We start from the raw sequence: 135,457 nt of genomic DNA on the forward strand, positions 1-135,457 counted from the left end.
CGCATGAGGAAGACCTTACCTCCTGAGACATCTGCAAATATCAGCTCCGGGACTTAATTAGCAAGCCCTGTGGACGCAGGCTAGGCGCCCAAAAGACCTTCCTTCTCCAGCTCAATAGCCCACCGAGTCATACCTCTCCTACACCCAGGATGTCCTAGCTCTGTGCCGTAAAGTGGACAGCGCCATGTCAGAGACCTACAAGGTTGGTCACGTGCTAAAGGGAATCGCTGATGAATCTTTTACTCTTTTCCACTGCAAAGATCGCGCAGCGGTCGACTCCGTCCTCCAGGTATGTCGGCAGTTTGAGCAAGCTTAACACCGCCATATTGCTCCCCCTTTCGACCTCCCTCCAACGCTGCGGTCACATCCTCGTGCGAGGAGCTACCAACACTGCAGCAGCCATCCCATGCTTCCAATTTTACCTGGATTATACGCAGAGACCTCGAGGCTAAGATGCCCGTCGCATTCGCCCCTCAGCCGGCCGACGCTACACATTGCGATGATCCAGGCGCCAGTAATTTGCAGACTTAGGCTTCAGTTGTAGCCTGGCCTCTGGGTCGCCCTGTCTGCGACCCACCACTCCACTGGTTGCTGCTGCTGCAATCTCCGACCATCCAGACGCGCTACTGCTACCGTAATCCTGCGTACTGGCGCATCTCGGACGACCGGTCAATCTACGTCACCTGTTAGTTAGTTAGTTATATAGGGTTTTATGGCGCATAAGCAACTATGGCTATCATGTGCCAAACACAAGCACCTGTTCGTGTACCGGCCACGTTTCCCTCTATTGCCGCAGTTGTTAATTTTCACCACCACTGCCTAGCTGATATTACGATCGTCGTGCCGACTAAGCACCACGCCCGAGTTTGTCCTATGCAGAGCCCTCACACATCTTCAACACTCTGGCCTCGCTCACGTCCAGACGCCCGCATTCACCTCAGACCCGCCGCTGCCGCAACCTCACCGCTCGTCCTTTCATCCGCACAATGGCTACCGCTCGCAAAACTAACCACTGCAGGTTCCGAAGGCGACGCTGTGGTGAATACCAGCTCGAACTCCTCTCCTAACCCGCGCTCCTGGCCGGAACCTTCTCGACACCTGCGTAGATGACGCACCAGTTACCGCTGTGATTCCCACTGGCGCCCAAGTTTGCCTTCAGGTCTTCCTCTCGCTGTCTTCCGAAGAAAGTTGACACCAGCCGTTTCCTTGGCTCCTTCTGCCGCTACCAGAGGTACTGCTGCTGTCATTGGAATGTGCACTGTCCACGCTTGCACTACCGGTCCTACTACACCTGTCCTGTTCACCGTCATCGACCGCTGCCCCAGGATGTAATACTCGGCATCGACTTTTTAACGACTCAAGTGGCACTTATATATGGCTCCACTGGCCTTCGCTTGTTCCTGCCTCTATGCTTAGAAACACCGATACCAAGCCGATCCGCCGCTTACGTTCTGCTCAGTTTACTCGCCTGCCGCGCGAATCAGTAGTCTGTGTTCCCATGTACACGTTTCTCTCCGATAGTGCCTCCGTCACCCAATCAAGGAGCGTAACGTCATTCTTCCGCTCACCGGCAACCGCATCTACTTTCAGGTCCTGATCTTCAGCCTCTCGGCCCGTTTTAACCCATGGCATCGGTTCGCAGCTATCGCACCTGGAGCAGTCCGCCGCCAGATTTCCAGGTCAGTTAATCTGGCGACAGTTGCGACTATGCTTCCCCACTTCCAACAGACCACAGTTCTGCTGAAATCCAGAGATAAGGCAGTCAGGAAGCTGTGGGAAGCTTACTGCATCGAATCGGGAAAATAGACTTGTGTAAGCGAACCTTCGGTTTTGCTTTCCAAACAGGAAATGCAATTGTTGGAATATGTGGTAGAGAGAGTATAAACAAATGTAAACCGATCACCGGGGATAAAATCTTTGTTTGCTTTTCGATATCATTGCAAAATTGGTGCTTAACTGCGTTTTTTGGGGATTTGTGTTATATCATGTGAAACTTGTATATGTGTGCTCATCGCAATAAAAACTTCAGTTGACAGTTGGCGCACCAGAGTTTGTGTCGTCCCTGTGTTGTCCCAATTCTTTTTCGAAAGCGCAATTAGGTCTGACCACGCAATATTAATGGCTGATGGTGTGTGGAACTGTGGGGAGCCTTTGTTTTTTCTGATATAATTTGCACACCAAGCGCGTTTTGTAAAGAAAATTTTCGTTGACGCCTGTTTTGAAAAGGTGACTACATCAACTTGGGGCTCCTGGTCTGTAAGGCTTTTAGCGACGTAAGTAATGCCGCATTCAGGCTCCCGTTAAACCAACGTCTAAAAATCTCTCCGTTGTAGTAGAGGGCGTCGCAGAACTCAAGCTTTAACTTCGCAAAAGCGCAGCGTAAGCGGAATAAGAAACGCGTTCCGGCCTTGGACAGTTCTGTTAGCGATCAACGCGTCTCCCAAGGTAACTCAGTGGCGGCGGCGTTCTACTATTCAGCAAAAGTTAAACGGATCTGGTCCAGGCACCAAGCAGAAATTTTATTGAGGAACAGGAAATATTTTTGCATTGTCAAGTTGTGGCATGTGTAAAAAAACGCAGGTTGGCGAAAGTGATTTCCAGCTCTTTATATACTATAGACACGAATTCGATTAAAATTTAGATCATACACTGAATTCCCATAGTGAATTTTTCCGTTCATCTCGAAGTGTTTGGTGACTAAAGCCCATGAAATACTTATAACTGACCTGGAAGAAGGCATCCATTTTCCCCTCAACCTCAGGTTGATCACAATTAGCTTGCCACTCACATTTAACAGCGGCAGATCAAATAAAAATTGGCTGTGGCTTAGCTAAGGTTAAGCCTGGATATCTCGAAGCGAAAGGCTCTCGCTGTTTTTCAGCCAACTCTCAGGCTACCACTTCTGGATCGGTGTTTCTGCGCCGTCCGACTGTTGCTTTTCCTTCTCCTTCCATGGCCAGTGTCTGCGCCTGTTATATGGTCAAGCGCGCCTTATATGCCCCTCCTTTCAAATGCGCACTTCGGACTGCTGCGGCGAAAGGTCAAACGGTGGTGAGGAGGACAAGCGGCGGCGGCGAAAAGTCAGGCGACGGAGTCAGCGCGTGGCGGCGACGACGGCTGCGGCAGCAGCGTCCACCTGTGCTCAGCGTGACGTCACTTGATTTCGCGCATGCGCAGCTGTGGCAAAACTGTAGCGTGGCTCACGCGAAGAGCTGTGTTGACGAGCCTTGTGAAGCTTTTAGCTTCAAAATCGTTCCAGCATCCTAGACACAATTAGCCTTTCGATACAGTAAGGTGCAGTTACGTTGGCTGCACAAAGTAATTCATACACACCCAACTTGCAGCCCGCCGTACATAGACACAATGATGGATATACAACATGGCATGCACGTACTGTTCTGCAGCTGTTATGTTTCGCTGTATATCCTGTATATCTGCCTTGAGACATAGCGACCATGAGCAACTTGTAGAGGAGATGCGATATCTGCACCACCAGGCAACCGAACAAGATCATGAAATCATCTTCCATCGGGCACCAGGCCATAGCGGCATTGTTCGTAACGCCTTAGCTGACGATGCTGCTGGATCGGCTCACGATACAACCAACACTGTCCGCATACCACTAACAAGAGCTGACGCAGCAAGGCACCTCCAACTGCTCGCCCGAAACGTGACTGTACAGTCGTGGTCTACCCCTGGAGTTGGACACCTCGCTTGCACCACTTCGACCTATTGCTTCAACATCATATACCATTCGGCCTCCCCCGCGGTGATACTACGCTGTTGTGCCGCCTGTGGCTGGGAGTGGCGTTCACAAACGCCTATTCCAATCTCACCGCAATGACAGACTCTCCAGCGTGTGACCAGTGCGGTTGTGATGAAACGATCGGAACCACCTCTGTGACTGCCCTCGTTTTGAGCGAGAGCGCGGTTTCCTGATTTCTACTCTGTACCGCTTGGACTCGCGTCCTCTAACAGAGTCCTACGCTCTGGGGCCTTGGACACAACCTTTCTTACAAAGGAAAGCAATGAAAGCTCTCCCAAGATTCTTAAGGGACTCGGGGTTGTGTTCCCGTCTGTAATCTTTAAGTTTTCAGTGCGCGCCCTCTGTCCCCGTGGCATAGTGGTCGCTGGACACTTAGAAAACTCATTTCATTGGCGCTCTTTTATTGCGAAGGCAATACTGCTTGCACTTTTCTGCCATCGATGGAGGTTCATCCTTCGCTCCGGCGCAGCTGCGGCGCGCTACCACGTGGCCGCGTGACGTCACGACAAGAGGAGAGCTGGGGGCCCAACTCGTCTCATCGATGGACGCTCATCCTTCGGTCCGGCGCAGCTGCCGAGTGAGGCCGCTCGCTAGACTGGGATAAAACGGGGCTGCGGCTGTGCTCCTCGCAGTGCTGTTCTATGTCGGAGGATGCGTACAAGGCGATGCTGGAACGGTGTGCCGCGGCCAAGCGACGGCGCCGTGCCGAAGAAACAGACGAAGAAAGGGAACAACGGTTGGCGAAGCAACGTGCGTATGCTGCAGAATGGCGAGCACGCCGGCTTGCTGCGGGTGCATCTACAAGTTCAGAGTCAAAAGCCATTTCTTTACGGATCACAAAAGCGTGTTCATCGGAATAAACAAAGCACATTTACAGTAGACCCATGTTGTGTCCTGAGTGAATCCATACGGGTAACCATATCAGCAGAACCAAGTCGTGACCAGAGTTGCACTATACGGGAAACCATGTCCAACTACCAGAAGAGCCAAGCGCAGCCAGGTGTTATTACTTTCGCAATCAGCCAGGCTTAACCAAGCTAAGCCTTCAGCCAATTTTTTTTCCTTTTTTCCCCTTTGTTTCCCTCCCCAAGGGTAGGGTAGCCAACCGGGCATCCAGTGGTTAACCTCCCTGCCTTTACGTTCATTTCTCTCTCTCTCTCTGACTCGCAATGTTCCACATTTAATTGGCTCCGAAGCTCGAAACTACACTTTGTATTCGCCGACATTACCGCCTCCAAGAAGCAGGACCATTCCAACATATGTAGATATTTTCCCCTCTTCACTAAATGAAACACAGAGACTCACTCAGGCGCGTAAGGCTTGGTTAGAAATATACTTCGACATGCTGTCACCAGTAATTCGTTAAGGAAACCCATCAATGTCTGAACACATACCTTTTGTGAAACTGAAACTATTGGCACATACTTCTGGACATTATCGTGGGCACATCCAAAATAAAAACTGGTTTAATGCTGCATCTTCGCATTAATCTTTGCACTGAGAATGTATGCACAATCTCAGAGAACATTCCATAAAGTTCAAAGAAAAATGACACTGCTTTCGCAGGTGAACACGTGTTGAACTGCAGTGGTGATGAATTGGGGGCATTAGAATTTTCAAAAAAATACATATATTGAGAGGATAATGCAGGTAGTTTCAGGAGATGACGCAGTTTATTTCAATTGATCCTTTGAACTAAGGTGGAGATGTACAGCATTTTACAACTGCATTTATAATGTGAAAAGCACAAAATCAAACGGTGGACGCAGCTGGCAAAGGGCATGCAGCGTTAACTGGAGAGACATGGAAAAGGTGTTTGCCCTGCAGTGGCTATTGTAAGGCTTATAAGGATGATGATGATTCAATTCAACTGTTAAACATGCTACACAGTAATGATGAATATATTAAATTAACGAAAGCGTGAAAAAGGAAGAATTAATCCTGATAAAAAATCTCAGAAGTTCTGTGACAGTGATAGTGATAGAAGACAGTGCAGTTTAATAGAAACCACTCTTCGGTATCTGGCCATCACAGCAGATGAGTGATGTTCAAAATGACGTATCGAACACAATAAAACTTAGCCCCATACAGGTGCTGTACACAAACTACATTGATATCTGATACAGCTTGAATTTGAAGAAATAAATATTCCAAGCATATTGTCTTCCTATGCAAACATGCGCCCTATGGCTGGAAGGTTAGTGGCACATCACTGACAACCACATAAAAACAAACAAACAACACAACAGCAAACATTACTCTCAATATAAAAAACTGACTAAATTTTGTTAAACTGTTGGTGATATAAACTCTGCATTGTATAACTGGTGCCGTTGAATTTGTTTGTTCTTGTCTTTGTTTTAACTAGACCCATCCTTTTCACAGTATTACTGTTCTCTAATCATTTTCGCTAGAAGTTGTTTATTTTTTCAAGTGAAACCACCCCTGCAAAAACCCCGTTTGGGGTTGGCAGTATATTGAAGTAAATAAAGTTGTATCTGTAAATAAAAACTCTGGCAGCTTGTTTTCCTCAGACCAGTATAGACGTGAATGTGCCTCCTATTCTTGTATCTTCTTTAAAGGAAAACACTTCGCATGAAACAGGAAGAAAAAAAAAGGTATTTGTGTACAGGTATTAGGCGTCTCCTTCGTCATCATCTGGCCGCTACTCCTCTGAACTGCACCAGGACGGGGAACAGTTGTTTCGTCACAATGTTGCTCACGAGGAACTACAGCCGCGTCTCATGCGACTATTTCTGCAATTTCACAGGGCAAATTAAAAATCAGCCCACTAATCGCTACAGTGCAGCAGGGTCTCGTCTTGGCAGTACCACAGGCATTGAGAATGTGTTACCTATTAAATAATTTGAGCCATACTTCCCATCAGATCTGTTTATTTCGCAGCAAAAAAAATGCATTGCATTAAGAAAATTGGCGGGCAGTTCGTCCTCTCCAGGCCTAATACGAGAAAACAGCATTACAAAATCCTGCGCCCCGTTCTCGAGACATCGCCAGCACGAAACCTCAACTTGACCATGTGAACACAGGTTGCACATATTCAAAAGCGCCCACCACTCGACCCGCTTGTGCCAGATTGCTCAAGCCGACACGAGAAAACATTTCATGTCGAAAACACTTATCCTTGCTCAGCAGGTAAACCTCACAAATCTCGCTGCGGACAATACGACGTCTTTTAAACCAGGACAAAGCCTCTCCTAGAGCAGCTCCGTGAAAGATGAAAGATAAAACGTGCATAAAATATAATATCATTAATAATTAAATCACGGCGAGGTATGGCTTAAGTGTGACTAAAATTTCGGTTTCTGCAGCTCCTTTAGTGGCCAAATGACTGTAGGCGTTTAAAAAAGATATTCCTTTCGCGGTTTGTGCGAAAACGCCACAAGCATAATTTTGTGTGCGTTAGTTAACCTTTCATTATCAGTGATAAATCTAAAAAGATATGATCTTGTGCTGAAAGGGCATGTTTATCTGGTATGAGCTTGCTGTCGCGGATTGATAACACGCATGGTTTCATTAAAATGTGATTCCCGCGCACCAAGATTACATAGTTGAATGGCACGAGCAGCATTCCGCGCATCTTTATAGCCCAGCAATGCATAAAGCCCTTGCTAAGTGCCATAGTGAGAGGAAATAATCACCACAGAAGGAGAAAAACCTTTCTGTTTGTAAAAATTGCAAAAATAAAAACTGCCCTGCTTAGCGCGACAATGAAAACGCATAACACGTTACCCTGCGCGCTTCTTGCTTTCAGAGCATTCTCCCGTTGTCGCACGACAGCTGCAGCCATCCCGGCAGATTGCAAAGCCTGAGTGCGACTTTGAGGAATGTACAAGCACAATAGCGTAGTAATTCCTCTGGCGGCTGTGACTCCCAGAGGCCGTTTTCTACGTACACGCTTTGGCTCCGCCAGACATGCAACTACGGGCTTGAAAGTAAAATCGAACACACGAAAAAAAAGACACTCACCAGTGCGTCTGTGCTGCAGAGCGCTTTTCACAATACGCGCACTTTTTGTGGCCCGTACGACGATGGTTCTGCAGCGTCGCCAGGTCTCACTTTTTCTTGAAATTCTACGTGCCACACTCCATCCTTTTGATGGCAAGAAGTGAACGCAACTAAGAGGCAGCAGTAGTCACAAAACAGCGCGTCAATATCGGCATGCTCCACAAATTCTTACGACCGGCGAGAGAGAGAGAGAGAGAAATAACTTTATTGACAATGTGATATGGGACACGTAGGTCCCTTGGGTCCCCGCACGACCCCACTGCGCTAAACTTTCATGAGTTCATGAAGTTCCATGACGTAGGCGGCCCGGTCAGTGTGAATCTTCTATCTGGCCGGGTCTGTCGAGCGCAGCAGGATCTCCCATTCCTCCCATGTGGTCAGGTGCTCCGGGTCCGCAGGGCATTCAAAGAGAGTGTGGGTAAGAGTAGCGTAGGGGTGGGTGCACTGGGTACAGGAGGGAGTCTGTGCTCTCAGTTGGATGCGTGATCAGCGCGGCGTTTTTTCCCTTTCGCTTCCGTGCACCGCACACAGAGACTTCTTTTTTTAATTTTTACGAGGATCTTTGAGGTCACCTAGGCGAGGCAAGCTCTGCCCTGCTCAACTCTCTTTCCCTGTTTCAAGTTCATGCGAGCACAAGGAGAATTGCGCGCTCATCGCGACACAGCGGATTGTTGAATGAAAGCTGCTCTGGCCGTACCAAACCACTGAACTGCAGCACGGCCAGATCAGTTTTCAAGTAACCACCCTCTGCGTCGTGAGCAGCACGCAATTATCTTTGCGTTCGCACGAGCTTGAAAGAGGGAAAGAGAGCTGAACGGAGCTGAGGTTGCCTCGGCGGCCACCGAGGTCGCCGTAAAAATGAGAAAGAAAAGTTGGTCAGAGTGCTGCGCGGAAGAGAAGCAGCGAACACGCGTAGGCGCCGATCGCGCAGCCGGATGACCGGCCGCAAGGGTGGCGCCTTGCCTCCTTCTACTCCACGTTGACGAAGAAGAGCAAAGCGCCCATCACGTCAGGGCTTCGGGAACCATGCCGGGCTCTTCTCCGAGAGCGGGGTGGGGGTCGACAGAACGGCCACTTACAGGACGAGCGTTATGCAGCGCTGTGCTGGGACGCTTAGTTTATCACTCGTAGTCGCACTTAAGCAGGGCTGTAAGCAGCCCGTCATAGTGTGCTTCTTAGAGCCATGATGTTAACCAGGCCTTCACAAAGAGTGCACGCTTCTAATGGCGGAAAATGTACCGTTTAACATAAAATACGTTCGCTCCTGCCCGGAATGCCAAGGTCTCAGTACCCCTCCTCGCCGTTCCAGCGCCCCAATGCAGCCCTTGTCTTGCAGCACACGCCCATTGGACCTCGTTGACATTGATCTCTCCGTGCTGGTTCCAATCACTCCGGCTGGACACGCTGGGTCATAGAGGCAATGGAACACCTCACCCGCTACGTTGAAGCCTCATCCTTGCCACCCGCGTCTGCGCAAGACTTTGCGTCTTTCATCCTACATCATCTCATTCTACGCGATGGTTTCTCTAAGTACTAACTTCTGAGCGACCACAGCCGCGTCTTGCTCTCAGACAACCTCGTACCACTCCTTCGCAATTGCCGCATTGTTCACCGCTGTACACAACGGTCTACCACCGTAAAACAAATGGCATGATTGAACGTTTCAAACAAACAATGGGCCACATGCTGGCAATGTATGTTGCATCTGACCACTCTGATTAGGACCGCATTGTCCCATTTATATATGCTTACAAACATATGCTTACAATACTACCACACCGCACAACAGGCTTCTCTTGGTTCTTCCTTCTCTACGGCCGCGAAGCCACCTGCACCATGGATACCATGCTCCTGTATTTCCCTGATGTGTTTGAGTCCCTGACTCTTTCTGAAGCAGCCACATATGCTGAAGAGTGAGGCCAGCTTGCCCGCTCTCTTCCAATGCAGGAATATAGAATCGCGAGACCCCCTACCAGTCCTCTTTCGTCCTGTAACCTGGACTCGGTCACAGCCTCTCCACGAAACTCCTTTCATAGTATCAAGGCCCGTACCGTGTTATCTGCCAGACATCTCCGGTGAACTATGGTAATGAACAGCTCTCGTGGCCTCATAATGCGCGCCATCGCGGCCGTGAAACAGTGCACGTCGATCGCCGCAAGCCGCGCTGCGATCCGCCTGCCGTGCGTGTTCCTGAAGTCGGCAGGGTGCCTCCTTTTCCTCTGGGAGCAAATGTAGCGTAGCAGCCATGCTTAGTCACTGCGGTAAAGTGTGGTGAAAAGACGACGACGATCCAGAGATGTGAAGCTCGCTCGAACCGAACGCTTGATGGGCGTTGCTAAGTTACTGGATTCAGCTGTGTCACAACCCCCTCTTACAATATGACCGTGTACAGCTCGGAAAGGCGTCAAGAAGTCAGCGTATACACGATCGAAGCTCTACTTAGTCGGTGAGAGCAGCACTTTCCTTTCCCTCACCAAAGCAATTATGGAATCCGATATGCCACCCATGGTACGGCATGCCCACACATTCCCTTAGCCGTCCAACAGGCAGAAGGGATTTCAATACCCTTCGACTGAAACCCAAAAAAGAACATTTAATCAGAATTTTTCACATACAAAGAAAATAGCAGAGCCGCATACGGCCGCATCAAGACAAACTTGGCTATGCACAGGATGAAATGCCATCCAGAAAAATTCAAGTTCGCTATCATAGCGCCACGCCTACTTCAAAGTGAAGCGTACAAGGACAATGTGCAAGTACAACAGGAACAAACGGCACATGTAATTAACCGCTGCGCACAGACATAACGTAACATCGAAAAGTGTACTGGAAGCGGCCAAAAGTTATGCACTGGGCATCTCTCTCTATATAGTGAAGCTCACTGCATGGCATGCGAAAACACAGCGGCAAAAATAGTGAAGAAAAGCAGCAACCATTTGACTAAAATGGTCTATTTTGCTGCATGAAAGAGGTTGTCAAGAATCCCTCTAATATTTCGTAGCTCATCCAATATCTCCAATAATAGTGCACGTTGGTTAAACCGCCGCTTCCTCTAGGAAGTGCTGGAGCTGTAACCGGGGCTGTGAGCGCTACATCGTCAGCTGGAGCCAGAGGGGAGGAGCCAGGTTCCTGCGAATGGCTGGCAGCTGGTAGCAGCGCCGAGTCTCCCGACAGGTTCTGGGGCTCATCCACTTCGCCAAACACCATACTGTTGAAGATCTGAAAAAAAATTGAAGGGTCACTTTAGCTCCGCCTAAAGGGTATGACGCGATAGCATATTGGGTTCTTTCTTATATATTCTCACGGAAGATAAGGCGCGAGGTCACTGACAGGCAGAATACGGTAGTATAGCCAGCGCGATACGCTTCAACGTCGTCACTTCCGTGCGCCACCTGAGAGTACCAGGTGGCATTACTCCCCCTCCTAAAAAAAACAAAAGTATAAAAGCGGGGCTGAAGCATGAGAGGTTGAAAAAAAAAAGATCAGCACAAGAACAGAAAAATGGACAAGGGAGGTAGGCGACGGTGTCCCACGCGAGAACTAGACGAACGCAGAGTTTACTGCACATTACGGCTGAAGTTCGGTTCCATGCGGGCTACGTGCACGACCTCAGAGCGAGTTGGGCGTCGCTGAGGCTGCACAGTCCCGTCAGGGAGAGCTGCGTAGGCCACTTCTCTGACACGGCGGAAACCTCTAAAATCCGAAGTAACGGCATATCAGTTTTTCAGACAAGCCTGGGCAGCGTACCGGGGTCCACACCCAAACTTGGTCACCGGGATGGTATTCGACGTGCCGATGACGGAGGTGGTAGCGGCCCGCATCCGTGCCTTGCTGCCGCTGAATGTGAATACGGGCCATTTGACGTGCTTCCTCGGCGCGCTGAGCGCACTGCTCTGCGTCTGGCGTGAGCGGGTGGTAATCAGTGCAGCATGGAAACATGGCATCCAGCATCGTCTAAACGTCACGTCCGTAGATCGGACGAAGTGGTGTAAAGCGGGTCGTCTCTTGGGTGGCCGTGTTGTAGGCGTATGTGACGTACGGGAGAATCTCGTCCCAGGTTTTGTGCTGCGAGCCTATATACATTGTTATAATTTCAGCTTGTTTTGTTGAGTCTCTCTGTGAGCCGTTCGTCTGTGGGTGATAGGCAGTGAATTTGCGATGGGTCGTTTGATTGAGTTCAAACACATCGCGCACGAGCTGTGCCGTAAACGCCGTACCTCGTTCAGTGATTACGTGGGACGGTGCGCCATGACGCAACATGATTTGTTGCATAAAGAACTGGGCGATCTCAGATGTCGTGCCACGCTGCACCGTCTTAGTTTCCGCATATTCGGTTCCGCATACGGCCGCGACTATAATCCATTTGTGACCGGCCGATGATACAAGAAATAGGCACAGAAGATCGCTGCCGACTTGGCCAAAAGGCGTTCGAGGCGGTTCAATAGGTTGGAGCAAACCCGCGGGCTTGAGAGGGGGCGTCTTACGACATTGGCACTCACGGCAGTCTCTGGCGCAACGTTCGACGGCGTGAGAAAGTTTCGGCCAATAATACGCCTGGCGCACGCGTGCAAGTGTGCGGGAAAAGGCCAAGTGGACGGAGGTTGGCTCATCGTGACAAGCAAAAAGGATATAGGCGCGGAGGTCTGCCGGAACGACGAGGAGGTGCGCTAGGTCAACAGTGCTGCAGCTTTTCTTAAACAAAATGCCGTTCCGGAGGCAGAAGGCCGGCAGGTTCCTAGAAAATTGTTGAGGTACGTCAAAAGCTCGGCCCTCCAGATAATAAGAGGTCGCAGGTCTGGGTCAGCTCGCTGACAAATCCAAGAAAATCACTCTTGCCGGGCATGCTCTCATTGGCTAACCCGATGTGCGCACGAGAGAGTGCGCCAGCATCTTCGTTCGTCTGGCCAGATTTATGCGCAATAGTACAGTCGAATTTATGGAGGCAGAGGCTCCATCGGGCAAGCGCCCCGATGTGTCACGAAGATTGGCCAGCCAGCACAAAGAATGGGGGTCGGTAACAACTTTCGCTCGTCGACCACTATCTGCGAGTACCCGCTCTTTAAGTCAATTGAGGAGAAGTACCAGGCGCGACGAAGTCTGTCGAGCGAGTCGTCGGTACGAGGCAGCGGGTAGACGTCTTTTTTAGTGTTGTTGTTCAGTTTTCGATAATCAACGCAGAAGCGGAGTGTCTCATCCTTTTCCTTCACTAGCACGACAGGTGACGACCAGGGGCTGCTGGTAGGTCGATTGATTCCACCTGAAAGCCTCTCCTTCACCTGCGTTTGGACCGCGTCACGCTCCTTCGGTGAGATACGGTTCGGCTGCTGGGGGATAGGGCGGGCATCGTCGGGCGTAATGATGCGGTCCGTCAGAAGAGCAGTTTGCCGGACTTTCGACGAAGACGCGGAACAGGTAGTGTATTCGAGTAGGAGGGCACGTAGTTCTCGCTGCTGAGTCACGAATGGTCCGGACTAATGTCAAGAGCGTGAAGAGACGGGCGCACAGGTCTAACAGCTCCGAACGCAAAACATTGAGAAATCTGCGCTAAGAGGTGGGCGAATGCGATGGCAGTATCACGAAAAAGATGCCGGATTTTGTTAGTGGTGTTAGTCACCAGTAGCTCAGATCAGCCGTCGCGGAGATAGATGAGGCTTCGCGCTGGGCAGATGCCGTCGGTGAGCAAAAGGGACAGGTTGCCTTCTGCGACCGCTGTCCCTTCACGTAATCTGTCGCCGTGAGCACTAAAAAGAACACTGGCGCGAGGCGGAATCTAAACGCTCTCGGCGGAAATTCGAAGGGCGGTGCGCCGTTGAAGGTCCTTGGTGTAAACATCAGCTTTCTCGGCAGAAAACGTGACAGTGCGCCGGAGGTCGATAATAGCTCCATACTCCCGGAGAAAATCATTGCCAAGGATAAAGTCACGGGAGAAGACAGAATATAGAGTGAGATTGTAAAGGACAACCTCTCCCGCTCCAAAGGGAGAAGACAGGCAGAACTAGGCAGCTAGCAACAAATATGGAGCTGCCAATTTTGTCTCTTGCCGCGCACAGGCAAAGCGGAGTTACGACATCCAGCCATCCAAATCTGCGTGCCAGACCATGGCGTCCTTACCTTTTTGAGATGCGCCGCAAGCTTTCCGCTTAAAATTGATAAATCAGTGCCAGTGTCTACCAATGTGCTAAACTTATAGCCGTAGCGAAGCACGAGTATATCCAGCGGGAATCGATCTCCGAATTCAGGAACTTCAGTCGTTGCCTTGAAGTAGCGGTCGGATACTGTTCGCGTCATCGGGGGATCTTGTGCGCATCGATTTCCAGCAGCCTCGCCCCGGAGGTCGCACTCTAGTTTTCCCGGCAGGGGCTTGGCGACCGTCTCTGCGCCATCCTTGAGGAGCTTTGGGGCTGTGGCGAAGGTCAGCGCGGACATGGAGATCGGTACTTCCGCTGGGGAATTGTCGCCATGCGCTGATGGGCGACGGAGTCCTGGATCTTCCGTGGTCGTTGACCTAACTGTGGGCAGGGCATGTCGACGAGAAATCCCTGCAGCCCAAGCTGTCGATATGGACACTGGAGATACAGATTACCGGGTTCCCCGCAGTGAAAGCACAGATGCTGCCGCTTTGGGGCACGCCAGAGGTCCATCTTCCGCTGGGGTAGTCGTCGATTGTCGATGTACGTGTCGCGGTTTGCAGAAAACAGTGAGCCTTGATTAGACGGGGGAAACGGCGCCGAAGAGGGCGCAGGACGTCGCAAGGCTTCAGCATAAGTTGGGCGACGGTACTCAGCGGGAAAAGGCGGCGGGTGAACGGACGATAACGAAGGCCTCGATGCTTCAACCTCTTCGCGCACGAGGCTAGTGAGAGAGCCGGCCGTCGCCTGGGGAGCACCGAAAGCTCCTGGAGCTCTTCGCGCGCAACGGAGCGGATCAGCTCGCGGAGAAGATCAGGGTCAGCCGCTAAGACAGGGAATGGTTCCGTAGCCTAAGCGGCGAGTATCGGCCTGTCGTACGTGGCTGACCACCGAAGGAACACCTTCTCCATCGTGACCGCTTCTGTAAGGAACTCTGCGACAGTCCCTGGTGTACTGCACTAAAGGCCAGCGAACAGTTGCTCTTTAACGCCACGCATGAGGTGGCGCGCCTTTTTCTTTTCGGGCATGGCCGGGTCAGCTCGTCCGAAAAGCCGCGTCACATCCTCCACGAACATGGTTAAACTCGTTCGGCATCTGAATGCAAGACTGAAAAGCCCGTTCAGCCCGTTCTCGACGATCCGTGCTGATCTAGGTCTCCAGCAGTGGTCGGCGTAACTCGCGCCATGATGTTAAGGCGTCTCTTTGGTTCTCGTACCAGGTACGTGCACCATCCTCCAGACTAAAGAAGACGTTTAAAAGCTTCGCGGCGTCGTCTCACTGGTTAAACGACGACCCGTTCATACTCGACAAGCCAACCTTGGGCTTCTGCGAGCTTACTGCCGTGGAATGGTTTAGGCAGTCATGGATTCTGTCAGATGTAGTAGATCGCACCATGCACGACAGGTCGACGGGTGGGTGCCCAGGCATACTCCAACGGCCCGAGCTCGGGAGGTTGGCCTTGGTTTCTCCGACTAGCCCGGTGCACAGGGGTGTCGACTAGCGAAGGACTGGAGCCTAGGGTATCCGGATGAGTATGGGACATATGCAGGGATCTTTAGCCAGCGCCTACACCAAAATATGTCACGGAAGATAGGGCGACAGGTCACTGACAGGGAGAATACGGCAGCTAGCCAGTGCGATACACTTCAACGTCGTCACTTTCATGCGCCACCTGAGAACACCAAGTGGCAATGTGTAGGAAATCGCATTTTACTCTACATTCATACATCGCTGGCAGTCCTCACAGTCCTCTTGGCGCAGTGGTGCAGCGGTTAAACGGTGCGACAGTTCAGCAGGGGGCAGCGCACACGTTTCAAAATCGTGGAGGCAAAATTGGAGGCGACACTTAATTCTGCCTTTAGGATATGACGTAATAGCATAGTGAGTTAATTAATGTCCATATATGAGGAAGTGGGCAATTCTTAACTTTACACTTGTAGATCCCTGGGAGTCACAATACCTCTCCTGGCTCAATGGTGGCGCTCTTCTTTGCGCCACTGCCTTGCGATAGCAGTACTAACAGCGATAGGCCTTGTGGAGCTCAGGTTACTGTTCCCGAGCGACCAATCATTAATAACTGCACCTACCAGGGGGGGGGGGGGAAGGTTGTGATTGCGCCGCAAGGTTACGACCTAGGTGGCCTACCTGCCTCCTAGTTTGCTCTCTGGAGGCCACACGCCAGATTTCCTGCGTAACAGGACGTTTAACTCTATTAAGGCGAAAGCCTTTAATGGCTCATACTGTAGTGACCAAGACGTGTTAGCAAATTTGTCCGCGTTTCAGATTGGTCGAAAGGGCCGTGTCGTCACTGCGCGCGAATTTCGACGGGTGTCCACAGAAATATGCGAGACAGTTACTGCGCAATTTCCTTTCCTCAAATACATTTCTCGACTGGTGTCCACCGAGATATGTGGGACAGCTACTGCGTAGTTTCCTTTCCTCAAAAATAATTCTCATTTTCTTCATTACGGCCCCTCTTTATCTTTCTTCTTTCACTCCACTTGACGAGATAATAGAAGACTAATACACTCTTGCCAGGTTATTAAGTATTCCTTGTTCGCGGTGTCTTTTTCACGCTCTTTTTGAGGATCATCTCACTAGCCTGACTACACTCTCCTCAGGGCAAGGGCCTCTCCCATATTTCTCTAATTAACCTTGTTCTGTACGACGTGCGGTGCCCCTATCCCCGCAGACTTTTTAATCTCATCCGCTCACCTAACTCTCTGCCGCGCCCTGCTACGATTGCCTTCCCGTCGAAACTCGTCCGTTACCGTTAAGGACCATCGGTTATCTTGCCTTCGCATTTTGACACGTTGTTAAGCCGCGTTTCTTGCCGGACCCACTTAGATCTCTTCCTGGCTTTTAACGTTACACCTATCACTTTTCTCTCCATAGCTCGCTGCGTTGTCCTCAACTCAGGTTGAACCCTTTTGAAGATATAAGAGCATCAAGTTCCGGTGCTCATTTCGCTTCACGCAGACCGGAGGTTGACGGGGCTCGCTGATCACCAAAGTAGTGAACTTTTGCACCTGAGGTGCACCTTTCACAGATGGAGTATGCCGGAGGTAAAAAGGAGGTCTTGTAGACGTCAGGCCTAAATAGCTGAGACGAAGCTTATAGACAACTTATTTACATAACATTACATAAACTTAAAAAAGGCAAAAGTTGAAGCTGTCAGGCTACAGTCGGATACAACATAAGTTTGTAGTGAAGCTCCGCCTACATTCAGGAGTGTCGCACAGAATTTATCCGCGAAAAAAAAGTAGTCCGTACTTAAAGATTTTCTTGTTTCCTAAACAAGAAGCTAATCATAAGAAAAAATTAAAAGCTCTAGACGTTTCATATCTGGCTTCTTTAACATTTTAAAACATTATAAAGTTCATTTCGTTTACTGCTGTGGCTGGCCAGCCAACTAATGCACGACACCGCGGAGAGTGGCCCAGTATTACCAGCTGCTGATTTATTTAAGTTGTATCCTAGTATAGAAGAGACTCGTACCCTCGGCAGGGCCAATGGGGCAGGGCGCCGAACCGTACAAACCACAACTGATAAGGCTGCTTGTCTATGCTTTAAGAACTCGGAGCTGAGCCTACAGTCCGTGGACACCCAACCGCAGCAAATGCAAAAACATTTTGTCTTGTGAGCCGCACCCCGTCCCTCAAAAATTAATTTAGCAAAACAACTATGCCGAGGAAATATTCTCCCATAGTGGCGACAATAGTACAGGCAGTGAGGAAGAGAGCGAAATAAGGCTTCCAAAAAAATTCTTTACGGTTAACTGCGCTCCAAGAGACTGGAATCAAGCCGACCTTACAAGGGTACGAGGTTTACGAGAGTCAAAACGAAGGTAAAGCGGCCGTCCTAGTCAGCAAAACCATCACCGCCATTAGGCACGATACCATCGCCGACACCGGCATCGAGCACGCGCTTGTTGAAATTGTTCCGAAAAATCGAAAGGGACGCAGCACGTTCTTACTGAACGTGTAAAGCCCGCCGAGACAAAGAAAAGCCAAACTCTTCGAACTGTTCTATGGAGCGCACAAGCTGACCAAAGAAAATGCACTCATCATCGTAGGAGATTTCAACGCTATGGACAGGAGTTGGGGATGCCAGAAACAAGACATCAAGGGAAGAACAATAGTGGAAGTAGCGGAATACTTTGGCTGCAGTCTAATCACAGATCCTGCGACCCCCACGAGAATCGGGAATAGCGTGAGCACGGACACATGCTCGGACCTCACCTTCGTAAGGGAGAGCAGGGAGTCACAGTGGGAAAACATGATGGAAATTTTAGGCAGCGATCACTTTATCCTCCGGAAACGAATAGCATCCGACACCATAAGACGCCAGATTAGACAGGCGAAAATCACTGACTGGAACGCGTTTCGCGGGGCTTGCAACAAATCTGAAGGCGGTATCCAATCACTGGAGGAATGGAGCGGCATGCTGAGAGAAACGCGACAACGATGTACAAAAAGTCTAAGGAGAACGACAGCAACGCCCGAAGTTGACGCACACCTCCTCAGACTATGGAAAGCGAGACGCAGTCTCACCAAAAGATGGCGGAAACAAAAACACAACAGGAAACTAAAACTAAAGATAGCAGATATTACGGCAAAGGCGCAAGAATACGCGATGCAACTCTCGAGACAAAATTGGGAACAACTCAGCGACTCGCTTAGGGGAACTCTAGGCACGGCCAGAACCTGGAATCTCTTAAGAGCACTAATCGGTCCGACCAAAATAAAATTAGAAAACGATAAAGCCATCCACAGGTTCATCCACTCACTCCTTCGAGAGATCAGACATCGCCCTACTGGAGAAGGCACGAGAAAAATATTTCGGCGATCACAACCCCCCGCGATACCAAGGAACGTATCGAGGAGCCGAAAACGAGAAACTCGATCGCCCCGCAACTGTGGAAGAGGTTTACGCGGCCATAAGAAACACCACCAGAAACACGGCAGCCGGGGCGGATAGAATCGACAACGCCCTAATCCGCAACCTGAGCGACGACCTCATACAAGAGCTCGTCAGCTTTCTTAACAAACATTGGGAAGCGGAGACGGTTCCCGAAGACTGGAAACACGCCGAAGCAATAATGATACCTAAACCTGGTAAAAAGCTACAAATTGAAAACCTCAGGCCCATATCACTCACATCGTGCCTTGGCAAACTTTACGAACGGGTGGTAACTTTAAGACTGCAAAATTACATGGAAGATAACGACTGTGTACCACATACCATGTTCGGCTTCAGAGCGAAGCTCTCGAAGCAGGACGTTCTCCTCCAAATACAAGAAGATGTCCTGCGAAACGTACCTCGGACGGGAGAAAATGTCATAATGGCCCTGGACATCAAGGGGGCATCCGATAACGTCAGCCACGAAGCGATGCTTACGGGCCTAGACAAGCTGGATTACGGACGCAGAATCCACGGCTTCGTCAAAGAATTCCTGTCCGACAGAACTGCCACCATCGGCATAGGAGACCTTCGATGGTAGAAAATTCGCACTCCAAACAAGGGAACACCCCAAGGGTCAGTAATCTCACCCCTACTCTTCAACATAGCTATGGTAGGCCTTGCTCGAAAACTAGAGAACATCGAAGGCATCAGGCATGCAATGTATGGTGACGATATAACAGTCTGGACAAACAGGAGCTGTCTCGGAGAGCAAAGAAAGGCTACAGCAAGCGGCCTCTTGTGTAGAGCAATACCTCGCAGAAAGAGGACTCGCAATACCTCGCAGAAAGAGGAGAGTCTGGAGAGGCAAGCAAAACCGGACCGTCCCAACCAACGAGGACCTAAATCTCAACGTCTGCCTAGACGGGACACACATACCGGAAAAGACAACAATAAGAATTTTAGGCATGTGGGTTCAATCCAACCAGCGCAGTACTCACACTTTTACACTGCTCAAAGCAAAAACGCTACAAGTCGCACGCATGATCACCCGCATCACCAACAGGCGACATGGCATGCGAGAAGAGGACACACTAAAACTAGTCAGAAGCCTTGTAGTTAGTCGAATCACATACAGCCGACCCTACCAGTGCCTCAACAAAAACGAAATACAACAAGCGGATGCCCCGCTACGCAAAGCGTATAAGACAGCGCTCCGACTTCCGCGCAACACGTCTACAGAAAACCTCATGGCCCTGGGATTACATAACACCTTTGAGGAGCTACGGGAGGCGAAGCTTGAGTCCCAAAAACTCAGGCTGTTGCAGACAACGACTGGAAGAGCGCTCCTGCAGACGCTCGGATACCGCGAGCAGATGCGAGAAATGACGAGGACGGCAACGGCCCCCGACGAGCTTCGCAAGACCCTCAAGGTAGCGCCAATACCAAAACACATAGATCCCAACCTCCATCGAGGCAGAAGAGAAGCGAGGGCCGAATTCATCGAGAAAACATATGCTCCTCAAGCCACGACCGTGTATGCAGACGCGTCTTGGAGAGGAGACACCAAAATCGTTGTGGCGGCGGTGGTCGATTCGTCTTTACGAGAAATGAGCAGCGCGTCTCTCCGAGGCTGCACAGCTGCAGAGTCCGAGGAAGTAGCCGTTGCTCTAGCGGTGTCGGAGGGCTACAGAACCGGGCGGTCGCTAACAATACTCACGGACCTCAAACAGCCTGCCGAAATTACATGGATGGCAGGATAGGTCGTCACACGCTGCCTATACTTCTCGCAGCGAGCGACAGAATTAAAAACCAGGAAGAACAAAACGACAAGATCCCCCACGAAATTGTGTGGGTACCGGGGCACACGGGGGGGGGGGGGGGGGGGGGGAGGGAACGAAGAGGCCGACAGGATAGCTCGAGGATACATTACTTTCTGAGCATCTGACGAGCCCGCGGAACTCGCGCCAGCACCCAGGGAATACTCGGCCATACTACAAAACTATAGAGGCAGAAGAATGCGATATCTCCCACCGCACAAATCTCTCAGCAGAGAGGAAGCTGTCACTTGGAGACAATTACAAACAGCTCGTTCCCAAACCTACACATACTAAACAAAATGCACCCTACGATATACGCGGACAAATGTCCCTGGTGCGACGAAAAACCCACTCTATATCACATCACATGGGCCTGCCAAAACATAGATAGCCGCCGCGGTGGCTCAGTGGCTATGGTGCTCGGCTGCTGGCCCGAAAGACGCGGGTTCGATCCCGGCCGCGGCGGTTGAATTTCTTTGGAGGAGAAATTCGAGGCCCGTGTACTGTGCGATGTCAGTGCACGTTAAAGAACCGCAGGTGGTCGAAATTTCCGGAGCCCTCCACTACGGCGTCTCTCATAGCCTTAGTCGCTTTGGGACGTTAAACCCCATAAACCAAACCAAACCAAAACATAGACGTGGTCCCCAAAATAAAAAACCCGAGTGCGGAGCAATGAGCGACTCTGCTGTCCAGCGACCGCTGTGAAGACCAACGAGGTCTGGTACAGCGAGCTCAACGGGCAGCAGTGGCCAGCGGAGCCCTGGACTGAGGGCAACCGCCCATTGTTTAGAGGCGGACGACTTCGACAGAGGAGACTCCTGGGGATAGAGTCAAGGAGAAAACGTCTCTGAAGATGCCCCCAAACCGCAGGAAAAAGGACTAGAGTAAAATGAAAGTTGAATGTATCTACTTGCACTTGCTTCACTTTTGCTGGCAAATGAACGTGAGGATGTAACAAGCACCCACGTTTTGAGGTAGCACTGAGTCACGCCTGCAAGTGTCGAAACACTCATGTCGGATGTTACAAAACGGAAAAGAGCGATATGAAAAAAAAAGATAGAAAAAGCCTTCGTCTAAAACATAAAAAGAGATACTCTGTGATACGTACGGCACACCGCTGTGATATGTTCTGGAAATTCGATGAATTTGCTTTGGAAATTGCGAAGGTCCCTTCAAAGGAACTTTTAAAAGTGGTCTGGTAAAGTTTATTACCATTCGCACAGATTAGTAGCATTTTTCTCTTCACTCTTGTATGTTGTTTTCCTTTCAGCATAGGCAGTTGTTGGGGCTTGTTGGCATTGCAGATTGAAGGTCATAGTTCTCCGGCGCAGCGGTTTCTTCCTCTTGCTTATCCTTCTTCTCTTCTTTGGCCATGCTCTGCTGAGCTGGAAAACTATGAACTTAAATGTGTCACCCTGCTTCTTGGTTTCGGACGTCTTGTTCACGTGTGATACTGTGTGAGGTTAATCTCCCTACAATAATGCTCATGAGTGTTCTAACCTGGAGCTACTAAATCATGAGATACAGCCGCCGCGGTGGCTTAGTGGTTATGGCGCTTGGCTGCTGACCTGAAAGACGCGGGTTCGATCCCGGCCGTGGTGGTCGAATTTCGATGGAGGCGAAATTCTAGAGGCCCGTGTGCGGTGCGATGTCAGTGCACGTTAAAGAGCCCAAGGTGGTCGAAATTTCCGGAGCCCTTCACTACGTCGTCCCCATAGCCTCGGTGGGTCGCTTTGGGAAGTTAAACCCTATAAAGAACAATAAATGACAGACGCAGCATCTGTCGCCCGCAGATTTCCCTTCTTCGCGCACCATACTCGTCCATTAGTACACGTAGCTTGCCTCTCTTAAAAAGTCACCGGAAATTTATTCAGTGTGTCACGTTCCGTTTCTTCATGCATTTTATTACCCTTGCCCAACGTAAGCAGAAATCTGGCAATAGCTGCCACGTTCATGAGGAAATGAAAGATTGGAGGAGGCACTTCAGCTCCGCCCTAAGGTATGAAGCGATAGCGAAAAGGGTTAACTCCCCATTTATGGAGCAGTGATCTTTCTATACTTTATATTAATAGTTTCCCGGGAGTCCTCACACCACTCATGGCGTAGCGGCGCAGCGGTAAACTGATAAGCCAGTGCCCCTCGAAGGCAGGAGCTGCCACCTACCGTTAGCATGCCGTCCCAGTTAGCTGAATTGGTAGGGCGACTGCTCCGGGGTAGCGGTGGTTCCGGCTTCGAACCCCTGACCAGGACAAATTTTTGTTTAACGGCGATGTTTCTGAGAGAGCTGTAATGCTTTCCTTTGAAGCCGTATGGCTTTGCTCGGGTGGAATTCAATCAGCAATTACTCCCGTATTACAAATCTACTCCACCTTGTGGGATTCCCCTAAAACATTTGACCAACACAGCTCCCGCTTCGAGTTATTGATCTATTCACTCCCGCCCTACCATAAGTTTCGCGTCCCGGTTAGCTGAATTGGTTGAGGCACTGCTCCGGTGAAGCGGTGGTCCCGGATTCGAACCTCGGACCAGGACGAATTTTTCTTTAACTACGAAGTTTCTTAGAGAGCTGTATAGCTTTTCCCTGTAGCCGTATGGCTCTGCTCGGGTGAATGTCAATAAGTAATTACTCACTTATTGCAAATCTACTCCACCTTGTAGGATTCCCCTAAAACATTTGACAAACACAGCTCCCACTTCGAGTTATTGATCATTTAGCTCTCGCCTTACCATAAGTTTGCCGTCCCGGTTAGCTGAATTGGTTCAGCCACTGCTCCGGTGAAGCGGTGGTCTCGGGTTCGAATCCTGGACCAGGACGAATTTTTCTTTAACTACAAAGTTTCTGAGAAAGCTGAGTATGGCTGCGCTCGGGTGAAGCCAATGAGTAATTACTCCATATTACGAATCTACTGCATATTGGGGTTGTCCTCCAAAACATTTGACCAGAAAATTTGCATTAAACATCAACACAAAAGCCACAGCGTCTCAAGAACAACCTGGAAAAAAATCTCTGCCTCTCCCGTAACCGAGAGTAGAGTAAGCATGAAATGTTTACGGGCCTAATGTCATCTCGGTGGACACCCGAACCGCACCGTACAGGAAGGGAGGAACGCCACCACCCGTTCAGCGCGATGCCTTGCCATTTGGTTTTTTGAGGAAAGGAAATGGCGCAGTAATTCTCTGCCATCTCGTTGGACACCCGAACCGCACCGTAAAGCAAGGGAGGAACGCCACCACCCGTTCGGCGCGATGCCTTGCCTTTTGAACGCAGCGCTTCTCCCCCGGGCCCCTGTGCACCTGCGCAGCTTTGCTTCGATGCGCGAAGCCCCTAAGAGATCACGTACGACAACGAAGTGTACGTGGCATTTATGTGCTTTTTGCAGGCGCTATTAGAAATCGGAAATTATAATTCCGTGCATTATCAAACGCACAGCGCGACTGATATCTTGATAAACATTGAGAAGGCACTGGCAGCAGTTATTTTTTGTGACTCGTTTGGAGACCAACCGTTGCTTGCATGCCGGTCGCGTAGGAGGGCTTAGAGAGTCTCGTTAAATCTCGTTAAGTCTCGTACGGTGCCCGGATGTTCTCGTTTCAGAGCCCGGATGACTGGAATTCAGTGCCCGGATGACTCGATTTCAGTGCCCGGATGACTCGATTTCAGTGCCCGGATGACTCGATTTCAGTGCCCGGATGACTCGATTTCAGTGCCCGGATGACTCGATTTCAGTGCCCGGATGACTCGATTTCAGTGCCCGGATGACTCGATTTCAGTGCCCGGATGAGTGGATTTCAGTGCCCGGATGATGGCTCTCGGTCTCGGCGTGACGTCACCACACTGCCGACAACGGGGGCTAAAAAATCTCTGCCTCTCCCGTAAACGAGAGTACAGTAAGCATGAAATGTTTACGGGCCTAATGTCATCTCGGTGGACACCCGAACCGCACCGTACAGGAAGGGAGGAACGCCACCACCCGTTCAGCGCGATGCCTTGCCATTTGAACGCAAGGTTTTTTGAGGAAAGGAAATGGCGCAGTAATTCTCTGCCATCTCGGTGGACACCCGAACCGCACCGTAAAGGAAGGGAGGAACGCCACCACCCGTTCGGCGCGATGCGTTGCCCTTTGAACGCAGCGCTTCTCCCCCGGATCACGTACGGCAACGAAGTGTAACATGGCATTTATGTGCTTTTTGCACGAGTTATTAGAAATCGGAAATTATAATTCCGTGCATTATCAAACCCACAGCTCCACTGATATCTTGATAAACATTGAGAAGGCACTGGCAGCAGTTATTTTTTGTCTCGTTTGGAGACCAACCGGCGCTTGCATGCCGGTCGCGTAGGAGGGCTTACAGAGTCTCGTTAATTCTCGTTAAGTCTCGTACGGTGCCCGGATGTTCTCGTTTCAGAGCCCGGATGAGTGGATTTCAGTGCCCGGATGACTGGAATTCAGTGCCCGGATGAGTGGATTTCAATGCCCGGATGAGTGGATTTCAATGCCCGGATGAGTGGATTTCAATGCCCGGATGAGTGGATCTCGGTCTCGGCGTGACGTCACCACACTGCCGACAACGGGGGCTAAAAGCATTTCATGCTTAAAAAAAATTACGAGGAACTTTAGCGGCTAAAGTGCTGAAAGGCGAAAGCCTGAGTGCTGCATTATGCTACGCGATTGTTCACTTCACATTTTGTTGGTGCATTAATTAACTGCCAATTAATGACGCTTAAGCTTCTCCTTTAGGAGTGGAACGCGACAGCGTGTTGTAGCGCTGCCACGAAGTCCATTGAACGCCACCACCCGTTCGGCGCGATGCCTTGCCCTTTGAACGCAACGATTTTTAAGGAAAGAAAATGGCGCAGTAATTCTCTGTCGTCTCGGTGGACACCTGAGCTGCACTGTACAGGAAGGGAGGAAGAGGAGTGAAAGAAGAAAGAGGGGCCGTAGTGAAGAAAATTAAAATTGTATTTGAGGAAAGGAAATTATGCATTAACTGTCTCGCATATCTCAGTAGACACTAGTCGAAAATTGTATTTGACGAAAGGAAGTTGCGCAGTAACTGTCTCACATATTTTGGTGGACACCCGTCAAAATTCACGCGTTGTGACATCACGACAATTTGGACCAATCTGAAACGCGGACAAATACGCCTTGCTCGTCAGTAAATTGGTTTTTGAGGAAAGGAAATGTATCTGTCTCGCATATCTCCGTGGACACCAGAACTTCGCCGTAACGGGAAGGGAGGGAGATGGGAGTGAACGACGACACCGTATCCACTAGACGCACCTTGTTCATTTCAAACCATTGAGCTGGCATGGCGGAGTGGTAGCGTGCTCGACTCTCACTCCGGAGACCGGGGTTCGATTCCAAAGCTCGGCCCATTTCTTACTCGGTTTTATTTATTTATCTGGTCTGACTAGAAAGGTTAATTGAACTAATCGGTTAAGTAAGCAATTAACTAAACTCAGTCGAACTTACTTGGAGCATCACTATACGATCCCTTTAATTGGTTGCATGGTTAGTAGCCAAAGTACAATTGGCCCCGTTTGAAATTCGCGCACTGTGACGTCAAGACCGTTTCGACCAACTGAAAAGCGTGACATTTCTGTCGACAGCTCCTGCTTACAACGATGAGGCATTAAAGGCTTCCGCCTTAATAAATGTTTCCCTTTTCCCTTCCTTTACGGGGCTGACCTGCGCTCAATGACTCGGTGGCGGCGAAAGCAACAACCGTGCTCGGTGGTCGTCGAAAAGAATGCCTGCCGCTCTCAGCTGCTCTCACTGTAAAGATCGCAGGGAACATTCGAGATACGCGTGCAAAGTTACCACAGCATTCTGGAACACACGTAGAATCGGCTTCTCCTGGATGCGATAAATCGAGATAATTCTCGTCGCGTCTTGCACCGCAAACAAAGCGATAAAATGGCGTGCCAGCAGCTTTGAAGAATGAACAAACTCTACAAAAGTTCGCGGTAATACACTAAAAGAACATTAAAGTTTTCTCTTTTTTTTTCCCACATGGCACACACATTCCCTTTGTCACCGTCGCTTGCGCCACGATTCAGTCATTGGAGAAAAGGAGCCAACGCGCTGTCAGCAACACATTTTTTTCATTATTTCCTATAGAACACGTGTAGAGGGGGGAGGGGGGGGGCTGACGGGGCCTCTGCCTTCTGCACACGAATTTTTATCTGAACATCAGTTCAATAAAATTCGCCGGTGGCACTAAACATGAAAAGCGAGACAAATATATGCACATTATAAAAAGAAATAAGAAAGCACAATAAAACTCTAAGTGCAGTAGTCGTGCACTTTACAGTTAGAGATCACACACGTAATACTGAAGGAACAGACGAGGCAGCAAAATTAATGATTGCAAAAGCAACATTTCATATTGCATAGAACAAAGTACGTCCGAAAATAGAACCATCTGACAAACAAAGTGTGACGAACAAAGAATACGACATATTATCATTTCCTCCTTGTCCTGTCTTCTTCGAACTAAGAATCACAAACACCAGAAAAAGAGAGCACTATTTCACTGTATTTCATGAAGAAATAAAGCAGTCAACAATGAATGACACTGATATTACGGTGCGAAGAAAATACTGCATGAAACGAAGAAATTTTTACACTCAGTTCTGAAAACAGGAAAGCTTTTGGTTAAATCAACGTTTACGTCTGTTATATTAAATATCTTAACTTTTTGAAAAAGTAAGGTTTCTCGTCCTTAATTAGTTCTTATTGATGGTTGCCAAATTTTATCTAGCCCAATCATCATCTAGCCCATCTAGCCCAATCTAGACCATCTAGCCCAATCAGAAGTTTCGTTAAATGGTTGCCAAAGTACAGGATTTCGGATTGCATAATCAGAGGAATAATCTCTGTACGTGTTGTGAAGTCTTTACTTGTGATTCCATAGTAGCAACTTTAAATAATGCACCTAGTCATCCCTGAGCCTGGCATATTTTATGAAAAGCGGTTGCTAGCATAAGTTTGTGATGCCTCCATGATAGTTTTCATACGCGCGTAACATTCTTTTTGAAAAGCCAGTAGCCTGTTGATATTTGAGTTTGTCGTTGTTCCTCATATTGTTCCCCATATAGCTTAACCTGGAGTACAATAAAGAACAGTATATGTTCATATTTAGCCATGCCGATCGTAAATGCTGTATATTACATATTCTACGAGCCACTCGTGACAGATCACTGCACAGCTTGCTAACAAGGAGCTTCCTCAGTAACTTGGCTAAGAAGGGTGTTTTTCAAACTTTATGTTCGCGATGCACGAATCTTTTTTTCTCTTTGGCTTAAAAATTCCATATTTAGTCGCATCATTATGTACTCCTAGACACTTCATTAGGAACCATGCAGAAAGATTCGCGAGGTACACTAACTGTGTTTTTTTTTTCAAGGGATTCATTTGTCTTGTGCTTGAAAAAAAAAACATTCCTATCATCCGCATATATTATTAATTCCGGAGAACCTGGCAATTGCTATACCGAAACTGTTGTGGTTCAATGCTGTGGGCTCCTCCTGAAGCCCCTGAACAAGCCAGTCCATCGTCCCAGCGGCGCACTGAAGCTGACCCCGAAAAGCTAATCCTGACGCACGCTCTCTGTCCCTGCAGACATGTAGTTTGGTGCGGTGGTCGGCATCGCACCCCAACTCCGCGAACGCTTTTTCGCCCACTCATTCTCTCCGTCTCCTTTTCCTTCGTAGAGCGCGGTAAGTCGCCGCCGGCAGAACCACACTAAGTTCGGTCCCCATGCATGGACCATCTGTCCGTACAGCTAGCCGTTTCTAGCCGTTCACCACGGTGTCATCGGTGACAGGTTTTCAGTTGCCCGTGCCAGCCTGTGGTTCCACAGTGATGACTGCTCAGTAGACCTCCTCTCCCTGCTGTCAACAACGTCAGGTAAAGTGTTTGGCGTTCTGCTTAAAATCGCTCATTTTCGCTTCAAAACCATGCTTTTTTACGTCGCAGGCTTCCCCGCCGCCTTCTTCCTCGCGATTTCAGCCGCCACGGTGCCTGTTGCACCTGCTGCCCACCACGCAGGCAGCTCCCTCAACTTGCCGCCCGTGCACGCGGGCGCTGGGTATATCTACCTGGGGTTGCTTAACGTGCACTGACATCGCACAGTACACGGGCATCTAGAATTTCTCCTATCATTCAGCGGAAAAAGCCGGCGTCTTCCCGGGGCGTCAGTGTGTCAAGAAACCCACGTCACGGATGACGTCGAGCGTGTATGTCTGGAATGAAGATAATTGCAAAAAGTTCTGATGTGAATTCAAGCTCGAGTGCGTGTCTAAAGCGATTTTACTTCATTAAACAATTTATTATACGTAAAGAAAGAATTCCGTAAATTTTACGCCTGGACTCGAACTCGCGATCATCGGGGTCGCCACACAGGCACTCTTCTTACTAGAACACATCGGCACGTTTGCTTAACTGGCTGAGGTAAAAGGTGGAGAGGGGTTCGTGTGTGTCTGGTATTGACTGAATTTGACGCTCAGTAACGTGGTGATTAGTAGAGGTAACTAAAGAGTGTTAATTAGATACTAATTAGAGTAACATTACGCGCGTAAACTTCAGTATGGAGGAATTCAAAGTCAGGAATGTGGAAACTCTGTTATGATAATTGTGATAAATATATGAATGCGAAGAAAGAACAGTGACTGTGTGTGAAGAGAAATCGCTGCAGGGCGCCTTTAACGCTGTAGCGACATACCAGCAAAGGCGGAGCTCAAATGCGTGTAATTTTTTCCACATCGTGCCCTCCTGTGTACCGAGACGCACAAAAGGACAGGCCGCTGCCGTTCTCAGTGGCCCGACTGATTGGCTTAGGCCTGTCGATAGCTTACATATGAGAGCATTAACCATGTAGCCTAACCTAAAATTTTAGAGCGCAGCTCTTTGGCGTCCGTTCCTGGGTTTCGCGTCGTCGTCGGCCTCGTAACCAGCTCCGCCCCCAATGTCACGCTTTTCAATTGGTCGAAATGCTCGTGACGTCACAGTGCGCGAATTTCAAATTGGGCCAATTGTACTTTGGCTAGTACCGTATTTACCCAATTACAACGCGCACCTTTTTTCGGGGAAAATACGTCTCAAAATCGCATGCGCGTTGGATTCGAGTGCAAACCGAAACTGCCCCATAGCTGCCCATCGTCATCGCCATTATACGATGTGGGAGCTCACTAACTGCTGGAAACATGGGAGCACGTTTGCTCGTCGTTTTCTGCGTCGCAGGAGCCGTTTTCAACCGGTGTGGCGCTTGTCATTGGTCGCGTGCTCAGCGACCACGGACCGCGTTCACGGCGACGGTATCCCGTGCACTGCCGCGGGCGGACGCCTCATCAATGCCGTTGCACGATCAAGATACGCGGATCGAAGAATATGTTGATGAAACAACGGTTATCGGAAACGCGTCATTTCGGCGGTAAAGTTCCAAAAACGATGAGACTCCTTTCTGTTTTGCGGCCGACTCTCTGACAGAGATTACATCGTCCGCGGGCGGGGCACGCCGCGCCGCTGACGAGGTCGTGCATCATGCCGATCTCACAGATAACAGCGCTCCCGCGCCCGTTTTTACAGTCGAAGATCTTTTCAGACGCACTGACGGAGTCATCGATGCTCCGCAAGAAGCATGTTGCCGCAGTTACGCCTAGCAGCAGACGAACCTCCCGTAACCGGAGCTCTCCGCTTGCGCTTGGGGCGTCTTCCTTTATACTGATGCTTTGTCAGGAAATTGCTTGAGCGAAAATCTCGTTTCTCAGTCACATCCATAGCGGAGATAGGAGAAAAACCCGGGCAGAAGCGTTGGTTCACGTCTCGGTGGCGGCAGAACGAAGAAAGAGCGTCTGCGCCCGACCGTGCGGTGGAATGCTCGTAGCCAATGGAACGGCTCCGATCGTACCACGTGATTTGAAGGGCCAGTCGCGACGCTCGACTCGGGCGGGAAACGCTTTTTTTTTTCGTATTTTTATCAAGAATGCGCCGCTGCCGAAGTGGCTTCTCGTATACGATGGGTAGGCCTACTTCCCCGCGAATATTCAAGAGCGGGCGACGCCGTGGAGCGAAATGCCGCGTTCCCGAAATTCGGTCAAATTCGCACTTTCGCGAGCCACCGCGAGTGCTTTAATTGTATTTTTTACTAACTTCCCATTGATTATCGGCTTTGATTTTTTTACACATAAAAGAAGAGGCTTGGGGGAATACAAAACGCAAGAAAATATAAAATCGACTTTATCGAAAAAAATCGCGGTTTTTTCACCCGCATCTCCCCTTATAATATAAAAACGGTTGCAAATTATTTTCATTCGTGGAAGTCACATGCACGTTAGAAGCGGGGCTTGTAGTTTTTTTTTTTTTTATTACCAAAATCGGGCGCGCGTTAGAATCGGGGCTTGAATTTTTTTTTGGTGCCGTAAATTGGGTGCGCGTTGGAATTGGGTAAATACGGTAACCATGCAACCAATCAAAGGGATCGTATAGTGATGCTGCAACTAAGTTGGACTGAGTTTAGTTAATTGCTTAATTAATCAATTAGCCTAATTAATATAGAGGAGAATGAAGAGGTCAAAAGAAAAGAAAAGAAAGACGCGCGCCGCAGCGACAACAGCGTCCGCGGGATAAGTACGAAGCCGCGTTCCCTCCACCACCACGCACTTCCCCTCGTTTCATATACGTTGTGTCGAACATCCTAGATAGTTCCAACAATTGACAGGTTAATGACAGAACACGATGGATAGAAATACAATAATATAAATATGAAATAGCCTAATTAACCTTTCTAGTTAGACCGCATAAATCAATAAAACCGAGAACGAAATTGGTCGAGTTGGGGAATCGAACCAGGGTCTCCGGAGTGCGATACGAGCACGCTAGCCACTCCGTAATGCCAGCTGAATGGTTTGGAATGAACAAAGGCGCGTCTAGCTAATACGGCGTCTTCGTTCACTCCCATCTTCCCCCTTTCCCTTACGGCGAGGTGCAGGTGTCCACCCAGATATGCGAGAGAGATACATTTCCTTTCCTCAAAAAATAAATTTACCGTCCAGCAAATCGTACAGCCGAATTGGCGATGGCGTTCTGTGGACTCCCTGGCAGCGTTGCAAGACGCTGCCGCGTTCCACTCTTACAGGCGAAGCTTAACATGTTAACCACACATCAGTAACACACGCAGACAGCTACGGCTCGCCTATGCCTTCGTGACCAGCCGGATCCTCTACGCCGTGCCGTACCTACGCACCACCAAACAACAAGACGAGCGCATTGACGCCATCATCAGGAAGGCAACAAAGCGAGCACTGGACCTCCCGGTGGCTACCTCCAACGCCAAACTGAAGGCGTTGGGAGTGGTAAACACCTATCAGGAGTTGCGGGAGGCCCACCTCGCGAACCAATATACGCGGCTATCGCAGACGGTGCCTGGGCGCCGCCTGCTAAACCGCTTACACATCCAACACACATGCATACCAGAGGGGACGGAGAACATCCCGGTGCTGTGGCGCCACATGCTCTTGGTCGCTCCGCTCCCGCGTAACATGGACATGGCTTCACATGAAGGCAGACGACAAGCGCGGGTTCGCACGCTTGAGAGGCAATATGGGTATAAAGAGGGCGTCTATTACGTGGACATCACAGGGCCGTCGCCCGCCGGATTCTTCACGGCTGCCGTAGTCCACCGGGGAATGAATGTCGATGGGCTATCTTTTCGGGCCCCAAATTCAACACGAGCGGAGGAAGTCGCAATAGCTCTCGCTGCCGCCGATCCAAAATCGAAAACGGTTATTACAGACTCTCGCCGGGCCTGTGAACATTATCTTGCAGGCGAAATATCACCTCTGGCCTCGCAAATTCTAAGACGCGCTCTCGCCGATCCAACTCGCACAAAAGTGATCTGGGCTCCTGGCCACCAGGGTCTACGAGGCAATGAGGCCGCTGATGCGGCCGCCCGAGCGCTCACACACCGGGCTCCTCATCCTAGCTCTCATGGCTCAGAAGCTCATAAACCGCTTCTGCGGTTCCGCGAAATCCTAATTTATTATTGCGACAGCCACCGTCTCTACCCGGCACCTGCCAAGGGGCTGAGTAAGGCGGAGGAGCGAACTCTGCGGCGCCTGCAGACCGGAACCCTTCTCTGTCCTGCAATAGCAAAACACTTCGATCCGAACACAGATGGGCGCTGCCCGCACTGTGGAGAGATCTGCGATATCTTTCACATGGTGTGGGCATGTACTCAGAATCCTCACCTTCCCCCCTCCCCCACCCCCACCCGAGAGGCATGGGAGACTGCCCTCCTCAACTGCTCCACACTGGAGTCCCAAAGGGCTCTGGTGAAGCGGGCGCGAGACGGGGCCTCGTCATGCGGTGTCCCGGACTAAGGATACCGACCATGCAGCAGGGTTATTTATTTTTTTTTAACCCTCAAGCTCTCTTTGATTAAAGTTTTTCACCACCACCACCAATGGACGCGTCATTCGCTGGCAGCACTTGATTCATCATTCACAACCACATTCTTAACGTACGCTCCCTTGCCGCACATGCCAAGGACGTACACCACGATCACATTCTGCGCCATTCCTCTGTACTTTGCTTTGCTGAAACCTGGATGGATCCCGAAGAGCCTCTCGAAATCATAGATTTCCTATACTGCTGTGGTGCTCGCAGAGACCACAACAGAGCGGCGGGAGTCGCTATCTACTTGCGCACAGGTCTCTCTGCAATACCAGTCGAAATGTTTGGCACGTCACATGAAGTTGGCGAACTGTGCGCCGCAAAGTTGCTCAACGGCTAGCAGGTAGTAGCTGCCTACTTCGCCCCTACCGCACTCACGAAAGACGTCGTGCACTTCCTGCAACTCGCATTAACCGTCCATCGATCCACACCGATGTTAGTAGTGGGGGACTTTAATGTTGGCATAAAGACAAACAGCAATTTCCTAACACTTATGCGGGAGAACATCCCGTTCCTCTCGCTCGTAACGCGTCCCACGGCTGTGACAACCTCGCGAGGCACTTGTATAGATCTCGTCTTTGAGAATCAAGCATTGGAGTACCAATTCGAACATATATCACTCTATTTCTCCGACCACAAAGCTTCCTTCATGACTGTCAAGAACTGTTAGTGGAGTCTTTTTAAAGGAATACGTGTGAAAAAAAAAAAAAAATTATGTGATAGCGCATACATGTGTTGCTCGATTTCTTTGCCTCAATCTATCGAAAAGGTGAAACAGCTTATTTGCTGCGCTCAAATTTCGCATTAGGAAGTAACGTAATCGTCGGTAAAATTTTTTTTTATTAAAAAACATTTGTGGTCGCATTGTTTGCGAAGTTTCCGGTAATATATTTACTGGATGCAGGAGTCTGCCATGCAAGACAACAGAGAAGTTCCACACGAGGTAAGCAAAACTAGAGGCCGCATCAGCTGCAAAGAAGTCCTATAATTGTAGGTACCTTCTCAGCGGAGCCACTTTCAGAAGATCCAAGAAATGAATCGAGGTCCCTGAAAAACTTCCACTGCATGGGCCCGGACCCAGTGTTCGCAAGATGCTTGCATCGCCTAAATTGAAACAAAAAAAGTGACTGATCACACGTTGATATAAGACATTTGCAAAAGTAAAAGTGCGCTCTGACTGCTGCGGCCGGCCGCAAAGAATAGCTAACGACGAATAAATCAAACGAAATGAAACAGCCGCCAATGGTCAAGAAACTTAAAGCAGGTCTTTAAATCGGCCATTACCTGTACTGCTTTGTCATGTTCTTGACTTTGTTTCTAAGTTGTTCAGTTGTTTTCAAGACATTCATAGAACGCAGCCGGTCAGCCATATCCGTGTAAAACTTGCAGGTCCTCCTGGCTCGACGCATCTCCAGGATGAGATCGTTCCAGATCATGATTAAGCTACGCGTCTCTTCATCTGTCCAACAGATGCGTTTCTTCTTTTCGCCGTTTTCTTGACCCACCGTTGCTGTATCTGTGGCCGGCACGGCACACGTGTCCACTGCACAAGATATATGATGACACGCAGTTATAAGAGCGTCCTGAAAAAATATCTGAGTCATCATGAGAATTACGTGTTTCAAAGGTGCAAGCAAACAGTGGAAGAGTGGACCGTTCATACGCTTCAAAAAAATCCATGAGGCACTTCGTCTGTGCAAAGTGCGTAGAGGCGAAAGGGTTTTCCGCACCACCTTGACTATGTGGCACTGGTGACGTCACGACTGGATGACGTCACACACAATTGATGACCAAGTAATGACAAATTACTGATTAGTGGTTAATTATTAAATAATGACTAAATACTATTTAAATGCTAATTAATTACGCTTAAGCTTCGCCTTGAGGAGTGGAACGCGACCGCGTGTTGTAGCTCTGCCAGGCAGTCCACGGAACGCTACCACCCGTTCGGCGCAATAAATTGCCCTTTGAACGCAACGCTTTTTGAGGAAAGGAAATGGCGCAGTAATTCTCTGTCATCTCGGTGGACACCCGAACTGCACCGTACAGGAAGGGAGGAAGTGGGAGTTAAAGAAGAAAGGGAAAGAGTGGCCGTAATAAAGAAACTGCAAATTGTATTTGAGGAAAGGAAATTACGCAGTAACTGTCTCGCATATCTCGGTGGACACCCGTCAAAACGCGGACACATCTGCCGACACACACGGCTGTCGACGCGGCTGCCGACATGGCTGCTAACGACAGTATGAGGCATTAAAGGCTTCCGCCTTAATAGTCGAGGAAAAGTTATAGGGGACACGTAAGCTGCGTCTAAGTGTATGACGCAATAGCGTAGTGGCTTGATTAATGCACATGTGTGCGGAATTCGTCATTCGTGACTTCACCCATAGATCGCTGGGAGTCGTCATACCTCTCCTGGCGCAGTGGTGGAGTTAACCTATGCCTCACTGCCCTGCGATAACAGATGCTGCCATCAGTGACGCTTGTGTAACCCAGGTGCTTTTCCCCCCGAGCGACCAATCATTAATTTAGCTGCAACCCGCCACTGTGGTCAGTTTGCACACAATCCGGTGGGCAGGTTGGGCTGTCCCCTCAAGGCCACGTAACCTATGTGGCTCATCTGGTTTCCACTCCGGGGATTTTCTGCTCACAACACCGACGAAGCCGAATTTTGCCCAGAACGGGAAAATTAAGGCTATCGCGTTCAAAAACCAACTGAGACGTCAGTGATGCCTTATGCAGCGAGCCGTAGTAACTAAACCGCTCTGAAGCCACTTCTCTCTCCGGGCATCCCAAAACCAGCCCGCCCTAAGAGCCGAGTCTTGGTTCTGGCCAATGAAGCGCGCCACTTCCTCCCTTTTATTTTTTTTTTTACTGGCTTCAAAACTGCCATGCAACGCTTGCTTTTGAGTTTTTCTTCCGCCATGTACAAAACCCGAGTGCGGAGCAGTGGGAGACTCTGCTGTCCAGCGACCGCTGCGAAGACCAACAAGGTCTGGTACAGCGAGCTCAACGGGCGGCAGTGGCCAGCGGAGCCCTGGACTGAGGGCAACCGACCACTGATTAGAGGCGGACGACTTCGACAGAGAAGGCTCCTGGGGGTAGAACCAAGACGTCTCTGAAGATGCCCCCAAACCGCAGGAAAAACCATTAGTGTAACTAAAGTTTTCCCTTCCTTCCTTCCTTCCGCCATGTTCAAAATCAGGAGGTGCCACAGCACCGGGAACGCATGTGTCCAAGGACCCCATTCTCGCATTAGTGATCTCGCACGGCGTGAACCGCCAAAGACCTGTCCGTCCTCTTCCCGCGCTTAAAAATACATTGGATCCGTGCTATGCAGCAGGCTGTGCGCCACGAGCTGCCTGCATGATTATTGTTTCTCTTTTGTTGGTTACTTTCTTTTTCTGTCGTTATTCTGAAATAGTCCTAGAGCTTAAACAATGCCATGGCAAGTAAAACAATCCTGTATATGCCTCTTACAACTCGGGATCCACAACACGCTCGAAGAAATAGCCGAAGCGCAACGGACCTCTCAACTGGAGCGGCTGTCCACGGCCAAAGCCGGGAGGAAGATACTGGACGACCTGGGAATAGGACACTCGAACGACGCGGAGACAAAGCTCCCCGTCCCCGAAGAGGTCCGACGCCAGACCAGAATCGACCCCATACCCAAGAACATGAACCCCGAGTATAACAAGGAAAGAAGAGCGGCGAGGGCCAAGGCTCTCATCGACCTGCACGCCAACGACGAGCACGCGCGGTACGTGGACGCGGCCGAATACCAACGGAACGCCTTCGCAGCGGTCGTCATAGAGGCGTCGACCGGCGCCACGAGGACGGCAGCGAGCGTGAGAGGCGCCGGAGCGGAACAAGCGGAGGAGGTGGCCATCGCCCTGGCCATCGCCGACGCAGACTGCTACACGGTGCTGAGTGACTCGAGACAGGCGGTGCGAAACTTCGCCAAAGGCCAAGTCTGCAGGGAGGCCGAGCGCGTACTACGAGCGACTAAACTGCAAGACCGAAGAGTAAGAATCAAGTGGTTTCCGGCGCACGCGGGCGACGCGTCGGAACGCAGTGCGAACCACAATGAGACGGCACACGCAGCGGCGCGAGCGCTAACCAACCGCGCCCCGGCAACACACCGTCCGACGTGGTTCGGAGCCAAGGACCGCATGACCGACTACAGCGAAATCACGAAGGCCTACCGCCTGGCTCACAGGACTCTCCCACCCCCGCACCCGAGGCTGAGTCGAGCGGAGGTGGTACTACTGAGACAGCTCCAGACCGGATCGCTACCGAGCCCGGGACTGATGCATCGCATGTACCCCGAGACCTACCCGACCGATACGTGTAGAGTCTGCCGGAGGGAGCCGGCAGATCAGACGCACATCTTGTGGGACTGCATCAGAAATCCAAAGGAAGCAAGATCAGGAACAATCCCGCCGCGGCTGGAGGCAGCAGCGAAGAGCAACGACCATGACCAACAGCTATGGGCCGTCCAGCAGGTCCTCGGGGCGCTCGAAAGGCAGGGACCCAGCGAGCCGGCAACGGCGAGCGGAGACCCGCGCCGAGTAACGGCAGCCTCGTAGACGACGTAGGCCCTCGTCGGGGCGCGCGAGCGCCCAACTGCAGGCACAAATAAAGTTTACTCCAATCCAATGTATGTGGGTCTTGCTATATTTAACATTTTGTGCCTGAAACACGTCCGACGGGGCTTGTTCCATGAACACACTCAAACCAGTGTTCTCCTCGGAGTTTACTACACCGTTTGATTTTTTATAGTACAGGGCGCTTAAAGCAAGTATCTGTTCTCGCTTCGGCGAGCGCGGCTTCGGCCGCTTCTTTTTGAGCAGCGTCCGCTCCGGCGGACGCAGTTGTTGCTGCGACGCGCATCTTTTCTTTCCTCTCTCTCCTTCCTCTGATCTTTTAACTCTCCTCTATCTGCACGTGGCAGCGGTGGTGGCTAGGCTCGAGCGAGTCGGCAGGCCCGTGCCATTTCCTCTTCATCCTTCTCTCAGTCACAACAACAGCAGTAAGCTCTTTTAACTTTCGCGCTTAATCGTATTACAACGACGCTTCGTGGCCCCTTAAACACGCTACCTCGAGTAGGGAGGGGGGCAACAAAGCTATGGTGAATTCCTCGCCGCATTGGTTCGGCGAAATACAGGTATATGAGGAACGTTCATGGCTATAGCCCTTGAACTCGCCAGGTATTCTGCACAGGCATATACACAAAAAACACAAATCAACCATGATTGAAGTAAACAGCCTTGTCCTCTATATATAGCGTCGTACGAATCGAGGTTCTATATGATACGTTTACTTCGGGGCCAGTTTTCAACTAAAATATTACGGATCAGTGTCGGCTGGCAACGGGACCAGATTTGGGGTTGATTTTCGCAAAAAAAAAAACCACAAATATTTGCGGTGGGCAATGGGAGTGAATTTGTGATAGACTTTCACCCCAAAAAATAAGTAGTAGTTACGCTAGACTACAGGAGCTGATTTTCATGGTATTTTCGCGATTACAAATTGGAGGTTTCAGCCATGGCAGTGGCCAGTTCTTTTATATTCGACTGCATTTTGCAATTACAAACAGCCCATCGACAGGGCTGCGGAGTCCTGTGTATGCATGGCGCCACGATCTCCCAACGCCGGCATCCAAGAGAAGGAGGTGAAAACAAGGGTCAGATTTTTCTATGCAGCAGTTTTCCCGTTTTTGACACCGCTACTGCGGCCGCTAACAATATAGATGTGTAAGACAGGCCTTCGGCTCCCGAACCTTGGGCGGCTGGCGTAAGAAAGAAGAGGACGAAGACAACGGCGCCGATGCTCGTGCGTGTGCTCTGATCGCTGCCGCTGGGACTGATCGCTGCCTCAGGACTGAACCGAGGCGTACCGCTAGCCGTTCGCGACGCAGCGCCTTCGAAGACTACACTACACTACACTTGGTGGAGGTGCTGTCTGCTCTCCCCATCGGGATACGCCACGATGCCCAGGCTTCAAGGCTCTACCACGGTGCCCGACCCCCCGGCCCAACCTGTCCAGCCTGCTGGCCCTGCTGTCATCTGTTCTGGTGCCGCCCGTCAGCGCGACCCTACGATCTTCAGCGGCACGGATGACACCGATGTGGAGGACTGGTTGGCCTCCTATGAACGCGTAAGCGCTTATAACAAGTGGGACGACAGCGTCAAGCTTACCAACGTTATATTTTATTTGAGCGACGTTGCCAATCTATGGTTCCGCAACCACGAGGCGGACATCTCCAGCTGGGAGGATCTTAAAACTAGCCTCACGGAGGTCTTTGGCCGTCCCGCTGTGCGTAAGCTCCGTGCCGAGCAACGCTTGCGCAGCCGGGCACAACAAAGCGGCGAAAATTTTACAAGTTACATCGAAGATGTCGTCGACCTTTGTAAGCGCATCAACGCTTCCATGAGTGAGGCCGACAAGATAAAAAATATTATGAAAGGAATTGATGATGACGCCTTCCAGATGCTCGTTGCCAAAAATCCCCAATCTGTTTCCGACGTGATAAGCCACTGCCAAAGCTTCGATGAGCTGCGCAAACAGCGCCTTTCGACCCGCCGAGCCGGCTTTCAAGAGGCAAATATTTCCAGCTTGACTCTTCCCCAGGACGGTGCTCTGGACCATCAGTCGCTCCTCCAGCACATTAAGCAGTTCGTCCGTGAGGAAGTCGCCCGCCAGCTGAGCTTGTCGACCAGCCTACCTACTCCTGCGCCGCCGCTCACTCCCAACATCCAGCGTGTCATACAGGAGCAGGTCGCCGAGGTACTGCCCTCTCCTCCTCCACCTCCTCAGCAGCCACTGATCACGGCTCCATTGACTTACGCGGATGCTGTGGCGCGACCGCGGCCTTCGCCTGCTGCGCCTGCCTACGGGCCTCCCCATCACCTGTTAGAGCCCCAGCGACGTGCAGCAACCGCTTATCGTCCGGTTGCCCGCCCAAGACCACAGCCGCAGCCTCTCAACCCCTGGCGTACGCAAGACAACCGCCCTATTTGCTACGCCTGCGCAGTCGCTGGCCACGTGGCTCGCTTGTGCCGCAGTCGCGACTATCGTCGGTATATTTATAGGCGTGAGCCGACTTACGATCTATCCGAGACCTCCTCGCCTGTGTCACATGAGCCGCCTCCCGATCCGTCCTCGTCTAGCTACCGTTTCCGCTCTCACCGCTCGCCGTCCCCTGGCCGACGTTCCCGCTCTCCGATGCTCCGCCGCCCACCCGCTCCGCAAGCGGAAAACTAACGGCCGCAGTTCCGTAGGCAAGAACTGCGCCGCCAGCGACTCGCTCAAGACCTGTATCCGTGCCCGCCAACATCATCATCGTGTTCGTTGAGGGAGTCGCCGTCGAAGCACTTGTTGACACTGGCGCAGCCGTATCTGTTCTTAGCCACACCCTCTGTCGCAGACTCAAAAGAGTGACGACGACTCTTCCTGCCGTTTCTCTCCGCACCGCCAACGCTCAGGACATTCGACCATTAGCCGCTTGCATCGCCCGCCTGCTTATCGCGAACGTCCCCTATACAATCGAGTTCATCGTCCTCGCCCGCTCATCTCACGACGTCATCCTTGGTTGGGACTTCCTTTCCACACATCACGCTGTTATTGACTGCGCCCGTGCTCAAATTGAGTTATCGCCGTTCCGTGACGCTCCCTTAGACGTGCACGACGCTGCTGTCGCGACTGTGGTCGTCTCAGAGGACACTGACGTTCCGCCTTTTTCTTCAGTGCTCGTGCCTCTTTCTTGTGCTGCTCTCTCCGACGCAACTGTAACATATACGCCCTCTTTACGATGCGCTGACCAAAAATCTGTTTTGCTGCCTCATGCCGTGCTGACAATTATTTGTGGCTCAAGCGCTATTTATGTGTCCAACCCGTTCTCCTGCCCTACCACTTTGCTCCGGGGCCAATCGCTTGGCAGTGTTGCCGTGCTCGATCCCGCCTCAGCCTACCCCCTCGTCGATAGCACGGCCGGACTTCACGTGAGCGCCATTACGCCTGTTCCCATCGCCAATCCGTCCCCTCTCGATGTTTTTCACCGTTCCGTCGACGCCGCCCTGACGCCTACCCAACGGGCCCAACTTGTCGCCGTCCTGCACCGTTTTGCAGCTTCGTTTGACTACCAGAAAACTTCATTGGGCTGCGCAACCACCGTCTCCCACTGTATTGACACTGGCACCCATGCCCCTTTGCGCCAACGTCCGTACCGCGTGTCAGCCGCTGAGCGCCGCATCATTGACGAACAGGTGACCGACATGCTCAAGCACCACGTGATACAGCCGTCGCAAAGCCCGTGGGCATCGCCGGTGGTCCTTGTCAAGAAAAAAGACGGTTCCATCCGGTTCTGCGTCGACTACCGTCGTCTGAACAAGATTACACGCAAGGACGTTTACCCTCTCCCTCGTATCGACGACGCCCTCGACTGCCTGCAGGGCGCTGAGTTCTTCTCTTCATTGGACTTGCGCTCTGGTTACTGGCAGGTGCCGATGGCAGAGGCCGATCGCCCAAAAACTGCATTCGTTACACCCGACGGGCTCTATGAATTTAATGTCATGCCATTCGGCCTCTGCAATGCACCCGCCACATTCGAGCGCATGATGGACAACCTACTCCGCGGGCTTAAGTGGCACATATGCCTTTGTTACTTAGATGACGTTGTGATCTTTTCGCCGGATTTTTCGTCTCACCTCCAGCGCCTTGAGACTGTTCTTCGCTGCCTGACCGACGCTGGCCTCCAACTCAATTTAAAAAAGTGCCGCTTCGGAGCTCGGCAGCTCACCATTCTCGGACATGTCGTGTCCAAGGATGGCGTTCTCCCGGACCCGGCAAAGTTGCGGGCTGTAGCAGAATTTCCGAAACCGACTTCTGTAAAAGACCTCCGCAGCTTCGTGGGCCTCTGCTCCTATTTCCGCCGCTTTGTCCGCAACTTCGCCACTATCATCGACCCTCTGACGAAGCTCCTTTCCGGCCATGACCTTTCGGCCTGGTCGCCAGCCTGTGATGACGCTTTTATGACACTCCGTCGCCTCTTGACCACTCCGCCAATTCTGCGTCATTTCGACCCTCGTTCTCCGACGGAACTCCACACCGATGCCAGCGGCGTCGGCCTCGGTGCAGTCCTCGCGCAGCGCAAGCCTGGCTTTGACGAATATGTTGTCGCTTACGCCAGCCGGACACTACCAAAAGCTGAAGCGAACTATTCTGTCACCGAGAAGGAGTGTTTAGCCATCCTGTGGGCGATCGTCAAATTCCGCCCTTACTTGTACGGGCGCCCTTTTGACGTTGTCACCGATCACCACGCCCTCTGCTGGCTGTCCTCTTTGAAAGATCCCTCTGGCCGACTGGCGCGCTGGGCTCTGCGACTTCAAGAGTACGACATCCGCGTTGTCTATCGTTCCGGCCGTAAACATGCCGATGCTGATGCCCTCTCACGTTCCCCTCTGCCGTCCGAGACAGCGCCTTCTATATCCGCCTTGCATTCTTTGACGCTCGACTCCGCTGACATGGCTTCTGAGCAACGCAGAGACCCGTGGATCGCTTGCCTCTTGGATTTCTTATCTGGCCAATCGTCTCGACCTCCTTCCCGTGCTCTGCGTCGTCAGTCCCACCATTTCGCCATCAGAGACGAGCTTCTTTACCGCCGGAACTACCTTCCGGATGGTCGCAAGTGGCTGCTTGTCATTCCGACCCATCTCCGCTCCTCCATTTGCTCTTCCTACCACGATGATCCCCAATGTGCCCATGCCGACTTCTTGAAGACCTTCACCCGCCTACGACATCGGTACTACTGGCGTGGGATGTACCGTTATGTGCGCAAGTTCGTTGAGTCCTGCACCGCATGCCAGCGCCGAAAAAACCCACCTCGCCGACCCGCCGCTCCTTTACAACCGCTGCCTTGCCCAGCGCAGCCCTTCGAGCGTGTTGGCATCGACCTCTACGGCCCTCTCCCCAGCACATCGGCCGGCAACCGCTGGATCATCGTCGCCATCGATCATCTTACCCGCTACGCCGAAACGTCGCCTTTAACATCTGGTACCGCCCACGACATTGCATCCTTTATGCTCCATCGCATCATTCTTCGCCATGGTGCTCCCAAAGAGTTGCTGAGTGATAGAGGTCCGGCCTTTCTGTCTGAAGTTGTCGAAGCTCTCCTTCAGGAATGCAACATCGTTCACCGCACCACCTCTGCCTACCATCCGCAGACAAATGGCCTGGTTGAGCGTTTTAACCGCACTCTTGGCGACATGCTGGCCATGTATGTGGCTTCCGATCACTGCAGCTGGGACCACGTTCTACCCTTCGTCACCTATGCTTATAACTCCGCTGCTCAAGCCACCACCGGATTCTCTCCATACTTTCTCCTCTACGGCCGTGAGCCTTCTTGTACTATGGACACCATTTTCCCTTACCGCCCTGATGCTTCTGAATTTACGACTCTTTCTCAAGCCGCCACTTATGCCGAAGAATGCCGCCAGCTTGCCCGGTCTTTCACTTCACACGCCCAGCAGCTGCAGAAAAGCACCCGTGATCCCTCTGACCTTCTTCCAACTTATCTTCCTGACTCTTTGGTCTGGCTCTGGGTTCCTTCCTCAAGTCCCGGCCTTTCTTCCAAACTTCTCAGCAAGTACCAGGGCCCCTACCGCATTCTTAAGCAGACATCCCCCGTCAATTACCTCATCGAACCCCTTACACCGTCTACTGATCATCGTCGCCGAGGCCGTGAAATTGTCCACACCGACCGCCTCAAACCATACTACGACCCCGCCATCGTCACATCACCCTAGGCCGCCAGGATGGCGCCTTTTCGCCCGGGGGCAGTTGTAAGACAGGCCTTCGGCTCCCTAACCTTGGGCGGCTGGCGTAAGAAAGAAGAGGACGAAGACAACGGCGCCGATGCTCGTGCGTGTGCTCTGATCGCTGCAGCTGGGACTGATCGCTGCCTCAGGACTAAACCGAGGCGTACCGCTAGCCGTTCGCGACGCAGCGCCTTCGAAGACTACACTACACTACAGATGGAATAATACCAGGTCGTATATCACATCAGTTAGGTTATAATGTTCTTTGTAATCAAGAACAAAACCCAGTGGAACCTCAAAGGTAAGATATACCAACTAGCACCGTTGCGTCCATATCGTTACGCGGTAGTAGTGCAAGGAACAGGCCAAAAATGTTGTATGCAAAAGTCATCTGACCTCTGCCTTCATCTCCTTCTCCCGAGAAGACCATGGCGCCATGCATACACACGACGCCGCAGCCGTGTCGCATCGTATCGGCTTACTCCGTCGAAACGAAACGGGAACTCCGTTGGCCGCCAGGGAAAATTTTAATCCGACTCCCCTATGTAAACGGCGCTTCTGTAAAAAGTACATGAACCATTGTTCTGGCTTCAAAGCACAAGCTGATGGGCGAGTTGGTTATTCATTGTTGGATTTGAAGCAGCGCAAGGCTGAAAGCCAAAGAAGAGAGCAGAGAAAGAAACGGACAACACAGCGCTGAAACCAAGACGAAAAAACAGGGCCCTTTGTACTAGAAATGAAGCTTGAAAGCACAAGCTGATGGACGAGTTGGTTATTCATTGTTTGATGTGAAGCAGCGCAAGGCCGAAAGCCAAAGAAGAGAGCAGAGAAAGAAACGGACAACACAAGTGTTGTCCGTTTCTTTCTCTGCTCTCTTCTTTGGCTTCCGGCCTTGCGCTGCTTCAAATCAAACATTGTTCTGGCGCTAGTTGAACAAATCTTAATAAAATGGGTAGCCCGCAACGGGTAAGAAAGGCGACGTTGGGAGATGGTCGGCAAGCGATAAAGCGAAAACAAGACCGCCGTATCCGATCTATGTTCCCAATTGCTGTAACATAGTTGTTCTTTTGTCTTCCCTTGACATAAATGTACTATCTCTTCATTGTGGTTGAAACACCGAATCCCTGCAATTAAACATCCTCAACAGTGCCCAAGGAAGCCCCCTATCGGCAGCTCCACATGGGACAAATAAAGTTTGTTATATCTCTGTCTTTAAGAGATCTTAAATAATACTCCCGTATATTGTAGGCTTAATATTCATATCAATTTCTTACTCATTTTTCAGTCCTTAATAGAGCTTATTAAAGAAAAATATTGAATTCAATGCTGCACTTGCGCGATTTAAATCATTCGAATGTCAATTTCATCCAGTGTGAATCCTGAAAATCGCAACATAATGAGCAAAAGGGTTGGCATTAAGGGCCACATGAAAACATGGGACAAAGTTTGTGGTCAGTGGCTTTATTTTCGAGCAAGCTTCTCGCAAGACATAGTTCTTGGATCATACAGAGTTCTAGGCTGGTGTGTAAGTTCGTTAGCGGTTATTTCCCTCAGACGGCACTTTAAAAGCACTTTACAAAACCATTGCTACTAGAAAGGTTCAAAACACTGTGTTCATAATTACACTTGTACATGCCAGGTATGCTCCTTCTATTCGATGTCCGATAACATTAAATTACACCAACAGCAGTTACAACTAGCACTGGATTATCACAAGTATGGCAGTTACTACGCTGCACACATAATTGAAATAACAACACCGATAGCATTACAGGGCTGCTTAGCTAGGTATATCAATCTATTTAATTAAAAAGAAACTGAAGAATGCGTAAAGTAATCACAAAAAGTCACGAAGACCAAGAAATACCAGTTTATATTTCTCTAAAGAGAGGACAATAAACACAGCATTTGCCGGCACAATTTTTTGACAGATGGAAAAGGGACGAACTGGAATTGCACGCCTAAACATAATCAAAACAACATAATAGCAAATTGTGGAAAATTTGTTTGTTCTTTACGCTTTTCGTTTGTTACTTTTTCGTTCGTTTGTTCGTTACGCTTCAGGCTAATTCGTAGATTCCGATGACTAGCTCAAAAAATGTTAGGTACTAGACAGTACTGCTTGTTTAAACTCGGCTTCTAAATAGCGCGGGCCAACTTCAGTGCACAGATCTAGAGACTGCATTAAAATGAGCACTCGACACGGATGCTGTAAAGCAGCCTACTAAATCTACAGTAAAGTATAGCAGGTAGTACCCCAGGTATCCAACATGTAACTTGCATTTTTGTTCTTAGAAACACATCAGAGAAACATAAGTTTAGAAACCGTATAAAATGGACCTTAACTTTCATAGGCATTCACATAAAAACGCCATAAAACAAAACTTAACTTTACACACTCACATTTGGAGTCCTGTGCCCTCGATAAGGTTTCTGTGTGCAGAAACATACGTTAGCTACCCCTTTGAAGGAGTCTATTGCTAAAATCATGTGCAGCACTCATAACTTGTACAGAAGAAAATGAGAATACAGAACGGGAATAAAAAGCACACTGATAGCACATGCAAACATCTACACTTGTATTTCAATCGAACTAAGAAATAATGGCTAATACTTGAACAAGAGGAACAAATAAACATGATATTTCTGTGACTGAGGACACTACAAGCAAAGGAAAAACATGGCCAAAGGGCAAAGCAACATTGGTACAGACATTGTTTGATGGGGACAAAGGCATCCATCATCTTCACTTTATGATAAATTGAATAATTCCCCAAAAGAAGTTCCCACGGAAACGTATCAGCCAGAACAACTGGTAATTTGGTGAATAAATCTGTGTAAGGGCATTTTTGCTTGAAAACATATTTTCACCAAATCCGCAACCCCTATGAACATATTTTCTTATTACAGAATATGTAGAACTGCTAGCAACCAACTGCGTCATGTGGCAGCACGGAAAGACGACTGACGAAACAAAAAAGGTTACAGGATTTAACGTATTTAGACAAAGGAGACGTGCGAAAGCACGTGTTTGGCCTGTTTACCCGGCGGCGACACCAAAAGGCAGAGAACTGGAAGAAGTAGGGACGCAAGAAGTGTTATCGATCCTGACCGATCCCACTTACCCTACGAGGCTGGGAAACAGTGTCAGTAGAGATACGTGTTTTTTTTTTTTTTCTGATACCCTCATGGCCCACAGGGCATTATTGAGGGGAGTGGTACATAGATATAAAATGAAACTGTTACAAAAAGGTGGTTAACGCATACATAGGCATGCCTAGAAAAAATGATACGCATGATTGCAAAAAAAAACTAGCTGCAAGAAAATACATGATTCAAAAAAGCGAAACAATACAATAATTAGGAATACCAACACCAAAACGAACGTCCTGACCTGACGTTCACCAAGAACATACAAAGCGCCATTTGAAAGAATCCCGAGCAGCACCTCGGAAGCGATCACTTCATACTCTCTGGAGATAAAGCACAAGCACGTGCAAGCGCAAAATAGGTATCGCAAGAGTTACGAACTGGGACAGGTGGAGAAAGGCCCAGGCATCTACTGCAAACCCTATTACCGACCTACAGGAATGGGTTAAGGAGGAGGTGCACACTTTGAAAGCCTTTACGAAAGAGGTCGGCACGACAGAAGATTGCCCAGCGGTCGATCCGCACTTTCTACATTCATGGGAAGCGAGGCACTCATTGACAAAGAGATGGCGCAGACGACGGCTTAACCGCAAACTCAAGAAAAAAAAGAGAGGACATAAACAAAAAGGCAGAATCCGATGCCATATCCTTAACCAGACAGAACTTGAATTCGCTCTGCGATGGTATTCAGGGAAAGCTGGGTGTGTCAAAGACTTGGAAGCTTCTACGTGTCCTAATCGACCCCAGCAGCAGCAAGTCGGCCACTAAAGACAGGCGCACGAAGATCGTACACACCACCCAGTTTACGGACACAGAGTTGATGGAAAAGCCCAAGACCAGGTATCTGTGCACAGCCCAGGCCGTGGAACAGCCGGAGTATTCTGGGCTGCCAAATCTCAAGCTGGACATCCCACTCACGCAAGAAGAAATCAAAGCAGAAATCGCGGCCACGAAAAAAAAATGCAGCTCCAGGTCCAGGTCAAATAACAGCGAAGCTCTTATTTAACCTCGGCAATGACACCATTACCTCGCTGGTGGAATGCTTCAATGAGCATCATTGGGCTACGGGAACGTTACCAATATCCCGGGAGACAGCCGAGGTTCGGTTCATTCCGAAGCCGAACAAGCCCCTTAAACTGGATAATCTATGACCGATATCGCTGACCTCGTGTTTGAGGAATCTCATAGAGAGGGTCATCAACACGAGACTGAGTAGATACTTAGAAGATAACAACCTCCTACCGAACACTCAATTCGGCTTTCGCCCTCACCTATCGACACAGGACGCCTCTGGTACTTCTACAAAGACCTCCTTGCGACACCTCCCAAGTCACAGACAAGGGCCATCCTGGCACTTGATTTGAAAGGAGCGTTCGATAACGTTCTACATAAAACTATCCTGCAAAGCCTCGCCGATACCAACTGTGGCGCAAGAACCTACAACTATACCGAAAACTTCTTATCAGCCAGGCAAGCCACTATTAACTTGGGCGGAATAAAATCAGATCCCATCACTCTAGGCCCGAGAGGAACTCCGCAAGAGCCGGTACTGTCACCCCTATTGTTCAATTTGGCTATGAAAGATCTACCAGGCCTTCTTTCCGAAATCCCCGACATCAAACACACATTGTATGCGGATGATATCACTGTCTGTTGGAACTCGGGGAGTGACGCCGAGATCGAGGAGCGTCTTCAAGCGGCAGCGGACGATGTGGACCGGTACGCCAGGGAGAAAGGCCTCCAGTGTGCGCCGGAAAAGCCTGAGTTGCTCATCCTGAAGAACCCGAGGACACCCCTAGCGCAGACCATCTCGCTGTATATAGAGAACTACCCAGTACAGAAATCCACAGAGATCAAGGTCCTAGGGCAGTATATCCCGCAGGGGCGACAGAACACCATCACTATGAAGAAGCTTCTAACATCCACCGAGCAAATCCTCCGGATGATCCATCGTATCCGAAATAAACACCATGACATGAAGGAAAGGGACACCATCCGCTTAGTGCAAGCTTTCGTGATCTCTCAGACAATGTTCGGGACGGCATTCCTTAACCTCTCCAAGTCGGAAATTGAAACGTTGGAGACACTCATCAGGAAAGCCTAAAAGATGGCACTGGGGCTACCGAACTCCACGCCAACGGCCAAACTCATGGCTCTAGGAGTACATAATACTCTCAAAGAGATGTGGGAAGCACAATGGCTCTCACAACTAAATAGGCTCGCACATACAAAACCCGGCGGAGAAGTGCTCGAGAAGATCCATGTTAATCAGCCCTATACAATTGACCAAAGGGAAGAGGTCCCACGCGATGTGAGAAGACGCATCAACGTGCACCACATTCCGCTGAATAAGCATCCTGCATATAACATCCAGAGGAGGAAAGCAAGAGCGGAAGCCCTGCAAAAGAAATGGGACAAGCAAACTAACACCCTTTAAGTGGACGCAGCAGGACCAAAGAATGGAGTCATGACTATTGTGGTCTCAACGCCTTCAGGGTCGATGGTGAACTGCGCCTCGGTGAAAGCATCTAACCCCACTCACGCAGAGGAGGCAGCTATTGCATTAGCTGTAGGATCTAACCCCAACGCCGTTGTGCTCATTGATTCCCAGAACGCCTGTCGCAACTTCAATAATGGATTAATTCACAGGTCAGGGTTGTCATTGCTGACTAAGCATCCACTCAGCCAAGCCTCAGTCATCTGGTTTCCCGGTCACCTGGAACTACAAGGAGGAACCGAAGCCGCTCACAGGCATGCCCGAGCTCTTCTATACCGGGCGTCTCCCGCTGATGACCATGAAGGGTGTCACGACCTGATAGGTTTAGCAGTGTATGCTGACAATCTCGCGCCATACAGAACAGCCAGAAAGGAGTACCCAACACCACACAAATCACTCAATAAGTCAGAAGAGAACACCTTGAGGAGACTACAAACCAACACACACCCAACACCAGCTAAGTTACACCAGTGGTACCCTACACTATACTCTCTGCAGTGCCCACACTGTGGAGAGGTAGCTAACCTCTACCATATGGTGTGGGAATGCTAATTTAATCCCTTAGTTGACCCCATTCCAAAACCCTCGGAGGAGCAGTGGGAGGCTATTCTCCTCAACGATGATCCTCACCGTCAGTACTGGCTGGTGGGGAGGGCCAGTGCAGCCGCAACGGCTTGTGGACTACCGGACTAGGCGGCCCACCCACATGTTCTAAGAATATTGAGCAAATAAAGATGTTTTTAATCAATGAGTCAATCAATCAATGGCTCATTGTTTTGCTTTGCTGGACCGTGCGCACGTCTGGCGACGATATTAAGTCGATATTAGTAGTAGTGGATGAAGACGGCGATGTGAAATGCAGAGCGCGAGAGAGTTTTGCAGTTTAACACAAGCCTTGGTAGGCTGCGGCATTAGCATAGCGCTCTCGTGCAACTGCTGGCGTAGCTAGCCTGTTCGCACCGCAGCGGGTCAGCAGTCCAGTCTCTGGGAACATTTATTTTATTTATTTACTCATGGTTTGGCCAAGGTCACCCTCAAGATCTAGCTACAAAAAAACTCGGTGAGCCGGTAAGACGTCGAGAAGGAGCCTTCGGACTAAATATGATGACGCAATGCTGACAATGTCCCCAGGAAGTTGCTCGAGCAAGATGGAAAAACGATAGACGGTGGTGACCAGCCCAGGATGCGACGAGAGACGCAGTGGGGTGACGGTTGCTAGGCTCAAAGCCGTGTTACTGTTCCTGCTTGTCCTTTGTCTTTCCACGCGGCCACAAAATGTAGCTGGAGTTTTTGTCATGAGTAGAGATGTAAAACTTCAAGAAATTTTGAACTGCATGAACAAAACCGTTTTTTTTCAGGGTTTTTTTCATGAAAAATTGGAAATTTTGCAAAACGTGACAAAAACAGATTTATTTGCAACAGCACAATGATCAATAATAATGCTTCGAAGTTCAGTCGAATATGCAGTTATAGATGTCATATTGTGAAAAGAACTTCTTGTTCTATTGCACCGAGAAGATAAATAATGATTTGCACTTGAGGCGAATATGGAGATATAAATATCATATTTGTGGAACGAACTTTTTGTTCTATTGCACCGAGAAAGAGAACATGAAAACTGATCTATAAGTCACTCCATATCGGACTCAAGAGTCAATGCCGCTGGATGCGGCACTACGCGCAGCAGCATGGATTGAAGATGTGTCCACAGCTATGTTGGACTGCACATACACAAGTTTTCGAATGCGTTCCCCTGAAAGCCTGTTGCGAATCCTTTTATGGAGGTTTCCGAAACGTGACCAGTTTCGTTCGCAGCTGGCGTATGATGGTGGTATTTGTAGCAGTCGGCAAGCCAGACGAGTTAGCGGCTGGTTAGTGCAAATGCATTGCCACCAGGTAGATGGGGCCACGTGCTTCGCTGAAGACTCCTGTCCTGGACCAAATTCCTGCGGATGTCCTGTACTCTGCTACGTTGGAAATCGAGAAGCTAGGCTTGTATTTGGCTAAAACCGCTTACGTGCACAGCAGCCTATGTTATTTATGCCATATGTGTAGCGCTGTAGAATTTCCAGCATTTTGTTCTACTTCAGCCGTGAGTTCAAGTATTAGTGTTTTTTTAAGTCAAGCCTGGATCTTATATGTGACCCGGCCTCCAACCCGCGTACTCGCGGCTCGAACGTTTTAAAAGCACTACCCGGCACCGGCGATGACGACTGCTCTCCAATCATTCAACGATGCACGCTGTAATGATTTTCAAAGCAGAAACAAAAATCTAAACTAAAAGCAAGCAATCATAAAACCTTGAAATCGCATTATGAAATTTTCGATGTTTCTTTCCATTTTTCCTGGTCTGAAAAAAACGAAAAAAACCGGTTTTTTTCCAAAATTGCAGTGTTTTTTTCAGGCCTTCACATCTCTAGTCATAGAGTTTACAGGACAACGAGTTTGATTCTGCGGCTTGCTGTGCATCGCTAGCATTCCTCATCTCTGGAATATAGAGGAACTCTCGTCCTCACCACTGTGAATATTAGGACGTCCGTGGATTCTACACAGGCCCTACTATATATCTTAGGAGCCAATTCATTTGGTTCGTTACTTTCGACAGAGGCTTTACATCAGTTTTGTCACAGATTTATGCTAGCATTGTTTCCCTTTTTCTACAGTCTGGTCAACTATCATGTAACCTATTAACAATGACAAGATAGAAACATTGTTTGAGTTCCACTTGCAGTGTCACAAATAATACTTTAAAACGACTTATGCACAGCATGTACTGGCGGATATCAGAGGCAGTTGTTAAAGAAAGATGAGCAGTTTTTAAAAATCGATCGCCTCAATAACACGACCTGCCGGGCTGGTTGGTTGCGATGCATATGTATCAGCATCGCGAACACAATCAGGAAAAAGATGCAGATAGGACAGAGCGCTGGACCTTTAGCTCTAGAAACCACATAGAATTTTGTTAACGAAATTCATGGGCAACTTGAAGAGGCAATATACGGTGATATACGGAGGAGCAGAGGTGATAAACGGAGTGGACCTGGTCACGCGTTGTAGCATCGAAAGGCCCAATTAAGAAGACTGTCTCATATTTAATAAAGAAAAACTTGTCATTGTTAACCGCCGAGAAGGGGGGAAGGTTTGCCGTCCTTCCAAAACGCGTGTTCATGTCAGAGGCTGTGGACGCAGTTCAAAAAAATTTTGTAAAATGCAGAACGTCCGAACAAAACTAAGATGTAATACAAAGAAGCTTTGCCAAATGTTTAATTATCAGAACTTTTCACGTACAATACAAGGAAAAAAGACGCTGTCTGGAAATGTTTTTAATCGAAAACGCATAACACTGGAAGGCCTTTGCTTGTGATTGTGTCAGAAAAGATGACCTGGCAAAAAGAAGTCACCATGTTTCTCCAATGCAACCTCAAGCGGCTTTCAGTCAATGACCCCTTTCTTGTAAAAAACACCGTAGACGTTGTCAGGTTCCTGCATGAGAACAGAACAAAGACGTTGAATGGCTTCTGCATTGATATAAAAAGACCTGTTTTATTCAATTCCTCAATACGCCCTCATAGTACTTGTTCATGACGCCATCGATAGACACGGTGTGGTGGCCTTCCAAAATGAGTGTGGCGTATCTGTAGACGGCTTCATATATTTGCTATGCGCTTACCTAAAATCGATAGTACCTGAGTGGAACGGTTCTAAATTCATTCAAAAGCAAAGCCTGTGCATAGGCTCATGCATTGCCCTCATTTTAAGCTACCTTTTCCTGGCTATGCACCACACATCCTTGAAGGACCAGCTGGAGCCTTCAAGCATTCACAAAACTTTTCCGCTTCGTTCACGACTTCTTGGTCCTCTTAGATTGCGACACTGACGCATTTCAAACAAAAGTGTCTCAAGTTATCCACGTTTTCTCGCTTGCTGTATTACCTCTTCAATTCACACGAATTTCCTGAACAAAATTCTGTGTGGTTTCTACATTTAACGGTCCAGCGCTCTGTCCTATCTGCATCTCTTTCCTGAGTGTGTTCGCGCTGCTGATACATATGAATGAGCTCAAGACACTCGAAGCATGGGGCTTTTAAGCCAGGCCTATAAAAGCAGTCTCAAGAGAGCTCAGCAGACAGTGTGTCTTCTTTACGTTTTCCGCATGGAACACTCATAATGCTGCAAACAGCACATACCCCAACAGAAGTGATGGGGTTTTCAATACAAGGTGGTGACCAATAAACAGGAAAACTGTGCCTCGACAGGTGAGGAGGCATGGCGTAAGAAGTAGGTGGCCCTGCGCAATTGAAAACCAAATGTCATTAACACTGCTAACACTTCTATAAGAGCAATGAAATACTGCCACATTTCAGTATCCTGCACATTATGACCACACTGTCCCAGGAGTGAATTTAAGTGGGAAGGGGGTGTGGCCGCCCTTCCCCTAGCGAGCCATTGTACACAGAAAAACCATTATCGGCACCATTTTTTCGATAATCAAAGTCAGAGAAATATATGGTTCAAACATGTAAATAAGATGACTGATTTTTAAAGATAACAGTGAGAAGGCTAATATACTTGGAGCGACCAACGCTGTCTAGCTTCCACTTTACTACCTACCGCTATGCACAGAAGCATACCTTAAGCACATGTTTTGTCATAGTCTTTCCTTTTCCTTGATGTTTCCCAATTAGGGATGAATCACTTTATGACTATTTTGCCCGAGAACGAAGGTGTCTATATTCAAAAGACGCGACAGTACAAAACATACAGAACGCTGACCACGTTTCGTGGGTCATCGCAGCTGATCAGGAGATAAACAAATGCTCCAATGGCCACCTTACCAAAGATCTGAAAGCCATACTTGAGCTGTAAGGAGCGAACGTGTACCAACAAACCATTTATACGCTCAAAGGTTCCTAACAATTATGCAGGTGCTCTTATATCATGTTAGTAAAAAGCCTGAATAGAAATATTAAGGCCCATTGTGGCCAATTTCACAAGGTAGAGTGACAGCGAATGTGATGCTCAGGAAGATGAGTTACAAAAACTAAACACCCCCGTCTCATAGTCCATGCTTACTGCTGATGTGAAGGTTAACAGTGATAGTTTCAAGCAAGCTGACATTTTTTTATGTACTACAAATACCGAATTTAGGTGTAAACAGCGCAACCCTATTGATCTATCTGCCTAGCAGTAACGTACACATCAGCAGCAATACAGCAAACTACAAACAAGCTATAATCTGCAGGAACTATAAATCTTCAAATTTACCAATTTCTCACAGACACAATCAGGCACTCACCCTGCCAATCAGGACACAAATGATTAAACATTCCACTCCACTTTTTACAAAATATAAGCTCAACATTTCTTGAAGTTTACCAATGTGCAACTCGCCCACTGAACTCTCTTCTCTGACTTATTGATCTCATTTGAGTGGTTCCTTTGACCACTGCAAATATGCAGTGGTCAAATCCTTACCACAGGGAAACATCGTTCCACAAACAAAAATCGAGACCTTTTAGATGTTAGAAGTGCACCCAGTCAGCCAATCAACAGCCACAGCTACGCTAAACGGTGCATGCACTTCAAACTGCCAACTTCGCAGTGCAGTTTGCCAGCAGGGATTAACTTTAACAATAGCCTGAGCATCGTTTGGTGAAGTATTTATTTATTTATTATTACCCTCAGGGTATAAACATTAACGAGGGGAGTGGGTTGTAATCAATAAACAAACAAAAAATATGCACAGCAATAAGAACATACAAGTAACACTGTAAGTGACAGTTCAGGTTGGTTACAAAATGATCTAAACAAAGTCCCATAACACTTTCAAAAAAGTAATGGTTCACGATGCAGCTAGCCAGCGTCTTTATTATATCAAACGATTTCATAAGTGATGTCAAAGTAGTATGCTTGTGTTTCCTTACAGGGCTTTCAAAAACATGGTCTCCAGAAGCAGAAAGCACTGTGTACACGAAAATGTGCACAATGCATATGCACTGGTTAGCAGTCACGACCCGCTACCCATATTGTATATACATATTTTCAAATAATATCGTGGGATTTAATTACCACTCCACCAGTGTATGTCATGCATATCAATGAGTGTTTTTGCTCAGCTGCACCTGTCAACGGAAAAATTCTGCCCATTCTACCATGACGATCATCATCGCCGCCATGAGTGAAGCTGAATGCAGTGCATGACAAAGCGCTTCTAATAGTCAGTATTAGTTAACCCACTCCTGTGCCAGCTGCAGTCACTCTTTCTCCACGGAATATCTGATCCCATCCCTGCCCATGACTGCCTACCGCCCCTTTCTGACTCCACGTTCTCTTGAAGCCCATTTCTTCTCCCTAAGGGACATCGGTTATATAATCTTTAAATAGCATCCCTTAGCCATGTCCATTGTAATTTGTTGGTTTCAGTTAGGATATCACTAACTATAATGTTTTTCGTTTCTTTTTAGGGAAGACATTTGCAGTTCATACCGGTTGCGCGAGATATTTAATATTATTCCCAATCGCCATAGATACCAGCAGTTTCACCACATCTATCTAGGTGTCCAGCTTCTTGTATATAGCACCTTCTCATTAATATGCGCAGTTCCAAGATAAAAGCCTACATGTTCACGCAAGCAATGAAACAAAAAGTAGTCCTCACAGCCGACACCGCACTCCACAGTGACTTGGAAACTGTCTCCTTTCAGAAGACAGCGAAGCCTTTCGTTCACAAGGTACGAAAAGAACGCATGTTCTCTGCCGGTGACATGTAGACACTTCATTAGCACATGCTCAAACGCACTCGTCGTTACAGCTGCTAGGTTTTTGGTCTTGCTCAAAGTTCTTCTCATCAGAAAAAAACCCCAGAGTATTCCACGCTCCTCAGGTTTCTTCAGCTTGCTTAGGGAGCGCTTAGACAACACCAGATTATTCTCCCAAGTTTAATTGGACATCAGATGCCCCTTTATCGACTTAGGAATGGTGCCTGAAGTCCTCGTGCACATCGAGCCTGACAGACGACTCTGCGACTTGGAGTTCCTATGCAATAGCCCGCATGGACTCTCCGGGGTCATCACTCAAGATGGCTTGCAGCTCCTGTAGAAAATCACGCGTTGTGATGAGATCTTACAGCTGATAGACACCATGTCACCGTCAGAGCACATCAGCTCTCTTCCCACCTTGTAAACGAAAGACTTCGCTGCATTCATAAAGAGAGTACTTTTCAAGTCACTAACAGTGCGGCCAAAGCTACCAGGACTCCATGGTATTTCAATTTCTGCGTCAACTTGCGCGCTTCCATCTTGGGATAAACTGCACAATATGAATAAAGCGTGAGTATATGAAGAAGCTGCACGCCTAAAACGACGTGACTGCTCGTGTGAATAGCGAGAGCAGACAATATTCTTAAACACCATGCTCTCCGACTGCCTGCTTCATCTGTGCCTTTACAAAAAAGTCGCCTATCAGTAAAGTGCACTAGCTGCATTTTTACTTTGGTAACCACCGTTTTTACATGTTCACGGAACTTTTATGACTCGATGCCGGAGCATAGACATGGACAGTCTTCACCTTGCCCCTCTTACTCAGCCAAAATATGATCACTACCAATGTCTCTTTGATTGCTTTGATTGTGAAGACTTCGTTAATATTCCCACCTACACATTTGTTTATTAAAATACTACTTAGTCCTAGCCTCTTCCGTAACCCGTGATAGCAGACCAGTCCTTTAGCACTGAACAGGTCTCATCTCTCCTAACTTCGCTAAAACTATGGCCTAACATTACCACACTCTGAAATGCGGCACTTCCATGGATGCTATTAATGACCCACAAGGCTTACAAGCCAACCCCTAGGCTATTTACGCAACATTCTCAAGATAACGCATTCATACACTAATTCGACTGGAAGCGCTTGAAATATTCCACAGAAGTAGGCAGCCTGCAGTAGTGGAGGACACATACTGCTAATGCTTCAGTGCTTAGGCAAACATTGCTGGGGTCAGAGAAGCACCCTCCAGTCACGCGACACCACCCCGCTTATATGGCACTCGCAAAATCAGTCATTAAATGCCCTTCCTTATCCGCTCAGTGCAACCCGTTCCAGAAACAAATGTAATCTCATTCTGTTTTTTCTAATGATCTCTTAAAAATGGTAAGAACTGTGGGACTTCAGTAGTGTTTCCTACCTCTCAAAAGTTTGCTCGCTTGCACCTCTCAAAAGTTTGCACGCCAGTTTGCACAGGTGCAGCCTGTGGGTCATCCTCCTCAAGGCAAATTTTACATCGTTTAAATAGTGACAGCAACGTACAGCAGTAAAGGTAAAGGTAGACGGCAGCTACTTGTTTCGCTGATGTCACGATGACCTACGCACCTATGTTCTTTAACATATTTTCTGCTCCTTTTAGAAGCAGGCTAGAACAAGGAGTTTGAAGACCTACCTGACAGGCACCGACATTGTGACCAAGAGAGACATGCTAACTCAATCAGAGCATGTAGTGTAAGCAACTTTACATCACACCTTTTGCGTGCTTTTTTATGCTTTTGCTCCTGCATAATGAACCGCGCAAGTTAAAGCAAGAAGTGAGAGCCATTTCTGTTTCGCTTTCATTCGTGTTCGAGTGACAAAGTGATTTCACCGTTGCGCTAAAACCAACGAGTAATCAGGTTGGAATTCTAATTGTGGCGGTCGAATCTGTAATGGCTGAATACAAAACGCTGTTCAGAGCGGTTGAGCAAAGTCATTTGCTGCGACACCTACGATAAGCAAAACTGTATTTACTGCCGGGAACCGTCACATTTTAGAAAAGCGACCTCTTTTATTTTCAAGTTAATCAGCGACGCCGCATACCCCGTTTTGCATCCCTGCATTAATAAAGGCAACAGTGGTCGAAAATGTTACGCATATCCAGATAAATAATATGAGACAAATGTTTCGGAAAGCGCTAAAGTAAAGATACCGCCACTTGTAACGACGAACTTCAGTGTTGACATGAGCACACTTGTACACACCGTTCGAAAGGTGCTTTGCGGAGCGAAAAAAGGCGAGTTTATAACGCAAGTAGTGGGATCCACTGAGAATGCAGGCGCTCAAGTGCTGGCGCATAGTCAGGCAAAACGATCTATACACTAGCGAGGTATTCTTTACAAAGTGTAACTGCGCTAAAAGTTTGCTTTCTTCCGCAGCACACTGTTCTATCCCTCTAGCAAAGCCTGCCCAGGTCTGTGCCGTACAGTGCTATTTAAGACGCAGAATAACTTACCATGGCTTCTTTTTTCGAGATGGATGCAAGACAGGGCTCCATGAATATTCTCCTGGGCAGCCGTGTCGAGGTAGAAACAATTCTGTCCTGCTGGCCACGGGCTCGGCAAAGCCAGCGCTTCTCTGGATTCGCTCACAACAGCGCCGAACCGCCATTCGCAAACCGCAGCGAGGCGCAAGCTCAGCCGCCGCTCACGATATCTACTTCGGCGAACTCGGCAGCCGTCTTTCCGTCCTCCGCCGTGCATCGCAAAGCAGCGGAGGCAAACGTGCAGTTGCCGCTGACGACATCCGTTTCAAAAGAGACTCTAGTCAATGTGTTCGGCCCGCCGTGCCCCATAGCGCGACGCAAACCGAGCTGGCCCCGGCATCCCTGCTGGGCTTATACGCGTCTGCGCAGCGTGCGTACGGCTCTCTCGCCATCTTCCGACACTTGGCGCCGTCTGATGTAGTTTGCACCTAAACCAAAACTTTCTCCTTCGTTCGCGATGTAAGCGAAACAGATGTAAGCGAAAAGAAAAACACACCCCACAGTTCCTACTGGCGCGTGCATATGAACCACAGTAACATCGACTTCGTTCCGTCTCAGTGGCCGTACATCGTTTTTTATTTTTCTACTCTGTTTGGCATTCGTAACGGAGTAGAAAGACTCCCCTAGAAAGACTGCGTTTCAGGTGGAAAGAGGTAGAAAAAGACTCCCTTAGAAATGGTTGAAGAACGGTTGAACACTTCGCCCATCGTCATTTTGATAGCTGGAGTAACACTGATGTTTACAATGCTACATGCTCCGTTTTACCGAAGTTCACGCCCACTGATGCGCAGTTTAAAACCGGACGAACGACGGTGAACCTCCCATCTCGTGTGATTCATATTTCGTGTAGAGGACAAGGACTAACTCGAGACTACAAACCCCAGCCCTCGCCGCAGTGCCCTCACTTGATCACGCACTGGTCAGAAACACCTGCCTCAGTAAATTAAGCCTCTCAAAAAAGGATAGTAAATAAAATGTGAGTTTAAACCCCCTCCACTACCCAAATCCAGAGTGAGCGCCTTGTTCTTCACGACAAAAACCGGGTCTTTATAGAAGAGGGGAGGTAAAAATGATAATTGCTGAAAGCGAGACTAAAGAAAATCACTCATTGTAAGTTATTAACAGTGCGCCGTGATCCTACTTAACCAGGTGGGCTCCCCATACAGCGCTTGACCGGCGACGGGAGCTGCTGACGTCACGACTGGGCGCCTAGGCTGCTCCTATGCCCTCCAGGTGACCGGTCGAGCACGGGCTTTCACAGCCTTGTGTACCCGAGCTCATAAAAGAGGAGAGCTTTTGAAGTGTCCCCTCAACGCGTCATGCAGGATTGATTACAGGGCACGGGGATGATGAGACAAAGCGCAAGCGAAAGAGCCGCTGTTATATAAATATCAAATAATTTTGCCAATAGTTGTCAGAAAAGACGCATGTGACTGGCACCGCCTGCATCCGTGACGCCGCAGGACTCCCGCCGCGGTTCTAGTACGCCGGTGAGCGGCGGAAGGAACCGCGTCGCAAGTGAGTACAAACGAGTGAGGTAGACGGCACGAAAATCGAACAAAAACACAGAGCACAACCTTAGGAAGGCAACTTCGCGAAAATTTACGCCATTGGGTAAGCTGTGCAACAAGCTCTTTTGATGTGTTTGAAGAGGCAGACACCAAAATTCCAAACTTTCTTTTCCAATAGGTTCGAGGGAAGCACATTGTCCGTTAGAATATTGCGAACGTGTACTCACTTTGCTCGGCCGACATCACGGCTCTATGGCGAACGTCTTCCCTCAAGCCCGCCCAGATGCGGAGAAAGACAACAGGCAGACTGCTCAGCTCTCCAAGAGCCGCTCCGTTCGGCGAGAGTGTCGGTGCTCACGTCGTGCCACCAGCGGCGATCTCCGGAAGCCTAGCGACGAAAAGCGCCGCCGTGAACGCCACTGATCACGATTCGTGTTTATTTTTAACCTCTCTTTCTCCTTATGCCCAGAGTCCAGGCCCTTGCCCCAGCGTCGCCATGTCGCAGCGCGCCAGCTCAACAGCTGTGCCTGAAAAGGCATATGTGAGCAGAGGCGTAGCCAGGTAGGGGGGGGGGGGGGGGGGGCTCATTTTTTCGAACCGTCGCGCACCGCTGATCAAAACAACCACCGTTGTCGGAAGTCATTCTGGATTTTGTCACCTACATTGTCTTTTTTAGACTAGAAAAGACATTTTGGCGCAAACATTGCTAAATCGGGTTGGATTTCGTGGCAACGCCCATGCACCTGGAGTCACGTAAAGCAAGGAGCCCCATCCTAGCACAAAACTTTCAAGGGCCTGTCGATGGCAAGCAACTCGCCGCGGCATCTCACGCCGGCCGCGGAGTTTACGCAGCCGCGCATTTCGATTCCGAAACTTAGTGGGTATAAAGTTCCCATAAACTTTGGACGCGAAAGCTTCAGTGACATTTCAAAAGTCGTGCTTTATATTTTGAAACTCGAAACTTCAATCAATTCATTATTCTTATAAACTTTTGACGCCAAAGGAGCAGTCACTTTTTTAATCTCGTACATCAGACTATACAACGAGACAAGCCAAATCAACACACTATAAGGCACGCAGCGAGGCCCGATGAGGCAAAGCGCTGTGATGATTCATTTGTGCCGTCATACTACGGAAGACAATATTATTCGTTTTATTTCGCACTTCTAATGTGTATTTTTCAGAACCCCCATTTATACACGTGCTCGTTGTTGGGACTAAAATTTCGGTGCAATTGCTCGCAACACATGATGGTGACTGCTGCTGCTGCGTAGTACACTGGAACGAAGGACAGCGTCACTGAGATTTTCCCCTAGCCGTTGCACATGTACAAAAATGTAAAGGTTCCTGAACGACAAAGATTCATTGAAATATTTGTCCTCTACTTGCTCATCTAAATGACCATTACGTGTTTCATATCAGCAGCATCACTAGGTAAATTGGTAAATAGGTTTTTGAGGAAAGGAAATGCCGCAGTATCTGTCTCACATATATCGGCGGACACCTGAACCGCGCCGTAAGGGAAGGAAGGAAGGTGGGAGTGAAGGAAGAATGAGAGAAAGAGGTGTCGTAGTGGAGGTCTCCGGTATAATTTCGACCACCTGGGAATATTTTACGTGCACTGACATCGCACAGCACACGGGCGCCTCTTGCGTTTCGCCTCCATCGAAGCGTGGCCACCGCGGTTGGGTTGGGACCCGGGTACTCCGGCTCGATAGACGAGCGCCTTACCACTGAGCCACCGCGGCGGGTAGCGGCATGAACTGCTTTGGTGGTTTCGGACTGATATAGTTCTAGACTTCGTGTGATATTTTAGTTACTAATTAAATACGTAAAAAACATGCAAGCATTGGTATCAGTTATGACATGATTTTCAAGACATACGAGTACATTCTTTTATTTTAAAAAATAGATATTTCACTTGTCTGCACAGTGAGTAGCGTTATCTAATACACAATGGCATTGTCAATGACAGTGCAGTTACTATTCTTGAGTTTGATCCCTCCAGAAATTCTTAGGAGGCAGCGCTGCAACATGAGCACACCCCTCAGCAAAATTTCTGGCTAGGCCACTGTAGGTGAAGTGTCTCACAGGTGAACGACCACATCCCGCTAGGGAACGTGGGCGTTGACGGCTTGCTCTAGGATTTCGTACACTATTTCTTTGCTTTTGTGTTTATCATCTTTATGCGCGATGTCTGAACAGCTGCGAGAAGTTTTCGGGCACAGTGATCGACGCTGTGGGATCCCCTTGTGGTGCGCTTCGCGTAAAAGTCACCTCAGACCACCGCATTGTAACCAAGGCAATTGGCGAGTTGCGTCACAAAACTCACGTCCCAAGGGTCGTTGGGGCGGACATACAAGCTCAACACGGCTGTGTCGGTGTAGCACACTGCTGGGGCTGGGTTAGCGACATCGGCACCTCCGGCGTGGTGTCGGGACCGAGTGAACGGAAATGTTAAGTTGCGGGAAGGCGAAGAACTTTATGCAAAAGGTTGCAAATTGCGGATTGTGGACAAGAAAGCTTTACACATGGTGGTGCTCTTTCTAAGTGGAGAAACAGTTCCCCAGGTCCCCAGACGTTGTTCCTTGTTTTCACGTCTTGACCCTATGTAGCTGTGGGACAAGGTCAGGAGGTCCTCCCAGAGATGAAGGGCAGCTTGGCGCGGGTTTTCTTTATGAGCCGCGCAAGCGGCGTGGCTCTTCGGAGTTTGGATCCGAGCTTCTGGAAGCAGAGACTGTGGCATCGGTCGGGTTCTTAAACGCTGCCGAGACGATAGCCCCGTAGTCACCTCTTGGCATTGGCCTGAACAAAACGGAACAGAGCAGCCCGAATGCAAGGTGTAAAGAAAGATCTTGTGCGGCCGTTGCTCACTAAGTTTCTCTTCATGGTCGAGATCGCGCAAAGCCATTTATCCACGAAAGTAGGCTGGAGTCAGTTCGCTGTGCAAGAACTGTTTACTGCAGCCTTGTGCTAAACACTTGGGGCCATAATTGTCACGTGCAAATTACTGCCCGGATACAGCAGCACCCCCGCCGTCAGACCCTGCATCAGGAGGTCGAGCTTTTGTTCGGCACTGCTCGCCTGACTCGGTGTGTTGAATGGAAGCCTAGAGTGAGTGGTCGGTTCAGCTTTCAGTCGAAGCCTTCGTGCTCCTGTGGGTGTCCTCTTCTCCAGACTCAACGTCACTTCTTTTCACACATTTGGGTAAACTTGGCGCACCGAGCAAGACCGCCATTACAAAACACACCCAGAGCATAAAGCACACCACGAAAACCGCTCGATTCGCCACATCTTCAAAAACAAGTCCCTTTCTACTTAATGCGCTCTAAAACGTACCACAATGCACGTCAAGTGAAACAAGCCCACACAAAAATTTCATAAGGTGTCCTTACGATGACACTGTTTAGCAATGAGGATAAGTAAAAGTATAGAATAAATCAAGATGTATATCAGGCAAGCGAAGGGAACAGCTGATTCTACTGGAGCGCTGTATGCTTCCCCTTCCGAGTCAAGCTCTTCCGTAGTTCAAGCCACATTCGTTACGATGCCTTCGAAGTTTCGCACACATTGGGACACTATTCATATTCTTTTGGAGTGGAATAAAACTATCGGCATGCATCGGGACGCTTCTTCGACTACGTGGAGTATATACCATTCTGAAATCAGAAAAATTAATCAAATATAAGGGCTTCGGTTATAGAGTGCCATAAGAAATCACCTAAATGGCTCATTCCATTTTACAACGCTCGACTGAGACCATCAATCAGCATTCGTATGTAGCTTTCCTTTCTTATCACGCACTTCAACATTGTGCTGCTCAAATGCTCTACTCCACCTAAGTAAGCAGCCATTCTTTGAATGCATGCTCTGCAGACAAGTTAAGGGGAAGTGGTCAGTCTCTACCATGCACATTCCTTTCCCGATGTGTTGTACGCCTCTTCTCGGATGCTCAACTTGTGGCTTATTTTGAAAATGGGTCGCTCTGGCCATTCGAGTCTGTCTGACAAGGCACAGCTCCCTAGCCTCGGTCGCCGGCACCGCATTGAATGGTAAAAGCCTTAGAAAAATTTGGCACCATGAGAACTAGCCTTTGACTCAACGCTCTTTTCACAGTCTGGAATGCGGCTTCTTTCTTAGAGTCCCACTTAACGGTTACGGGCTCTGCTTTTCGAAGAAAGTCTGTTAAGGGACTTGCAATCTCAGAATATTACTGGGGCGTAATGATGCCAATAACCAGCCAGGCCGAAAACTGCCCTCATTTCAGTTTTTAGTTGCCGGGCGGCGATAGTAAACCACGGCAGTTGAGATGGTCGGCATTTACCCCGCCCAGCAACATGCCCTAGATAAGTGACTTACGCACAGCCCAAATGAAATTTCTCCGCCCTCACCATCAGTCCTGCCTCCATCAACCTTTCCAATACAATGCGCAGGTGATCTAGGTGACGTTCCCACGCACTGGAAAAGATTCCTACGTCATCGAGGTACGGAACAGCGAACTTCTGTACTCCGTGCAGAACGCGGTTCCCTCAGACGGGAAAACCCGTAAGCAGCATTATTAAGCCTCAAGCTGAGCACCAGTGGCCGGAAAGTCCCTAGAAGCGAAATAAAAGCTGCATAGCGACCCGCATGCCAAGTAAGTGGAACTTTTCAGTACCCGTCAACAAGGCCCAAGGTTGAGGTATACATGACCCTGTATACTGCCACCACCCTTTCTTCAATAGTGGTTTATGTTTTATATGAGGGTTTCACGTCTCAAAGTGGTCAGGCTATGAAGGACGCAGTAGTCAAGGACTCAGAAAATGTCGACCACCTGGGGTTCTTTAACGTGCACTGACATCGTAAGTGCACGGGCCTCTAGAATTTCGCCTCCATCGACATTCAGCCGCCGTAGCCGCGATCGAAACCGCCTCTTTCGCTCAGCATCCGAGCGCCATAACCACTGAGCCACCGCGGCAGCTCTTCAATATTGGATATAAGGTGCGTCTGTTTGACTGTTACCGAGTCTCAACGCCGGCAAAATATCCAAGGCCTCGGACCTTTAATCAAAATACACACGTTTTCGAGAAGAATGCAGGCAAAGCAATCTCTCCAGTGCACGTAACTCGGCGAAATAGCCAGAATTTCCCAGGCCACAGCGCCGAGGGCAGCCTCATTTTCGACATTATAAAAACTGATATATTGATTACTTACGGCGGGCTGCAATTAAGAAGCGTAACAGTAACAGTTAAACCGTTAACTATTCAATATTAGACATGCAGCCTGCTAGTTAGCCCGTCTAAGCTGTATTCTGGTATAGTACATCGCTGACAATGCCATGCCGTGGAGGAAGAAGAGGATGAAGACGCTGCTTGATTTATGTACCCTGGCCAACCCTCCGCCGTGGGTATGTGCCATTATTCCTGAGGATATCATCATCATCATCATATTTTGTCTCCTCAGCTCGGTGATTTAACTAGATCTTGTCTATTTCTGTAAGTACTTCACATTCAGCTGCCTCTTCCCGGTGTTACTGCCCGTATGGGAAGGGTACGGCTGCTCCCGCGCCGGCGCCTCTTAATGGTGTTAAGGTCGTAGTACACGGGCCTGGAAAGACTACTTCCAGACGTGTGTCATCGGGAAACAGTTGCAAGTTGCATAAACAGTTGCAAGTCCGCGCTCGTCCTGTCTACTTCTTCCCTGTGTATCGTCCTTTGCGTGGTTTTCGTTCTTAGTTCAAGCAAGATGCGGTGTCAAGGTCGGAGAACACGAGTCTGGCAGAGATTACTACCAGACGTGGGTCGTCGTTAAGCAAAGACGCGGCGAAGGCTAGGCACCGGCGAAAGCAGCGGCGACTGCGGCGGCGTCCAGTGGCCGAGTCTACCAGGGGTCACCGAAAGCCGGAGCGGTGCTCACAAGATCAAGCTGTTGCTGCTAATCGAAAGACGGCTGTGTCCGCCGAGAGAGGCCTCGTGGTTCAGACATCCGGCGGGGGAATACGAGGACGGTCGTTCACCTGCTGGGAGGGAGCGGGCAGAGGACTTGCCGCAGTGATCAAGGCGACGCATCAGTGTTTGTTGATCTACCCCTTCCCATCCCCTGAGCTGCGAGAGAGCGAGAGAGCCCGGAACCGCCTCTGCCGTGGGGGGTTCCACCAGCGTCATCAACTGTCCATCCGATTGGACAGCTTTCTTCGGACTGAATTCCCCAGTCAGGGATCTGGGGAATACGAACCGTATTTAACGGGAGGTTTTTTTGTGATGAGGGCACTCCCGTTTCGACTGTAAATATGTGAATAAACCTTCTGTACCGTTTCCTCCTAAATGGAGTTCGCCATCTTCCTTGCGAGTCGGGACCTGCTGCCCTGAACGACCCACCCAGCTCCAGGGCCCCTCCGTCCTGAACAATGGGCAGCGCCACCCGAAGGAGGCCAGCGTGGCGGAGACGGCCATGACTTCCGCAAGGTATCCAGCTGCCCCACTTCGAAGACGACCACCAGTGCAGTGCGTCCTCATTGCTTAGTGGGAACGACTCTACTATCGTTGACTTCGATGAGGAAGTGGCGGATATGGCGGAAGTGGCCAACGACAGCTTCAAGGTGGTGAGCCATAGGAAGAAAAGAACGGTCGGAATCCCAGTGGCAGTAACGCCAACAGAGGAAGGGGTTGATTTCAGAAAGCGGAACCCTATCTCGCTCTTCGGAGCCATTAAACCCCTGCTCGGATATGCTCTGATTTGCAGCCGAATCACCATGCAAGGGGCTCTTCATCTAGATGTCTCAACGAAAGCACGTGTAGACATACTTCTGCGGTGCTCTCTGAGATAATCGCTAAGCTTTCCTGCACTAAAAAAATTAAAATGCGGATGATTAAACGCCTACGCATGGCCGATTGTACGAGAAAACGCGCCTTTGAGAAAAGAATATATTATGGCAGCATTACAACGCCATCCGTTCATATAAAGCCTAGACTGCACGTCTAGTCGTATATCGTACCACTTCCTCTTGGTGGAGTCAAACTTTCAATAACATTCAGCAAAAGACTCCGGTCGAAAAACAACACTTCGAGGATGTTCAATTTCGTGCCGCATGCTCACTAGCGCATGTTATTTCCTATGCACCGCAATCAAAGCGATCGCAGTACAAAAATCGAAGTAAAAAATGCAAACAATTCATACAGCCGGGCGGTCCGCTGCGCGCCGAGGCGCGAGCGTTGAGAAACAACCCTCTGAGGATTTTTTCGGCCGCGCACGGTTCCTCCACCGCGTTCACTGCAATCAAATCGATCGCAGTTTCGATAAAGGAGTGCAACGTTGCTAGGGGAAGTATTTTAGTAACTAAATTTTTAATCTCCAAGCACGATCTTATTTCGAGGGAAGCCAAGGCAGGAAACGCAAGCGCGGTCTACTGCGCGCCAAGGGCTAGCGTTGGGAGCGTCTGCTAGCTTCCCCCTCACCAGGTGCCGCCTCCGTCGGCGCCGGGGAGGAGCCGAGAGAAAGATTGCCTGCATAGGAGCAGGAGAGAGGAGATGTCGTGCCATTTATAAATCTTCATGGATGGGCTTAAAGTGGGAGGAGCCTTCGAAGCGTTGGGTAAGACTGCGCCGGCCGCGGCAGCGATGGGCGGCGACGAGCGGCCGCGGCCTGGGTGCCATTCTGGTTGCGCCGAATAAATACGTCCTCGATGTCAGAGGCTTTCGCTCTGACGGTCACTCGAGCTTCGGTTTTGCCGCGTTGCAGGTGGTGGTGGTGGAAAACATTTATTTACAGATAAACTTCGGGAGGTGAGGTATGAGCTGACCCAGAGGGAGCCAGCCCTCACAAGTACAAGGTGGAGGTCCCTAGTTCGGGACCCCAGTGGCGTCGGCCGCTGCCCGGGCTCGCGCGACCAGGGCCCGTTGGGCCTGCAGGTCAGAGCAGCCGAGCAGGGTCGCCTCCCAGTCCTTCCGGGTTGGGTTAGGGTGAGGGGGATAGCAGGGTTAGAGGGGCAGGCCCACACCATGTGGTAGATGTTCGAAGACTTCTCCGCACAGTGCGGACAGCTGCCAGAGAAAGAAGGGTCAAAGTGTTTGAGAGCTGCCGGGCACAGCAAAGTATTTGTATATAGGCGAAGCAGAAGCCGCTCCTCTGCCTTTGCGTGTCCTTTACACGAGCGGGGATAAAGACTATGGCCAGATTGATAAAGTAAAGAAATGTCTTTAAACGAGTAAGCTGGAGTGAATTCGAGTTCCTGATCGTCGGGGTCGGAGGGGAATGTCCGGTGAGGGAGCGCGCGGGCGGCGGCGTCAGCTGCCTCATTTCCCTCAAGGCCCATGTGAGCAGGAGCCCAAACGATACGCCGGTGAGCGGGGTCCCCGGTATAGACGCTGTTTTGGAGAATGCGGTACGCTAGATACGGTACCCAGCCCTGCTCGACGTTCCGACATGCCCTTCGCGAGTCGGAAATAATTGTTTTTGAATTGGAATGAGATGCAGCCAACGCAATGGCGACCTCCTCCGCGTGTGTTATGTCACGGGCTCGGAAAGTAAGGCCGTTCACTGTTTTCGATTCGTGGACGACTGCGGCCGTGAACCATTCCCCATGGTGGGGGCCGGAGGCATCCACGTAGAATACGCCGGGTTTCGATCCAAAGTGGCGGGCCAGGGCTTTCGCCCGCGCCAGGCGCCGGCCGTTATGGTCTTCACGGTTCATGTACGCGGGAAAAGGGCGCAAGTGGAGGGCGCATCTCCACTGGGATGGAATACGTACGCGCTCTTCCATGAGAGTGGTGTGTTGGATGTGTAGTCGGGCAAGAAGGCGGCGACCCGACGATGTCTTCGAGAGACGTGTGTATTGGTTGGTCGAGTGAGCTTCCCGGAGCTCCCGAAATGTGTTCACCATGCCCAGCCCCAGGAGGCGCTTGTTCGAGGTCGTCACGGGGAGGTCCAGAGCCCGCTTAATAATTTTGCGGAATATGACTTCGAGTGAATCCTCGTCTTGTTTCCACAGGTGGAGGTATGGAGTCGAATATAGAACTCGACTGGTTACAAATGCATGCGCCAGCGGCAAGGCGTCCTTACATCGTAACCCCCCGCGCTTGTTAGAAACCCGGCGGACTAAGCGGCCCACCTGGTCCCCCACCTGACGGAGTTTGGCCAATGTTGTTTCTGACCGTCTGTCTTGATGTATAAAGAGCCCCAGTACCCGGAATTCGATTTTTTCAGGGATTGGACCTGTCTCAAGAGACAATGAAATTTTGGCTGTGCACTTTGGTGAGGGGCGTATGTGCACAAATTCAGACTTTTGGGTGGAGCATTGGAGGCCGCAGCGGCAGCGCCTGTGCTGAGCGTTCTCTGGAGCCTTTCATCAGGACCCTAAGGGGTTGAGTTGCTTGCAGGAGAGACGAGCGGAAATGGCATGTTTATATTTTGTTCAAGTAAATGGTGCTTGCTAATCCATCTAAGTGTGCTACACCTGTTATCGCTTACGGTGCTGTTGTAAGCGTCAGATCCAATATGTTAGTGTCAAGGGTGGGCTGCATATCGACTTGACACAGGTTGCAATCAAGCGTCAAGATACGAAATTGTGTTGAAATATAAGAAAATGATATTTTATCTCCCTTCATTAAATAATAACAAAAATTTGCGATGAGGTACATGTTGTCAGCAACAATTAATTCACTAGCCTTAGTGGCAATTTCCTCGCTGGCGTCCCAGATCCCTCCTCGCAGCGCCGCCCTTCCTCCTCCGCTCCCCTCCTCGTCCTCTTTTTCTCCGTTCTCTTTTTTTCTTTCACGGCGGTTGCGCTCTTCGGTATATTCCTCCCACTCAGTTGCCCTTGTCCTTTTTCTCGCTCTCTCCCTTTTCTCCTCACTTCTCTTTTTTTCTTTCACGGCTGTTCCGCTCTTCGGTGTATTCCTCTTGCGAGCGGCCGGGGAGGGCCGGCTGGCCATTTTAACGCAAGCGCGCCGCACTGGGCGCCATTTTGTGCGCCCTTTGCGGCGTTTGTCGCACGTGGCCTGGCTCCGCGCCCCGCCGCCGCGTTTTCTTGCGGTTCTGTCGTGCAAAACCGCGATCCTGCGCGTTTTCTGGAGAACGCGGTCTGTGTTCTTTAATGTTTTTCGTGTTTTGTAGTTTAATTTCTTTATTATTTTGTTTAATTTGATATTTGCATTTTTTATTTGTTTTATTTCACTCACGAAACCCGTGCGTTCACTAGGTGTTCCTATATGTATCAGCAGCGCGAACACAACACAGGAAGAAGGCGAAGAAGGTAAAGAGCGGGTCTTCTTCATGTGTTGTGTTCGCGCTGCTGATACATATGGATCGCAACCAACTAGCCCGGCAGATGGTGTTAGATGTGCCTTTTCTCTAATATTTTTCGTGTTTTATGATCTAATTTCTTTATAGTTTAGTTTGTTTTTCATACTCGCAATTTTTTCGTTTGTTTTATTTGACTCACGAAACCCGTGCGTTCACTACATCTGATTTTATTCATGCTCAAACCCTGTTCGTGACGGACTGGCAGCGACTACCCTTCAAGTGCCAAAGGCCCTGGTTCGATTCTTAGGGTGCGTTCCAATTCTCTAGACGTCCGACAAGACGTCTAGTGTGACGTCTAGGAAGCCGTCTACATGTCTACATATTGGAACGTGTCTACTTCACGCGCCACCTTGCGGCATATAAACTGAACTAACATTTGGGAATAGTTGCACTCCTATGTTCTTAAAAATTCTTAATAAAACAAGTTAAAAACGCGCTGTTAGCAGTTTGCTAGTTCTTATTTTATTTTTTTTCTGCAATAATGGTGCGTTCATCGCTACCGCTTCAGCAGACGATCTCACCCGCATGATTTCCTCTCGCTCGATTCACAAATATAATCGTAGGTCCACAAAGACGGCTTTATTTGCCACCAGTTCCTATAAAAATCAACTTAACGGAATGACTGACACTTGAAAGATGGTGCGTCTCCGGGCTCCAGTGCCCGACAAGAGCACGGCTCACTCAGCTCTGACTGCACCAACTGCTCCGCCATCTTTAGACAGGAAGTTAGCCTGCATCGATGTGGACTTCGGCGAAGCAGTCTTCTTGGACGGCTTCGTGAAAATTGGAACGAGTCTCAAAATGGCCGCTGTCCGGCAAGACGTCTAAGTAGACGTCTACTTGGGAGTATTGGAACGCACCCTTAGTCTGTTCTTGCGGTTCTATCGTGCCAAACCGCGATTCTGCGCGTCTTCTGGACCACGCGGTCTATGTTCTTTAATGTTTTTCGTGTTTTATAGTTTAATTTCTTTATTGTTTTGTTTATTTTCATTTTTGCGTTTTTTATTTCTTTTATTTCACTCACGAAACCCGTGCGTTCACTAGACGTGCCTTTTCTGTAATATTTTTCGTGTTTTGTAGTTCAATTTCTTTATTACTTTGTTTATTTTGATATTTGCATTTCTTTAATTTTTTTATTTCACTCAAGAAACCCGCTCGTTCACTAGATGTGCCTATATGTATCAGCAGCGCGAACACAACACAGGAAGAACGAGAAGAAGGTAAAGAGCAGTTCTTCTTCATGTGTTGTGTTCGCGCTGCTGATACATATGGATCGCAACCAACTAGAACAGCAGATGGTGTTAGATGTGCCTTTTCTCAAATATTTTTCGTGTTTTATGATCTAATTTCTTTATAGTTTTTTTTTTCATACTCGCAATTTTTTCGTTTCTTTTATTTGACTCACGAAACCCGTGCGTTCACTACATCTGCCTTTATTCATGCTCAAACCGTGTTCGTGACGGACTGGCAGCGACTACCCTTGAAGTGCCAAAGGCCCTGGTTCGATTATTAGTCTCTTCTTGCGATTCTGCGCGTCTTTTGGACCACGCTGTCTTTGTTCTTTAATGTTTTTCGTGTTTTATAGTTTAATTTCTTTATTGTTTTGTTTATTTTCATATTTGCGTTTATTTAATTGTTTCATTTCACTCACGAAACCCGTGCGTTCACTAGATGTGCCTATATGCATCAGCAGCGCGAACACAACACAGGAAGAAGGAGAAGAAGGTAAAGAGTCTCAATAAAGTTTTTTTTTTGTTCGCTGGAACTCGAACACACTTGCTAGCATTCTGTGCCCACGACAGTATGAGGCATTAAAGGCTTTCGCCTTAATAAAGCGATACTGCTCGTATTTTCTTTCACGGCTGTTGTGCTCCTGGCGAGATTCTAGGGCGGCCGGCTCGCAATTTTCGCGTTGCCCTTCAAGCCATTTGTGTGGCCGGCACGTTCCTCGCGCAAAGGCGACTGCGCACGTACAGAGGGCAAAATGCATGTCTAGAACGGCCGCACTGCGTGCTCCGGGCCGCTCGGAGCCACGTCCGCGATGTCTAGCGATATAATGCCTGGTTCGAGACGACGGAGTGTGGGCATGCGTGGCCGAACTGATAGCGCTGCCTGTCTTTTCGGGGCTCGCAGGCGGCCGCGGCTTTACCTCCTGCTTATGACGTTTAAAAGTATCTTCTGGCGGGCCAGTTGGTCTGAATCGTTCATATTTAAAACTGCGCGAACAGAAACAGGGACCGAGCAAGAACACAGTAACACATACTGCGCTTGTGTGCGTTACTGTGTTCTTGCTCGGTCCTTGTTTCTGTTCGCGCAGTTTTAAATATGATTATGACGTTTGTAGCGCTGATTTGCGCTACCATCTGCGAAAGGACATACGCGGTAGAGCGCACATCACTGGATTCCTTTTTTTTTACTTTCTTTTTGTGCACATGCAAAGCTCCAGCCAGGAGCAGTTGACCGCATCACATGCGCGCCGGTGTACTGCATCGTCATCACGGCTACGAGCCTTAGATAAGGGAGAGGGGGTTGGCATTTTGGCGTTCTTCAGCAAATGCCAAAATAGGTTGGTTGATTTATAGGGTCTAAAACGTCCCGAAGCAACTAAAGCTATGAGAGACGCCGTAGTGGAGGGCTCCGGAAATTTCGACCACCTGGGGTTCTTTAACGTGCACTGACATCGCACAGTACACGGGCCTCTAGAATTTCTCCTCCAAAGAAATTCAACCGCCGCGGCCGGGATCGAACCGGCGTCGTTCGGGTCAGCAGCCGAGCACCATAACCTCTGAGCCACCGCGGCGGCATGTGATTATTGAAAGCATACTGGGGCGATAAGCGCACAAAAAGGAAGTAAAAAAAAGAATCCAGTCATGTGCGCTCTGCCGCGTACGTCCTTTCGCAGACGGTAGCGCCAATCAGCGCTACAAACGTCATAAGCAGGAGGTAAAGCCGCAGCCGCCTGCGAGCCCCGAAAAGACAGGCAGCGCTATCAGTTCGGCCACGCATGCCCAGACTCCGTCGTCTCGAACCAGGCGTTATATCGCTAGACTCTCTCTCTCTCTGTATGAAGAACTTTATTATTCGTACATAACAGGGAGGGAGTTTGAGGTATCAAGGAAAGGGCCACCTCTCACAAGCACTAGGTGCGCTCCTCAGTACAGGAGCCCATTGGCGACCGCTGCGGCTAAGGCGCGCTCGACCAGGGCCTTCTGGCTCACCAGGTCGGAGCAGCCGAGCAGGGCTGCTTCCCAGTCCTGCCGGGTGGGGTTGGGTTTTGGGGCGAGGTTCGGGGTTGACTGACATGCCCATACCATGTGGAAGATGTCCGAAGAGTTTTCCGCACAGTGCGGACACTTTCCTGGTACATGCTAGACGTCGCGCACGCAGCTCCGAGCGGCCCGGAGCACGTAGTTCGGCCGTTCTAGACATGCATTTTGCCCTCTGTACTTAAAATGGCGTTAAAGGGCGATTCACACGACGGTCCGTTCGCCCGCGGCCCGCGCACTACGTGTTCATGCGTCAACACATTGAGAGGCGCGCTGTCGGCCCGCGGCCTGGTCAGCGCGCTTCTCAATGTGCTGACGCATGAACGCGTAGTGCGCGGGCCGCGGTCGTGTGAATCGGCCTTAAGCGCGCGGAACACGGAACCATTCGTGTCCCCTAGTGGCGCGTGGTCTATCATTCACGGGAATTGCGGTTGTTTCAAGCAAAAACGCGATTCTGCGCTTATTTGTGCACCACCTGCTCGGTTCGGACGTCTCTGGCGCGCAATAAAGCGATTCTGCTCGCATTTTCTTTCGCAGCTGTTCAGCTGTTCGCTCCATTCCGCGGGCTAGTTGCTGGGCAGGCCGACTCGCCATTTTGGCACTGGCCGCCTCGCCTTCGCCGCCATTTTTAGTGGCGACGCAGACTTCCCGCCTTTTTTCGCGCGCGTGGGCTCCCTTCACGCGGCGTCACGTGACGAGCACGGAGGAGAGAAAGAAGCCCCTCTCTCCGAGGCCCACTACACAAGTGTGCGTTAGGAAAGTCACGTGGCTTCGCAAGGGCGCCCCCGCGGACCACTCTCTCCCTAGTTAGTACGCTGAGTTTGCACATCAGACTTCTTTGTAGCAGTTGCGGAGCCCCCTGCAGTCGCTGTTGCCAGTTGCGTCTGACTGTGTTGTAAGCTTGCGTGCTTGCATTTTCGAGGATGTCGTCTGTCCGTTGGGATCAGTAATTCACTGAGATGGGCCGCATCATGGACGAAGAAACGGTGCAAGAAGATTTCGTACGGAGCCTGCACCTCGGTCGTCCGCAGTGCGACCCGAACCGTCGACAAGTTCGGGAGGCCGTCCGGCGACGTCCGAGTACTGGGGCGTTTGCAAAGAGCTGGGGTTCAATGAAGCCAAACTGGATTGCGACGGGGAAGTCGTCACCAAGTACCGCCGTTTTGCCAGCAGTACGCGGGCGCAGTTCCGGTGCAACATGTGCGCAAAACAACTGTCCCAAATGCACGGCAGCGCTGCGTTTCGAGGGAGTGCTACTCTAGCCGGTAACGGAAGCGGTTCGTCGAGCTTTTTCGCCCGTAAAGACTGCTTAGGCCGCCCTAACGTGAAGCTGCCGCGGTCAGCTGTGCTTTACCTGACCTTCTGCACGGCAAAGGAGATTCCCATGTGCCTCGCCAGAGAGATGCTCAGCAATGAAATCTCCAAGCAGACCTGCACCGACTGGACGAACTACGTCCGCGAGGGCTGCTGCGCTGAACTGTCCGAGCAGCCTCCGATGGGTGGACCTGGCGAAAAGGTGCAAGTCGATGAGTGCCTCATGAGGGGCAAGCGGAAAGCAAACCGCGCCCGGCTTTTGGCAGGCGACAACGTGCCACCGCACCACCATAACAACTACGGCGGCGTGGTCGACCGTGGCCCCTGGATTTTTGGGATGGTTTGGGAGGCCACCATGGAGATCCGCATTTTTGAAGTCGACTGGAGAGACGCTGCGACTCTCGGAGCCATCATCGCCGCCAACGTTCGGCCGGGGACCACGATTGTCAGCGACGAGTGGGCGCCGTATCAGTGTGTGCCGGGGCTGCTCGACAGCGACGGAGTCAACTTGAAGCTGACTCACAGCGCTGTCAACCACTCAGGGTTTTTCCTGGACCCTCTGACCGGCGCCCACACTCAAAACATAGAGAGTTCCTAGCAGAAGGCCAAGGCCCGCCTGATCAGGAGCGGATGGAAGTTTGCACCGGAGCTCGCGGAGTCCTACCTTGGGTGGCTTTGGTGGCTGTCCATCAACGGGAGGCACCGCTGCCATGACACCTTTCTTCGACTCATGGAGCTGATCTCGAAGCATTACGCCATGTAAATGGAGCCCCTGACATCTCCGCCAGTACACGAGGCCCTCCTGGTCCGGAAGCTGCTTTGCCAGCTTTTTTTTTTCTTTTCACGGCCCCTCTGGGGGCCACCAAACGTGCCTTGGCAGAGCTGGCACAATGCGTACCACTATCTCGAACCCGAGTTCCCCTCTCTAAACCGAGTCTCCTATGTGCAGCAACTGGTCCTTGGACTGCTCCCTTTTTAAAGAGTTCAGCATCGCCTGAAGGAAACTTGTCGGGCATGACACGCGCCCGATTGAGACTTACGCGTGTTATTACGCGACAGAAAGCAGCGAAAGCGCGCTGTGGTAGATAAACGTGGACTCGATGACCAGAAATGAGTCGACGGAGCACGATTAGTTCGTGTTTTTGACGGCCGAATATGGCACTGGTTTCACAAATTAAATATTTGCAGTCAAATATCGGGAACCTGAAAGATGTCGTGACTCTATATACTGCAGTCGCTTTGTTTGCACGAAGGCCGCCTGTAGAGGGCAAGACAGGAGGCTGATTAAATCTTTTACTTATGGTATATTGCGATAAAGCTGCCAAAAGAGGAAAAATTCGCAAAAACTGACCCGCCTCGCTGCCCCGGTCACGCCGCCGAAATCGCGGGGAAAAAAATGGTTGTTTTAGTTCTAGTTAAACCCGGAGTGACACGAGAGGTGTACATCAGGCCGAGTTGAACTCGCTCGGTCGAATTGCAAACTCAGTTTTCGCCGCTCATTTCGTGGTTTCCTCCCTCATATGAAACTGAAATTAATGCCTACCTTCGAACGAAACTGCGGCACGAATGCGTATCGCGGTTTTTTTTTTTCTTCGTGTCTTCAAATTGTTCTAGCTCAGATCGATCTGCTTGCTTCCGCCATGCGTGCTGGTGGTGACATGTTTCTGCTACCTTCTTTTCTCTTTCCGCGCTGTTTCAATGGCTTTAGCGCTAGGCTGCTCACCCCAGCGTCACAGGTCGAATCGCACCGCGTTTGTATTTGTGCGAAAAACGAAAGCACATTTCGCGATGTCGATGAGCATTAATCAATCAGATTCTATTGAGGTTTCAGTTTTAGCATATATGCTGCGCCTGATAGCATATAGGCGTGCGCCTGATACGACCAACATGGTAACGCATTGCCGTTCCGACCGGTATCGCGCTTGCCTAGCCGCTTCTGTCGTATAGCATGAACTGGTGGGCGAGTTGGTCTGACAAATCTAGTCAAGCAGCGCTACGGCACAGGGCCAAAGGTGAGCGCTGTGTTCGTCCCTTTCTCCCCTTCGGCCCTGTGCCGTAGCGCTGCTTCACTAGATAGTTCTGTCGTATGGTCTTGTTTATAGCAGATGGCGCATTTGCCATACAGATATCTAAAAATAACATCTGTTAATCTGGAGCCCTTCAAAAACGACTTTGCGCACAACCTACGTACAGCCCTGGGACATTAAACTCACAAACCACTGGAACGGCTCAGTTATGATGCGCATCGAAGGGGCACTATTCCGCGGCCGCCCGAGGTCTACAGTACGTGGTCTGTAATCTGCAGAGCCACACTGATACCGCGTGTGTACGACAGAGACACAAGTTTAGTTCACATGTGGAATCGTGTCGGCCGAGAAGTGCACATATACCAAGTGCCCGCCAGCGCTCTCTCTCCTGTTGCCGCAGATGATGGATCATTAGTACTATTTTTAATAAATACTGCAGCGCCGGATACTTCGCATGTAACGATCCCCAACACCTGGGTAATTCCTGTTGACAGCACGCACGGCAGTAAGCAAATGCGCCATTTCAGGGAAGCGCACAAGTCAAGCAAGAAGCTTCGATCAACGCTTAAAAACGGCCCACCGATGGACACACTGTGCAGGTGTCAGTCAAGAGCGCTGCGGCGCCGTCGTCGCGCGAGTCCCTGTTGGCGTTGCATAACTCTCGTATTTTCCAACTGCGGCAGCCAACTCGGGTCACTTTTCGCACCTTTTTCCTCTGGGAGGTTTTAACGCGCAATAACTTAATTCAGGTGCGTCTTGCTTCCCCATACACGCGACTGTTTCATGCAAACAAAGCGACTGCAGTACCGTCAAAACCACGAACTAACCGTGCTCCGTCGAGTCATTTGTGGTCATCCACATAATTCTACCACGGTGCGCTTTCTATCGCACTTAATCGGAAGTTCCCTAATATACCCCGCCTTGAGTGTGGCGGTGTAAAAGAAATTAACTTAGTACACACAGACAGTGATACTGGTGAACTGTTTATTCCCACACAAAAGTAACTGGCAAAGGAGCTTAAGAGACCAGGAGGGCCTCGAGCAGTGCGGAGAGAGGTCAGGGGGCCACTTCACACGGCCTAAATCAGTCGGAGTTAGCCACCATGACAGCAGCATCAGGCGGGCCTTGGCCTTCTGGCGGGGGAACTCTGGGTGTGGGCGCCGGTCATAGGGTCCTACGAAAAACTGAGTGGTTTACAAGTATTGCGAGCCAGGTTCAAGTTGACTCCGTTGCTGTCGAGCAGCCCCGGCACACACTGATACGCCGCCCACTCGTCGCCGACGATCGTGGTCCCCGGCCGAACGTTGGCGGCGATGATGGCTCCGAGAGTCGCAGCGTCTCTCCGGTCGACTTCAAAAATGCGCATCTCCATGGTGGCCTCCCAAATCATCCCAAAAATCCACGGTCCACTACGCCGCCGTAGTTCTGGCGGCGCGGTGGCACGTTGTCACCTGCCAAAAGCCGGCCGCGGTTGGCTTTCCGCTTGCCCCTCATGAGCATAGAGTTTCTTACTATTACCTAGAGGGAAAGCTGGCGACCCCTCTATGGGGGTTTGCATGGAGACCCCTCGAGACCACTTCAGCCACCATGGGCGCTCAAAGCATCATGGGCCGGTGAGCTACCGACCGCAGAACTACAACTTTTGGCCAAAAAATAATAGAAAAATACAGCTGTTAGATAACTACGAATGTCCTAACATTCAATATCTTGTCTAATGATTGCAACAAACGAGCAGAAAAGCATTTAAGTGCAAAGTTTGCCCAAAATAAGAGACGACTAGTTTTCCTATTGGCCAAGTGATGAACACTAAAAAAACTTATCTTGCGTAATTAGCAGGCGCACTTTTGAAAGTAAATATGTTTAAAAAAAAAATGTTGTTGCTTAGATACATTAAGAGATTTTTTTAATGGCATTTCGGAAGAGTAAAACCTTTTATTGGCGCCGTGTGTCGTCGCGTTTTCACTACTATGGCTTTTGCACACTGCGTTCGCGCGAAAGTCGTCTGCGCACACACAAGGACAGCGTTTTTGGAATGAACATCTTAGTAATGACACTCCGAGTTCCTGAAAAACTACGACTGTCCCGCAACAAGTAGCTCACCGCCCCATGATGCTTTGAGCATCCATGGTGGCTGAGGTGCACCGCCGCCAGCTTTCCCTCTAGGTATTAGTAAGAAACTCTATGATCATGAGGCACTCATCGACTTGCACCTTTTCGCCAGGTCCACCCATTGGAGGCTGCACGGACAGTTCAGCGCAGCAGACCTCGCGGACGTAGTTCGTCCAGTCGGTGCAGGTCTGCTTGGAGATTTCATTGCTGAGCATCTCTCTGGCGAGGCACATGGGGATCTCCTTTGCCACGCAGAAGATCAGGTAAAGCACAGCTGACCGCGGCAGCTTCACGTTAGGGCGGCCTAGGCAGTCCTTACGGGCGAAAAAAACTCCACAAACCTCTTCCGTTTCCGGCTAGAGCAGCACTCCCTCGAAACGCTGCGCTGCCCTGCATATAGACCTTTTTCAGGTGCGCGCGGCCATCTTTCGACAGCAGCGCCGTCTTGCGTCTGGCCCATTTCTCCGCCATGTTGGCTTGGGTGGCCGCCGCTGCAATACAGGCAGCGAGTACTCGCCGCGCTGTTCAGCCTTATCCGAGTGTTGATTTTTGCATGATTTTGACCTGCAAAGTGTTGCACTGTATGCACTGAGCAACTGTGAACAAAATGGCCCATGCTTCGGCGAGCGGCGACGCGGATGTTTCCCTGCAAGTTGTGCCGAAAATTGACATTGGAGGTTCGCTTCTACGGCGTAGAAGCGAGGCACACGTGCGTAGAATCTACGCACGTGTGCGCAATTCATTTAACGGCCTTCTGGTATCTATAATGGAGACGTTTATTAATGCAAGCACGAAATTTTCTGAGCGCTTCTATGTTGTAGTTATAATTACGAAAGAAAAACCGCTCCGCTCCGAGCTAACAGCAGTGTTGCTGTCAAGCGCTCAAGCGGTCTGCTCTGCGTTGCGCCGGTGACACAAACAGATTGAAACTGCGTTCGACTGCGTCTTTCACTACATTTTCCCTCTGAACTGCCCTAAAAAACGGTACTTTCTGTAGTGCATTCTGTAGTAGTTTCTGGAGGAGGCACCGCTGGAGCGCATAAGCGAACAGAATTCTGCTGCGGCTTTTGGCTTTGCATAAATTTCTTGATTACTTCGTACTAACGGCAAAATAACTGGTGAAGCGTGCAAATGTAGGGTGGTCCACTCTTAGCGTGAGCATGCGAGTGTGTGTCAGCGCTCTTCGGAGCGCCAGTGCATCCGTCGGCGCCACGCGTCGAAGCAAAGTGTCGCAGGAACAGAGGAAGCTGGATGTGGAGCTTCGCGTCGTCTGACATTTCGCTAAACTCGGAAAAAGATGTAGTAGAGAGGCATCTGGCCTTCGAACGCTATGTAGTTTATACACTCGAAACTGGTGCATCTGCTGTGACAGTCTCTGAGGGGCATATCTGCGTTGTCCGTCTCGGGTGAGGCCGCTGATTAATTACGAAAGAGCGAGAAAGCGCGTGCGTGTGGTCGGGTGGGCACGGCGTGCCTGCTGATTGCACGCCCCTAATAGGCACATTTTTTTTAAAACAATCGGCACTTTGCATTATGGCGTCAGTTGAAAATAGTATTTGGTCGAAGCATAAGGTGTCACGATGCAAGGTGGACACGTCAAAGCTGCCGCCTTCAGTTTTTTAAGTCCTGCTGGTTTATCGGATATTTACTGCAAGCAAACAGCTGTGGCATATGTGCAATGCATCATGGCTTTCATGTACTGTCAAATAGCTATGTTTACAGTGTCGTTGTCGTTAATAATCAGTCGCCAGTGTCGGCAGCTATAACAGAAATGTTTCACGTAACCCGCAGTGCTGCTGCATCATTTACCCAAATTATTACGTATGTTTTGATTTTGCAAGGGTCACAGAGGACACATATCTTAGCGTCATCAGCAGTAGGTGCTCGCGTGTAAGGTATGTGTAGCTGAAACAGCCCGCAACCGCACTGCCGCCATGGCTCTCTGTGTTCTTCACACTGCTCCGCTTCAAGCCGCCTTCGCTTCCTGTAGTTGTTTGAACAGCAGACGACTGCGCAGTGGCTTCCCGAAGACCTCGTTGCAGCTTTAATCTCACATACACCCAAATCGGGCTACTACAGCTAAGCAACCGCACACAGTAAACACGGAGAACCGCAGAGAACGCACGGGACGCACGGACACCGCCTTTCCGAACCAGCCAGAGAGGAGGAAAGCGACATGGCGGTGTTCGGCGCGCTGGGTGCGAGGCTAAAACTGAAAAAGGTCTATAGGACAGTTGTTTTCCGCACCTGTTGCACCGGACTGCACCCGCCTACCGCCGAGCTCTCCACAAAGGCCCCAGCACTCGGACGTCGCCTGGCATTCTCCCGAGCTTGTGAAGGGACGGGGTCCTGCTGCTTCTTACACAATGTCGTCGTCCACGATGCGGCCCATCTCAGTGAATTTCGGATCCCAACGGACGGACGACATTCTCGAACTACAAGCACGCAAGCTTACGAAACAGTCACACAGAAATGACACGAAGACCTCACACGACCGGCACCCACACTCAGAGTGAGGAGCAGTGTTGCCAACTCAAAAATAATAAACCCGCAACAGGAACTCCCAAAACCCGCTAAAGCCAGCCAAATGTACTTTTTGTGCCAAAAAGACCCCCTTTTTTTGTGTGTGTGTGTGTGTGTGTGTGTGTGTGCGGGTCGCACTGCCTCTAATAATTTTTTATGCGTATTTTTCTGCTATGTGCTTTGTGTTTCCCACTTACCTGTTCTGTGCCCATCCCTATAAAAGGGGATGCATTAACAATGTAAAATCACTCCTGAAGAAGATCTGTCTTCCGATCGAAACGCCGAGTTGAATAAATATGTTTCCTTTAACGAAGCGTATACTTCGCTATACAGGGTGTTTCACCTAAGATTTTCTGCAATTTTTAAAAATAAGCTATCTGAATTAGATGCGCGCTTTTTCTGGCATAGCATTGTCAGTGGTGTAGTACATCATAATGCAGCTAAGACGTGCTAACTAGCAGGCTTGTTAACCAATATTTAATAGTTAACTTTTAAACTATTACCGTTGGGCTCCTTAATTATTGAGAGGCATGTAGCCCACCGTAAGTAATACCCATATCAGATTTTAGAATTTCGAAAATGCGGTTACCCTTGGCGCTGTGGCCCAACAAATTTCGCCTACATAGCGCCAAAATATATGCGGTTTGAGAAGCTTGCAGGCAAAGCAACCTCTCCAGTGAACCTAGCTCGTCGAGATAGCCAAAATTTGTTGGGCCACAGCGCCGAGGATAATCGCGTCCTCGAAATTCTAAAAACGGGTATGGACTTCACTTACGGTGGGCTACATGCCTCTCAATAATTAAGGAGCCCAACGGTAATAGTTTAAAAGCTAACTATTAAATATTGGTTAACAAGCCTGCTAGTTAGCACGTCTTAGCTGCATTATGATGTACTACACCACTGACAATGCTATGCCAGAAAAAGCGCGCATCTAATTCAAATAGCTTATTTTTAAAAATTGCAGAAAGTCTTAGGTGAAACACCCTTATTCTTGTAAGCAGTCAAGTACTTCATGCTTTCGCAACTTATATATACATATATATATATATATATATATATATATATATATATATATATATATATATATATATGTGTGTGTGTGTGTGTGTGTGTGTGTGTGTGTGTGTGTGTGTGTGTGTGCGCGTGCGTGTGTGTGTGTGTGTGTGTGCGTGCGCGCGCGTGTGTGTGTGTGTGTGTGTGTGTGCGTGTATACACACACACCTGCGTGTATACACGCCCACCACCCGATGGGCAGGAGAATAGCCTACCATAAAACTGGCTTTAGACAGACAGACAAACAAACACACAACGACCAAATGGAGGGAAGGGCCACTATAAGCTCATGCTAGCGAACTAAAAAACATAGAGTCATGCAAAGAGGTTCGCTAGATGGAGATGTCAGTCACAAAAACAAACAAATACAGTACAGTTTCGCCTACAATGACTAAAAGGCGAATAGGTTCTTTTCCTCTGCTTTCTTCCTCTGCACCAGGGGTGCCCCGTCGGAGACGGCTTGTTATAATGACTTGAAGGCTGAAGGTCTAGCTGAGACGATACTTGGCAACAACATACGAACTTGCAGTGGATATAAATTGAAGCTTTATATACAATAGTTTACATTTATATACAAGTTGAGCAGTGAGCACAACAACAACATGGAACTGGCTAACATTTAGGGGAGGCCCCTACTCGGCGTAGCCGAAGATGCGTTACATCTATCTCCGTAGCCCAGAACCCTTTTTCCGGGCTCCGGGACCCAGTTTTAAAGACACATGGGCCCGACCCACATTCATCAGCATCCAATCGTGTCAAACTCTTAACACGATTGGTTATTAGCCGTGTGGCCCGCCCTCCAACTTCCTTAAGGCACATAACTCTCTCCCAAATGTGCATATTGTAAAAAGGGCATCATTTTCACTTAAAACATAGTACATTCCGAGAATTCACACACATACGGATTGGCCCCCTGGGTTACGTGCCCCGCCCCACACTTCCACCGTATTAAACAAACTCTCTCCCCTAAGGAAAGAAAAGCAAAATACTTACAAACCACATACCGAAACACTCCCACTATATCAGATCAACTCTCTTCCCTAAGGAGGAAGAAGCAAAACACTGAAAACAACATAGCAAGACACTTCCACGGGTGCGACTGTCTCCCCAGTACCCGTGACCTTGACGCTTCCCGGCACTGGGGCAATTGTCGGCCCCAACCCAGCTGCGACTGTCGCAAACAACACCCGAGAGCGCAGATCCACTTTCCGTTAAGAGTCGGATCACAATGGACTGCCGACCCCACCAGTTGTCCTCCAGGGTCCGGGCGGCGACATAAGTCAAGTGGCCGCCACTGTCCCCAATTAAGCAGGTGGCTGTGGTCGTTCTGTCCAGTGGTGTCTGTCAAGCCGCGGTGAGCTGTCGGCGTAAGATGAAACGGCGGCGTTGACCTTTTTATGCTCTTGGTTCTTTGGGCACTGGCACAAAGCGGCCCCGGCGAGAAACACGCGTCCTTCCCCAAAAGGGGACAATGGGAGGCTTGGGTGAGCCGGCCGCTCCCTCTCTGGCTGCTGCCCGCTTTGCGCTCTCCTCGCAGCCCCCCCGCCGGGGGCTCTCCGGGGTCTGCAGCGGCGACACCAAAGGCAACAGAAAGATGGGCGCTCCTAATGAGACCGCGCGCATCCACATCTCTCCTTGGGGCCCGCTCAGCGACGAAGCCTCCCTTCCTTAGCCGCTAAGAAAGTAGGGGGGAGGGGGGAATAAACACACATGGCGCATGCTAGCCCTCTACAAATACATCAAAGGATGCGCTTGCTGACCTGTTGAAGTGGTCGAGGTGATCGCGCTTTGTGGCGCCTGCCGCTAACCTCGGAGGAGGTGGGCGGATTTTCCTTGCGGAGCCTACTTGACGAGGCGGGAGAGAGCAATATCTCGGAGAGGGAACGGAAAGAGGGGAGCATGGCGAAGTAGCTACATTACGGTGGCTGCCACTACTCTAAAGATAAGTCTTTTCAAAAAATGTTGCGCCGTGCGTTTCGGGAACGATGCCTCACAACCGCAGGGGTAGAAAATATTTTCCACCAGCGGATGGTCCGTGGCCATTGAAAGGTGCAGTGAAGAGGAATCTGAACTCGTCTTTTAGCCGCGGTAACTCGATCTACACGTTCCAAGCATTCTTATAAACTACGACTTATTGCCCTATGTGGCCGATTTCCCCAATTAAATCGAATTAAAGTCCGGCTCCAGACTTTATTTTTTTAATTCTCCCTGTACGGTGGGTGGAGTCTACCAACGCGTGGAGTGCCTTTCAGCCAGCTCCAAGGAGGCTATGATTTCGCTTTATTTTGTTTTTTAGGTTTCCGTGAATAAATAGTTTCTTTCGGAGATAGTATAGCCGCAAAATAAGCCCGCAGAAATAAAAATACGTGCGGACTATTTGCTATTACGGATTATTACGTATTACTCCGCCGACGGCAGAGCGGCAAGCCGCCACGGGACTGGGTGAAAGGCACTCCACGCGTTGGTCGACGCCGCCCACCGTACGGGGAGAATTAAAAAAAAAGGCGGCAGCCGGGCGTTAGTCCGATTTAATTAGGGAAATCGGCCACACAGGGCAATAATTCGAAGTTTCTAAGATTGCTCGGAACGTGTAGATCGAGTTCCCGCGGCAAAAAGACGAGTTCAGATTCCTCTTCAGTGCACCTTTAAGTTTTCATCCACTCGAAGGAATTTACTTTATTCTTGAAAACATCATCTTTGCAATGATTGGCATCCGCTTATCTTCGTCATGCTTCCATAGTCCGTGTACTGTTTTGAACCGTGTGCACTTGTTTTTATGCGAAGCATACTACTTTAGCTACCACTTCAGCCCTTCACCGTGGTTATGCGCCTCCAAATCACGTGATACATGACGAAACACCACGTGACACGATGACGTCACGGCAGTGGAGAAACGGGGGCCCACCTCGCGCCGTCGCTGTGGTTGTGCGCCTCCAAATCACGTGATACATGATGTCACACCACGTGACACGATGACGTCACGACAGTGGAGAAACGGGGGCCCACCTCGCGCCGTCGCTGTGGTTGTGCGCCTCCAAATCACGTGATACATGACGTCACACCACGTGACACGATGACGTCACGACAGTGGAGAAACGGGGGCCCACCTCGCGCCGTCGCTGTGGTTGTGCGCCTCCAAATTACGCGACGCGATGATGCTTCGCATTCTCCAGGCTTAACCAAGTTAAGCCTCAGCCATTTTTATCCCGAGTGGAAGTTAAAATAATACTTGGGCAATAACTTGTATGCGGTAGCTAACACTTTAAGAAGTCTGTAGGCATATTCTATTTAAGTAAAAGTACCCATCTCTGCAAAATAAAGTCTCAGACAATACTGCGCTACTGATCTCTGCTTATTGACAATGAATTAAGTGGCACAATAAGGACGTAGATAGGAACTGATTAAAAACAAATAAAAGACGCGCAGATGGCTGGCCGGTTGGTCAACATATTCAAGTAGTTGCTGGTGGTGAGAAAGAGGCGACTAAATCAGGTGGTTCAATCGAACAACTTGCCGCACTAACACAAGCTATGCGCATTCACACCCCGTTCTTCAGCTGTCTGCCAGCAAATGATATCGACATTCGGAGCAGGAACGACCCCTTGCAGCAGGTCGCCAAATGTTCGACATCCGACGAAACCAGAAGGCCCGAAGGCCGGCGATGATGGAAACTTTACGCGACCGAATATGGCAGCGCCCATCCTATCACGTTATGGTAATCCCGCTGTAAAGCGTTTTTACAAGCTCGCCACCCCTACCTTTTTGCCAATTTTTACTCCGTAGTTATCGGCATACACTTTATGAATTTACCGGAAGGACAGCAGACTGCTATTTTAGGTCGCATATGGATTCGGTCCACTTTTTGCGGGTATGCATTGCAGCACGGAGCGAACTGCAATAAAAGTAAGCCGCCAGCTGCTCTCCACACCCTCGTCGCGGAGGCCTCGGGTGCGCGGAGCGCGCCCGAAGTTCCTGCAGTGCAATGCCGCTGCCAAAGTAGGGAAGTAAACACAACAAGCGAGCAAGCGTACCGCGTTCCATCATCGTCGCAGCTGCCTGCATACGCCGACCAGGTGGCGACATGAGGGCCGCCATGGCGGAATTTGTTTCCTCCATGGGAGCCTCTCCTCCAAAAGAACCCTACTGACGCCCTTCCCCTCAAGCTCGAACCAGACCGGCCTCTGGGAGGAGCCACGAACCGCCCGTGCCTCCGATCGATGGGCGGAGCCTGCTCAGCTTATTTGTTAAATATATGAACGCCGCGCATAACAAATGTTAAACAGGGGCGGGGCCAAGCAAGGTTGGCAGCAGGCGGCTCTTTCTGCCGGTCGCGGACTCGCCTGCTGTACTAAGGTCGCCGCCGTCCGCGAGGGTTCCTGAAGGAGAGGAAGGAAGTCGAATGACGCGTGCGAGCCGCATTCGTGTTGCTTTCTTCCGCGGCGCGCGGATGGCGCGCTCATGTACGGCAGTAAAAAAATGGACGAACTGCGGGGATGGGGGGGGTGGGGGGTGGGGTGGGGGGGTGTCGGGTGATGGTTTTACGAGACTTGCGTCTCCATATGTCGAATACAAGGTGTGCCCTGCCACCAATTTGCTGCTGGCTGCGAATGTAAAGAAATGACGAAATGACTTCTACATCAGCAGAAGTCGAAGGTACGCCTCTAACTTGTGAGTCTGGGCAATGAACAGCGATTAAATCAAGCCATAATTTATCAGCAGCGGCAGCAAGGTGTGAACATCGTGTGAGAAAAAACAAACAGCTCTCTTAGCAAGTTTGTAGCACTGAGTATCGAAAATCTTGTAATACTATTTTCGCTGCTGCTGCTGCCATTTACTGTCCGAACTGTTGGATTTCATGTTGCGGTCCCCCTGTACACTTCAAACAATGTCTGGTTCTTGCAACATATACAACCTGACCATTCCCAAGGATGAGAGATTTGTGGAATGTTCCAGTTGCGACAGCGCTTATCACAAAATATGCTGTTTCACTGAGAAGTCACTCAAATCGAAGAATGATGCTGTAAAAAAATCGTGGAAGTGTCCATCAAGAAAAGTACTAGAAGCACCAATAGCAGTAATGAAGGCACCAATAGCTCTGGTACAGATATTAAACTTACCCTCGTGTCAATTAACTGGAAGATGGAACAGCATATGCCCTTCGCAGAAAAATTCAGAATATGGGAGAGTCCCTTAACTTCCTATATGAGAGGTTCGATGAATTTGAGCAAAACTTCTGCATTAAAAGGTCGATATTAAGGAGCAAAAGAAGAGGATGTCAGGGCTGGAGCAAAACGTTGATCTACATCAGCTAGCCCAACCTCGGCATAACAGAGAGATACATGGCCTTGAATCCTGAAGCCGTCAGGAACTGCATGGCATAGAGCAAGTAGAAGATGAGGATCTGGCAGTTATATTAAACGACACGGTCGATCAGCTTCATGTGCCTCACATGATAGAATCTGACATTGCAACGGTTTGTTCAATTCTTTCGAAACGTGATAAGGTACCAGGCACCATTGTCCGCTTTACGAGGCATGTGATAAAGTGTATTAAGAATAAGAAGAATTTTTAAGGAGTACAGACACCTGATTTCAATTGGTTGTTTTCTTCCCTACCGGTATGCGGAAGACACTACTATGCATGAATCACCACGCGGTATCCGCCTAGTACAGCTAAACAACTTATGATCAAATTTTTCTGTCAGGCTGTTTTGGTTTCTGTTTAAACAGCAGAACGATGTCTGGGACGTCAACGTGTGCGTATAGATCACGTGAGACGTCAAAAAATTGCAATATTCGCTGCTTCTACATTAATTTTTATTCCGGCTCTTGGTGCAGGCAGTCGTTCGCATTTTAGTGAATTAAAACGACAAAGTAGCCGTATCGCGGTTTTTTTCCTGCCTCAGGTAACCTATCTTTATAAGCACACCTTTACATCTCATAGCTGGGCTGTTGAAACCGAAACGGCACGAGAAATAAATTTGATTATAATATATTTAGCGGTCGTAAGAGAACACCGTGCGGTAATCCATGTATTATAATCATTTACGCTTCGCTGCAAAGCAGAAAACATGCACCCAAAAATTACGTGCCTATACTTCGTAATACCTATATTCTTTCAAAGAAAGCCTAACATTGCGCTATAGAGACCTGCTTCAAGCAACGAAAAACTGTGCCAAAGATATAGGCTATAAGTTTGCTGGTATGTCAACAGAAAAATTTTTGTTCGGAAAAGCAAGGGAAACATTGTAATTTAGGTGAAGGGGATGGATCGGCGGCAGCACTATTCATAATTTGTTTTTTTTTTGTTGCCCTTCTAAATGTGATCAAAATGCGGCAGACGTGTTATTAATTCCCGAGTGACCAGAACTGCAATGCTGCCTGTGTTGAACCGACATCGCTTAAAGTGAATAATCTGAATGCACGCTGTGTAAAGAACAAGAAAATCTTTTTAGAGGAATTCTTTAGCGAATTTTCATTTCCTTTTTCTTTTAGGATGCTCAGTGTTACTTGGAGTGCACATTTTTCAGGAGAATGAGCTGCAAAACTTTTTACTTTCACCACTCCGGCTTCCGTGGGGGTGATCTTCCTTTACTGATATCTTATGACATTGAACGCGGCATAACGGACTGGCATAATAGTGAAACTTCCTATGATTTAGAAATATTATAAGTTTGTACTGGCAGGACAGTGCTTTCGGTTCAAATCCACAACACCTGTGCGACGTCCATTCACGTTAAAGAACCCCAGGTCACCAAAATTACCGAAGCCCTCCATTACCGAAGAACTCCATATAGTGAAACTAAAACCAAATACGGTCACTGCCCCACCTATCGTACCTCAGCGCAAGCTATTCACATTTACTTTCTTCTCTACAACATAGCGTGCTGGAGAAATAAAGGCACGCCGTAGAATGCTTCTCCCACCTAAACGGCCGCATTGTTCGAGCTTAAATTTCGAATTGTTTTGCTACATCTCCTTGGGTTACTTCCCTGAATCCATCAAAGAAGTCTTATATTCGCATCGTCTCCGGCGACGGCGAAGGAAGTAAAACTGTTCTGTCTGCGATCGCACCGGGGGCGCCATCTCGTCTGTTGGCCGTGAATATTCAGCAAAAGATGGAGGGTTCGGGAGGTTTGAACACGCTCTTTAAACTGGTTTCTTTAATGGTGACAGAAAATTTAGTTTGCAGAAAACGATACCGTGTGCTGGGGTGAACAAATTGACGATGTATCAAAACGATTACAACTGCCTGCGCCCACCCGTATATTTTAAGATCTTCATTTAATCTGCCTGCGAGGAAAATGATACACGAATCCTGGCGAATCTTATAAAGGTATTGCAATTTACGCGTTTGCTTCTACATACAAGTTAAATGTACTAAATCGCATTATTCATAAAATAAGCAAAAAATCCTACTCACGACATTCAATATCACGGGGAAAATTTCTTAAATACCTTGCACGGATTAGACGTTCTTTTTCACTCGAGAGCAGTGCGTGTTCGAGTCTTTCTGCAAACTTATCTCTTTTCCTTTAAGACTGACAATATTAAAACACGGGTTCTTCGGTGCTCATAATGGCACGTGTTACACAGAATTTTTACTAAATACGACAGGGCTCGAATATTTGATATGCAGTTTTATTTCAACCAGCTTACGTATGATTGCTGCGTTCCGAAATTCAGTTCATTTAAAAAGCTCCTAAGAATGCGGCTAACAGCTAACATAATTTTTTCTGTATGAATTGCCGCCGATTTGTACCTTTTGAATTCCAAGCGACGACGCAGCTTTCAAGCATAAAACACACACACACACCCTCAGATATGTGACTCAACCGCGAAGACCTGCAGGCACTCCGTAAAAGGCATATCTCGGTATCTTAATTAGAGATGTGGATGCCCGAATCATAGCACATATTGAGACAGGTCCTCGGCAGCTTTTCGCAGGGACTGTACACCTTCCCTCTAAGAGTGTACGTCGCAAAAAAAAAATCTCTAGCGTCTTTTACAGCAATCGCTACTTGTGCAACTGTACAGAAAATAAGCCCTTGAGTAAAACATTTGGGAAAAATAGTGCAACTACAGCTATCATACTCCACTCGACGGGTGCGACAGCAATATTTTGCACCCATGTTGGGTGAGGAAGGGTGCGATTTATAGACAGAGAAATGCATCATTAATCCTGAAAGTTTCTTTACAGTGGGGAAAGCCATGTAATGAAAACAGCACCGAGCAGCCGCAAAACAAAGTGCCGAGCTCGGAGATTTGTAGAATTGTTCGCGCAGTCGCTGGATTCATTTCCGGCCTGTGCCGACGTAAAAATATCTTGAAAAACAATCGAATCTAAGGTCAGCTGCCGACAGTTGACTCAAAATGAGTTTTCGCTTGGTTCACTCATTCGTAGCGAAACGGTTTGAAACAGACCATGAGGAGAGTATAATCGTCGCTCAATATTTGTCTGCTGCTGTCTGTACGCCCACAAAAGCTATAACTTCCACTATAGCAACGTCCCGATCTACGGACTACGCATATAATTAAATTAAGTAGCGATCAGGTACTGCTAAATTGAAGCAAACGTTTAGACTGGCTGGAGCAAAGCGCAGAACCCCAATACCGTGGCTAAAATACTAGAGATCTCAACTCACTTCCTATGCATACCACGATTTCTGCATCTTATGCTACAGTTCCGAACCTCTCAAGGTCCGCCTTGAATTCATTCCCAAAGTGTGGTACTTACTGTAAGAATATGCAACTGCATTTAAACACTCCGCGTAAGGCTATTTCATTTATTTCATATAATTAGTACTCCCTTGAAGTCCCAAAGACACTACACATGAAAGCAACAATAACAATATTTATCTGGAAACAAGAACAGAATGTTCCGACATCATCGCAAAAGTCACGTTGTACAAATGTCCTACCGAAAGCCGCCTCGAAGGCCTGCCTTCGTCAACATGCACTCTGACACACCTTGTTCTCAGTAATAATGGCATCCACAACAGTAGCCCTGAGGGCACTATTACTCAGGCTGACAACAATGTAAAGCTCGTTGCCACTTACGTGATGGTAGCACCGATGACGACGCAGTCCATGCGCATAGCTTCGGTTGGAACGTGAGTGCTCGGTCACGTCACTCAGAAAGCGTAATCCGTGCGGCAGAAACGATGATGCAGTCGACCTGGCAAATAGCATTGCTCCATGCGTGCACGCGCACCACTGCACATGCAAGTCGTCATCTTTTGGGACGTATGTTGCACTGCACTGCATCTGTGCGAATCACCTTGAACATGGGGCACATACCACTGCCGGTTTAGATCACAACACACACACACACGCGCGCGCACACACTCCACACTGGCTCTGCACTTTCGGCACAGAACGCATTAGATTGATGAACTCCATAACTGTGCTCGACGAACCGGGAGCGCTGGAGATAATCACCGCATCACAGGAGTGTTAAGCAGTGGTTTTGCAGTCGACGGTTAATCCTCTATCTCTGTTCGTGTCTTCTGCGTGGAGCTTATAGTTGAATGGTCACTGCCAGCCAGGTATCACCTTTACTCTTGCGGTGCTAGCGTGCGCTCGGAGGACCAGGACAGCCACCGGGCCAAAAATTGGGTAGCCATAATACGGTGATGCAGATCAGCAAGGGTAGGGAGGGCTGGCAACAAAAGAGGCACAAGAATTAACAGCAGCACGTCGAAAACAGTCGACCGGACACCAGCACAGTACCAGGTTTGCGTATGTGAAGTTAGACGTGGCTCTAGGACGACTTTGATTCCGAAGCCTTTTAGTCCTCAAGGACATGCTTGTTTGAACTGCACCAAATATTTCTTGCATACTTTCATCACGTAGTATTTATAACCTAACCACATTAATGGGATAATGTGTTCTATGTGTTCTGGTATCCCAAATAAAGATGCAATGTATTAGTCGCGAATAAAACAGTGCATAGTATATCGAGCGCTTGACATAGACCGGTACTAAACTAGCGATTTTATAAAGGAAACCCGCTACATTAGTATGGTAATCAACTACGTTGGCTATATAAGTGTTCCAAGAAAGAGTTTTATTAAATCAAAGACGGAGAGTTTTTGGTCAGCCACTTGTTTAGTTTTGTATTTTCATATTCAGCACTTAAAACCACTCGAGTGTTAATTGGTCGGAAAATGATGTCATTTGTTTTTGAATGATTTAAAGTGAGTTTATTAATCTCTAGCCAGACAAACAGCTTACTAAGATTAGAACATACAAATTGTTCTACATGGGCAGCGGACGATCTGTGAAGAATGCATTGTTGTCATGTGCGTACAGTACATCAGGTCATGTGACTCAGGTATCTAATAGAGATCGCAAATGTACATTATGAACAAGAGGGTTCCTAATAATGATCCTTCAGGAGCACCTTGCTCGAGAACTAATCTGTCAGAACAGATTCTGTACTCCGCTACAAACTGCGAAACATTAACTCATCACCTGATTTGAAGCTATTCCTGTCACACCATACACAGATAGCTTTCGCAGAAAGATATCGTGCTGAACGCAGCCAAACACTTTGCGAAAGTCTACATACAGTCCTAATGTATATCCACGGTGCTCAGTGTTTGAAATGATGCGGTCTTTGACGGCTACCAGTGCTTGTTCTGTAGATTTGCCTCTTAAGAATACATGCTGATAGGGAATTATAATATTATAATAAAAAAATGCTTTTAGTCTACAGCTCATAACAATTTCTAATACTTTAGATAGTATACCAGCAAAGCTGAGATTGGGCGGCAATCAGATATTTTATTTCGGTCGCCACCTTCATAAATAGGCTGTACACGGGCTATTTTCAGGTCACTTGGAAATGCACCAATTTATAGCATTACAGTGATATAGGCCAAATTCGTACACAGCCACTGACACATATTTTAACGAAATGGTTTTAATATTGTCATACCCTGCGAGCACGTTGCTCTCTATATATTTATTCCAGCTGTCTACTTCTTGCACGGCTATGGGTGGTAATGCAAAGGATTTAGGTAAACAGCTTTCGAGATCAAGTGAACAGGATTTGGCCCTAATACAATGTTACATGCATGTCCAACATTAATAAAGAAACGATCCATAGAATTTTTCATTGCAAGGCCAGAAAGTCTACCAAAGACAGCTGAAATTTCATTTACTTCATAATCATTTTTACTTTGCATTAGGCGCTTAATCTCTTGCCAAAGTTCTGTACCATCGCTGTAGATCTGGGAAAATCTCGTATAACCCTTCGTTTTGGCTCATCTCAGCTCTGTATTTAGGCAATTTCTAAACTTCTTAAATGCTTCAAACAGCAGTGGGTCGCGTGTTTGTACAAAATTGTGAAACATCGTACTTTTGCCTTAAATGTGTTTGTACAACGTTTTGTTCATCCAGGGTTCTCAGGGTTTTCACCAGGTTCAGTGGGCTAACGTCGTTATCTGCAGAATTGCACTGCGGTAGGAAGCTCTGTCGGGCTTGTTGGTTCATTTGTAAAGAACGAGTAAAACTGAGTGAAGAAAACGGGACGAACGGCAGACATAAGCACAGACACGGAGTTGGAAGTCAGCGCCTTGTCTGTGCTATGTGTGCCTATCGTCACGTTCTCTACGCGCAGTTTTACTCGTTCCGTACAGAATTGGTCATTCTCTACTTGACATTCATACATCCTCCGGACTCCTCACACCATTGCCGGCACAGTGGTGCAGCGGTTAAGCTATGTTCCACGGCCCTTCGATGGCAGGTGCTGCCATCGGTAGGGCTTGTGCGGCCCAGGTTGCTCTTCGAGGCCAACCTCTCACGACCAATTATTAATGTAACTCTCACCTGTCACGGTGCGTAGTTTGCTCACATATGGATACGCCACAAGGTTACGGGCATAGGTCATCCACCTACCTCGTAGGTTGCTTCTTTGCGGATTTTCCGTGGATTTTTCGTTCACGGCCTACGACGCCGAAGGCGCAGCAGGATTTTATTTGACACAAGCTCCTTAATGCTATGGTGTTAAAATTAGAACAAATTACGGAAGGCACTAAGCACTGCTTAGTGTGCTGCGAATGCAAAGGTACGCACACGAGGGTGTTCGACTGCGGCGATGGCCTACAATGCAGTGGACAGCGCTGATCTTGTGGCGCCGCCCGAAAGGAAGTTGACGAATACGACGGTACCAATACCCAGCGCGCGAGACTGGCAGTTTAGCGCTCGGGGTGTGATGCTGCGATGATAGCGCAGTGCTCTAAGCAAGTGTCCTCTATTCGTGCTGGCCTGAGTTAGAAACAGGAGAACTTTTATTGAAGCGATAGCTTCACTCTGCTAAGTAAAGCCGGGCATCGCCGCGTGTGCAACGTGTCCAAAGAGCAGCTTAGGAGGCTGATGGGCCACCTGAGTCACGTGACCTTGCGGCATCATCACAACCCGCCCACTGAATAGTGAGTAGACTGCCCGCCATGGAAGGTGGCAGTTAAATTATTTATTGGTCGCTCACGAGGATCAATTTAGCCGCACAGGGTCCACCGCTGGGAGCACCTTCCATCACAGAGAAGTGGCGCAGAGCTTAACCGCTGCACCACTGCGCCAGTAGTGGTATGAGGACTCCGAGGGATCTGTGGATGTAAGGTATAGAATGGCATTCTTCATATATGAGAATTCCCTCACTACACTATCGCGCCATATTATTAAGGCGGAGCTTAGGGGTCCCTTCTTTTTTCTGATGACGTAGGCACGGCCGATGGTGTCATGAAGCCGTGTGGGTTTCCGGACCGTCTAGTACGGGCAACGACAACGTCGGATTTTCTGCCTCATGATTCATATAATGTTTTCGCATTAATATCTAGTTTTTACTACCTTGTATATTTGGCTGGATGAAGTTACGCGCTTTCCAGCAAAATGAAATATTTTTATATTTATATATGACAGAAGCCAACAGCCACAGAAACCAAGGAACGCGAGATTTTATTTTTATATTTATTTATTTTGTGGTGTTGATCAATGAAGAACATTACTGAATATGTTATCGCTTAAAGATAATTTATTAGAAAATAAAAAGGAAAAAACAGCCACATGCCGGCGGTGGGAACCGAACACACGACCTTCGAATTACGCGTCCGGTGCTCTACCAACTGAGCTACTTTTTTTTTCTTTATTGCCTGGCTTTGGCGCATGACATTGCACAACAAAAATACACATAACGCTATATACATACGACACTGTCGTGGGCAGCCAGCACGAGACTGGCTTCGTCAGCTTAAAATTCCCGCAACATACACAACGGCTCTAGTCTTGAGAGCCACTCGGGAGGCTCCGCAGCTGCTTTTTGGATTCCAAGAAACCAGTCCATGCACGGCGACGGCTGTCAGACCTTCTGCTTTCGGGGGTATTTGTGTTTACAATGGACCTAATCTTGAGAGTGTTCATCAGCGCCACCCACGTTCATAAGTGTCGGACGTAGCACGTCCTGGCTTACCGCTGGTGTGACGTGGAACGTCATCGAACGGCGAGGGTGGAAGCTGTGTGAGGACCCTCTTATGCTTCTTATGACATCAAGGCTGCCAGAACCGAGGCCCTCGTTAAGCAATTAGCAGACAAGGGAAGGGGAAGCAGGGGCTCGTTATACATATGACAGAAGCCACGGCAACAGCCACAGCAACCAAGGAACACAAGTGATTTTATTTTTATATTTATTTATTTTGTGGCGTTGATCAATAGAGAATATTACTGAATATGTTATCGCTTAAAGATAACTAATTAGAAAAGCAGAAGAAACTGCATCCATATGCCGCTGGTGGGAACCGATTCCACGACCTCCGAATTACGCGTCCGGTGCTCTACCAACTGAGCTACAGTGATGGCTTTCAGATCTTCTGGTTTCGAGGTTCGTAGTGGTTTGCGTGCTCGTCTCGCACTCCGGAGGCCCTGGTTCGATTCCCCGACTCGACCAATTTCGTACTCGGTTTTATTTATTAATGCTTCTGGGATTTTCTGATTGAGGCCCATGCCACCGAAGAAGGCACCGGCTTTTCTGCGACACGGGGCCCTTAATGCTGTCACGTTAAAAAAATTAAATCTCAAAAGCGCTGAATTTATGTATCAGGGGTAATCTAAAATTACAAGAAAACATAGACACGTGTCGTGCTTCCGAAGTGCAGAATAATGCGGAATGCATCTGCGCGAAAAGGTCTCAGGGCAAAAAAAAAGGGTGGGGGACACCAAGTGAAGCTACATTCTGGATGATATGCAAAGCTTCCGTTAAGTGCACATTCCATAAAATGAATAAACCCGCACGAAAAGGCTCTGATTCTGAGTGGCATGCAACCACAATGCATGTACAGGGTCTGTTCTGAAAGTAGTAGGACTGGTTTTTTCCTGGGCGAACGGGCGGACGAGAGGTGGTCTGCGCGTGCAGGATCGTTGAAGGGGGGTATTGGGAATGCTGGGGAAAATCGGCAGTCGGCTCTCGGCCGTTGAAGAGAGGAAGTCGCTTGTACTGTGAACCCCTGTCGAAACGTCTCGTCACGCAAAATCGTCGAGCGTTTACTGGATCAGCGATACGCGATCAAATTTTGAGTAAATCTCGGTAAAACGGGCAAAGAGACTAACAACATGATTAAGGAGGCCTACGGTGACGCTTCCATGGGTAGATCAGGTGTTTTTTGAGTGGCACAAGCTTTTCCGAGAAGGTAAGGAAAGAGTGGAAGAAGACGACCGCTCCAGACGCGCTTCGACCAGCAAGACCAACGAAAATGTGTAGCGAGTGAAACATTTACTTAACAGTGATCGTAGAATGGGTATCAGAATGATTGCTTATGACTTGAGCATTCCTAAAACCCAAGTTTTTGAGATCGTGACAAAAAACTTATCCATGAGGAAAGCGTGCGCGAAGTTGGTGCCGGGAGTGTTGTCAGAGGAGGAAAAGGCCAAGCGGTAGGATCTTCTTCATCATGTGAATAAGGACCCCGATTTTTTGCCCAGCACAAGGCGGCAACGCTGGCTCAGCCCCCCTACAGCCTCGACTTGGCCCCGCCAGACTTTCTTCTATTCCCGAGAATAAAATCGACGCTCAAGAAACATCACGGATCGGTAGAGGTGGTTCAACAGGCCGTGACGAGGGAGTTAAACAGCATTCCGATTCAGGCGCTCCTGGAGGCGTACGAAAACTGTGAAACTCATTGGAAGCAGCGTGTAGGTGCGGAAGGGTGCTACCTTTAAAAATTGTAATCGTTTGTACTATTCTCTTGAATAAATTTTGTTTAAAAAAATGAGTCCTACTACTTTCAGAACAGACCATGTATATTAAGGCGGAAGCCTTTAATGCCTCATCGTTGTAAGCAGGAGTTGTCGGCAGAAATGTCACGCTTTTCAATTGGTCAAACGGGGCCAATTGTACTTTGGCTACTAACGATGCAACTAAAAAAAGGGATCGTGTAGTGATGCTCAATGTAAGTGGGACTGAGTTTAGTTAATTAGTTAGGTAACCAATGAGCCTGATTAACCTTTCTAGTCAGACCAGATAAATAAATAAAACAGGGCAGGAAATTGGCCGAGTTGGGAAATCGAACCAGGGTCTTCGGAGTGCGAGACGTGCACGCTAACCACTCCGCCATGCCAGCTTTCTTTTTTCTTTATTGCCTGGCTTTTGCAAAGAAAATTGGACAAACCAAACAATCAACAAAACACAATAAACGCTATGTACATACGACTCGTGGTCAGCCAGCATGAATCTGGCTTCGTCTAATTAAAATTCAGGCAAAGTACAGAGCGGCTCTAGTTTTGAGAGCGACTCCGGAGGGTCCGCAGCGGCCTTCTGAATGGCCAGAAACATGTCCATATTTTCGCGAAAGTAAATCCTGGCAGGTCTTGCGTCTCGGTCACAATGGTAGCCTGCCATTCTGGAGCGCCATATACAGTGGAGGCCTGTCAGCATTATTAAGTCGGAAGGCACCCCATCCTCATTTTCAACAGATAAGTACCGAATGCCGTACGGGTCTAGCGGAAATTCTTTCTTTAAGGTTCGCTGCAACACACCGCCATGCCAGCTCGATGGTTTGGAATGAAGAAATGAAGAAAGGCGCGTCTAGTGAATTCGGTGTCTTCGTTCACTCCTACCTTCCTCCCTTCACTTACGGGGAGGTTCAGGTGTCCACCGAGACATGCGAGACAGATTTCCTTTCCTCAAAAACCAATTTACCGACGAGCAAGGCGTAGAACCGAACGGGCGATGGCGTTCTGTGGACTACCTGGCAGCTCTGCAAGACGGTGTCCCGTTCCACTCTTAGAGGCGAATCTTAACGTCTTAACCACACATCAGTGACACAAGCAGCACCACCGCGCTTAAGGCTTCCGTCTCACCGCAATTTAGGTCAACAAAGTGCCCCCCTGAATTTTTGTCTAGTCACGTACAACGCATTTTAGAAACGGAATAAGTACCAGTCACGTCTCTGCTGTTCTCAAGTTGGTCAGAAAAATGGGGCGATGAAGAGAATCAACTTTTCTTACCTACACTTTGGTTTATACCTGACGAGACGGCATTAAACTTGTGAATTAGAAATGATTCTCCGACTTCGTCGCATGCAGTCGAAACCTAGATTCCAAAATGGTGGCTTGAAACAAAAAAGTTACCTGAAACATTTGCATGCTTAGATAAAAGCAGGTTGGGTAGACTTGCAATGTGCGCCTTATGAATGTTACAGCGCAATCTGAGAGACGTAGCAGTTTGACCTATATGTTGCAGCTGACAGACGGAACATTGTAGTATATAACATGGTAGTATAGTACGTTTTCACTGTCGCATGTGAAGTTGCCTTCAGTTGCTAACAGCTATCTCTGACGTCGTGATAAGAATTTTGTACGTTTTAATTTGTCTTACTGTACAAACCCGATCATGGTCTTAAAGTGCTTTGTATTGGGTTAACTTGGTGTGTGCCGTTCAAAGAAAAAGTGAATTAAGGCATATTTTATTTTGAAAACGTTACTTTTCTAGTAAGCAATGACTGCATTCACTGCCACTCCAATTTAAAAACAGTGGAGTTTGCAGTGTCTTTGTAATCTATAGGATTAAGAGTGCAGCTCGCGAGACGTATGTAGAGTTCGCAAAAAACTAAACGCCAACCCTACTCAAATTATTAGCCACGTAGTAAAACAATCGTGCTTAACGAAAGTAATAGCTAGTTGTCGAAGAAGGTAGCAACAAAAATATTCCACCTGCTATCTCAGAACTCCCTGCACAAGCACAACATTGCGAACTTTATCGAAAGGCGCTTGCTTCACATATAGCTGAATCCACAGCGCTGTGGTTGCAAAAGCGGCCGGCCAGCTCCACTCCAAGGAACTAACCGAAGCGCCGAGCAGTTTCGAAACTGAAGCATTTCTATAAACGCTGACCTAGTGCTTTTAGCGTGCACTGGCATCGTAGAGCCCACGGCCGCCTTTTGCGTTCCGCCCGCATCGAAACGCGGCCGCGAATCCGAACGCGCTCTCGAGTTAAGAAAAGCGGCTAAAGACGGAGGCTACCAAGGCCTGAGTGGCGGCTACAACTGTGAGGTCTCCTAGAATTCCCTCCGTCTTGCCTCTAACAAATTTCGTGCTTACGTCTAATCAAGGTAATCTGTCAGTTGTCTTGTCAGCTTTCCTTCGAAAATTCTTGTTGTGCTCCACAGCGATCCAACGAAAAAAGACACAGCCGATTGATCGCGACTGAGCTTTGGGATAATACGGCTGTAGCGCACCTTTCTACTGACTAGATAGTTATTAAAACATTTCTCAGATGGCGGCGCTTTCTGTACAGCGGGCAACCCGCTGTTGCGCACAGTGTACGTAGCATGTCCTAGAGCGGTGCGTAAAGAGGAGGGACACAAATGCAGCTGGCATGAGGGGCTCGCTTCCGCAGCGTGCTGACACACCGGCAGCGCACGGAGGGACAGTGGATGATCGATCGGTCTTTCGCGCAGCAATTGTATCCGCAGGGCTTGCGGCTCTGTCATTTTCAGAGTACTTCTGCGAGTGTGTGTCGAATACATACAGCGGGCGCTCTTAAGGTTTTTTCGTTGTTTCAACAGATGTTTTCGAAGTAAAAAAAAAAACGGGAGGCGAAGCGCCGTGGAAGCACTCCTGTTGCCTCCCTTGTAGCCCAGAACCAGGGCGCTGCGTTCGGCAGGGCTCCTGGAAACAACGGTGATCAAGCCTGCGCCCGCCTTGTCGTCATGGCGTGGCCAAACGCCCACATGACATACGTAGGAAGCACACTTGCAAATTTTGAATCTCCCCATTTGGCCGGCTTTATTTGTGCACATTTTGGTGTGGGGAACCTCCGCGAAAAATTGAACGCTGTAGCAGATGTTTTTATTTTTAAGTAGCACAGTGACCAGCTGACTTATTGCCGTCTTATGGAAGCTATGGTACGGTTAAAAAATATTAGGCAGTGGCTTAGCTCTGGTTAAGCCTGGATATACCAGCGAAAAGCAGTAGTTGTGCTTGGTTTGACCTCACGGCTGTCGCAGTTCGCGCACAATGCACTGGGAGCACCAGGATAACGGTGAAGGCGTTCGGTAGTTCACACACTGCCTGTGCGGAGGCGCAGGAGGAGACGGAAGTCCGCGCAGTTAAAATTCAGGGGTCACTTTGGCTCTCTAAAGGGCTGCAAGGCGTTTTCTGGCGCACTGTTTGTTTTTATTTATTTTTTTATTTTCATTTTGTAATTTGTTTTCATTTCATTTGTTAGTTTTGTTTCTATTCTCAATTTTATTGTTTTTTATTTTCCACATTTTTCATATTATTTTTATTTTTGTTTCTTTTCTTATTTTTCATGGTTTCTCATTTTTTATTTTTAATACTTTATTATTTTCATTTCATATATATTTTTGTTTCTCAACATATTTTCATTGCTTTTTATATTTTCATTTCATTTTTCATTTCTCTTTCTATTCTTATTTAATTGTTGTTTAATATCTTCTTATTTCCTTATTTTTATTTTTTCGTTCCTTTAATTTCATTTATGAGAGCATGCATTCACTAGATGCGCCTTTATTCATGCTCAAACCCTGAGCCTTCGTGGCGGAGTGGTAGCGTCTCCGCTTCAAATGTCAAAGGCCCTGTTTCGATTCCCAGCCACGACGCAGTTTCTTTTTAAGTAGTGACGCCGAAACATGACGTCTCTCGGTCGCGGCATATGTGAAGCTCGGCTCCGACCCTCGTAGTGAAGCTTTTGGCGTCAATAAATCGCCGCTGTCAGAGAGGGCCTGCTAATTTAATTCCGAGATGTCATGGGCCGCAATGGGTCTAGCCCGAGACAAATATTTATTATCCTACTTCTCCACCGCAGTTCTACCAACTGTATTAAAAGTGCCGTTAGATCCCAACTTTCAATCAACCAGGGAGGATTTGTGCATCACTCTTGAATGGGGCTGCGGAGGAGAGGGGTCGAGGTGGGGGCGATCCCGTTCGAACCATGTGTAAAGAAGAACGACACTCGTGGTGGCAAAGACGAAGATGAACATGCGCTTCAGCCGCATTGCTAACGCCACCTATGTCCGTCCATGACCTGGCTGACCTCAGACTGTTCTCGCCGCTGCGTCCGTCTTGCCAGTTCCTTTCAATAAACCCCGATGTTACACATGTATTTCTTTCATGGTTTTGGGGAGGAAAACGGGGTTCAGCGTGATTCTCCTGCGCGAAATTTCTGTTCATTGTTTTAAAAGGAAAGCGTTACGACTTCCGTTCTGGCGAAAGTCAGGCGTCCTCGGCGTTGTGAGAGGAAGAACTCGGCAGAAGGAACCTGTGTGGGCCACCTACGTCATGTGAGCTGGCGACGTCGTCACAACCTGCGCGCCGGATTATCGGCAAGCTGCCGCAGTGGCAGGGCGCAGTTAAATTAATGATTGGATGCGAGTGGTTCCGCGGCAAGAGCAACCTCGGTCTTATAACCCCCACTCGTGTTAGAACCTGTCTCCGCCTCATCCAAGACTATATCACGAGCAGCACGGCGTACTCACTCCACTACCTACCCCTCCCCTCTACCTCCCCTAACACCTCCTAAAGCAGAAGGAGCGGGACTGTATCAGCGCGCTCCTCAGGAGCTGTACGAAGGTCACCCTCCGCCTACCCCCCAGTACCTCTACTGCCCAGCTCCTCAACCTCGGTACCCACAACACGTTTAAAGAGCTGGCAGAAGCCACCCTAACAGCACAGCTGGCTCGCCTGTCGGCTACCGTGGCAGGCCGCACTCTACTCTGTAAGCTAGACATCGCCCCGACCACCCATCCTACTGAGGGGGTCCCCCCTACCTTCAGACCTACGCTCCCATCTCATCATCCTTCCCATCCCTAAAAAAATGCACCCCGAGCACGACGGAGGACGCGGGGCAGTCCGCGCAAAAGCTCTACACAAGCTGTACAGTGACAGTTCCGAGGTGGCCTACGTGGGCGTGGCATCGTACTCGCCGAGCTCCCGTATTGCCCTCACCGTCACTAACAATCCCGCCCCGATTACTCTTCATCACCACAGATTCATCAGAAATTGCAGAGGAGGCAGCCATTGCGCTCGCTCTCGTCTCCACCTCTGCCAGTCAAATTCTCTGACTCAAAATCCCCCCTATCCGATTTCGCCAAAGACCTGATATGCAGCACCGCGGCTCGCTTTCTACGCTTATGGCACCCCACCCGCCCCGTAACCTTTACCTTGATACCCGCACATGCACACAGGCCTCCCGGATAACTAGGAGGTCCATTCACCCGCCCGAGGCCTCACTTTCCGGGCTGGAGTTGGAGCACCTCCGCCATCCCAGGAGCGTCTGCTTACCTTCAGAGATATCCTTATCTGCTACCGAGACACCTGGCGTGTTCACGCGCCGCCGGCTCTTTCCCTAATCATCACCCAGGCCTAACATTGGCGCCGACTCTAGACCAGTACTGCTCCCTACCCTAATCTTCTTCGTGACAGCTACCGCGATCAGTTCCTCTCATCCTTAAGGCTGTGTGGAAAACAGGGAGACTTTACTCACATCTTACTTACACGCCTACCTTCCGGCACCCTACATCCAAATCCACGCCGGAGTCTTACCGCGAGAATCACCTGGCCTGCTCCGCTGCTGATGACCAGCGCCGGATAATTATCGACGCCTTGAAGCGGATAGCCCTCCAAGGGCTTCCTCTGGCCCTCTAAAGGTAGCCTCCTAAAGGTTGCCTCTAGCCACGTAAAGGGGGGCATGGTTTGACCCCTCTGCACTGCTTCACAATAAATATTTTCACCACCACCACAAGCACATGTGACCGCAGACAAGAGCACTTGCTAAGCAAGCTACAAGCTCGTTCTCGCAAGGAACAAAAAACAGCATCACAAAACAACTGTGCGCCGAAAAGCAAAAAAGCTGAAACATATTTAAAGAGCCCTCATTGGTCGTCTCAAGAAGAAAACCTACATTCATAAGCCGCTGAAACTCTCGTACGGTGTCATTTATGTATATCCTTGCTTTCCTTCTTGTTCTTAGCTGTTTACGAAATTAGATCCGCTTTTTAGTTACCCTGTTGCTGTCAATGTTGCACAGATTGCAAATTGAATATTATAGAACTTTGCATCCGTTTCTACTACCTGCATACGAGTTGAAAAGGGTAGTGGGTGTATCTTTTGCTGCAGCAAGCATCGGCAGACGGGGCTTCTGACACAAGCCATATCTTTGCAATCCATTTCTTTATTCACCCTCTGCATGCAGAGATTGCAGCCTAGTTGGACACTAGCTCAAAAAAAGAGGTACTGAGGGCATCAGTTGCTTCAGCAATCGGTTATGCGGACGTGGTTGCTGCAATGAGCGTAATCTGTCAATATTTTCTTTCGCATCGAGTTCTTTAATCTCCCTTTTGTCCACACACCGCAGTGATTGCGGCCTAGATCGACACTATAGTTGACAGGAAGGGGGTAATGGGAATATTTGTGGCTGCAGCAATCATTTCAGGGCGAGGAGCTGATACGATGTGCCTAATCTTTCATTTTTTTCTTTCGCATCGATTTCTTTAATCTCCCTTCTGTGACTATGGACCAATTGGACACTACTTGCAAGGAAGGAGATATTGAGGACATCTTGGGCTGCAGAAATCACTTCAGCGGCAGGGGTTACTGCCAAGTGCCTATTCTTTCAATCTTTCTTTTGGCAACAATTTCTTTAATATTCCTTCTATCTACACACCCCAGTAACTGTGGACCAGTTCGACGCTAGTTGAAAGGAATTGGGGATATCTTTGGCTGCAGCAATCGCTTCAGTGGCAGCAGCCGCTGCCACTGAAGCGCCAAGTGCCTATTCTTTCGTTCTTTCCTTTCGCATACACTTCTTTGATCTCCCTTATTGTAACTCTGGACCAGTTCAACATTAGTTGAAAGGAAGCAGGTATTGGGGACATATTTGGCTCCAGCAAATGCTTCGTTGTCAGGGGCTGCTGCCACGTGTCTAATCGCATCCATTTCTTTAATCTCCCTTATTGTGACAGTGGACCAGTTGGACACTAGTTGAAGGGAATAAGGTGTTGGGGACATCTTTGGCTGCAGCAATCGCTTCGGTGGCAGGGACTGCTGCCACGTGTCTAGTGTTTGAATCTTTTCTTGCGCACCCTTTTCTTTAATCTGCCGTCTGTCTGCACACTGCGGAGATTGCAGCCCAGCTGGACATTAGTTGAAGGGAAGAACGTATTAGGGACATCTGTGGCTGCAGCAGTCGCTTCGGTGGGAGGGGTTGCTGCCATGTGCCTATTTTTTCAATATTTTCTTTCGATTGCATTTCTTTAATTTCTCTTCTGTGACTGTGGACCAGTTGTACACTAGCTAAAGGAACGGGGTATTTTGATTTCTCTGGCTGCAGCAATCGCTTTGTCGAAGGGGAGGGGGGGGGGGGTGGCTGCCACGTGCCTAATCTTTTCGCATCCATTCACGTAATCTAACTTCTGTCTTCATGGGGCAGATAGTGAACCGGCAGTGATAGACAGCAGCCTTTCCGTTGGACCATGCGAGCCATTGGGAATCAGCGGTAACAGTGCGTGAGCTATTGACGCCGACGACCAAACGGAAATCACTGTAGCGGGAAGTGAAAATTTTCAGGAAATGTATGGGCCCAATGGTAAGCTAAAAATGAAATAGACTTCAAAGTGTGTGCTCACATTGGCATCGTAGAGGATGTGGAGGTCCCCGGTAAGGTCCGTTCTAGCGACCACAGAATGGTAAGGTCTCGTATTAGCTTAGATTTGAAGAGGGAACGGAGGGAACTAGTGAAGCGAAAGGTTATTAACGGGTTAGCATTAAGAGGGAAGGTAGAGGAATTCATAATGTTGCTGCAGAACAGATTTTCCACTTTAACTGAAGAACACGACCGTAGTGTTGAAACAATGAATGATAATCTCACAGCTATCGTTACAGAGTGCGCCGCAGAAGTAGGTGGTAGGATGGTTCGACAGGATACCAGCAAGCTATCTTAAGAAATGTCAAAGCATAACGACGTCTCACTCCACAGGCAGGATAGAACTAGCAGAGCTATCGAAGTTAATAAATAAGCGCAAGGTAGCCGACATAAGAAAGTGGAACATAGAGAAAATCGAGCATGCTCTAAGGAACGGAGGTAGCCTAAAGTCAATGAAAAGAAAACTGGGCATAGGTAAAAACCAGATGTATGCGCTAAAAGACAAAGAGGACAATGTCATTAGCAATATGGTAGAGAGAGGGTGCGGTAGATGGTCCTTGGCGATCACAAAATGAACAAGGGAGGGGAAAACCTCAGTTTGCTAGAGCCAACGTTTCGACAAGGGGACTTGTCTTCGTCTGGGCGACGAAGACAAGTCCCCTTGTCGAAACGTTGGCTCTAGCAAACTGAGGTTTTCCCCTCCCTTGTTCATTTTGTGATTAGCAATATGGATAAGATAGTTAAATTAGCCGAACAGTTCTACACAAATCTATACAGAAGCAAATGTAATCATCAAGTTAGATAGGGAGGCATTTGAGCACAGCAGTGGGACATCCCGCCACTAACGAAGAAGGAAGTAAAGAAAGCCTTATGAGCAATGCAAAGGGGCAAAGCAGGTGGTGAGGATCAGGTAAAAGCAGATTTGTTGAAGGACGGATGAGAGATTGTGCTACACAAACTAACCACCCGGTATACGCAATGCCTTGTGCCCTCGAGAGTAACAGAAGCTTGGAAGAACGATAACATTATCTTAATTCATAAGAAAGGAGACGTCAAGGACTTGAAGAATTACAGACCGATCAGCTTACTGTCCGTTGCCTACAAGGTATTTACTAAGGTAATCGCTAATAGAGTCAGGACAACCTTGGACTTCAGTCAACCAAATGATCAGGCAGGCTTTCGTAAAGGATACCCGACAATAGACCACATTCACACTATCAATCAGAAATGCGCAGAATATAACCAAGCCCTATATATAGCCTTCATTGATTACGAGAAAGCATTTGACTCAATGGAAACCTATGCTCAGGTGGTGGAAGTAGTAAGAGAATACGTCTACTTAGGGCAGGCAGTGACCGCAGATCCGGATCGTGAGAGGGAAATAACTAGAAGAATAAGAATGGGGTGGAGCGCATATGGCAGGTTCTCTCAGATCATGAAGGGCAGTTTACCAATAACCCTCAAGAGAAAAGTATACAACAGCTGTATCTTACCGGTACTCACCTATGGGGCAGAAACGTGGAGGCTAACAAAGAGGGTTCAGCTTAAGTTAAAGACAACGCTTCGAGCTATGGAAAGAAAAATGATAGGTGCAACGTTAAGAGATCGGAAGCGCGCGGAGTGGGTGAGAGCACAAACGCGGGTAATGACATCCTAGTCGAAATCAAGAGGAAGAAGTGGGCTTGGGTGGATCATGTAATGCGAAGGCAAGAGAACCGCTGGTCCTTAAGGGTAACGGAGTGGATTCCAAGAGAAGGCAAGCAAGCGTAGCACGGCCGGCAGAAAGTTTGGTGGGCGGATGAGAAGTTTCCGGGGATTTGGTGGCCGCAACTGGCAAAGGGCAGGGTTAACTGGTAAGACTAGGGAGAGGCATTTGCCCTGCAGTGGGCGCAGTCAAGCTGATGATGATGATGACGCTGAGGGCGAGACGCTTGACCGGAACTGGTTACTGGCCGTAGATGGTAGACGGCGCCACGGGACCTGTGTCGCCAGCGTGCATAATGTAATGCTGGCAGCTCACGCGGTGTTGTCGCCTGGCTCAGTATGTGCCACCGGGCATACGTGGAAAAATTGCTTTTGAAAAGTAATTCAATTACATTACTAATTATTTCACTAGAAAACTAACCAAAGTAACTAAATTACATTAGAAAATACTGGTCTCAAAAAGCAAATCATATTACATTAACTTAATACCAAAAGTAACAAACATTACTTTAAAGTTACTTTTTAGTTTCGACGCGGAAACAGTTGCGCATTAGTCGAAGCTCCTACAAAATTTTCACATTGCTCTGCACCAGAGCTGAGTTCCAAAAGTGGGCGTCGGAAATTTTGCCCCTCTCTGAAGAATGGCACCATAGCCCTTTGAACAGCTGCGTTGCTGACGCAGACGAGGCCAAGTTAATCTCAAAATTTGTATAATTGCTGGCATCTCCTCAATCAGAAGTCTATCGTTCAATGCGTAATATGGTTGCACCTTCTCGTATTTTGTATAACTTGTCGTGGGCATAAACAGTGGGAGTGCATAGACTGCCCGTCCACGCGCATCGTCCCGGAAATGCTACAAGGCGCAGACAAGCTACCAATTCTGCTTTTCAGTTGATTCGTTCTAGAGATAGACGGAAATAAATAGCATGTCATCGCGGTGACGCCCTCACCTGTGTTGCCCTTGGGTTAAAGACGGGGCTTCAAATCCGGCCACAGAAGGTTGTTTCCCCGAAGACTCACGATCAAGTTCGCTAGATGTCAGTTGAGACTTCTCAGTGTGGTGACGTGACAGTATATAAGCAGTCTAGAGGGAAGTACTCGCTCAAGCACTGGTAGTGCGTCTTTGGGAGGGGATATACGGCATTGCATGGTCATGGAGCTCTCCTGGCGGCCCTGCAGTGCGTCTGTGTGTGCCACCCCTACGCAGTGCTGGAAGATACGTGGAAGTGCTGATGACCGCGCCCACATCGCCTCTGCTCCGCGCGCACCGCTTTGCTGAAGTGCTGGCTATCGCTGGCCGTACACTTTTCTTGTTTTGTAGGTGCTCAACCCCGCAGACGCATGGCTAGAGCTTGGCCGATACAAGGAGGAGCACGTACTCAGCGCAAGTATTTTCGCTAGTATTTACTTTTGCCCTAAAATTACTGCCTCAAAATAATTCATTGCATTTCTAAATTAGCGGCCCAAAAAACTAATGAATTACATCTGCCGCCGCGGTGGCTCAGTGGTTATGGTGCTTGGCTGCTGGTCCGAAAGACGCGGGTTCGATCCCGGCCGCGGCGGCTGGAATTTCTTTGGAGGAGAAATTCTAGAGGCCCGTGTACTGTGCAATGTCAGTGCACGTTAAAGAACCCCAGGTGGTCGAAATTTCCGGAGCCCTTCACTACGGCGTCTCTCATAGCCTTAGTCGCTTTGGGACGTTAAACCCCATAAACCAACCAACTAATGAATTACATCTCAAATGACCGGGAAAAGTAATTTAATTAATGCCATTTCATCGCAGTAATTTAATTACTACCATGTCTGTCACCAGGACTGCGCGTGAGCCTCTCGGCTCCCTTCGCGCCCTCCACTATCTTCTGCCACTATGAGACTCCGAAGACACTGTTCACGCGTGCGCAGCTCTGGTGGCGGCGCAGCTGCAAGGACTGTTGCTCATATCTTTTCGATGGCAGCCTAAAGGGGTTCTCGCACGTCTAATCGGTTTAACTACGTTAAAACCCTAAGACTTTTTTTTCTTTCTCCGATACTTTTTCGCTGTTGTTAAGCATGAACTGTTGCAATGCCACGTGGTATGACGTTCCAAAAGCGAAAGCTGCGAATATGTGCCGACGGTACTGTAGTGGCCGCTTGCTGCGACCGTAGACGCTCCTCACATGTCAGTGTTGGTTTATCGTTGTCAAACTTTGCGGCCATATTTTCTATGCACAAGTTAACAGATTGTGGCCATAGAGAGTTTGTTATACCAAAATCAACTGCCGCAAGTCCTTTGTTACATAGATGTCTCCGATGCATGCACTTCAATGGGGGCGGCAATGGGGAATTTAGAAACTTTGTAATATCTAGGAAATCGCTATATGGAGATTCATGACATCAAGGTTAAGCTACATAATACAAATGTAATTGCACTTGAAACAAAATAACATACTACGTTCACTTTTGTCCACACTGTAAATTCTGTTGAGAAAACTCAGGAAAATGGAAACAAGGGCGGCCAATCGCATGCAATAAACAAGGGCCGCAGTGTGGCTATGGCCAGACTCCACCTCATGTAACCCCTAAAAATTGATTACATATGGATACTGAGCGCACTCTGTTATCCGGTTTTATGGTTGATTTTACCACCAATATTCAATTTTTCCATAACACCATTGCTTATGATATCGTTGTTTTTGTCACGTGTACGTATTTCTCAAACCCGTAATCGGTCTCTGTAAATTACCTTAATTCCGATTGGCTGAACTAGCTTTTAATGCCCACCGTACTGAAAGCACCGCGGTAGAAAAGCTACGAATGATGCTTACTTTTACTTGAGGCACATCTGGAGGCTTGAACCCACGTAACACTCGATTCTGGACCATTTTCGACTATGCAGCTTGTCCGAATATCGAGCACTGTCTCCGAAAGCCCAGAGCGGTGAGTTCGTGCTGCGAGAGCCTGGACAAAAACCGCATGTGGCGCGTTGCGCACACAATACATAGCGCAGTCACAGCGCACGAGCCGCGGTTATGTTCTCGGACAATAATAGAACGCGAAGAGCGGCCACATAAGAAGTTTAGACAGGTACAAGTGTCTGGGAGAATGGCGAAAAGGCAGTGAGATGCCTGACAAAGCGCCATCCCTCCCATCCCCCCAACTCCCAGAAGTTGACACTTGTTCAGACAATGCACTACGAGCACCGGCACAGCACACAGAGAAAGCTTCAAAGACAACTTTAACATCTTATTTAAAGAGCACATTATACATGTGAAAAGGCATTCTGAAAAAAAGAAAAACTTCTTTAACATGTTTCTTAAAACGGCATAAAGCACAAGTGTAAGAACTTAAAAGACAAGCAAATATGCACAACAGAGTTTACATCATTAAAAAAAAACACTATCAGTCTAAGTTTCCAGTGACAGTAAATAATCAAGGCGAGTGTTCTTAAAAGCAATAGTTGCAGTATTCTCTTCTAACATTTGTCTGATAAAAGGATGTTTATTTAAGAACTCTGGTATACAATAAGATAGTATTTGGGTACCGTAATTTGTTCGCAGCTTTGTTTTTCTGCATGCATTATTTCGTAAGTTGTGAGAGTGATTTTTCTCGAGGTATTGCATGAAGAAGGTGGCAGGGTTGGTCTTCATTTGACTATAGATTGTGAGGGCTAGTTTTTGATACAGTATATTTCGAACGGTTAGGAGCTTATATTTCCTGAATAGCGGTGCTGAATGACAGAGCCCGGATGTTCGCTCTATGAGCCTTAAAGCCCTTTTCTGTAGCACATGGATGCTGTCCAAATTGGTTTTGGTTGTAGTTCCCCATACGAGCACGCAGTAATGAATATAGGATTGAAATAATGAGCAGTAAAGTTGTTTTAAAAGCCATATAGGAATTAGTGGCCTTAACTTGCAAAGTAAGCCAATAGAACGCGATATTTTAGTGCGCACATGGTTTGTATCAACAGACCAATCAAAATTTTCCTGGAAATAAACTCCAAGAAATTTATGCGACAGAACTCGATCAATGACTTGTCCGTCGAAGTGAATAGGCGTATCACCTATAATTAGCTTGCTGCGAGGCCTAAATATAATGTACTTTGTTTTATTTTTATTTAGTTCTAATTTGTTTGCTGTCAGCCAGTGAGATAAGTTACCTAACCATTCTTTCACGCGATGCTGAAGATGGTGTAGTTCAGTTCCCGAAAAGAATAGATTCGTGTCGTCAGCGTACAGGATTATATCTGGTGTATGTGGAATGCTTGTGATGTTATTGATGTAGATCAAAAAAAGAAGCGGGCCAAGTATGGAGCCTTGTGGAACAACGTGTATGACATGAGATGTGTTCGATTTGCTATTGTTAACGCTGGTGTACTGAAGGCGGTGTACATGACGAAAGTGTCTGAGTCATTGTTCTCCTCTAGGTGCGTGGCTCCTTTTTGTACAGGTGTTCGAGCGCAGAAGGCGAGCTGCGTATTATTAGCCGGGAGTGTCGCCGAAACGCGGACGTCCGCATTGATGCCGGCTAATTACACCTCAAGGACTACTTGCCCCACACGGCAGCTTTTCGCAGGGCGCTGTTTTTTATTGCATTGTGCTGACTTCATTCGTGCGACAGTTCCTGCATGCTGGGAAATATACGAAGGCACAGGCGTCAACAGTGCGCGCGGTTCCAGCTTCCAAGAAGTATTGATTCTTCGGCAACGACACTAGCGAATCTGGAATATCATTTTATACACAATGTAACGCAATTCTGATAAAAAGGGGCATGCTAACGAATCGAAGGAACTCCCGGAGCAATAAAAATTAAATTAAATAAATTCCCTCAATTTTATTCCCTTTCTACTCTGTAACATTACAAGTGCAAGGACAATGCCTTGTTGGGCGCAATTAACATGAGCTAACACACGTGTCTCCATGAAAAGAGTTAAATACGGGATGAATACTCAAAATAGGCATGAAGGAATACAACACCAAGCACTTTGCTTTAATTTTAAAGTCTGCGAAAATGGATGATGTATAGAGGCTGATAAGTGTGCTGTCACTGAGCGAGTGAAACAGACGCCGCTCTGCAGCATGTGGACATTGCTATTCAGCTGTTGGCAGCGCGCTGTCTCGTGGTTCGTCTACTCCTCATCGAAGCATGTTTGCGGAACCATGCAGGCACAGTCATCTCTCTGTGTTTTTTACCTTAAGAGGTGATTTGTGTGTGAGCGAATCCGCGGTCCAGCTGATACATGATCTGCAAAATATTTTCTTTCCCAGGCGCAGCACATTGAAAAATCAATGTTTGTAAGACACCCTTAACAGATCCTAAACTCTAGGCTAAGAACGGAATGTTCACGGAATGTAATGTAAACAGAACGTCAAACGTACATGTAACATGTAACGGATGTAAAAACGAAATTATTTCGGCCACCTGGGGATCTTTAACGTGCACTTACATCGCACAGCACACTGGCGCCTTTTGCGCTTCGATGGAGGCGAAACCTTAAGGGCACCAGTGTTTTGTGCGAGTTCCGTGCAGGTTAAAGACGCCCAGCTGGTCGAAACTACTCCGGAGACTTCCACTGTGGCACCCCTTCCTTCCTTCCTTCCTTCCTTCCTTCCTTCCTTCCTTCCTTCCTTCCTTCCTTCCTTCCTTCCTTCCTTCCTTCCTTCCTTCCTTCCGTCCTTCCTTCCTTCCTTCCTTCCTTCCTTCCTTACTTTCGTTCGTTCCTTCCTTCGTTCCATCCCTTCTTCCTTTCTTTTTTCTTTCTTTCTTTCTTTCTTCATTCCCTCCTTCCTTCCTTTCGATTTTCCTTCCTTTCGTTCTTCCATTCTTTCTTCATTTCTGTCCTTCTTTCTTTCTCTGTTGTCCGGCTTATCGCCGCCGTCGCTAATGCGCAGGCGCACCAGAACGAATGAAAGGCGTGCGCCGCAACCTACACGCGGGCGTACCTCGACCAGCCACTCACCGATGAACGTGTGGCAATAAACGTAGTTTAGCCCCCGGAAACTTGTCTGCTCCTTCGCATGAACCACGCAACACAACAACTGGCGACGAGGATGGGACAGAAGACAGCGCTCTTCAGTTTTGGAAGTCAAGTGTTTCCGAATTTCACTCGGTGAAGAAGACTATCGTTTTTGCAGTGTGCGGAGCCGGTGACTGTCGTCATGACTGTGGCTGAGGCAGCATTGACGCACTTCGTTGGGCGACTGGGCCAGCTGGAACCCTTCGACGAGTCCACCAGCGATTAGGCATCGTACGAAGAGTGGCTTACGTCGTTCCTGATTGTCAACGGAGTACCCGACGGCGACAAGGTACACGCCTTCCTGAGCATTATCGGTCCGAAGACCTACGGGTTGTCGAAGTCATTAACTGCTCCAGACCTGCCTTCTACGAAGAGTTTCGAAGGCCTCAAGAAGGTTTTGAGCGACCACCTGCCCCCCGAAGCCATCCGTCATTGGAGAACGGGCGAAGTTTCACCGGAGGTGTCAACGAGAAGGCGAGTCCTTTAGTTAGTCCTTATTTAGTTATGCGGGCTCTTTCAATGGAAGCGGCTAAGAAGAGTGCTGCTGAGGCACGCGGCACCGACGCCGCAGTCAGCGACGTGCACAAGGTGCAGGCGGAGGCGCAGAAAACACGCAAAAGCTGTTTTCGCTGTGGTTCGCCAAAACGCCAGAGTGAAGCATGCCCTCATTTGGATGCCATCTGTTTCAGTTGCAACAAAAAAGGGCATATCCAGAGAGCCTGCAAAAGCAGTTGCAAGACTTTTTCTAAGAAAAAGCAGAGGAAAAAGAATATGAAGATGCTGACAGTTGTGTCGCGGAAAGCTTCGACCTTCAGTCTTAACGGCGTGTCGGCAGCTCAGTGCGACCCTGTCACCGTACAGATGATCATCAACGGCATCTTGGTCAACATGGAGTTGGACACGGGAGCGGCTGTTTCCGTCATGTCAAAGGCGCAGTTCCGTCAGCTCTTTCATTCGGATGTACTGGAGCCTACTACAGTTAAACTTCGTACCTACACAGGAGCACTGGTACGACCCCAGGTTGTCTGTTTGGTCAATGTGTAGCACGGCGACCATTCTGCAATTCTTCCACTCTACGTCGTAGACCACAAGGGACCACCTCTACTGGGCCGGGAGTGGCGGCGCGCCGTCCGGCTGGAGTGGGCGAAAATCTTGAACCTGAACAACATTACAAATCAGACACTCCTACTCATATCAGCGTAAAAAAGAGGCTTGACGCATTGCTGGCGAAGTACTAACCCCTTTTCAAAGACGAGTTAGGCACGATAACGGAACAGCGCACCAAACATTTTCTTAAACCTGATATGAAGCCGAGATTTCTAAAAGCCAGGAATGTTCCGTTCGCGTTGCAAAAAGCTTTCGACGCTGAATTAGCTACAATGGAACAACTGGCAATTATACCGCAGGTTATGACGTCAGAATACGCTACGCCTGCGGTACCCGTCATCAAGCAAGATGGTAGCGTACGGATTTGCGGCGACTACAAGACGACCGTTAACCCGTGCCTTGACGTCGACTGTTACCCATTACCAAACGTGGACGACCTGTTAACAGCCTTGTCGGGGGGTAAGCGTTTCTCGAAGATTGATCTCAACCGGGCCTACCAGCAAGTGGTCATGTATGAGCCGTCAAAACAATACCTCACATTGAATACGCAGAAAGGATTGTTTGCTGTTAATCGACTCGCGTTTGGAATTTTGTCCGCACCTGGGATTTTCTAAAGAATAATTGACACCATGATGAAGGGCTTGCACGGGGTTTGCTGCTACCAAGACGACATTCTGGTGACTGGCAAAAATGACGAAGAGCATTTCACCAATCTGGAGGCTGTGTTAAAACGACTTCTTGAATGAGGCGTTCGTGTCAAGAAAGAGAAGTGTTCGTTTTTCCAACAGGAACTTCGCTAACACAGAATCAGCGCACAAGACATCTCTGCAACGACGGAGAAGGTTGACGCACTCCTCAAGGCTCCAGCCCCTAAAGGCAGGCAGCAGCTGCAGTAGTTCCTGGGAGTCGCCAATTTCTACGGCAAGTTCCTTTCTCACCTAGCAACGGTGGCGCAATCATTTTTCAGGCTGCTGCGTAAAAACGTCCCATGGTGTTGGGATGAGCGTTGCCAGGAAGCGTTCATCAAGATAAAGAGCTTGCTAGCCTCTTCGCCGATTTTGGCGCACTACGACCCGTGCAAACCGTTGCTGCTATCATGCGACGCATCGCACTATGGTTTAGGCGCGGTTCTTTCTCATGTTTTGGATGACGGCAGCACAAAGCCAATCGCTTTCGCATCGCGCACCTTGGCCGATGCCGAGAAGAAATGCAGCCAGCTTGAGAAAGAGGCCCTTGCAATAATATTTGGTGTTAAGAAGTTTCATTCCTACGTTTTCGGTCGTTCGTTCACATTAGTCACCGACCATAAACCGCTTCAAACAATCTTGGGCCCAACAACCGGTATTTCAACTATCGCAGCAGCGCGTTTGCAGCGCTGGGCTGTCACACTGTCTGCGTACCGGTATTCGCTTATCTTCAGAAAATCAAGCGAGAACTCTGAAGCCGATTTCTGTTCGCGCCTACAGCTATCAGTGATGAAAGACGAAACATAAGAGAGGGAACTTTTTATTCATTGCGGTTGGAATCAATGCCAGTTTAAAGCCAGGACATTGCTCGAACAACAGCTGGGGACCCCTCGCTTTGTAAAGTGATAGATTTAATTAACGTGGGGTGGCCGGCGTCTGTGACTCAAAAAGATTTCAAGCCTTTTTTTGACAGATGCAACGAGCTCACAGTTCACCAAGGCTGCATCATGTTCGGGATGCGAGTGATCGTGCCGGCAAAGTTGCGCAACTTGCTGGTGGATGAACTCCACGAAGGGCACCCAGGCATCGCGCGCAGCAAGCAACTGGTGCGCAGCTACGTGTGGTGGCCGTCCATCGAGGCGGACCTCGAGCATCTTGTCAAGGCCTGCGTCAGTTGTCAAGAACAGCGTTCCGAGCCGTAAAAAGCGCCCCTGCATCCTTGGTCTTGACCAACAGCACCATGGAAGCGCGTACATATAGATTTTGCTGGCCCCTTTTTGCATGTAACGTTTCTTGTAGTCGTGGACGCGCACTCCAAGTGGCCGGAAGTGTTTGTTATGCGCTAGACTACGTCGGATGCTACAGTTAACAAACTAAGAGAGCTGTTTGCGCGGTTTCGTTTCCCAGAAACCATTGTCACTGATAACGGCCCGCAGTTTACTTCCGAAGAGTTCAAGCTTTTCGTAAAAGAACTGGGCTGTCGTCACGTCCTTACTGCACCGTATCGTCCAAGCTCAAACGGGCTTGCAGAGCGTTTTATTCAGACTCTTAAAAACGCTCTTCGTAAATCTAGCGGAGCGGACACACTACATCTGAGGCTTCACAAATTTTTGCTTACCTATCGCAACTCGCCCCATGCGACAACAACTGAGTCACCAGCAAACTTGCTACTAGGACGACGGCTGCGAAATCGACTCGATGTTGTCAAGCCAGCGGTGGGAGGAAGGGTTGCATATAATCAGTTTAAGCAATCCGTGGCTCGCCCACGTCGTGATCGTGACATAGCAGCCGGTGACCAAGTGATAGCTCGCAATTATCGAGGCAGACCAAACTTGGTCCCTGGTGTTGTTGTGGAGCAGTCCGGCCCTTTGTCTTTTACCGTTCGTGCTACCACACCCAGAGGCAGTTTAACCTGGCGTCGTCAAAAGAACCAGCTGCTCGCGCGGACCACGGATCCGGACCACGAGGCATCTAACGAGGAGGGATACAATTAAGTTCCTGGCGTTTCCACCAAGCGTCGACCCAGTGACATCCTCCGCCCCTACCACAAGTGGTCCTGCCACTTCGCAAGAGTTCCAGACGGGGAGTGCAAGTCGCTACCCGACTAGAGACCGTCCACCACCAGACAGATATCAAGCTGGAGTTTAGCTTGTTAAATTAGCCAATATAAAAGGGGAGGGATGTGGTGTCCGGCTATCGCCGCCGTCGCTAATGCGCAGGCGCGCCAAAACGAATAAAAGGCGTGCGCCGCAACCTCCGCGCGGGCTTATCTCGACCAGCCACGCACTGACGAACATGTGGCAATAGACGTCGCTTCGCCCCCGGAAACTTGTCTGCTCCTTCGCATGAACCACGCAACAGAACACTTTCCTTCTTTCTTTTTTTATTTCTTTCTTTTTTCACTCCCTCCTTTATCCCTTCCTTTATGGCGCCGCTCGAGTGACCACCGAGATATGCGGGACAGTCACTGCGCCATTTAATTTTCTCAAAACCAATACTTATTTTTTCAATTGGCTGTCAGTCAGGCCCCCTGCCAGAGAGAACTGGGAGCCGGCCCTGCTCGGCTGTCACGACCTAAAGACCCAAAAGGCCGGAATAGGGGCTCCACCTAGTATTGTGAGGGGAAAGGACCAATAGGGTCCTACCCCAGTCACATTTCTGTAAAAAAAAGTAATAGACGATAAATGTTTTTCACCACCACCGCCATCACCTCCGCATTCAAGAAAAGTATTACTGGTCCCAACTATCTGCCGATGACGCACGCTATGTGAAAACCTGCCGAGATTTTCAGCGATGAAACGCGCCTCGAACCCGACCCGCAGGATCCCTGATGAGAACTGAATCACTGTGAAGGTCCTTCTAGCAGATTGACATCTGTAAGGCCCCGGGGCCACACAGCGGTCTCATTTGACCGTACGAGGTGGAGTCTAAGAAAGAAGGCTGGGAAGCGAGACACGTGACTCGTGCAGTAGAGAAGCTACCCGAGATACAGTGTTGCCCGGGATACCAGACCTGGGCCTGCTGCCGACTCCAGCTGGGGTGCCGGGATCTAGCCTCCGCTGTCGCTCGCCCCAGCCGTTTCCGTCGGCTCAGGAGCTTTGAAGCCCCACCACCCAATCGGGCGCCTTGACAACCCGTCTTGGGGCGCTTCCACCTCTCCGGGCTTTATGTCCCGGATACCACGGCTAGCCCGACCGTGCAGGGGACTCGTTTCCTGGGCACCCTCGGTCTTGCGGCGAACAAGCCTACCCGTGAGCCAGTACCTCAGCCCGCCGACCACACGCAACACCTCTTTCGCAGCGCCACAGGCCCATTCCCAACACTTGGTGATCTGTTTTCCGTTTCCTCTCAGACGTTTCTCCATTGGATTTCTGTGTGCGTCTCGTACTATTAAGGCGAAAGCCTTTAGTGGCTCACGAAGCCATCATGACAGGAGTAGGCAACTTGAACTGCGGCACGAAAATACACAGCTACGTCAGGGCATTTTTGTCCAACAGAACAGCAACAATCGGCCTGGGAGAGCTGAGATCCGAAAAATTCAACACCCCGAACAAAGGCACCCCTCTAGGATCGGTTATTTCACCCATCCTGTTCAACGTTGCCATGATCGGGCTATCCCAACAGCTAGAGCAAATCGAAAACGTACGACACGCTATGTACGCCGACGACATCACCGTATGGGTAACCAAAGGCTCACTCAGGGAAAAAGAAGAAAGACTACAAGAGGCGGCGACATGCGTAGAAGACTATGTCAAGGCAAGAGGGCCAGCCTGCTCGACATAGAAGTCCGAGCTCCTAAGAGTATGGCGAGACAAGAAGAACCGCACTGTCCCCGAGGAAAAAAATCTGAACCTAAACGTCCAACTCGAGGGACAACTAATCCCGGGAAAAAACACTGATCAGGAAATTAGGAATGTGGATACAATCGAACCAAAGCTGCACCCACACCCTAACGATACTTAAAACAGCAACCAACCAAGTAGCCCGCATGATAACAAGAATCTCGAGGAAAAGACTCGGCATGAAAGAGGCAGACACGCTAAAACTTGTCAGAAGCCTGGTGGTAAGCAGAGTAACATACAGCCTCCCATGCTACCACTGCACAGAATACGAAATACAACAAGTGGACGCAATCCTGAGCAAAGTCCTTAAGACGGCGCTTCACCTACCACAATCAACATCAACCGACAAACCACTGGCTCTGGGGCTACACAACAGTATGTACAAAGCACACTGTATAAAGTATGTACAAAGAACACGGGCAACTAGAAACGACAGTGTAAGTAGACGCCGCTACATACACTGAGGACAGAAACCACAAGAAAAGCAAAGTGGCAACGGTGATCAACTCGGACCTAAAAGAAATTACCAGCGCATCATTTATGAACTGTACGGTAGTCGAGGCCGAAGAGGCAGCCGTGGCTCCAGTGGCAGCGGAGGGCTACCGATCCGACAGGTCCTTAACCATACTCACCGACTCACAAGCTGCATGCCGCAACTACCTAAACGGCAGAATCAGCCACAGCGCGCTCCGCATTCTCCGCTCAAGTGGCAAAACCCAAAACAACCAGGCCAAACACGATAGTTTGGGTGCCGCGACATACCGACATTACGGGAAATCAGGAGGCGGATAGGATAGCTCGAGGGTACGCAACAAACCGAGCATCCAACAATCCCGAACCCGCTGAGAAACAAGAGCCGGTAGCCCAAAGCTATACAGAGATTCATAACTACTACAGAGGGATCACACGAAAATACCCGCCCCCACACAAACAACTCAATAGAGAAGACGCCGTAGCATGGCGACAGCTACAAACGGGAACATTCCCGTGCCTAAACATGCAGAGTAAAATCTACCCCACGCAGTACAAGAGCGAGTGCCCGTGGTGATGAGAGAAACCAGCCCTATAACATACGACATGGGCTTGCCAGAAAATAGGCGAGCTAGCCACAATAAAAAACACGAGTGCGGAACAGTGGGAGAGGATGCTATCCAGCAACATCCTCAAAGTCCAACAAGGACTAGTCAGGCATGCACGCAGGGCAGCTACCCTCAGCGGAGCCCTGGACTAGGGGAACCTACACTGAATAGAAGATGCAAGACTCCATCTGAAGCCGCAAAAAATACTGCAAAATAGAGGAAATAAACGTTTCCCACCACTACCACCGTGGATGCGACTCTGCGCCACGGGTTGGGGAAACGTGGGGCGTACGAGTAACGCTTGGTATTGCTGGCAAAGAAGCTCGCCTTCTCGGCCGGCTGGACGCAGAGTGGCCCCATATCTTGTCGCCCGAACGTGGGGCGAACTAAGCAATTGAGCAGTGTGCTTTGTTTTAGCGAACAACTGCTGTCGCCCTAGAAAAGGATGGCAGCCGACAGGCTTGACTTCATATCCTCGTTCATGCTGTGAGAGCTAGCGGCACAGATTCAGGGCTCCCTACTTGACGTGCCTTCGTAAGGGCTTAAATTTGCAAATCTTGGGCGTTCCACGCGTAATAGCCGAGTGCCATCAACTAAATCATTGGCAAAACTTAGGCCTGGTACGGGTGCTGCACGTCGGGCAACCAGGTGCTTCATGGCGCGAACAATGGGGCACTTAGGCCTCATCATTCGACGCCATCAGTGGCTGAATGCGCTCAACTCCGATGGCGTTGGTCCTGATTAAACCGAGGTGCTCTTGCAGAACGCGATGCAAGTAATGCTGAGCGTAGCGGGTATTTTCGAGAACAATGTGAAAGCCCCGGTTTAGGCAACACGTCTTAAGATAGACTTGCCTACCTACACGGGGTGCCATGACAGAACGGGAGCAACGAGCTCCTCGACCGTCTACTGCGTTATAAGCAAGCGTCAGGGATCTCAGACGCTGAAATGTTCGCGCGTGTTGTGCCTGTTTATTTGACGGAGCAAGTGGCTCGCTGGTATCGACTAGCCGGCAACCGAGCGAGGACAATGGAGGAGTTTAGCTTAAGTTTCCGCGACGAATTTCTTCCCGCGAACTAAGTGGCGTTTGAGGAGATAGCAGGAGCTCCGCACCCAGCACCCCGGCGAGTCTCCGTTACAGAACGTCCGAGCGATGGACGAAAATTTATCGCCTCGCCGACCCTCCCGCCTCGAATACGGAGAAAGTTGAGCTTTTCACAGTTCCTGCCAGCGAGTCAATTCATTACCGACTGTGATCATTGGGAGGCTCTAATGCTCAGTCCCGACCCGGGGACACAGATCAAGCTCCTCCAGCTGGCTGAAGACGCCGCTGCTGCCCAAGGGATAGCGGCCGTTGTTCAAGCGGGGTGCGACATCGGGTCGCTCCTCTACATCCGCTGGAGACAAAGCTTCACCACCACAAGACAAGCGCACCCGACTTTCGCCGCCTACCTGAGAGGAGGCAGGTTTAGAGATTTGTATCAGTTAGCTTCTGAGGCGAAGTGCACTGGGGGAGGCATCCTCTCTGCACGAGCGTATCGGCCACCACCACCCGCATCGCTGTCACTTGAGCCGCGCTGCGCGTGGACTGGCAACTTAGAGCGCAGTCCATCCAGAGCTGTAGCGTCAGAACAGTTTGTATCCCAAGCGGTTAGAAATTGTGTCACCGCGCGTTGAACCTATTCAGCTACGCTTTGCGAACAGCACCCGCTACCGCAGAGCGGAACACAACTAATCGAGATCGCGACGTTGACACGCGGCCGCATGAGTGGCCCCCGCCGTCCGCACCGCTAGTTCGAGACTGCTGACCGGAATGTGTCGTGCGACGTGCACCCAGTCAGTCAGGGCTCGGACAACCGTTGCTACCGGTGTACTTAGAAAACGTTCGAGGAACACCTGCGCCACTTGACGGACGTCTCAGAGAGGCTGAGGTCCGCGGGGAATCACTTCGACCGCGAAGAAGGCACAGATTACCGTGACCCGAATAACACTGCTGAAGTTTACGATCGACAAAGGCCGCATTGTGCCGTGCGATGATAAGCTCGAGGCTATGCTTAAGTTTCCATCGCCGACAGATCTAGCTTGTCTCAGACGCTTCCCGGGAATGGCGAACTTATTGAAAGTTCATCCCAGATTGCGGAGCGCTGCAGGCGCCTTCGACAAAGCTTTTGAAGAAGTGTGGGCGCTGGAATTGGGGTCACGAGCAAGAGGCCGCACTGCGCAACCTCTCCAAGGTGCTCGTGGACGCGGCTGGGTTACAGCTACCTCACCTAAGCAGGGAGGCTGCGATTCACGCAGACCAATGCGACCTGGACGTAGGAGCAGTGCTGCTCCAGGGGCATGAAGGCGTCCTTCGTCCGGCAGCATTCGCGAGCCGTTCGTTGACGCCGGCAGAAAGGAAGTGGTTGGTTTATTGGTTTATTGGGGTTTAACGTCCCAAAGCGACTCAGGCTATGAGGGACGCCGTAGTGAAGGGCTCCGGAAATTTCGACCACCTGGGAACTACTCAGGGACGAAAAAGGAATGTCTCCCGATAGTTCCTGCTGTGCAAATGTTCGACTACAACGTTGACGGAGTGTAAATTGTGATCGAGACGGATGACATGGCGCTCACCAGATGAGACGACTCAGCGAGCCGAGCGGCCGCCTAGAGCTTGGGGCCCTGTTGCTGCAGCGTTCCGACTTAACCATGCGCTACCGCAAAGGGAAGAAAAGCACAGTGGCTGACGCACTCTCACGAGCGCCTGTCCAGAGCGAGGAAGGTCATGCGACCGACCACCCGATAGACATAGAGTGAGGGACAGACCCCAGCCGTAGCCCATGTGAGGGACGCGGACCCACCTTTGATCCGAGGCTGGAGCGTGAACCACTTGGACTTCGCGAGTTGCGTGGGGATCGTGTTCAGCAGAAAGGAGCTGCTCGAAACTCAGCAGAGAAATCTGGTTTATCGTAGGTTGTCCGACGGGCTCCGGGAGCCGGGCGGCAGGGCCGCCGCGCACACAGAGACAGATGGCTTTGTTATCAGTGCGGAGCGTTTGGAAACAGCTGGTAGTGTTGTGAGCGCGTTGGACTTTTATCTGCTGGATTCCGGCGGCGTCCTGCAGAGGTATATCCCCTACGAGAACGACAAAGTGAGGCGTTCAAGGTGGCGATACCGCGAGTGTTGAGAGTGGCACTGTTACGCTACTTTCATAACTCGGGCATCGCTGGGCATGCAAGAGACCCCAAGACTTAAACTAATTTGTGTCACGTTGCTATCTGGCCTGGCATAAAATGGGACGTAATACGTTCATGCCATATGTGGCAAAGCGTGAAACCCCGAGGGTGACGACCGCCCAGCCTCATGCAGCCCATTAACAGCCACAGTCCCTGGCATAGCGCATTGTGTGACATCATGGGGCCGTATCCCATGACAATCAGTAGGAACCATTTCTTGCTGGTGGTCACAGATCACTTCATTAAGTGGGTCGAACTCTCCCCCCTTGGAAAGCGTACGGCAGGAGTGGTGATGGTGAACCTGATGGACGTACTCAGCAGGTTCGGTTCCCCAGAGCAGATGATACCGGGCAAGGCGTCCTACCGCTGCGCTGGGCATTAAGCACAAGAAAACGAACTCCTATCAAGCTCAGTAGAACCTGACGGAACGGGTCAAACGCAACATCAAGCACAAGCTTGTCGCGTACTCCGAGAGGCACAATGATTGAGACTTTATATTCGACCTTTAACCGCTCGACTGGGTACGAGCCATCGTCTGTCAATATGAGGAGAGGGCTGCTAAATCTGAAAAACCAGGATCTAACGGACAGAAGGAAGACTCCAGTCGCTTCGTCAGCATAAGCTGAATACGCGACGCAGCTGCGCGCTTAGATGACGCAGGCCTTACGCAAGGCTCGTCGCAACCTGAGCACTGCTAGGGCGGAGCAGCAACCGCAGGTCGACTGCTCAAACCAGCATGTTCATTACGAAGAGGGCGATCTGGTGCTTCGGGGCCAACACGTTCTCAGCGACGCTAGCAAACTGTTCACGGCTTCTTTGGCGCGGAAATGGATGGGGCCGTTGCGCATGAGAGAAAAGCTTTCCTCACTCGTTTACAGCTTTGGGTACTTGCAGTAGAAACCGACAGGCGGACCAGAGCACGTATGCGACCTGAAACGCTACATGCAGAGAGGTGAGTGGGTTTAAGACACAGCCCGACCCACGCCGCAGTCGGAAAACGAGCGCTGCGATCAGCCGGTGAACCTTGTGTTCCGCTATAACAGGCTGAAATAAAATCTGCTTGTGAAGTCTAGAGCGAGTACGCGGGCCGGCACGCAGTCTCGCCGCGCCCAAGGCCCGACGCTACGCCCCGCCCACGACCTGCAGTCGCCACCCTGCTGTATCCAGGCCACCTACCTGCCACACCGCACCGGAGCTGCCCGCCTGTCGACGGTACGCCGCCGACTCGTGAGAGCGCCACCGGCAGCTGTCATAGACCACCTCATCCGCTTACCTTGGAGCAAGCTGGCAAACCCTCTGGAGACAGCACAGCCACATGGCCCTATTACCACTGAAGCCTTCTCGCCAGCTGACCAAGTATGCCAAGGCAGCCTCACCGCGGCCTGAACCATAGTAGCGCCGTACCACTTCTCACTAAAGCCACCTGACTCCGTTGTGGATCCTGCGGTTGCATAACGCACCTGACCTTTAAACAATCGCAGACGGCGCTAAGGAGCTGGTCGGCCGGCTTCACCCGAGCGGCGCAGCAGTGTGTACTCGGAAGACCATTCTGGGAGCAAGATGCCTTTTCACATCGGCATCTCGTAAGAATCCTGGCCTTCGGAGCAGCTGATCGGCGCGGACGTGGCGTGGACAACTGATATACCGGCAGGAGAGAAAACTTGTGGCTTCGATCCCTGTATGGCGGAGAAGATCACGTTGTGCTGCCTCTGCGTTCTGGAGGCTTCTTAAGACGGGGAGGATGTGGTATATGAACTGGTATCCCTCCTCGTCCCCGCGCCAGAGGCGAACGCGCCGGAGTCGCGACTCTACGCACGCTCGCCAACAGGTATGTGGAGTGGAGGCACTCAGGCTACTCTCTCCGTTCCCAGCAGCGACATGACGTCATGACCGCGCTGGCCATTAGGGCAGGGTTACATGCCTGATCTTGTGAGCAACCCATTGCTCTTAGGCAATGTCCGAGGGGTTAAAAAAGGAGCTCGCGGCGGAAAATTCTTTCTTGCAGATAGCCTACTACGGACCTGGGCCGAGGGATCCCTTCCTGCCCGCCTACCCCCAGACCCAACGCCGGTCGACAACGACGAGTAGGGGAGCTACTGAACTTCAATTTTATCGGACAGAACATTCTTCCGCAGTGGGCTTTACCTGGCGTTAGGACAATAAGCTATTTCTTGGCGTGCTCTGCCGTTGCCTCTTTAGCCCGATCCTGCCGTGGCTGCGTCTCTGCGCCATGGGTTGGCGAAACTTGTCGCATACGCCTTAACGGCCGGCTGGACGCGGAGTAACGCCTTAACCCGGATGTTGTCTTATCACACAGATGTGCCGTGTGCAGCAAAGCAAAGTAAGCAAAAGCAAAAGCAAGCACAGCAAGCACAGCAAGTACAGCAAGCAAAGCAAGCAAAGCAAGCAAAGCAAGCAAAGCAAGCAAAGCAAGCAAAGCAAGCAAAGCAAGCAAAGCAAGCAAAGCAAGCAAAGCAAGCAAGCCGTTAAGTATGCTGGATAGAGTAGATGAGCACTATACAATGTTCAGAACATAGGCGAACATCGTAGGTTCACGTGTGCATGGCCGTGATCTTATAAGGAAAAGTGCATGTTGTAAACTAGCAGCCATAATCCTGAGCTAACGTTCTCTTGTCATATCCTCTGAAAATTTATCCCATTAGGGCAAAGGTACGAGTACTAACATTTTTCAACTCAAATCATGACGGTGTGTTCTGAAAGAGCCACCTGTGAAAGGCGTGTTTCTCTTTGTGTTAAGAGTCTCTGAAGCGGACATAAGTCCAATAGGTGACCACTGATAGAAGCCATTAGCCTGGGGAGAGAGCAAGGTTGCTGAAGACAATAAAGGTCAGCTTCATCAACCTAAAACGAGAGGCAAAGCATTAGGTACTACTGCACCTCATAGCCATAGACAGTCTAGAAGCTTGCATGTGATTGGATATCTCAAAACTGTACACACACCGTAATGGAAGACTGAAGATTAATTCCGACTACAAATGGTTTCTTAAGGTGCTTTCACATCGCACAGGAGGCGGGCGTTTTTGCATTTCGCTTGCACCGAAATGCAAGATTCCGGTACACCATCCCGCTACCTTTGGCACAGTGCATGACGGCCATTGCCACTGAGCCACTAATGCGTGTACCTCCTGAAATTATCAAGCTGCTTAAGATCTTTATGCAGGGTTGAGAGTGCTTTGACATATATGCGGGATCTTTATTAACCAACGTCCCAGCCTCGAATCCTCGTGATATATCCTCGCTGTTGTTTTCGTTTGGATTTTTAAAAGTGAGTTCCACGGTTGTTTTCTGTTCTTATTGTTGTTTTCTCTTGTTTTCGTTTACGAGTACTAAGTCTGTATCATATTAAATATGTATGTATATGTTTGCATATCAAGAATATGTTACGTGATGCCGCCACTCTGCCAAAATAAGGGATTGTGGACCCGTCAAGCTGTCCAAGGACAGCTTTTTTTCTACAATCCCCCATCTGTATTTGATGGCAAATAAAGATTTCATTCATTTCATATTGCTGCATTTTATGAGTATAATCAGATGTGGATACCCGCTAGGTGGCGCCGCCCTGATTAGCTGGCTGCCTATCGTGCTCAGCTTTCACCTGCCCCTGGCCTAGTCCAGGGCTTCCCCGCCCCTGTCTCCATCGATTCAGGAAGGCTTCCGAAGCACGTGGATACCATCGGCATCACGGCCCGCTGCCGAGCTGGCCCTCCAAGCGCCTCCAAAAGTCTGAAGCGCCGCGGCGCCTCGCTAACCCTAACGCGCTGCGCCTGCACCTCTGCATTGCAGCGTCTGACGGAGCCCCTGCAGCCCAGACCCACTGATGCCGCCACCGCGGGGCCTACTCCAACCGCCCACGTCACCGCGCAAAATTCTGTCGCAACCAACGCTGTGAACGACGCTGGGAGCTCCGGATCGACGGTCGCGGCGCAGCCGGCAGCGTTCGTCGTCGCGGCTGCGTCCACTGCTAGCCAACTCCACGCTCTAAGGGACGCAAACACCTTTGGGCCCATAGACGCGTCGCAGCTGCCTGCGTTCGTCGACACCTCCGGTGCACCAAGACCTGCAGCCCGGCACCAGCGTCACAGATTGCGTCTCAGGCTGACGATTCTTCGGCAGACATGGACTTCATGGCGTCCCCCGTAGACGACACTCCATCCCCGGAAATCGGCTGGAGCACCATCGGTGCCAGCCGTAAGCCTGCTTCCGCCACCCGACCCCGCTCCGAGCTCATCACTGTTGGCATCAAACTCCCTCCTGGTACCCTCAATCCCAAGCTGCCTCTCTTCGACGTGCTCGCCGCAGTCACCTCCGCTGCACAACTTTCCTCCAAGACCAGTGCAGACATCACCCTTCAGGCCAAGCCAGCCCAAAGCCTTGTGTTTTTAAAAACTCATTCTCCTCTCACCGCACACCTCCTACTTTCTATCACTCACCTTTACCTTCAAAGTAAGTCTGTCAGCATCAAAACTTATGCCCCCCATCCTCCCATCTAATGCCTCGGCGTCATCCATAACGTCGGTGGCCACTTCACTCCTGATGAGCTCATGCATGATCTAGAATCTTTCAAAACAGATATTCTCGCTCCTCGCATGATGGGATCCACTCAATCAGTGCTCATAACTTTCGCTGGTACCGTCATCTCCCACTTCGTATATTTTAAACGCGTTGCCTTCCGGTGGCGTCCTCGTAAAGCTAAGCCTTCCACCTGCACGCGGTGTCTCACTCTAGGCCACCGCGCCCACCAATGCCCCCAGCACAGCGTTCCGGACAAGTGCCGTCGCTGTGCTGCTCCTCTACCCGCTGACCCTTCCGCTCATGCGTGTGCCCAGCCCTGGTGCGTTCATTGCCAGGTAAACACTCACCCCTCCCTCGACGCCACTTGCCCCTTCCTCCTTGCTAAACAACGCGAGTGTGCCAAAGCCGCATACCTCCGACGCCTAGCTTTGCGCCGGGCCACTCAACCCACCACCCCTTCCTCCTCTAATCGTGAAGCTCCATCAGCTCCGATCACGTCACCGCCAGGCTCCTACGCCGCCATAGTTAAAGGATCGTCGGTGCCAGCGTCCTTCTCTTCCAATACACCACCCTCTCCATCCTTGACTGACGAGAGCCGCTCCTTCGACCTCCGCCTCGCAATGCTGGAACGCCGGCAGCGAGAGCAGCAGCGCATTTCCCACAATCTAACACAGCAGATACATGCCTTGACTCAAACCCTCCAGACAACCACCTCCTCTCTTACCTCCCAGCTTAGCAAGCTAAATGAGCACCTTGCCACGTTCACCACTTCCTCCTCCAGCGGCCAGGTCGCCCCTTTGGCTGACCTTCTCGAAACCACCACACAGGCACATCACACTCGCTTGGTTCTGCTGGAAACTTCGGTTCTCCAGATTCTTACCACCCTCCAAGCACAATCAAAGCAATTGGAATTCTTCACATCTATGCTCCAATCCGTCAATGAGTCACTGCTCCTGGCAAAAAAGAAGGAACGCGTACCATCGCGAGCCTCTACCTCTCCACTATCATGATGGCGTTTGGCGAGGACCTCGAGATTGTGCAGTGGAACTGCCGAAATCTTTGCCACAGTAAGAACCCCCTCCACCAGTATCTACTCACCCGCCCCTCCCTGCGGCATTTCCTCCTTCTCCAGGAGACCCGGACGACCCGCACTGTCCAGGGGCTACCGCGCCTACCATGCCAGTACGGCCACACCACTTGCGTCTATTTATGTACGCAGTGACGTGCTCGTAGAGCAAATTGACATCCCCTCCACCCTCCTTAAATATTTAGTTGGTCTGCTTTATTACCACCCTTCTTCCCGCATCTCACTCGTCCTTTTGTCTTTTTACAACCCCCCTGTCACTTCCTCTTTATTCTCTGCTCTGGGCAAATTCCTTCACTCTCTTCCTTCTACCTCCCATCTCGTTTGGTGGTGACTTTAATGCCCCTCACACACTCTGGGGCTACCCCCAAACCCTCAAACCCGGCCGCCTCCTCCATTGTCTGGCCCAGGAACGCCACTTCACCCTTTTTAATACTCCTGGCTCCCCTACTCGAGCGGGCACTGCCTCACACAATGCCCCACGACACCCGACCTCACTTTCTCTCGGGGCTCACTTTCCTTTCACTGGCAGGTGACACTCACTACCTCTCTTTCCCACTTACCTCGCTCTCATCCGGTTATTCACACTGACTGGCATGCTTTTCGCACTAATCTCGCCGCCGACTCCTTTCAATCCTACGACGACTGGACATCGCACATCTCTGCAGCGCTCACGTCCATTAGCCGTCGCGTTCGCTCTCGTCACCAAATCCAAGACTCAGATCCTCACCTTCTCCGTTTATGGCGTGTCCGTAAACGTCTTCAACGCTCCTTTTTCTCCCAACCATACAATGCCCAACTATCCTCCCGGATCACTGCTCTGCGGGCCGAGATCGTCGCCCACTGCGCCTCCCTCGAGCACTCTCGTTGGAGTGCTCTTTGTGATAGCCTTGACTCTGCATTACACTCGCAATCCGCATGGTCTCTCTTTAAATCCGTCCTAGGCACTAACCCTGCCCTTGCTCCCACTCTAGCTAAGGCCTTCACTGAGGGGACTCCCTCCGAAGTTTTTGATCAACTCGCTTCTCTCTTCCTCCCGCCCCCTCTGGCACCCTCCTACCCGGTGTACTCAGGTGGACCTAACCCCGATCTGGACCAATCCTTCACTCTCCGGGAGCTCGAATCTGCTCTGGCTGCTAATGCTACACTCTCGGCTCCCGGCGAGGATGCCATTACATACAGCACACTTCGTAACCTTCCTGACTGCGCCAAAGAATTCCTCCTTCGAACCTACAATGAGGCCTGGGAGAGCGGCTGCTAGCCGAGCTCCCGGACATCCTCCCTTATTTCTATGATTCCAAAGCCGGGCAAACCTCCCTCTCTCTCTAACCTCCGCCCAATCTCCCTGACGTCGTGCGTTTGTAACACCCTTGAGCGAATGGCTCTGACTCGCCTCTCGAATTTTCTTGAGGCACGGGAGTTCTTCCCACATTCTCTCATTGGCTTCAGACGCCGCGTCTGTGCACAGGACATGTTTCTGATTCTCCAGCAAACGTTCCTGTCCCTTATACCCACTCAAATTCACGCACTTGTGACCGTCGATGTTCGCAAGGCCTTTGACGGTGTTTACCACGATCACATCCTTTCTCAACTCGCCTCTTTGGATTGTGGCTCCCGCATGTACTCCTATATCCGCTCATTCCTCTCTAAACGTGTGGCTCGCTTTCGAGTAGACACCCACTTGTCTAACCCACACCACCTCACCCATGGCACTCCTCAAGGTGCTGTTTTCTCTCCTACCCTTTTCAATCTCGCTATGGCCCCTCTCGCCTGCAAGCTAGCTGAAATTCCCGACCTGCAGCATATATTTTACGCCGACGACATCACTGTCTTGTGTTCATCTGGCTCTCCCGGTCACGTACAGGGCACCCTGCAACGTGGCCTAGATCTCATCGACTCCTTTCTCACGACCGCTGGCCTCTCTCCTGCTCCTGAGAAATCCGGGCTTCTCCTTCTCAACCATTCTTCCTACCAGCGCTCACACAACCACTTCGTCTCTCTCCACCTCTCTGGCTCTCCCTTTCCTGTCGTCACACAGTGCAAAGTTTTTGGCTTCCCTTTGCATGCGGCCAAGAATGTGCAAGCCCTCCACCGCGCTGTCACCACCTGCCACGCGGTAATTCAGCTTCTACGGCGCGTGGTTACTCGACACTTAGGTCTCCAAAAGGCTCACGCGTGCCGCGTTGCCCACGCGCTGGCCCTCAACAAGGTCTTGTACTTTGCACCCTATGTTTCCATCACTCAGACTCAACTTAACGCTCTCGAGACTGCCCTTGTGGGCCTCTACAAGGCAGCTCTCAACCTCCCTATCACTACCTCTACCCCTAACCTCTTTGCCACAGGCCTCTTCCATCCTCTTCGTTCTCTTCTTAGTCTCCATCGTGACTCGCAGCTTGCGCGGCTCTCCCTTACCCGTCAGCGTCAGTGGTTATTGACTCAAGCGGGTATCTCGCCCATTCCAATCTCCCCGTTTACCTCTCCTATTCCCACCCCCGCTCCCAATCTTCGTATCCTTCCCCTCCCGACCAACATGTCCCCCGTCCTGCACGCCGGCCGTCGTCATGCGGCCGCGCAGCACCATTCCCCTCATTTTAATATCCAGGGTGTAGCCTACACAGATGCCCCGTTCGTGGCTCCTCGTGGTTCCTGCGGCTACGCCCTGTACCATCCACACCTCCCTGCTCCTGAAACCCACACAAAGCGGGCCGTATATACACCCTCCAGACGCATTGTCCCTCGAGGTCCTCGCTATTGCCCATGACCACCAGTCACTTGCCCTCCTTCCCTCTCTATACACCCTATAAGCCGCTATACACCACATACTATACTCTATAAGCCGCTATACACCACATACAGAAACGCACCCTAACCCCTTCTCTCCAACGGGAGGTCGAACGAACGGTCTCCGTACTGCAGCCTTCCATTGTTTTCCTCCACTGGGTCCCTGGGCATTCAGGGATTGACGGCAATGAGCTGGTCCATCAGCTCGCCCGCGACACACTTTTCCGGGCACCGTTGATCCCCTGGCCCAAGCCCTCGGAGGACGGTGGGAGACTCACCCTTCGCCTCACCATAAAAGAGGTCTACCTTGAGCTCCGCCTCGACAAACGCCTTTACCCTCCCCCTCATCCATCACTCATGGTGCCGGAGTCTCGCCTTCTTCGGCACATCCAAATGAATGCAGTTATCACCCCGTCCCGCCTCTTTCCCTATCGCTATCGATCGGACCCTTGCTGTCCCAACTGCCCCTGTACCTATGCGGGCCGGGCCCATTGCCTCTTCTATTGCCCGGCTGCTCAGCAGTCGGGTTCCTTCCCCCCATCCTCTCTATCCATCACCACCTGGCTCGACTGGCTTGGCGCTGAAGGGGAAGAAGAGCAGTGGCTTCTGATCGCCCAGGCGGTCGACATGCTCGGCCTATAAATTATGGTCGAATAAAAGTCTTTTACTGCTACTACTAATGAGATGTCGGCTAATTAAATGCACAGAAGACGGCAGTGTGTGTTGAGAGCCTGCCGATCACTGCCTAGAAGAATCGTCACTCAAGACTGCTCAACGGTCGTAATATTTATAGACCTATGTGCGAAAGGGGTAGGGGGGGTGGGGGGGGGGGGCATGTTGTGAGCAGCACATATGTGTAGTTAAATGGTAAGAACTGCGCTTCGGATGTTTACGTGACAATGTGGGCCATTGGCTTTTTTTGTTCATACTTATCTTGGTTGCAACTGTAATTTCCCAGATCATTGAACGCTGCTGGGATCTTTTTCGGTTAGCCCAGGTGGCTGCGTCCTACATCGTGGAATCAGCCAATACCCGAACCTTTTGGTGCGATAGCACATAGACCACCACTCACCGATTTCGCTACTGTTTCACTAGCTCCTAGCGAAGCCTGCTGGACCTAGACGAAGCGTAGGTGGGCCATATCGGTCACGTAACCTTGTGACGCTAGCAAAACCTACCCACTAGATTGTGAGAATACCCATCGCGACCAGTGGCAGGCAAATGTCTCGGGAAGGGCAACTTGAGTCTCAACAGCGCCTCCGGTGTTGGCATCTGCCATTGCAGGGCAGTGGGGCTTCACTTCACCACTGTATTACTGCGCTAAGAGCGGTGTGGGGACTTACAATGATGCATGTATGCAAAACCGAGAATGACCAATTTCTCTTACATGAATATTAACCCACTAAATATATCGTGTCATATCCTTAAGGCGGAGCTTACCAGTGTCCTCTGCAGATTATTGCGCGAGCAATAAGGCTCTCACGGCACGATTCCACCAATCTTCTTCTGAAATCTGCTTGACCTAGAAAACCGAGCCTACAGCGGAAACCTAAACTGAAATACTAGCGCAGCTAATCCGCATTTGGCGAAGCCACACTGGACCGTCTGTCATTTTTAAATGCTCAATCGAATGCAGCGTTATTTTAATCGTTTACGAATCTCTCCCAGTGCAAGCCGAAACGTCCCTCTAAAACACTCTAAAACTAGCTTCAATTGCTTTTGTCACGCATGCAGAGGATGCGACTACATCGCCTTGGTTCATGAAGATTGAAAAACAAATCACGCGGGTGAAAGGAGAGTGGCTTGTGAAGGTGACACTTTTTGCTAAGGCTTCGATGAGCAGTGCGGCCCATTCTACCTGTCCCGTCCTCTTCTCTCTGTTGTCGGCACCGGTAGATTGGTACTGGTAATACCAAAGAGCTCTAGTTGAGTGCACCATCGCAATGTGATTCCAACCAGTTGGAGGTTTGTACGAAAATCACCAGCCCGAGCCTCTCTCATGTCGCCGTCACGAGCGATGAAAGCTCAAGGAGAAGGACAAAAAAGTGTTTTTAGTGCAATGGCACTTGTAGTGGTCGTTCCTTGCATTTAGCTGTTGTTTGTTTTGTTTTGTTTTAGCCCGGAAGCCAGCTGATAACAGCGCATTAAGACAGCATGGCAGTTAATAATGACGAATTCAATGACGATATTTCTTTGAAGAGCGAGGTACCGAAAGTGACCTTTTGAGCCGCGGAGAATGAAAAGGAATATACTCTACTTTATTCTTCTGTGATGAATGTAGCTTGAAACAGCATCGTTTTTAGTAGAGCCTTAAAATTAAGCACCCTAGACACTCTTATAAAGTCACTGCCGGGAAATGCTAATAATTTTCGGAGTAGGTCGAAGGAGTGAGTTGCCCCATTTTGCAATCTAGCTTCGCAATGACTGGTCAAAGCAATTCCTTAGCGAATTAAACTATAACCCATTGACTGCACACTCATTTTCGGAATTGATCACGGTATGCACTACCCAATGTAGTACAATGTACTTGACACTGCACAAGGCTTTGAGTACACATAAGCAAAATAGGAAGTTAAGGCGAATTGACTGTAAAGGTATTATTCAGTATGCCTCGGTATTTAACAACAAAATAAACGCTTCAAAGAGTGACTTCAGAACTAGATAATGTGTGCAACAGTGGACGAACGATTAATGTACCTTCTTCGAGGAATTATGAAAACAAACTAGCTGTGTTTCGGATAGATTCACGCTAGTCACGCTTACGCCGAAACAATTCATTATTCGAAATGTAGTTTTGAGAAGAGAGTCTGCGTCTGAAAATATAAAAATCTAGATGCAGGATAACCGTGGCATCTGCGTATTGTAATAGAAAAGTAGGAATGCAAGCGATAGACCGTTGGCACATAAATTATAATGAGAGGATTTAAGGATAATCCCTGAAGTACTCCGGTTTTATTAAAGCTTCATCACTCGAGTCGGGTCGGATGAAATCAAACTGCTTGATATCCTTTAAAACCTTTTTCAGCTGGCTTAGAAAAAGACCGAAAATCGATTCAATGAAAGTGGAAGCCTATGACATGCACTGCCGGTGGCATTGTTTGACTCGAGAAAAAGAGAAATACAACCTGGATCGGATAAAAAAACGAATTTATGAAATCTAACTAAAGCCTCGAGGAAAGCCTGTGAGCCTTTATTCGGTAGAAAATCATATTGTGGACATTAAAGTGTTATTAGGTTTTTATTTTGTTATCACACGAAGCTTTCTAAACTCAGGCTCGCGGTCAATTTATACGGCGTTGTAGTTATTTGTTCGAGATTTGAATGATTCACGTTGTGTTTTACTATTTGTTGTTGT

The 135,457-nt window shown here is 49.4% G+C and overlaps 2 protein-coding genes and 1 pseudogene across 3 annotated transcripts; 2 read left to right on the plus strand and 1 right to left on the minus strand.

Moving 5' to 3' along the window:
* Positions 1-10,365: 10,365 nt before the first annotated feature.
* On the minus strand, positions 10,366-92,483 carry LOC149360453 (myb/SANT-like DNA-binding domain-containing protein 1). 2 transcript variants are annotated; one of them, XM_089572322.1, is made up of 4 exons: positions 91,985-92,483; positions 34,382-34,640; positions 34,096-34,201; positions 10,366-11,011 (listed from the first exon to the last, which is right to left on the minus strand). In XM_089572322.1, the coding sequence occupies exons 2-4, from the start codon at positions 34,531-34,533 to the stop codon at positions 10,733-10,735; spliced, it is 537 nt and encodes a 178-aa protein (XP_089428448.1). In that variant the 5' UTR covers positions 34,534-34,640; positions 91,985-92,483; the 3' UTR covers positions 10,366-10,732. The 2 variants fall into 2 exon arrangements, with proteins under 2 accessions (XP_089428448.1, XP_089428447.1); XM_089572321.1 differs by lacking the exon at positions 91,985-92,483 and adding an exon at positions 60,583-60,721.
* Positions 39,060-40,537, plus strand: LOC149360454 (uncharacterized). Its single transcript, XM_089575313.1, has 2 exons — positions 39,060-40,091; positions 40,524-40,537. The coding sequence occupies exons 1-2, from the start codon at positions 39,086-39,088 to the stop codon at positions 40,535-40,537; spliced, it is 1,020 nt and encodes a 339-aa protein (XP_089431439.1). The 5' UTR covers positions 39,060-39,085.
* Positions 75,275-75,976, plus strand: LOC149360455 (uncharacterized; annotated as a pseudogene).
* Positions 92,484-135,457: the final 42,974 nt, after the last annotated feature.

This window comes from Amblyomma mixtum, chromosome 2 (genome assembly GCF_055824585.1).
Source record: "Amblyomma mixtum isolate Tamu chromosome 2, ASM5582458v1, whole genome shotgun sequence".
In the NCBI taxonomy this organism is placed as follows: Eukaryota; Metazoa; Arthropoda; class Arachnida; order Ixodida; family Ixodidae; genus Amblyomma; species Amblyomma mixtum.

Excerpts from the sequence above, each read along its gene's own strand:
- LOC149360454 (XM_089575313.1), top strand. The coding sequence starts at position 39,086 with ATGCCCAGGCTTCAAGGCTCTACCACGGTGCCCGACCCCCCGGCCCAA.
- LOC149360453 (XM_089572321.1), bottom strand. Across the intron at positions 34,202-34,381 it reads AACATGACAAAGCAGTACAG|GCGATGCAAGCATCTTGCGA; the intron begins GTAATGGCCGAT and ends GTTTCAATTTAG. Across the intron at positions 11,012-34,095 it reads AAAGTGGCTCCGCTGAGAAG|ATCTTCAACAGTATGGTGTT; the intron begins GTACCTACAATT and ends ATTTTTTTTCAG.